Source organism: Gavia stellata, chromosome 4, assembly GCF_030936135.1.
Source record: "Gavia stellata isolate bGavSte3 chromosome 4, bGavSte3.hap2, whole genome shotgun sequence".
Lineage (NCBI taxonomy): Eukaryota > Metazoa > Chordata > Aves > Gaviiformes > Gaviidae > Gavia > Gavia stellata.
In genome coordinates, this window is record NC_082597.1 from 62,837,795 (window position 1) to 62,981,973 (window position 144,179).

A 144,179-nucleotide genomic window follows, 5' to 3' on the forward strand; every position below is an offset into this window, starting at 1 on the left:
AGTCTCCAGGAAAAAAGAACTAACCAGGACAGTGTTGTGAACACTGGGCAGAATGAGTTCATGCAGTTTGGAGTAGAAACAACCAAAAGGTTAAAATTAGCTTGGGGGATTTCCCCTCAGTTTTCCACATGAAGTGAATAAGAAATACACTCATATGTAGTAACTATCAGTAAACAAAACTCTAGGTGTAGTTTTATCTAGATTAAAGATCCCAAACTATCTGCTGCTAAAACAGATTCACAGCTATTTATACTGAAAATTCCCCACATAGATAAAACTTCTACTGCTCGGAACTGTTGTGTCAATTTCAGCGTAAGATAATCAAAGCCTATTACTCTGCCAAAAGAATTTCTTTTATCTGTATATGGCCAAAATATTGTAATATAGTCAAGTAACAGAAACTGTATTTCCATGGGATAGACCCTAAATTAAGGATTTGCTCCCCATAAATGAAATCACAGTATCTTCCACTTCATCAGTTCCAAATTAGTGCTTATTTTCTTTCTTTCAAATATTCTTCCATGGAAAACTATATATAGTTTTCATTCAGATAGTGAATTCACATAGTGAATTCTGAAGAAAGATCTGTGTATATCAGAAAGCATTGGAAGTTACACTTCTTACATTCCCGGTTAAGGCTGCTTAAGAAGCACACAGTAAGTTGGAAACTGAGATGCCATCACCTTAAAGTGTTATCGTGCCTCTTAAAGGGTTAAATGATGACTACTTTTTTTTGATCACCTGCTAATATTGCTCTCATCATCATACCAGTCCATTTCACATGGTTAGTAGCCCATGAAAGCAACAGACAAGGGAAAAGTGAACTCTGGCACAGCAGAAGTAAAGGCACCAAACACCAGTTTTCTGTGTTCTACTGACAATGGGAACACATGACAATTTCGACACGCAACCCAGAAGCTTGCCATCACTGCTCTAAGGTCCTATTCAAGCCACATAGTTGAATCGTGTGGGGAATTCTGCTGCCTGTGCTACATCTGCTCACAGACGCAAATTGCTGCTGCCTGTGCTGTGTCTGTTCAAGGACACAGAGGAATCATTTCAAAACTCCAACTCAGTACCTTTTAACAGCACTAAATCCATATTTTGAAAAACAAGATATAAAAAGGCATTTCAAATCTCTGATCATAATACACTAAATCAGATGCAGTACTATGGGCAAACTATACTTTTTTTTCCTTCAGGCTATAATTCTTTATGTTACTAAGCTTTTGGTGACTCACACCACCATATTGTACCAATAATGCTCTCAAAATGCAAACTACTAATGACTTCTTTTAGCCCAATATAAATCTGGGAAACAAGTGCAATTCGATGCAGCATTTCCAGGAGTACCATAAACATCCTTCCACATAAGTCTAAAATAACGGCAAAATTTATTTCATGCCTAAACCTATTGTCATGACACTATATCTATTCAGTATATTTGGAAAACAGTGGCATACTTGCATATGGTACATTACTTCACAGAGTTAAGATACCCATTCAAATACATAAAAGGTATCAACAGAACACAAAAAATGCTTTCCCTTTTTTACAATACATTTTCCATTATTTTTATGACTCTACGGTTTTCTAATATTTGCCTTATTGTGAGAAACAGCAAAAATAATTTCTTAATTTTCAGGTTCAAAGTTTCAGGTGTATTAAACCTATGCATGTTAGTAAATCAAAACAACAGAATAGCAATGAATTATACAATGTGTAAGAATTCTTGGATTTCATAATCTCAATACATATTTCAGTGCAAGATTTTTATGTTTAAACTTCACTGCTTCAGAGCAAAGGAAATTCAGTCGCTGTTTTGCATGCTATATTATGACAATAAACTATGTAATTTATGCAGTTAAATCAGTATTTTACATTAGACACTGAACTGTAGAAACCCAACCCATATAGTCTAACACAGGTTAGTAACTGACTTAGTTTTTTCCAGTAGAGGAAGATTGAGGTTTTAATACTAGATTATTTTTCTTCCTGACTAGCTAGCTAACTGTGGTGGGTTGACCCTGACTGGGCACCAGGTGCCCACCAAAGTCGCTCTATCACTCCCCTCATCAGCTGGACAGGAATAGAAAATATAACAAAAGGCTTGTGAGTTGAGGTAAGGACAGGGAGGTCACTCACCAATTACCGTCACAGGCAAAACTGACTTGACTTGAGGAAAATTAATTTAATTTATTACCAATCAAATCAGAGTAGGATAATGAGAAAATAAAAACTAAATCTTATAACACCTTCCCTCACCCCTCCCTTCTTCCCAGGCTTAACTTTAGTCCAAATTTTCTCTAACTCCTCCCCTCCAGCAGCACAGGGGGACAGGGAATGGGGGTTGCAGTCAGTTTATCACACATTGTCTCTGCCGCTCCTTCCTCCTCATGGGGAGGACTCCTCACACTCTTCCCCTGCTCCAGTGTGGGGTCCCTTTCGCAGAAGACAGTCCTCCATGAACTTCTCCAATATGAGTCCTTCCCATGGACTGCAGTTCTTCACGAACTGCTCCAACATGGGTCCCTTCCGTGGGGTGCCGTCTTTCAGGAACAGACTGCTCCAGCGCGGGTCCCCTGCAGGGTCACAAGTCCTGACACCAAACTTGCCCCAGCGTGGACTTCCCACGGGGTCACAGCCTCCTTCGGGCGCATCCGCCTGCTCCAGCCTGGGGTCCTCCATGGGCTGCAGGTGGATATCTGCTCCACCATTAACCGCCATGGGCTGCAGGGGCACAGCCTGCCTCACCATGGTCTTCACCACGGGCTGCAGAGGAATCCCTGCTCTGGTGCCTGGAGCACCTCCTCCCCCTCCTTCTTCACTGACCTTCATGTCTGCAGAGTTGTTTCTCTCACATATTCTTACTCCTCTATCCATCTCTGCAGGTTGTTGCGCAGCTGGGTTGGTTTTTTTTTTTCCTTCTTAAATATGTTATCACAGAGGCACTACGACCATTGCTGATTGACTTCAGCCTTGACCAGCAGTGGGTCCGTCTTGAAGCTGGCTGGCATTGGCTTTATCAAACACAGGGGAAGCTTCTAGCAAATTCTCACAGAAGCCACCCCTATAGCCCCCCCCACTACCAAAACCTTGCCACAAAAACCCAATACACCAAAGAGATTGAAACTAATGATCAATAAATTCATATGAGAAGTAAGGAGCACACTGTCAGAGTGGGGCTTCTCCTTTAAGTTAAATCTTCAAACAAGGACAGAGGGGGTATTTAAGATCCTTACTCAAGGTTATTTACAGATGTTTCTGGTGCATAAATAAGTCAAGTTCTATCACCCAGGTTATGTATGAACTACTGTGGCTTTAAATGTTTACAAACAATTTAGAAATCATCACTGAAAATATAATCATTTTATCTGCTAAACTTTGGTCTCTTCCGTCTTCCAGACAGACATATGAATTCAATAAATAGGACATGAATGATTCTCGAATGTCAATCAATGACTAGTATCTCTGTCTAGCTATCTATCAGTGTATATCATTAAATGACAAATGAAGTAAAATTAAGATATTTTAAAGCAAGTGAGATTATAACTTTCTTTTGGTAAAACTTTCAAAAGCACCTTTGCAATACAGAAAACGAAGATTCATTTTCATAAGAGATTCAGGCTTTTAGATCTTGACAGGGGAAGAACAGAGTTACCAGCAGCTATGCGAGGAACTGAAGAACCCAGTTGATGAGCAGAGGGCCAGTGGTGGTGTGAATGAAAGTGAACACAAAGGAGCTTAAGTAGGATCACCTCAAGTATTTGTATGTAAGCAAGGAAGCGCCTACAAGGCAACACTATGGAAAAAACCTTCAAACCCTTTCTGGGAGATTAGCCTGTACACTAATGCCCATTGAATAGGGGAATAAACATGAGGAATTAAGAGATGTGTGTGCAGTTGCAGGGCTATGGTCTTGTTACAATCATGGAGACATGGTATGATGGATCATACATCTGGACTGTTGCAATGGAAGGAAACGGATTCTTTAGGAAGGACAAGCCAGGAAGATGAGGCGGTGGAGTTGCCCTCTATGTGACAGAACAGCTAGAATGCATGGAGCTCTGCCTAGGGATGGATGATGAGCCAACTGAGAGTTTATAAATAAGCATTAAAGAGCAGTATGCATTGACATTATATTGGATGTCTGCTATAGGCTACCTGACAAGGAAGAACAGGTGGATGAGGCCTTCTGCAGACAGGTAGAAATAGCCTCATGCTCACAGGCCTTGGTTCTTATGGGGGACTTGAACCATCCCAAAATCCACTGAAGAAACAACACAGCAGGGCATATGTAATCCATGAGTTTCCTGAAGAACACTGATGATAACCTCCTGACACAAGTGACAGAGAGGCCAAAGAGGAGAGGTGCTCTGCTGGACCTCATACAAACATGGAAGGGCTTGTTGGGGATGTGAATGTCAAAGGCAGCCTTGGCTTCAGTGACTGTGAGATGGTGGTCTTCAGGAGCCTGAGAGGAGGGCAAAAAGCAAGATCACAATCCTAGACTTCAAGAAAGCAAACTTTGGCCTCTTCAGGGATTTGCTTGGAAGAGTTCCATGGCAGAAGACCATGCAGAGAAGAGGGGCCAAAGAAAGCTGGTTAATATTCAAGCATCACCTCCTCCAAACTCAGGAGCGGTCCACCCCAATGAGCAGGAAGTCAGGCAAAAATGCCGGATGCCTGCATGGATGAGCAAGGAGCTTCTGGCAAAACTCAAACATAAAAAGGAAATAATACAGAAGGTAGAAGCAGGGACAGGAAATCTGGAAGGAATGTCTGACCATAAAGAGATGAATTTAGGAAAGCCAAAGCCCACTTGGAACTGAATAATCTTTGAATGATCATGGCAATGGGGAGAAGTGGCTGAAACTGTAGGAAATCAAATGTCATTCCTGTCTTCAAAATGGGCATGAAGTAGGACCCAGGGAGCTACAGGCTGGTCAACCTTACCTCTATCCCTGAGAAGGTGATGGAACAACTAATCCTGGAAACCATTTCCAGGCACATGGACAAATCATCAGGAATACTCAGCATGGATTCATGAAGATGTGGGGAGGTGTGCTTGACCAATCTGATAACATTCTATGATGAAACGACTGGCTTGGTAGATGAGAAGAGAGCAGTGGATATTGTTTACCTAGACTTTAGTAGGGCTTTCATCACTGTCTCCCATAAGATCCTCATAGAGAAGCTGATGAAATATGGGCTGGATGAGCAGACAGTAAGACACAACTGGGTGAATAGCTGAGCCCAGAGGGTGGTGATCAGCGGTACAAAGTCCAGTTAGAGGCTAGTAACTAGCCATGCACCCCATGGTGTAAACCAGGTTCAGCACTAGGTGCAATACTGTTCAACATCTTCATTAATGATCTGGATGACAGGGCAGAGTACGTCTTCAGCAAGTTTGATCATGATACAAAATTGGGAGGAGTGACTGATACACCAGAGGGTTGTGCTGCCATGCAAAGGGACCTCAATAGGCTGGAGAAATGGGCTGACCGGAACAAAATGAAGTTCAATAAAGGAAAGTGCAAAGTCCTGCAAAGTCCTGCATCTGGGGAGGAATACACCCCATGCTGGAGGTAAACTGCCTGGAAAGCAGCTTGGCAGCAAAGGACCTAGGAGCCCTGGTGGACGCCAAGTTGAACATGAACCAGCAATGTGCCCTTGCTGCAAAAGAAGGCTAACAGTCTCCTGGGCTGCAGGATACTTAAATGGAAGAAAAACAAAACAAAAGAGGGTCAGGAAAAGTAACTGTCTAGTGTCATAGAATAAATCATTGGGACAGCTGGGATTAAATTTCCACCTCATGCTCATTTTTCTAAATGGTGCTGCATCAACTAGTACTTAGTTTCAACCTAAACAAACACTTCTGTGAGTATTGGAACTAACAAAGCTTAGTTTGTTTCAAACTTATGTCATTATTATGAGCTCCAGTTGAAGCTTTTCCTGAGTTGGAACTCTCATCCACATTCATTCCCTAGGGCCTAAGAAAGCATGAACTGAGACAGACGCTTGTCTTTCAGTTGGGGAACTTAATGGGTTTCTCTTCTTCTACCCACTTACTTTAACGAAACTGCTTCTCCTCCACCCTGCAAACAAATTTCATAGAAATTGACAGAGAGGTAGAAGCTAACAACACACTCTCACAAAATCTACACACTCAGTGTGACTGCCTAAGTCTTATTTCTCTAAGGTGTCAGGCTAAAAATCATCAGGTATATGTCAGAAATTTCAACATTCCTTTTTGGGTTAGAGAACGTTGAATTTCTTGTGGAACATCCTTCTTGCGCTCAATCAGCCCCAAGTTTGTTGGGGTTTGTTTGTTCATCTCACTATTATATACAAAGATCTTAAGGGGAGAGTGGGAAAGGATGTTCACAGGAGCCATGATCAGCTGTACTATTTTCACTCAGTGAAAACTAAATGATGTTCCATCAAAAACAAATAGCATACAAATTGCCTGACCATTGGGCCATGGGGTAGAAGGAGAATAGCATTTTGTGAATTTTGCCCCCTATTTGCAGATCAGACAAGGTTAGGTAATAAATTCAGCTTCTATTCAGATACAATGTTAAACTACAAGTACATTTCTCAGGGAATAATCTACAGGTCAATAAACTACCTAGGCCTAGCGAGGCACATGTAAAATATGTAGTGCAAATGCTCTTACTTCCCACCAGTTTCTGGAGCCAGCCAGATATAAAATTAAGAACTGAATGAGATGGTGTATGTCAGAGAGAAGTACTTGTTCCCCAGCATTCTGCTAAAGAATAGGGTTGTTTTTTTTCAAATCAGTGTAGGGTGTATTACACTAATGTAGTATTCTCATTTGAGGGTAAAATTAAATGCCAGTGACAAGAACCAATATGTACCATCATCGTACTAAATTTCCCTTATTACGCATGAAATCACCAACCTGGAACTGGGAAAGAGCTGTTATGTTACTGGCAATCCTATTGTAGTATACTACCTGCCCCAGCTATGCAGCAGCAGTTGATAAACAGATACACAATGATGTTAAAAACCATTTTTAGGAACCTTGATGGCAATAGAACAGTGTAATAATTGTAACACAAGCCAGTAATACAGAGCCAGTGCTGCAAAATGCGAGTTGCCTGAGTTAATCACCAGCTATACTGTTGACATGCTTAAGTTAGAAATGGGGTTAAGTGCTTTATTGATATAAATCCACTTTTCTTTTTATTCTTTAAACAGTATGAAGCAACTGTGATTATTTATCAAGTCTCATTTGCAGCAGTTATTTGTCACCCCTTCCATGAATAGTATTCCTGCTAGCAGTAGTCTCTCACTTTCAGAAGCACTTAGCACAAATATACTTCCACAGAATAAATTCTTAACAAAAAGTATTTTTATGGCTGTATATATATGTATTTTACATGAAAGGTCACACTTTAACAAGTGTTCTAGTTAAAATGTGATAATTGTATACCTGTGAATGCTTTAGACAGGTCTTATTTTGACTGCATTATTAAGTGCTTAAATAACACATTTCACTTCTGGAAGTGACAAATGAACCCCATGAATAAATTACACAAAATCTAGTCGTGTTATTTACCTCACCCAGATCCCAAATCACCATACACATCAGGAAAGTGATGATTGAAAAGATGAAGTTATAGGATTTAGCTCAAAGGTTGTTTCATTAGCTAACTACAGCTCCAGCTCCTCTTTTAAACTTTTCCATTTATAACTGGATTACTACTCATTGCCTTATTATTTTAGAAGGCCAGATTCTCCACAGTGTTGCAAACTCAGAATATTTTTAAAGACTACAAATACATTATGTGGTAAACAAATGAATTAACAACGAATAAATGTGTTCTATAATTTCCTAAATTTTAAAATCAAAATTAACCTCCCAAATGCCTTTTAATCTTAATTTATCCTTTTAAAATTATCTTAATGTTTAAAACCTCTGTTCCTTATAACTTAAAAACAGATACAGTGTACACAGGCAACTATAAAAAAACCCCTATGTTTCTCCACTAGCCTATAGCTAAAACAATCTAACCCATATTTTGAGACTTTTGAAAGTGAATTTGAAATATGCTAGCTAAATGGCAAGTTGCTAGAGCAGATACAAAAATCACTTAGAGAAGTCTACAAGCTTTATTACACACAAAAAACCCTGCCAGAAATTATCAGGAAACCTTAAAACTACAATGTTTTTTATGAAAAATGGAAGGATGCTGTATTGGAGAAAGCACCCCAAATCTGTGTATAAATTATACAGAAACAGTGGAACATGTTATACTAATCAAGGAATCATAATAGATATAAAGAAAGAGTAAGCTGTAGCAGTTAATGAATGGTTTGTAACATTCGCAAGCATACTTTTGCATGTCGTATGCCAGAAAAATATATGCAAAATCAAATATATCACCTCTTGCATCCCTTCCTATGGCAGATGGACAACATTAAAAGTAGAGATCTAGTTGTTACTGTTACAATTTAAAAATATAGCTTCTATTCTCTTAACTCCAAAGATTTTTGCTTATATAAAAGATCAAATACTGGGCTCCAGTCATGCTCTCATATGTGTGCATGAACCTAATCACCTATACAGGTATTTCTTTTGTTAACAGGATACATTTTTCAGTGGCTGAATATATAGTCAGTCATGCCTAAATATGATTGCAGTTGCAGTTTCTTAATCTTAGTATAGTCTTTTGGATAGTTCACATGGGATGGCAAAGACTGAAGAACGATGATCTCATTAGTTTTGTGACTATCAAACACCATATGAAAAACTGTATATAGCATACTTCATGCTGATCCAGGCTTTATATAGCAAAACAGAGAAAAAAATATATTTCTGCATGTACTTTTTTAAATTTTAGGCATTACAGTTGGTTCATTATTTACCAATTAAATCTCCTTCCTAATCTGAAAATTTAAAGGAACAGGAAGTTCATAATTTACCATAGGTGTCTACACAAACCTCTGATTAATCTGAGACTTATCTATCAGAGAAAGAACTGATAGCTCACCTATTCCAAAAAGCACAGAGCCGTCTTCCACAAACTTCCAGTTATCTTGCATTTTCAACTCAACGTCAACTCAAAAAGTGCATTCCTTTCATAGGTTCTACAAACAGAATATCATTAAACAAGATACAGTTCCATTGATACTGAAGCTAATAAACATGCTTGATTTTAATTTACAGACTAGCCATGCATCTTAGGAAAGAACACACAATTTAAAAAAAAAAGCTATTTTTATAAGAAAAGATTACAGGAAAATGAATAAGGATAATAATTTTTGTGAAGGTGAAGAAAAGAGGAGTCACGGTCCTCTTTTCAGCTGCAAAAATGATGTTAGACACGCAGGTGAAAGGTACTATCAATATGTAGAAAGACATTCTGTTTGTTCAGCATGCAGGGGACACATCAAGAAAGGAGCCACAAATGAACATAAAAATTTAGCAGTAATGAAAGGAACCATGCTTACTCAAACAAGCAAAACATATAAGCAATCTTTCTCCAGATAGGACATAGCATATGATCAACTTGAAAGGGAAAAAGCTACATTTAGTTCACAGCATAACCTTTTCTCATCAGCAAGACCTACAAACATCTCTAAATCACAAAAACCAGCCTTACAGTCTATTGACTTGATGCTTTCCATCTTCACCATCTGCCAGTAGTGATCTTCTAGGCTTTCCCTTTGGAAGCCTCCATGGACATATGTTCTTCTGCCCAGAGAAGCAAACATATCCTTTTTCTCTTTTGCAAACTAGAGTGCTCACAGTTAGAATTAATATTTGCATACATATCTGACTCTCTTACTCTTCTTTTATAAACGTAGCCAGCTGTTTCCAAGATCCAGTATTGCTAGACACTTAAAGGTAATGTAATATTACAAAATTTATTACTGACTTTCGACTGCATTACCTGCTTTTTGTCACTCTTTGCCAAGACCAACATGGCTAGCATTTGGGGATTCTAACAAGTTAATGACTAATACTAGTAACTACTGTTATTAGTATTGTAAATAACTTGACAGAGAAACATTTACACTTCTCCCTGTGAATTTTCTCTCCAAATACCAAATACTTTAAGTCTAGGCTGAGTTCTATTCAGTCATATGCCAACATTTTTTTTTAAGCTTGTGAGATTTTAATATGTAAGATCAAATATTTCATTGTCTGGCTAAGCTAGAAATGTCAAGTCAATGCAAAGATCTCAGTGAGACCCATTTCCCAGTCCCAGAACTTTACTATGTTTTTCTCTATGTATACATTTACACAGATACTTTTACTTTAATGAAAAGCTATCACTGGTCAGTATCAGAAGTGTTTTGCATTTATATTGGTTGTGCTCTACCTATGAGCTCTTTTGGACTAATAGTAACTAAATATTCTGGCTGGTTTTGACCAAGAAAGTTGCATTCAGACTTTTTAATTCTTAAAACAACTGTTCTATAGCAGGTGGTATATATAGAATGCAGTCGATGACACTACCTATATATGTCATGGATTTGACATTTGTGAGAGCATAAGACCTCAACCTCCCACACATGAAATTTCTGTGTGGCAGAGACCCACTGTGTTTTCAAACTATTGTAAACCTAGGCACATATGCTCAGGTAACAAAACACTACATTTTCATTTGCAGGCTTGTTTCAACATATATCATACTTTTCAAAATAAACAAAGGAATACATAATCAACATAATATTTTTATCTTTATATTTAAAACTATAATTAACAATTAATTTTGATATAAAAACAACCTGCTTTCTATTTCACCACATTTTCATGTTTCTAGCTCATTATCTGATGGCCAAATTCTGCTGTTTCCTAAAACAGGTATATGTGTAAGTCTAATTACAAGTTTAACTTCAGTGATCTCTTTTGGTTGATAAAATGCTAACTGATTTAACAAGGTTCATCTCTAAATGATTACAAGAAGTAACAAGTTAGTGTTTAAAATGGGAAGGAAATGTTATATAAGCTTCTCTTGATAATTAAAAACAATTTTTCATTAAGCACTACAGCTTTCGCAAAAATACGTAAAGTTAATGACAATACCTAGCAAAATTTAGAGCTTGCCTATTTCTAATGACAAAATATTTAAAGGACTGCAATTAAGTACGTCATCGGAAGCATGATTTTGCACAATCATCATGTGGCAAATACTGCAGGGACAATCTTACTCAATATAATGAATGTCATATGTAACTGTTTAGCTTTTGTACCCATTTTAGTATGCTGATGATAAACAATTTCCTTACCATTCTAGAAATATTTGCCTGTTTATGAAAAAAAATTCAACAACAGGAAAAAAATCCAGATGATTGCAATTCACACATTTTTCTAACATCAAAACACTGTTGGTTTTTAAGATTATCTATGACATCATCTACAAAAATATTCAAGAGATTATGTAATCAGAAATGATGATGCAAGGAGAGTGCCAAATAAGGACCAATACGTAAGTGCTGTTAAGCACCAGTTTACTATAAAAATATCCTAATAATGGTAAGAAACATATTTTTTCATCTTTAAACTTACATATGTGAGGAGGAGGCAAATGAACCAGCTTGGCATCTACCCGGGACATCTTCATATCTTACCACACAGTTCTTCACGTATTACTCCATGATTTTGGTAACGTATATATTCAGTTTAGAGCCAGGATTAAATATTATGCATAAATCAGAAATTAAGTCATATTCAAAAGTCAAGTAGGTCATATTCTTTGTACAAAACTGTCAAGAAGTGTGGAACTATACCACATGAGTTGACTTCTCTGTATTTTCTCCAACTTCTGTTTCTATTCATGCTTAACAACCCTATGGAATGTAATAAATATGCATTTGTTGCCCATTCATTAAATATGAAGAAAAAATGGCTCTCCACCACTTTCTACCAATGAATATATGGTTACATATATGGCTCTCCATCATTTGCCACCAATATAATGTTTCCATATTCAAAAGTCTTGTATTACATTTTCTGGAATGTTCTATGGCTTTATTAAACATATTAATGTAAAATACACTAATGTAATTACATTTTAAAATTAAAAGTCATTATAAATGTATATGAAGTAGAAGTCGCAAATACAAATGCTGAGAAAAGTTGTTAATGATTAAAATTCTTCTTGCAAAAAGCAGTGATATTGCAAAACATATTTTTGACTTGCAAGACAGAAAGAACAAGTTCATCACTTCAGGTTAGAAATACTTATGCTAAAATTTAAACTCAGACATTTATTCATAAAGTAAATGAACAGGAATAATTTTCATTACTGTCATGGTTTAACCCCAGCCCACAACAAAGCACCACAGAGCTGCTCACTCATTTTCCCCCTGCCCCAGTGGGATGGGGAAGAGAATTGGAAAAGTAAAAGTGAAAAAGCTTGTGGGTTGAGATAAGAACAGTATAATAAATTAAACAAAAATTAATAATTAAAATTGTAATGAAAATTAAAATAATAATAATAAAAAGAAATAAAACCCTAGAAAGACAAGTGATGCAAATGGAAACAGTTGCTCACCACCCTCCGAGTGATGCCCAGCATGTCCCTGGGCAGTGGTCTCCCGGCCAGCTTTCCGCCTAGTTTATAAACTGAGCATAACATCATATGGTATGGAATATCCCTTTGGTCAGCTGTCCCGGCTGTGACCCCTCCCAACTTATTGTGCACCCCCAGCCTACTCACTGGTGGGGTGGTCTGAGAAGCAGAAAAAGCCTTGATTCTGCGTAAGCACTGCTCAGCAGTAACTAGAACATCCCTGTGTTATCAACACTGTTTCCAGCATGAATCCAAAACACAGCCCCCTACTAGCTACTATGAAGAAAATTAACTCTATCCCAGCCAAAACCAGCACAATTACAAAAGATCAGAAAGAAAACCAGTTCACTCTGATCACTTACAGATCATGTTATTGTTAAACTTGTTTCCACTCACTTTTACATCCTGAAGAAAGCATTTTTGCTGAATATTCCAGATTCTTTGGTAGACGAACTAATAAATCAGGTAGACAATGTAGGTTAAATATATATCTGCTGAAGCCGGAGTTATACATTAAAAGAAAGTTAAGCTAATGGTATACCAATGCTTAGGAAAATGTAAAATTAGCAAACATGAGATTCCACTGAGATGTAAAAATGAATTCAGAATTATAAATCACAGAATGGTTGAGGTTGGAACGGACCTCATGTGATCTTCTAGTCCAACCCACTGCTCAAAGCAGGGACATCACCCTTATATATGTCCAGTTTGTTTAAATGCTCCCTAACCTGATACTCCCCTCCCAAGGGAAAGGCCTTATTACTCCAGATGCTCCCTCTGGACTCAGGGACATGGGATTCTTGAAGGCAAATCCTATCAACAGAGACTGAGAAAAAACAAGCGTTGTGTACCCTAGGCTTTTCATGTCCTTTGGCAGCCAGTCCCCTGCCCGATTCAGCAGCAGACTTATATTTTCCAAATTCTTCCTTTTTCTGCTGATAAAGCTGTAGAACTCATTTTTGCCTTTCACACCCCTCGCCAGATTCAACTCCATCTGGTCTTTGGTTTTTCTAAGCTAGTCCCCACACACTCAGTGTCTATAGCCTCCCAGGTTACGCATCACTACTTCCACATCCCTTATGATTATGTTTGAGTTTTGTCAGGATCTTCTTGTTGATCAACGCAGGCCTCCTACCACCTTCTCTTGACTTTCAGATGGACAAATCTTGAGTTTAGAGGAGGTGACCCAGCAATCCTTGACTGCTCCTCTCTCCAGGACTTCATCCCATGGGTTGATCCAAGCAGAACCCTAAACAGAGCAAAGTTTGTTCTTCTGAAATTCAAAGCTGTAATCCTGTTTGCCTTGTTCTCTTTTCTCAGGATCCTGAACTCCACCATTTCATGGTCACTGCAGCCAAGGCCATGCCAATCTTCACATCCAGTTCCTAATTATTAGTACCAGGTTCATTAGAGTGCTCCCCATCACCAGCTCTTCAGTCAACCTGTGTTAAGAAGTCATCATCAGTGCACTTCAGATGTCTGCTGGACTGCTTGTGACCTGCTGTGTTGCCCTTCCAGCAGGCAGGAATTTATAGATTTTACGCTAAATCTCGATCTTAAAACCTGATTGTTCCTTGCCAGGAATTGCCTAGTATGTTTATTTAAGATTAATGATTGTAATTATACATGGCATCTTTGACTCAACAGGTAACAATTCTTAATCATGACTGCATATTAGTAATATCTTAGAAATTGTAAATGAGTTCAACTGAATCCAATCTTAGCAATTCAGAAAAATAACTAATGAGTAAAATTTCATTAAACAGCAATTTTTAAACATGAAATCTGTGAAATGATTAGTAGCTCAAGTTTCCAAAAATTTTGAATTAGGTTTGGGTAAGCAATAGGTAAATGTGATCTTGATTTCAAGATTGTACCATACCTACATAATACTAATTAAGACAGTGCTGGGGATTTTGATTTTTAACAGGCCCATTATTTTGAAGGGCAAGCTGCTTTGAAGTGTGACACAGTAAACAAGGGTTCAGTACATAGTGAGGAATAAAAATCTATCACTGAGTTCAGATCCTAAATAGAACAACACTGGCAAATCACTATATATGCAAAAAGAATCACTATCCATGCAAAGTAGCAATGAAGCATCCAGCTGAAGCTGTAATCTCTATTGGTTCTATTCTTTGTGTATATGTACCACTTCCATTTCAAAAATTAAGATCTCATCTATAAGTATCATGTGCACTCAGATGTTTCATTCCCACATGTGTAGACTAAAGGGCAGGGAAGCCTTGCTCCCCTAAAAATCACTTACAACTCAATGTCCATAGCAGGCAGGGCCAGCAAAAATGAAAACAGAGTATGTTATGGGATGCATGCTGATAACATCTCAGAGATCAGACACCGTCAGCAAGTAATTATTCTTTGAATGCAAATCAATGTGGATACAACTATGAATGGCAGACAGCATTCCTCGAAATGGTGAGACAGAGTAATTTCAGCTGCAAACAGTACTTTTATCCAAAACCTTGCATCTAAATGAATGACCAAGTTGAAGTCATGTTTGGCAAAAGTCATTGCAGCAGCACCTTTCCCAAAGAAGATAGCTGATACTGCTTGCCTTTGGGCAAAATGACCCTTAATATTCAAAATATGAGGTATGCCAAACGGATGCTAAACACAGGGGTATACTAAGCTAACCATTTTAATTTTTTGCTGGGAAATTAACTGAGTCTTACAAAATGTAACTCTGGCTAAGGAAAACCTTTCACAATTCTATATCAATGCAAATAATTACTGATATTTCACTGACAACAATGCAATCTTTCATGAAAGACATCCCTGATTAAAACAGCATTAGTTCATAACTAGAATGAGATAACTTAAAAGCAGGTTGGTTTTGCTTCTAATTAAAGTTTTGTGTAATTCTTTATCTTGCAGCATTGATCTTCATAGACCTTGATGCTCATCTGTCCAGTGGACTACTGCCACAGTTAACAATCCCAGCACCAGTGTTTATAGACTTGTTCAAAGCTTGCTGAAAGCACTGGATAACAACAATCCACCCACCTGGATTCTCAACACCAAAGAAGCAGACATCTGCCAGAGTAATTTGGCTGACTCCAACAGGCCCTCATTTATGGGAATTAGAAGGCATGCTAGCATAGAGGTACATAATATGTCCAGAAACTTAGGTGATTTCTCCTGGACAGCTTCCATTGGAATCTCCAGTGTGACTGCCATTCTGTGCAGTAACTTTTGAAAACATTTATAAGTATCTGGCTGTACTTTTTAGTACCAGTGGTAGCACAGTCTCATCTGCAGACAAAGGAAACACAGTGTAGAAACTGTATGATTAACACCCTGCAAATCCTCTTCCTCAGATTCTGTGAGACAGATGTTTCAATCATATACAAAGTTCACATGCTTGGGATGAAAAAGACCTGTCTGTAATTGATATAACAGAAGCAGGTACAACTTGGCTAGATTGATGGCATACATAATAGTCAAGAAAAAGTGTTGCAAGGATACAATAGCCAGTAAATCATAATATCACTCCTAGATCTTGGATAACAATCACAAGCATTGCAAGAACGACCTACTACTATAATTAAGAGATCACAAATATTGTAAGGTTTGGTACAGCACAGTGCTAATACCATATGAATGACAGGAGTAAACAGTAGAATAGTTAGTATCAAGGACTGGTATAGCAAACAAAAGAGAGAATACCAGGTGGGTCCTTTGTAGTTTTTGAATTTCACTTCACAATAACAGAATGAAAAGATATCTGATTCCTCATGCTAGGACCCAGGAGGAGAAACCCAGACCCACACATTAGGTATGTGACTCAGCTTACCACATGAAAAGTATACTAGGGCATTTGTGTGTTCTCTTTAGGCATCACAGCTTCTTGTAAACACCTCTGACCTGTGTGTTCTTTTCAAGAATTACTTACAAAATAGCATATCTCAAGAATGTACCTCACATCCAAAGCAGTGTAAAAATACTTTATGGACTCATAATGCAATGTTATTGCTTCACAGGAAAAGATTCTTAAAACCTGAGGCTTATACTTCTAAGAATGAAACATGAGTAGAATCAACTCAGATGAAAATGCGATTCTTTTTAAAAGGGAATGAAATGTAAAAAAACCTAAATAAAAAATAACATCAGGTAACAAATAACAAAGTGTTTGGATTTTTACAAAGTGCCAATTTACCATACGCCTGGTCTGTGAAAAGGAAGTGTGGTAGAGTTGGATTCATTCATCTTATAACCCATGTGAGCAGTATGTCAACTGTCATCATACAGAGTCAGAGGATTCAGCTCACTAAAAGAATCTGCAGTGACATGTGTGGAACACAAATACACCTTCAGCAGAATTTATGGATAAGACCTGTGACAATATTGGTAATAACATTCCTCTACCTTACCCAGACTTCTTTTCATATAAAGTTGCAAAGAGAAGAATTGCTGCTCCTCTTAAATGCAAGCCATGGTCAGTCTTACAACCATTGTGTATCAGCAATAGTATTCACTGCCCTTTAGAGGGCTTGATCCACTAATGGTTCCAGTAGCATTGGTCCAGCACTTTCAAGAGGCAATACTTCTAAAGAAATTCTCCTGCCTCAGTGTTAGTTAGACAAAACAAATGACTCACCTCAGCACTATCAAAAATATATGAACAGTAATGGTGAAGAGTAGAAATCACAGGAATTCTAGCAGACTTGCACTGGGTAGCCAGGCTCATGGCCTTTCCCAGATATCACGTGCTCAAATGACGTTCAAAATTTCAGTTGCACCTCCTGCTTTTTCCTGTATTTTTTCTTGGCCGAAATCCTCTCAATCTGCCTGCAAAGAAAAGGGGCCCGGTCTTTCTCAGCCTCTTTATTGTGCTTATAAGGAAGTTCCTGCTGTTGGTTGGTTTCAGAAAAATTGACTGTGGCTCATGGACAATAATTTTGCACACTAGGGACTTCTCTTAGAAATGCAGATTCTTACATCAAAACAGACTAATTCAAACTCTTTTTACAGAATACAAATGTAAATGCAAAGATGGATATATAAAACACAGTTTGTTTGATGAGATACAGTTGACTGAAGAGAAACCAAATAGTCTAAAAAGACATACACAAAGGCCAGGCGTTCTGGCAGGCATCGGAAAGCCTTCTACAGGCAGAATGAAGTTAAAAAGCTTAAAAAAAAAAATTACATAAGGATTTAATCTACACTCTGAAGTCCAAAGCTATTCCTTGGGTTATGATACTAATAAGCTTCTCTGCTTACAGATTTTTCTTGAGTCTAACAGCAGATAAAAATTTATTTAAATCTGCTGTAATCAATAGGTCAATATTTATAATTCTGCTATTCAATTTTTGCCTAGTAGTCTAGCTTTTATACAACGTGTTCACCATCACCACTGCTTTTTTCTTCATTAAAAAGCTAATATTGCTTGAGGAATCCTCCTTCCTCTTTCCACTTTACTGATTAATTGTGAATCCCTTAATAGATTACATATGGACTGTTTTGCAAAAGGTCTTTAGGAAGAAGAAACGTAGTTGTTGGGAGGGAGGATTGGTTTCAGGGGTTTTTTTGTTTGTTTTTAAACAGTGAAAAGAACAATTCCATTCATTTTAAGCATAGTGTATTGGCAAATTATTCCCATGAGAATAGATTGTTTTATTCAGTAGGAAGAAACCTAAGAAAGAAAGGACACAATGACCAATATGCCTGTCATTATCTTTTTCTAGAAGGAACTATACAGGCATTACTCAGTTCTTCTGCTGTACCATTGCTTAAGATATATGGATGTTTCTATGCAGTTCCTCCAAATGAAATTCTGAAAATCCTTTCAAAATAACAAACAGCAAAAAATATTTTGAAGTTTTCCCCACTGTGAAATTTATTTGTAACACAAATAAATGCAACATTTCATTCTATAAATACATAGACTATAATTCAATAGAGGACTGAAATGGCTATTCTGGATCTTGGGCAGAAATTCAGTAAGTGTCACCTAGTTTGCGGGGATTCATCCCCACCCTTTCCTTGTACATTCTCTTGCCACATAAACAGAAGACGACTTTAAGACTCTTAATTTCCTACAGTCAATAATGAAGTGTGCTAATTACCTCTGTTATGTCCTGTGAACTGCTGATCAGAAGTTCTTTCCATTAATAGCACAGGGAATCTCCACTTTAACACCTGCTTGTTGGATTAGGGGCTGGAGGTGTTTGGAACTAAAAGAGTTACGTTAGGTATTTAAGATAGACAGTCTATATAATGAGGTGCCAACGTCACTGAAAGAGTGTCCACTTTCAAGAGAAAGTTCCGGGGCCTAGGTCCAGAATGAGAAAATACATGGGTAAATATAAGTGATACAGCTAATATCCAAGAAGGGGTTGGGATTTCAGGTACAACTCATAACCTCGTTACTTCCTACTGACTGGTTGCAGCCAGCTTCTTGTCAAACGTGCTTGCCAGATTCCATTTACATTCTAGCTTGAAGCAAAAGAACTGGCTAGCCCAAAACCAGTATAGAAAATCTAGGCTTCCCCTTCAAGGCTTAAGAAGGAACTGCAGTTCCTAAGCAAACAAATCCGTTCTGGAATTTTTTTACCTCCATTTCATAGAATCACAGAATCACTAAGGTTGGAAAAGACCTGTAAGATCATCAAGTCCAACCATAAAAAAAAAAACCAAACCACCAAAAAAACCAAACACCACGTCCATCAAGCCACGTCCCACAATGCCATGTCCACACGTTCCTTGAATACCTCCAGGGAGGGTGACTCCACCACCTCCCTGGGCAGTCTATTCCATTGTGTTACCACTCTCTCAGTAAAGAAATTTTTCCTAATACCCAGCCTGTATCTCCCCTGCCACAACTTGAGGCCATTTCCTCTTGTCCTGTCACTAGTCACTTGGGAGAAGAGACCAACACCCACCTCTCTGCAACCCCCTTTCAGGTAGTTGTAGAGAGCGATAAGGTCTCCCCTCAGCCTCCTCTTCTCCAGGCTAAACAACCCCAGTTCCCTCAGCTGCTTCTCATAAGACTTGTGCTCCAGACCCCTCACCAGCTTCGTCGCCCTTCTCTGGACACGCTCCAGCACCTCAATGTCCTTCTTGTAGTGAGGGGCCCAAAACTGAACACAGGATTCGAGGTGCGGCCTCACCAGCGCTGAGTACAGGGGCATGATCACCTCCCTGCTCCTGCTGGCCACACTGCTTCTGATACAGGCCAGGATGCCATTGGCCTTCTTGGCCACCTGGGCACGCTGCTGGCTCATATTCAGCCTGTTGTTGATCAACACCCCCAGGTCCTTTTCAGCGGGGGAGCTTTCCAGCCACTTGTCCCCAAGCCTGTAGCGTTGCCTGGGGTTGTTGTGGCCAAAGTGTAGAACCCGGCACTTGGCCTTATTGAACTTCATCCGGTTGGCCTCAGCCCATCGATCCAGCCTGTCCAGATCCCTCTGCAGAGCCTTCCGACCCTCGAGCAGATCAACACTCCCTCCCAACTTGGTGTCGTCTGCAAACTTGCTGCGGGTGCACTCTATCCCCTCATCCAGATCATCGATAAATATATTAAACAAGACCGGCCTGGGGGACTCCGCTTGTGACCGGTCGCCAACTGGATTTCGCTCCATTCACCACAACTCTCTGGGCTCAGCCATCCAGCCAGTTTTTAACCCAGTGAAGAGTGTACCTGTCTAAGCCGTGCAGTGCTAAACAAAATGCACAAATCAACAATTAATACCACCAGTCTATTCTTTTCACTCTGTCCAAAATCACAAAAAAAGGATCGGGGGGGAGGGGTGGGGGGGTGGAATCTATGTCTGAGAAATTAAAACAGATTCACCTAAGTCTGTCACAATGCACAACATATATTGTTAACACCATGGCTAAAATGGATCTCTTAATAAAATAAATGCCACAAATTTCTTTTTTCTAATACAAAAAATCTAATATATTAAGTTATTTATCAAAGTAAGAAAATGCTTTGTTGTTACTCAAAACAACCCAAATGACTTAAGTGCCCTAGAAATATTTGTCTCATGCACATAACTCCATGCTTTTACATTCTTTAGGGATAAGAAAGACAGTCTGCATTTCCTTCTCTGCTACTAGAGGATCACACAAATGAACAGGCACATTATGAAGAGTTTGGGGTTGGTTTTAAATCAGTCTTCCAAAGTCTCAGTATGTGTGGCTTTTGGTGCAAATGACAAATATCTTCTAACTGCACTCAAAAAGGACTGAAATACAGCTGTTCATATAAAATTTATAAGATCCAAGCTAAAAAAAGACAACCGAAAAAACCACCACCTTTTAAAATCAGAAGTAGTATGCTACTGGGCAAATTAACATTAACCAGATATTTTTGTGCTATTTTAAGATTCAGTAAAATTATTTGTTAAGGTTGCTTAAATACTCTCTCTTGCACTGCAAAGTTTTTCAATTCTGATAATATTAAAAATATATTTGGCTTTATATAAGATGCACCTGTTTTATTTATCATTCAGTCAATACCAGGCATTAGGCTCAAACACTTGTACATGGCAATTACAGTAGTTACAAGACAAAATAAAACTGTTACAATTGTTCCGTAACCCATTCCTCGAAGAATTCAAAATGAGTATAAGAAAAATTCCAGGCACATTATCACCTAGATTTTATTTACTCACATATACCACATCAGATTTCAGATGTTAGGAGTTCATATTTCATTGTAACAAGATACAATGTAGAAGCAAGAAGAGTTTCTCAAATTGTTATTGCTCTGTAAGCAGCACTAGGTTATTATTTACTATGAAAATAAAAAGCCAATTTGATAAACAATAATAAAACATAGAAGCTGGTATATTAAAACATTTTACTTTTTTACTAAAATTGAAAGTTTCAAGATAAAAAGGAAAAAATGCAGACATCAGAGTATTAGGATTCCCAAAGGCATTATGAAGAGATGTACACAGTGCATTGCAAATCTGCAGGTGTACAAATGTTCTCTACTGCTCTGAACAGGCAGAAGAGTCACTGAATTTATAGACATACACTATTGATTTCTTCACAGTCTAATTAGGAGGTTCTACTCTATCACTAGAACCACCTCAAATCTTCAACAATCCTTAAAAATTAACAGCCAGTTCAAGAAGCACTAGAGGATACTGGAGGGAGTAACACAAGTTTGCCATGATCTTATATTCTTCCACAGACATCAGCTTAAAGACACAATAGACGCAACAGACAACTAAATAAACACTGTAGATGGACTTTCTAATTGATCCACATCAGTTGTTCTTATTTTAACTATGCTTTGTATTAAATGACAGAGAAGCATTTGAAAGCAAGCCATGTGTGATATACGCTACATACCTGTGGGTACTATAGCTTCAGATAAGCAGAAGCTCTTGCTGCATACACAATTATTGGGTGGACAGCTTGTTCCACAACTGTTAATTCATATACCAACATATAAAGAGAAAGGTTTGCTACCAACAGCAGCTCCAAAGCACTCCTCCTGTTCTGCCTAGGCTGAGATAAATGAAAAGTACCATTACAGAGCATACACAGCTTTTGCTTTATTAATTGAACAAAACTGTACAAATACTGAATGTGAGGGAAGAATATAAATTAGCAAAATGGGGTTGGATGAGAAGTACAAAACCATATACAATTGAGTTTCAAATTTGTCTCCTTTGTAGCCAGGCAATTAAAGTCAAAGAAAAGAGGCTCTACAGCAAGGAAATTAAAAGAATGAGAAGCAATAATTCTATTTGTCAGAGCTGCTCTGCCCGGAAAGGATTAAATGCACTTTCCTCATTTGGGGAAAAGTGGGTATATACCCAAAATGTCTCTTAGTTAAAAACTGCTTAGTCCAGCAGGACGTATTCTCCCATGAAACTTCTTACCAAGAAATTACTTTGGCAAGGCAGTCTGCTTTTCCAGGAAGTTTAGCAGTGAACAATGATTGAAAATACCACAGTTCCAACAACACTGGTCAGTTCTTCTACATAACATCCTCAGTCTGTGGATTAGCATTGTATCATTGCTGGTTTTCAGCAGGAATCATTATTATTCTTTCTGTACTTCCCTAAGATTTTGCAACACCTCTCAGCAGCACTCATATTTCCTCCTTGGACTTCTTGTAACAAGTATAGAGACAAAATTTATGCTTGCTGTCTGTGACTACCATTAATGTGTTGTAGACTTGTCTAGACTATTAAATACCAATCTTACCTTCTCCTTCACACCGTATCAGTGGTAGGTACTAGTGAAGACCATCAGAAAATCAGTACAAAAAACCACTGTTTAGAAATCACTTTTGCTGATAAAACATTTTGTACCTAGCGTATGACAGTACAGAGAAAAAGCAGTAAAAGCAAAATGGAGAGTGAGGGAGGAAAACAAGGGGGAACCAGTACTCTTTCTGCTTAGTCAGTTTTTTGGTGAATTTCCTAGTGGTTTGCCTTGAGTAGCAGGATGTTTGCTTCCCTGCACTAACCTAAAGGTTAAAACAAACATGGATCTAAGAGATGGGAACCAGCTAAGAGGCACACAGCCACTGAATAGGTGGTTTGTATCACTAACATTAAGAGATTAGCTATAATTTGAGCTGGCTCCATTTGCTTGCCAGATAAGGCAGAAAAATGTTATGTGGGAACTCCCACGCTTCCTTCCACAGGGTAATAGGTAGACTTCAAAGACTTAAAATGAAAAACTGAAGTTTACTTTTCTTTCTACATTCTTAGCAAGCATATCTGACTATATTATATTTGTATCTGGGAAAAGTCCATTTTCAGAGAGAAAATGCAGACAAATATAATTGCTTAGGTATTAATAAAGATTTCTAGACATAAACTCTGACTAATGTAACCTGACATAATGGACATAGAAATATAAATTAATGATTTCAGCTCTAACACAGTAGCAGTCTAACTTCAAGCTTAAATTTCAAGCTTTTCAACAGTTTCGTGAATCAGTTTTTATCAAAAACTATGATAGTAACACCTTTACAACAGTCCTGCTTACTTATGTAGATTAGTTGCTTTTCTTAAATTGTCTTAACTGGAAGTAAGGTTTTATAAACACCACAAAGGGACATTACTTTCTGTCAACTTTGTTATACTGATCCATCAAAAGGAACTAAGCTGTGCTGTTCTAAAAACATACAAAGAAACAAATTATCCATGCTAAAGAAATGTTTAAGTAGTTCTAAACAGATGGGATTAGAAGGATTATAGAAAAGGTTACTCCTTAATATGAGTCATTTTAAGAGTGAACTCATCAGCCATTGAAGTAGTTCCCATTCAATCTGTAAAATATATAAAGTGGGCACAGATAGAGAACATATTGATTTACAACTGGAAAAGCTTTCTTAAAATTTGAAAACTGCTTAAACTTCTATGCAAGTGTTAAGTAACTGAGAATGTGTATCTCATCATACATGTTAATTCTTTCTCTCTCTCTTTTTTCGCAAGGTTTTCTACTCTCAGTTTCAAAATCTCTGCAAAAGGTAGAAGATGAAGATATGTTGCTAACCACATTAAAGCTAGGAAAAACTCTTCGAAATGGAGATAGAACTGTGAACAGAGGAGCTATACCTTTGCTGAAGCATTATAAGACTGAAGAGAGCAGTGTTTTGGATGAAGAGGATGACAGAAACATGAAGTTCTTGGTGAGTTTTCAGTTTTACATTTTGGCTTAATTGTAAAATGGAAATGGTCTTTATAGCCCTTTAGAAAACAAGTACAATAAATTTAAAGCAATAACCTGGTGAATATACAAAATTATCAGTGTAGCATACTATGGTCAGGAATAAATTTTCAACTGTAAGTATTTAATTCCAAGATTTTAAATGTGTAACTTGGACAGTTGAATAAAAGAAATCTGACTTTTACAGAACTATATGTAGCCAAAACCTGTGGGGAAAAAAGCCTATATTTATGTTTGATTCAGCATGTCCTTATATGCAGAAGAGTTTAACATCACCAAATATAAGACACATTATTTTATCATGCTCTTTACCATAAAACCATTTCAGCCAAAGATGTAATGCAGGTCATTACTTTTAAAATATAATCTTGAAAGATAAAATACATGTACTGCTAAGTATAAAGTATAAAAGTGAACACAACTGACTTTAAATAAAGATAAACTGCTACTCTTATTTTCCCTTAAAACAGGACACAGGTTCCAGACATGATTTCTTAAATCATATTATGCCAATCAAGTTAGGTAGAAAGCAACTACCTTATCTTGAACTGAAGGGAGCCATGGCTTTTCCCACTGACACTGAAATTCGAAATATTGAATCAATACAGGAAAGAGAGATTGCAGATGAAGAAAATTCAGCTAAATTCCCTATAGGAAGAAGGGATTTTGACAGTAAGTATATTTTCATTTTTTACACGAAAATTATTTCATTCTGGTAAAGGATAATGCACTGTCTATACAGCAATCTGACAAAGGTTCATTTAGAAACAACATGTCATGTTTGGTATTTACTAGGGCTGATGAAATCTTGCATTTCCAGTTTATATCTATTATGATTTTGTGCACAGGGGAGGAAGCATTTGTCAAATTAACATTAACACAGGCCATAAAGAATTCTAGTTCTTTGATGATTTAAACTTTCAGGTATTTTTTTCCTGTAGTGCTCAGGTGTATGCTGGGAAGAGTCTATCGACCTTGTTGGCAAGTCTGAAAACTAATGATCTACACCACCTTCTTTGAAGATTAAACATTTTATTATTAATTTAATGTAATTTGAAGTTACTGTGGTTTAGTGTGGCTATACATATGCATCCAAAAATACTTTCCCATCATATTGTAGAGGGAAACTTAATTCAGTACCAAAAAAGAACATAGCTGTAATTACTAACAATGTATTGTTATCAGAAAATAAAGACTTCTGCATAATCCAGACTTGTAAGTATTTGTCTAATACTACAGATAAGCTACTTCCACTTCAGTATGAAAGGAAGCAATTAATGAATTTCATCCTTTTCTTGCAAAATTTTACAACTTCTGAACCAGTCAACGTACCATGTATGTCAAAAGAAAAACCTATAGTTTAAAAAAGTGAGTTAATTTTGCCTGACCAGCAATCAACTTATTCTTGCTTGCAGCTTTACTGTGTTTTCTTTTTCCACCGATTTTGCTGTCCAAGTCCTTCTGAGGGTTGTTTGAAGTCTTAGGTCTTTTAGCATTTTTTTGCAAAGATGATTCACTTTCCTTATCATAGATTGCTTTATCGTTATTCAAATCCATCTGTTCATTCTTGGAGTTCTTGCTTGGCTCACAACTTAGCTTTCCCATTTCTGTGTAGCTTCTAGTCTGGTGAACATTCTCAGAAAGAGTTCCAAGCACTGGTACATCACGACATGGATTCATACCTTCTATCATGTAAGAATATCAACAAACATATGTGAAGAAATAAAAAGTTAGCTGGGATTATTAAACCTTTTTCTATCAGACAACTGTCATGTGATTTTTTTAATCAAAACTAGTGCTTTATCAATAAAATAAAACTATGCTGGTCATGGCAGTTACATTTGCTATGTGTTCATAAGTGTACTGCCAATTTAAAATATTGCTCAAAAACATGTAATAGCAACTAACTTAGGGAAGCGGATTTATAACTTTAGGATATTGGAAAAGATTATTAGAAATGATGTATATGATATGGTTTACAGCGGAGTAAAACAATTTTTCCCCTTTTTTGAATGGCAAAAATAAAAATTTCACTTAGCTTATTTTTGCAAAATAAGAAGAAACATTATGTAATGTATCTAAAATGTATTTTTTTTAGCTCAAGATAGCATCAATACATATTTTTCAAACAGATTTATATTTTCAAAGCATTAGCATTACAATTTTAATGCAATGACATTTAACTGATCATAGCATACAGAGAGCAATGAGGCATGTCTTTTTCTTGAAAACATATTTATATTTGAGTTTTACTAAAGCCTTGTTTGATAACAATTGAAATACCAGCTATCACATTTACTTATTCAGTCCTACTACAGCTTACCTGTGAGATATCTGGCTTTTAAATGTTGCTTTGGTGCAGGATATATGGAGGTTGGAACTTGGCTACTGCTGAGGAAATGCTGATCCTTTATTTCAGTCAACTCATTTTTATAAGTACATGCAAACTGAGATTTGATTGAAGATTGCTGCATCTGCAAATAGCAATCTAGTATTAGCTTTAAATATTTACAAAAGTGAAAGACAACACCTGCAAGACTAGTAAAATAATAAGTTTACCCATTCTTCTGTCTTGAAAGCTTTTAGATCATGTAAAATATCAGAAAATGAGTATGCTCACATAAAAAATATTTATTCAGTAATCGTTTACAAAGTGTAAAGGCTTTCAAGAACACTAACAAATTATTCTATTAAAGTCCTACTTTCAAGAATACTAATAAATTATTCTATTAAAGCCCTAAAATAATTTAAAAATATTTTTTAATCTCTTTCAGAAAGTTACACATTAACTTCTAAAGCTTCAACTTAAGATTTTCTGTCAAAGTTAGCCCCCTCTTTTGATAGACTGCAGACTACCGTTTTGAGTAGCTGTCATAGCTACTACAGTCAATTATCATACTTCTACAGGTCATCATCTCTGAGATGTCGGTTCATAAATGCCAAATATAGGATAAATCTCACCACTTAACCAATTTATACATAGAGGAAAGCATAATAGCAACACTGAAAAGGAATGATAGACAATATAAACTAAGCTTCAATATACTTATATCTAAAACTGGAATATAAAGTATTATTTCAGGTCTTTGGCAAATTTCAGATTTCCCATTTACTCACAAAATAAAGCCATTTCCTCATTGACTGCCAATGTCTAACTCCGTGTTTGTCAAAACATACCCATATAGCGTAAGTTGCCAGAAATCTACAGTATCGAAGAACACTATTGTATCTGGTTCTGCATGCTCATCTCCATCTCCTAGTCTTGGAAGCAGGGAACCTAGTCTCATAGCACACGTAAATCGAAATATTTGGTACAACCACAAAAAAGTAAATAGAAATTTTCAATATATTCAATATATCCATATTTAATGGAATCAGTGGTTGCAGGTCAAACTTCTTCAATTTACACTGAAGTTACAGCTTTATATCAGCCAGAATTTCAGGGTCAAGCTTTGTACTTTCTGGCCAATTTATCACAAATGCTATAGACTCTGCAAGAAAAATTCTGCCCTCATTTCCATTTGAAAGTCTACTGGATTATACAAAATATGTTGAAAGGTATAGCACAGAGCAGATAATTACAATATATTAGGATTTTTAGTTAATAATTCTATTACAACAGTACAGGTGAATTCAAATAAATTTGAGCTGAACAGGTACTACAGTACAAATATCAGGAAAAAGAAAAAGCAAGAAACACTGTCACAAAATAAGTCTTGCTATATAAATAGATAACAGGAATGATTTGTCGAATGAGAGGTTTACAGCCACTTTTCTGATTAAAAAGTTTGCATTATGCAAGTCTACTTTTCTTAACACAAGCATGGTTAAATCTTACAGTTCAGGTTTGACCCCTATAGATATATTTTTCTTCCAACTCCAAATCTCAGACTTAGAGAAAAAGAACATGTTCTCAGAAACCTCCTTTCACACAGGCCTTCATTCACAAAATTCAGTCACAATTTATGCCACTTTCATCAGGTACTGTTTTCATCCACATAAGCTAACAGACTGTAGCTTTTTATCATCGAGATGCAGCTTAAGTATCTCGTCATGCTACTGCAGTTGGCCAGGTGAACACACCTACAGTCTTTTTGGTAAAAAATATCCCATTTATTTACAGAAACATAATACTTAATATGTCTGTACATATATAGTTTTACTTTAAACTCAGTATTCCCTTCAAGAGTTAAAAAGACCCAATTTTCCCAGTTATCCATCACTCCCAAACTGCAATTTCTCTATGCCAAGTAACAGCAGATTTAACAGGGAGAACTACCCAGCCTGACTCTCAACAATTCTAATCTTTAAGTGTTAGTCTATTCTGTACTTAAAACACTTACTGTAAAGTAAAATAATGTACACAGATGTTTACAAGATTTTGTGTGCTTCAAGTTTATGCCTTAGCTCACCAAGTCATTAAGGGTATGTCATTAACTTTATACTCTTTTCAGAAAGTGTTTTGAAGGATAAAGAAACTATACCCAGAATAAGCTTAAGAATTTAAAATAATTACAAATGCAACTCTAATCTAGTTTAAACTTAATCAATATTCTATTCTACAATTACAATATTTAGAATATAAGGGGATTACATTTTCTTTAAGTTTAAGGTTACGGTAATATTAATGAAAAATATTTTCCCATATTTCACAGAATCACAGAATCACTAAGGTTGGAAAAGACCTTTAAGATCATCAAGTCCAACCATTACAAAAAAAAAAACACAAAACCCACAACACACCACCACACATACAAAAAAAACCCACACCACACAGCACCATGCCCATCAAGCCATGTCCCACAATGCCACGTCCACATGCTCCTTGAATACCTCCAAGGAGGGTGACTCCGCCACCTCCCGGGGCAGTCTATTCCAGTGTGTTACCACTCTCTCAGTGAAGAAATTTTTCCTAATATCGAGTCTGAATCTCCCCTGGCGCAACTTGAGGCCATTTCCTCTTGTCCTGTCACTCATCACTTGGGAGAAGAGGCCAACACCCACCTCTCTGCAACCCCCTTTCAGGTTGCAACCCCCTTTTCAGAAACATTTGCTATGTTTCTTAAACACTTCATCTTAATTCTTTAAAATTCCCTCAATTTTTCATTTTTGTTCAGAAAATGACACACATCAAAAATTATGCAACAGTAACTTGCACAGTTCTATCACATTCATATTGCAAGAGGCAAATCAACTCAGCACAAATTGTATATAATAAACACAGCACGAAAAACATCAAACTTCAGCAAGAAAGCCTAGTTACCATTCTATAACCAAAAATAAATCCAGTTATTTTTTGGCACATCAGGGTTTCTTTTTACCACCCTCACCTGACAGTTCACTAGTTCAGTTTGCAGGGATTGGAATATGTGGAGTCAAAGGGTAGAAGTCAAGCTCAAATACGTAAAAACTTGCAGCACAAACCCATCTGTCTGTTTCAACTTCACTGAAGTTTGAAATATGCCTCAAAACTTCACTCTGTATTGCATCACATACCATTTAGTCATTTGCAAACAGTATACAACGCTCTACTAAATATGACTGTTTCAACTGATGCTAGTATTAATCTAGAGGGTATCTATAAATCAAGACTAAATTTGTTGAAGCAGTTAAACTTCCCAACTAGTCTAGGAATGTATACTCACTAGTAAAAACAACTGTATTACATTGAGTGAGGTAGCAATAAGTAAACTTTAATGGCCTGAAGGCAAAACAAAAGAGCACAAGTCTAGTGCTGAATTAAGAAGTAGAGCTTCACTGGAATGTTTTTAAAGAAAAAAAGAACAACTTAAAACTTGATTGAAGCACACATAATGAAACCTGTCAACAGCTTGAAATAGCTTGTAGAAATTAGAGTTTTTACGTTAAATTCCCTGAAATCCACTGCTTTGAGTGCATCATCCCAATGACCCACAGCTCTGGGAGAGCAAAATATGTTGGGAGCTCGATTTGCTAATCAAGTAGTTGCACACAAATGGTATGCAATGAACTCAGACTCACTATCCCCTCTCCTCTTCACAAGCAAGTGGGATGTTGCTGTTATCCCTATACAAAGAAAGAAATTCGGCTGCATTTCAGAAAACTGTGTTTGCTGTTACCTCTGTTCAGCTGGAAGAAAGTATGATAGAATTTAAGACAGTGTTTCAGCACACATAGGTCAATTAGTAGTCCTAATGAGTAGATAAAGCAGAATATTCTCCCACCTTGAATTCTATATCTAGAGAAGTTTTTCAGTTGTTTAAGATGCCAGCATAAAACAATCCCTTTTATATGAAATATTAATGGTGCATGCCCTATTTATTTCTAAAAGTTAGTTGATAATCTCTTCTGGATCTCCTTCCAGCATCTGCATACAGACAGTACTGCCAATACTTAGTAAGAATGTTGAGATTTGGTTTTTATACACTGGAACGGCATAATAGAATTTGAAAACCTACATCAGTAACAACAAACACATGTTTTTATTTTCTAGCCTAACAATTAGAGTACTATTTGGAAGAGTAAAAGAAAGAAAAGGAGAAAATGTATTTTCTCCACCCTTACCTTTGTCCTTTTAGAAAAAAAATATTAAAGGTAAGTTGAAAGGAAGTTGGAAAAGAGAAGGGAGCGTAAAGGGAAGAGTAACAAAACAGTAAGTGGTAAGTATCATTGCCAAACCAAGGCAGAATGCTATTCAAACATGAAAAATGTCCTGAATAGCTCAGGTAATAGCAAGCTTTTACTGTACTAAAACTATCATTTTTTTTAGCATGACATTGTACCAGCCTTTTGCTATCCCAGATTAACCTACTACTGTTTTGAGAACAGTTAGCCTCAGATCACCTCATTATTGCGTTTTGAAAGTACTCAAAATTCATACCTACTGATCTTAAGAAAGTAGTTTAGGGGTCTTGTACAAAAAAAATAACAGTATTTTCTACAGAAGTGCGGTTTATCAGCTGACACTAATAATAAAGTCTTTCTTCGGATTTTGTGCTGAACACAACCTTTTTCTTCCCTCACCCTCTCTCCTCCACATACTCAGTTTTAGCATACTCCGTACACATTGAAACTACTAGTTAGCTTAGTGTTCTCTATAACTATATTCCACTTAGAAATAAATATTTCTTGCTACAATAGATAAGACTATTACCTGAGGAAGATTGTTTTCTCTGTTACTATGGATTTTCAGCTCACAATTATAGTGGACATACACAAAACTCTTGATAACTTCCTGATGATAGTTTTCCAAGTCACAGTTTATTTGTACTAGAATTACAAATAGGCAAAACAATTCTCTCAAGTAACAGCATTTAGATAACTAAGCAATGAAAAATAACTGCAGTCCATGAAGCTAGATATTAAGTCATTTTATATAGGCATGAACAAGTCACATGAGAAATGCAGACTGGGATTTCTTACTTTGTGGAGCTTTTTCCTTGGAAGGATTTCTATACACAGTAAAATTACAATGAACTTCAAGCATGCCAAGATTTGTTAGAGTTCTTAAGCCACAAATACCTTTTAAAACTAAAACTACAGTTACATTCCCAGTTGGAGGGAAATAGTGCCTCACATAGGAAAGGTTGTCTCCGGTTACATTAAGAAAAAAACATGCCAAACTACTGAAATTCCTTGCAGCTGTTTCAGGGTAAATGTGTTAACAATGCAGCAGGATTTCTAAAACAATGTATCAAAAGGCCAAAACAATCCTAAGTTTACAAAAAAAGATCCATTAGTCCCTCATATATTGCATGCTCACAGCCTAATAGCTTTTGTTCCTTCTTTCTTAAGTCCTAAAGTTCTTAGTTTCACCCAACCCCATTAGTTCAGGAACAGTATTTTTCCTACAACTTGAAAGTCTAATTAATCTTTTCTGGTGCAGAAGAAAGATGAAAATCTTACTATGCAACATTTTTGTTGTCTTAAGTTGCTCTTCAACCTAAACAAAGCGGGTGATTATAACAGTCCTTCCATTCCCCTCTGTCACCAATAAGTATGACTTGTATAACTCCATTGAAATCAACAAAATAAGTAGTCAAACAGTAGGGTATCTACACATTTCCGATAAATGGAAGTATGATTCAAAGCAGCAGACATAAGGTTGGATGAACCCTTTTTAGGTAAAATACTGCTCTCTTATCCAATTAAACTTTCAACCTATTTTTATAAAGCAGAAAGGAGCGATAATGACAACTGACAAGAGACATAACTCAATAGATGTTCTATAGACCTTCCTGAATTAAAGACTCCCTCCACAAAATACCATTCACCAGAAGACACTTCGCTTAAACAATAGATAACAAACTTGAAACTCTAAATTGCCTCTCAAAGGAAGATTGAGTTTCTTATTATTACTCTTACCTGCTTCTGCTGGAGGGAATGAAAAAAATACAACATGCTACTTCCCCAGACTTCCTTCTCCTCTAGGGATAAAAGCAACAGCTTTGCCTCCTAACAAATGCCATTATAGTTAGGTGATCTTTCTGCATCTCTTCCAGTATTTAATGAGGATTGAAAGACAGATATTTCTTTGCCTTTCACTTTGGCCAGGGATTTGTTTTGGCACAATGGAAATACCCGCAGATTTATTTTATTTTTAAACACTTGTTCCAGTTCATAGCTACCCGTTTACTTTAATCACTCTCCATATTTTTAGATACTAAATACATATGCATGGTGTTGTGCCCTAGGTCTAAATATTATCAATCTGCACTCCTCCACATAAATCTGCAGAAGTTGTGAGAGAGATCATTTCCTCTTAAGGAAGGAGAGGGTATAATGATTTTTTTTCTTCTCTCTCTTTTTTTTTAATTTAGAGACGTGTTTGTCCTTTCACTTCCTAGTTTTCCTATATTTATTTATTCAACACATACATCTTGATGGGACTCAGCATACAACCAAACTAATCACCACTACTGTGTTTTTCTTCCCCTCTCAAATATCATCGAAAAGGAAACTTTTATGGGACAAGTTCCAATGACAGATCATGAATTTGTACTATAGACTAACCAGTTAACCACCTATCAGATGCAGCATGGTAATAAGGTCCTTAAGACAATTTCATAGAACTAATGCTACCATCACACATACTGCATAAGAAACTTCTCAGAAGAATCACTGAAGTTGAGAAGAACCATCATGTTGCTATTGTGTTATTCAAAAAACATGTGTATGCTATCTCTTCTGAGTCAATTGTTAAAATAAGCATATTATGCATAACAAAATTTACAACTGTGCATTTTATAAGCAACCTGTACACGTTTCAAGATGGTTGTATGAAATAATAATGAAGACTGATATTCAGTATAAGAACGTGATAAATATTACTACAGCACTTGAGATCTATTGTCACAGACAAGGAATTCATTGTGCTATGTGCTGCACAGTAAAGACAGAACAAAATTTATTTCTACCAAGAGATATTACAATCCAAGAGAAGAAATATATGGATTCATAGAGAAAGGAACTGAAATTAGTCATGGTAATGGGCATCCATCTCAACACAAAGCACTGCTAAGTTTTGGGGAGAAGTTGATTAAAACCTTTTTCAATACCTTTAAAAGGAGGATAATGAGTTCTGCAGATACCTATAGGAAATCTCTTCAGCCTTAAGAAACAGTATAAAACAGACAGCTGAAAGAGCTAGTTTGAAAATTAACAAATGAACAATGAAGATTGATATTGCAGGCTGAATGTAAGCAAGGACAGACATCGCAAAGCAGCAAATCAGAAATAATCAATGGCTTGGGATAGGTTAAAACAAGTAGCTTATATCTACTACAACTTAAAGGAACAGATTAAGATGCAAACAAAATAATGGCATCTGCCATCTAATCACTTTGATAATTTTTTGTACAGCAATCTCAGTGAAGAAAGATAGGCCAAAGCTTCAACTGTCAAGTCCAAGAAAAATACACAGCAGCACATCAAAAAGCAAAATGAACCTTTAATAAATTATAGTTGAGTGGACATATGGATAGAGAAGAATATATTCCAGAGGTGTTATGGAGTGAAAAAGTAACAGGTATAATACTGTCCTCAATGTTAAATATACCAGGAAAGATAGACATACCACCTCAAGTTCAACAGCTGGGTATTCACAAGATGGTATAGAGGTAACAAAAGATGTCAGTTTTGACAAAAAGGACACTTAGGTCAGATGTAGATCTGTGAACTGTTCGTATATAGATGACAGCTGAACTTCTGTTTGTAGACGTATTCATCCACAAAGAAGGTACAGAAAGAGAAAAGAAGAGAAAGACAGGGCCCTAAAAATTCTTCACAGAAAAGGAAGAAAAGGAAGGATTAGAAACATGCAAAAGAAACTCCATAGAAATTGTTAGAAAGGTAGAAAGAAAACCAGAAAAAGATAAAATGAAAGATGAACATTCCAAGAAAGCAGGATTTTACGTGAGAGGATGGAGATCAAAGATGAATGGAAGAGAACTATCTGAGTTTTAGTTAGAAAAGTCATTAGCTGTTTGGCAACAGCAACTTTAATTGACTGGAAGACAAAGCAAGACTGAGGTGAACGTAGGAATACTGGAAGAATAATTCCAGACTTCACAGGAATACAGTGTAGTTTAGATGGCAATGTTTAACTGATACACAGAAAAGAGAATGGTAAACAATGTGAAACACTCAGATGTCTTGAGTAAGAGGACTCTATGCTGATACATAGTTGAGGAACATTTACACTCTGAACTGTGTGATTTTTACTTTCACTTTTTTAAATGGAAAAACATCTTGAGACCTTTGGCCTCAGTTCCATGCTGTACTTTGTCTCTCTGGTACAATAGGATACACTGGAAGAAAGCCAGATTGTGATTACTACAGACAGTTTAGCAGCTTCAATGTTGCTCTGAGTTGTATAGCTCCAAGTAGCCATTCCGCTTAACATTTTAATCACGTTACCATCCACATTGCTAAAAGTAGGGGAAGAGAGTCCACCATCATAGATAAAATCTACAAAAGATGACACTATAAGTAAGCTTTACAGTCTTCTAAGATGCCAAAGAAAGTTTAGAAGTGTGAACCGCAGACTTTAGATCTGTTGCTTGTTCTCTTTGAATTTTGGCTTTCATAAGTCAAAACGACATTTCAAAATAGTCATCCTCAATTATATTAGGCACCTGGTGAGCACCAAAATCAGTTCTAGAAGTTGACTGAAAGATCTTAAAACTTATTGGCTAAAAACATCAGATGTTTCATTCTATTTTGCTACAGCTACATTCTATTTCATCAATCATGGTGAAACAAGACTAGGACAAGAGTCCTACAGAAAAAGATTTTTGCATTGTATTAACAAGGATCATAGGAGTTCACAGAACCCTTATTAGAGTCAGGCACTACAAAAGCAGCACAGGAGAGTGTAATGATGAACCTTTGCATGCAATTCCTGCTCCTGAAGTAGAACTCATTCTATTATTCAGAGACCTCTGAAAGAAATACTATGTGCACAGAAATTATGGTAGCTAATCTGGTATTTTTGATTAGCAAAAAAGTATTTCCAAAAATAGTAAAAATAGTTTCATAATATGAATCAGCCTCAAGACTCATATTTTTGATAGTTTGTGTCAAAAACCTTGTAAATTTCCAGAAAAAGTCTCAAATGTGACAGGTAATTACTTTTAGATAATAATTTTTGTACTTTGATACTGAACGCTTCATGAATCCAATTACGAAACCTCCATTTAGATAAGAAAACTATCTATTTCAATGTATTATACAAACTGCATATCATGTTTTTGCTATTTGATGAGTAAAGCTGCAATTCAAATATGCTGTTTATCATAAAATCAATATAATGATGATCCTTTATCAGCTTCAATCTTTCATGATTTCCCTGAGTTTTAAGCTAAGTTTCACCATAATTAGTGCATGTATCCAAAACACCCATCATCCACTCCACCCCCATTCCAAAAAAAGCACTCAGAATGGAGTATATTTAAAACTCACGCTGGAAATACTGACAGTGCTTTTCATTTTACTTCCCTTTAATGAATTTCTACTTCTCAAACATGTAATATGTTAAAATTCCCCTTGTGTCCAGTGGCAGAAAGATTTTTTTTCCATTGTGCTGTTCTAGAACTAATTCTGATGGCTTAAAACACCTCTGTTTTCTTCCTTATATACTAATTATATTTGTGTTTTTACCTGTTGTCAGGGCTGTTTGTAAAAAATGTTAAGTCACTACTTTATTTAACTCTCTGTTGAAATGCTGTGGAAGATACAAGCTCTGCCTCTTTCCATAGTCCCAACATTCAAGTTTGACAATTTTGAGGAAAAAAGACTATGTAAAATGCAGTACACTGGAAGACTGAAATTTTCAGAAACATTGAAGTTGTTCTTTTGAATAGTGCCATTCGCAACACCAACATACTCCTGTAATGTTCCATTTAATTTACAAGATGCTAATGTTTGCTATTTTTATTTTATTGTTCACAAAGCAATGTTATGGAAACATCTTCAGAATGTTACAAATAAAAAGCATCACAAAAAAATGTAATGAACAAGTCATTATTACACTTTTAGAATGCCTATACTATCAGAATTGAAATCAGGTGCCTGTGTTCAGTTTTATCTCTGTTTTCACATAGCTTCAGTTTTATTTCTATAGTCCTGAAATACACAGATGGTTAAATGAAGAGATACCAATTAACTCAGTATATCTCCATTAAGAGATATTCATTAGGAAGCACTTTTGAGTTTAAAGCCTTTTTCTTCTGGAGTTTTAGGTATTACCATTCATGTTACAACACTGTTCAAGTTGGGCCTATTACCACAAGTTAATCACAACTACATTTCTTTAGCTATGGGATACATTTCAGCCAAGTATTTGAGAATTTTAACACTGTTATTTTCATTTTAGCATTATTATTTCAGTGCATCTGTAGTCGCATAGCAATTCCTCCACAGTACCTTAATTTTTTTTTCATCCATAGATTTGTGAATACGTTGTCTAAGAGGTTTTGGAGATCCATTGGATTGTGCTGGAGATCTATATTAAAAAGATATAAGAAGTATTTGGAACATGTAAAAGCAATTAGTTAAGAAAAATAGTTACCATACCAAGTTCCTCAAAAACAGGAAGGCAAGTATCTTCAATCTCCAAGCCTTACTTTGTTTTCTCCCTTCCTAAGTAACCACATGTACTGTGACAACTGAAGACAGCATAATGAAACCAAACGTACAGTTCCAATTTCTGGTATCATTTTGCAGTATGTTTACACTACTGTAGTTCTGCAGCCACGTTATTGTTATCTGTAATGGTGGTCACCATTCTACTTACGCTCCCTTGAATAGCATCTGACTGACATCCAGAATAGTTTTCCTCATATTTACAGACTTTACAAAAGAAGTAACCACACAAACAAAATGCTTCCACCCTCCTATATTTCAGTATGTGAATAGTTACATACATTAAGGAAAAATTTTGGTGCATATAATGCAAAAACTTATTGATGCATATACAAAGGGATTTTTTTGGTCTTGAAATAAGAACAACTAATCTGTGGATCTGTAAATAATTACTTCTCTATTTATGCTTATGCCAGGCCAGTGTGCATACGATGACAGTTTTTTTCAAAAATAACTCATTCTTTATTTTATTTATTTAGCTCATTCTATTCCATTATTCCATAAATAAAAATTATTTTATTTAGCTCATTCTTAATTTATTTCTATTTGTCTGTGGTGCAAAATTTCTGCAGGACCTTCAATGTTTTTGCTATTTAAATTAACAAAATACGTAGCTTTAGCATGCTCCCGTCTACGCTGTTGTTCTGGTTCATGAGTCCTCTTTGTAACCCATAATGACAAAATTCTTAGCATCCCACTTTTCCAACAACGGATGATTCCTCAGGATAAGTGACTGATTAAATCATCACTGCTTTTCCAGTGCATGGGATAGGTTAGTTTCCTTTTCAGTGCCCCCAGAAATGGGTTTTCAAGACATTCTTTTTTGTACACCAGATCAACATGGGTATTCCTTAAATAGAAGAAAATTTTAAAAAGCAAGAAAAGACATGAGCAAGTCGTAATGACTGGCTTTAACATTAATAGGATAGGAAGATGACGGGAATGGTATAAAAACCAGCAGCAAACAAAAAGTTGCCCCAAACCCTGAATACCTGCTGAACCCGCAAAACCAGAAAAAGATAAATTCTACTGCAAAAAGTTATGAAAATACTTAATCCATGGACATGCAAAATTTAACTCTAAAACATAAATAATATCATTAATTATATCAGAATCACCTTAATTTGATTTCAATATCATCACTACATTTTTATGTTTGCTTAAAAAAATTTTAAAATACTATGGGAGAATTAGCACACTTCTGCCTTGCATGCAGCTTCAAAATAAAAAGAGCAACAGAATTTTATTTGAACTTCTATAATCCATATCTAAAAAGACTATTTTCCCAAAGATTGAAATGAAGTGCTTACAGAAGGAAAAATATTTGATGGATACACTAAAGGACAGATTAAGTAAGAAAAACTTCAGCTTGGTTAGGATGTTCTAAAACACTAAGGATGTATTGTCAGTGCCTACATTTTCTGTTCCCAAATATGCACCTATTTCACAAATCACGATGAAAAAATTTGTAATTAAAAAAGTGAACAGAAAGTTAACAAAATAGCTGCTTCTCAGCAGTAGCTTGTTCACAGGATTTCAGTGCAAAGAGATAAATCTACCCAATTGATCTAAAAGTTTATTAGAAGAGTAAAACAACGCAAGAAAAATTCCTGAAATGCTGAAGTTTTGAAGTACTTTCATTTCACCTCACTCTTCACCTGAAAACTAACAGTGCTCTCTCAAACTGACCAGAACCCAGACAAAACTACTTACAAACTTTAAATATATTTTCAGATTCTTCAGTAATGAAATCTCTAGAAATAACAAAAAGCATTGTGAAAAACCTAAAAACAATAACTGCCATGTGATGAAAAACCATAAAACACTACCATATGAGGTGAGCAACAACCTGATACACAGAATCAGATTAGCAAAAAGAATCTGAAAACTCCAGTAATGTTTTACTGCCAAAGGTACTGCCATTTATCCTGTAAACTGTTCCAGATTTACTATTAACAGTAGATTGGCAAAAAGACTGCAAACACTCCAGATCAAATATTTGAAACATAAGCATTAACAAAAAAGTGCTATACCATAGAGATGCCTTTACATTGACTCAAATCAGAGTGACACCTTAGCTACTATCCTGTGTAGAATTAAGGTGTTCAACATTCATAATGCAATTGGAGCCTTACAGTAAAGCTGCTACAGAAATGTAGAACACAAATTTGATAAAAATTGAGAACGGGTGCTGTTTGCAAGTTTCTTTTCAGTTTTTGTGAAGATTTTTATTCCTAAAACAATTATTTAGGATCATAAATTCAATACTTTGAATAAATTACTTCTAAATCAAATTTTTAAATGGAAGCACACAGATAATATTAAAAAAATTACATACTGGAAAATAAAACCTAAAATAAATTGACCACTAAGAATTACTAAAGAAAACACAAGAATTGTCTAGATTACAATATAAATTCACAGATAGAAGTACCTGCTTACACCTACACCGAGAAGATTTTAAGTCAAAACAAATGTCTTAACCTTTTGGGGAAAATTCAAGAAAATTACTTCAGCTGAAAAAAATCAAATTAAGTAAGTGAAACCAAAGTACTCAGTGGGCACTCTTATTCAGAAATAAGTGTTTTAAAACCCATGTTAAATTAAAGAGTTACTTTAAAAAAATAAAATCAAGATTTCTAGCTCTGAATAATAGTAGTGTTTAATTCAGAAGAATTCAGGTGGGCCTTGATTCCATTCACATAGAGTATTAACCTAAATCTAATTAAGGTCCTTTTCATTCTGATAAAAATACAACCATGGTAAGGTTTATTAAATTAATGAAACCGTTTAAAAAGTAACGTGGATCAATTTTCCTGAATCTGAAGTAATGGAAAAATAAGAGACTGAAACCAGGATTATTTTAAGCTTGTTATATAATGAAATAGAAATGTATAGCAAGAGCTATTCACAGATATTTGAGAGGTGAAAGAAATATTCCACAATATGATATTACAAGCTGCCTTTTATATTAAAAAAATATTAAAAGTTTATTTAGAATTCTTATTAGTGAAACTATTTTTTTTAAGTTTTATTAGAATGTGCTTGTTCCTTTGGTTTCATAAAAGATGTCGAAGGAGAAATCTAATGGAACCCTTAAATTCTTTGACATTTAGGATTCTCTATCTTCCAATTTAAGACCTATCATTGTTTTTCCTTCCTTGCTGTTATCCTCACAGCCCTGCACCTGCACACTCTGCTCTTGTTGTTATGGTGGGCTTTCATGGGAAATGAATGCCACCAGCATAAGAAACACCCCATTCTTCCCCACTTTTCCTACCCTTTTCGTTGTAACTCTTCTTTTATATCGGGGAACCCAAAAACGTGCATACATAGAGCTTAATAAACAACTGGCCATGCAGCACCTGTCCTGATGAACAGATGCTCTAATCCCCACTAAAAGCACCAACAGCAGGGACAACCAATAAGTGGTTTGAGCAGGTCCTTATGAAGACAATATAGTTACCCTGGGAAAAGCACTATTGGGGAACCAACCACAGCACTATAGAGGATGCTTGTCTGGGAACCCTAGTTGCTTTACTTCCCAGCTGGTCACCAGGGAGAGTTTTCTCTTTCCTCTCCTCTCCCTCCTCTTTTGATTTTTTTCTTCCCCAAAAGCAACTTTCACCATTAGAGTCAATGTATGCCATCAGCTACAGACCCTACTAATAAATCTTCATGCATGTGAATTTGTTTCAACTTCCTTTGTGCAATTCTATCCTGATTGGTGGATCATGATATGAAAAAACTATTTAAAACTGTGTCCGCAAAATAATTACTACGTAGGAAGATAACAGGATATAATCCAAAAATCTCTTATGTCATAGCTAGACAAAGAACGCATCTTCAAATTGAATAGTAATCTCATTAGGTACTGAACAGACAGTATTTGAACTTAGGAGTTCAAACTCAACTTATGAGGTGAGTATTTGGAAGTTTTGTTGCAAAGGATATTCCTTCATGGGTTTTATGCAGCCCAGAAATGTACTACCTCAAACAGGCCATATTACCAAAGTATCTTGAAGATACAGAAAATGCAAATGAGGAGGTAGAATACTTTTGAGAACTTGAGACTGTTCTAAGAATGCTTTCCCTTTACACCTAACCTCACAACAGACTGCACTTTGGCCATTTGCTTCGTGTAATATCAATGCTTTGTTAACCACCCAGTATAAGATCTTTAAAAACAAACAAACCCAACACAAACCAAACAAACCTTCTTCTACTCACCTGAAGAGTGTCAAAACAGAGGTGATTCCAAACAAATTTAAGCTTTCATCATCATATAATAGTTCTGCTTTGTTCTGGGTAGGAGGATCAACAGCTTCTTCATCCAGAAGAACTAGTAAGACCTTTACAGTATCTCTGCCACAATACACAGTGCCATGATTTATGGAATGCAATTTTGGCTGAAAGTAAATAAAAGGAACATACAACAGGAAAGGTCAGCAAGCCAGACCAATAGCTCACTTCCAAAAGCAACCCTTATTAGCACAAGGTATGAGAATGCCCTCCTTCCCTTTCACAGTAAGCATTTATGGGGAACCTGCCCATGGGAAAGTTTCTTCCTCATCCGAAGCAATTAGTACAGTTTAGATCACTGCCAGCTGGAGGTATACACTGATGAGCAAGTCATAAGATAAATATATAAATCTGTGATGAAACCATGCAGAAACTAACATATTTTATTTTCTCAACAAATTTGAGTGCTATGGGGTACACAAACACATTCTGGTAAAGTCCAACTCCTCTAACTGAATCTGCTAAAGCAGTTGGTTGAAAGATTTGACAACAGAGGTACTTGGCACAACCCCTGTTGTTTGGAACAGGATGAACTCCTCATGATTCTCCACAAGAATAAAGAATTCCTTAAAGAAAATAATAAATAAAATAATCCACATCTGGAAGTGCTCAGTGCTACAGTCAGCAGTACAAATGTAGAACTCCATAGCCACTATGGGAATGCAAGAATTGCAAGTTTTCTATATTTTTCTTTAAAAGTACTAGAAGTTATATAAGGAAATTTAGTGCTCAGTACACAGTAGTAGATTTTAAAAACTATAGGCTTTCTTATTTACCAATACGTAGAAACATTGAATAGCCTGACTTCGTTCAGAAGGCCCGGACAAGCAATGAACTGCATTTATCTAATCAGTTAACTGCTTTTAAACAGTCTGGAAAAGATCAAATTCTATTTCTCTCTCTATTTGATTATATCAATTAGGGTATGTAGCTTTCAAGAAACCATAGCAACACATGTCAGTCAGTTGCTATAAGTTATAATCAATAGCTAGAAATAGCAATTAAAGAAATGGTTGTTACTTGGCTTTACAGAATTGGCCTATTTCAGTACCATTTAATTTCCTCAGAATTTATTCTGAACCTCCTCAGTCATTAAATCACCACATCATAGATTTTTATAAAATGTCATGTGTGCCAGGGTAAATTTGTCTTAATGAGAAAAGTACAAATTTGGCATCATCTTGACTGATTATACACAAAGGAAAAAAAATAATCTTTAGAATATAACATAACCTCCTAACTGACAAAAGATGACCTTCAGAAATCTCATGTACTACAACAGTGAATTGGTGTACTAACCATGGATGAAGATCCTAATGTCCAAGGCACAATAAGAACTTTAGGCAAGACAACAATCCCTGCCATAATATTTTATTCATTAGTAAGCTTAAAATCATGATTCAAATTATTTTTTCAAGAAAAGAGTTGATCAGTCTTTCAAGGGTAGTGAGTGACCATTAGCTACTCCAGCGTATTCTGCTTAGTTCCAGAAATACCAGCCAGATTCCATTTACAGTAGTAATTTTCTCAGGAAGAAATTAATCATAATTCCTATTAGTCACTTGTGCAGGCTTTAACACAAAGTAGTGCTTCCTGTGCATAAAATAGTAGCTTTTCTTGGAGCTCTGGATTCTTATAAAACAGGTATTTGCAGGAAAACTGAGCAATGATGGAAGAAAACTGTCACTGCCAGGAGAAAAGCAAATATTTTTCTAACAAAGTAACTCTTTTCAGGTACATTTTATGAGGGAGCAGCCTTCCCAGGAGCTAGTGGAGGCATAATTTTCAGCTCTATAGTTAAAATCATGTTTTAAATTTGCACTCAGAGAAATGATTCAATCTCTTACGTATGAAAAAAACATAACATCCTATCAAAACCAGACCTTATTCTGAATATAGAACATTTTTTCTGAAAAATTATAGCATCAGGGTTTGAGGTTTCTTTATAAAGTAAAAAACAAAACAATAAAAAAACCCAAGCTATATGTGAAACTCAGCACAGAGCATTAATCTTTGCTGTCCTGGAATCTTAATGAAACAATACAGATGCTCTAATTTTTTTATACAGCTCAAATTTATTTGGAAAACTTATGGGGTTTTTTTGGTTTTGTTTGTTTTGAGTTTTAGTTAGTGAAGGTAAACTACCCCTCTACATGCTTAGTAAAATGTTCTTCCACACAAAGCTCCACTAAAATATGCAATTTGATACCAGTCTCTTAACATTTGTTTAACCTCCTTTTTCCACCCCTTGACTCTCCGAATCATATATTTAAGAATTATCATTAAAATATACATTCATCGCACAATCTTCACAAACTTCATTTACCATCAACGAACTCCCCACACCAAAATCAAAATAGCATCATCACAACACTGACAAACTCAAGACAATTTACACATGCTCCACGCTTCGTCCCTTCACCACAATTACAAAACCAAAAATTCCTTACACTTACTCCGCTCTCTAGCAATGCTCAGTCCACATTTAGCCCATTATCTCTCCCAGTTACAGCCCTTACCTTTAATTCCTCAGGCCCCACAGTGGGCACCACAAATGACTGTGGTGGGTTGACCTTGGCTAGTTGACCACCAAACTGCTCTATCACTCCCCCTCCTCAACAGGACAGGGAGAGAAAATATGACGAAAAACTCATGGGGTTGAGGTGAGGACAGGGAGTTCACTTACAGTTACCATCATGGGCAAAACAGACTTGACTTCAGGAAACTGATGTAATTCATTACCAATTAATCAGAGTAGGACCCCTCCCTTCTTCCCAGACTCAACTTCACTTCCAACTCTTATACATCCTTCCCCTGAGTGGCAGTGGGGAATGAGGGTTGCGGTCACTTCCTAAGGCTTCATCTCTGCTGCTCCTTCTTCCTCACACTCTTCCTCTGCTCCTGTGTGGGGTGCCTCCCATGGGATATAGTCCTTCATGAACTTCTCCAGTGCAGGTCCTTCCTACAGGCTGTAGTTCAAGAACTGCTCCAGCATGGGTCCTCCTTTGCACAGGGTTCAGTCCTTCAGGAACAAACTGCTGCAGCATGGGCCCCTGATGAGCTCACAGGTCCTGCCAGAAAACCTGCTTCTGCGTGGGCTCCTTTCCATGGGCTACAATTTCTGCCAGGAACCTGCTCCAATATGGGCTCTCCACAGGGTCACACCTTTCTTCAGGTCACATCCACCTGCTCCAGAGTGGGGTCCTCCACAGGCTGAAGGGTGGATATCTGCTCCACTGTGGATCTCCACGGGCCACAGAGAGACAACCTACGTCACCATGGTGGTCTTCACCACGGGCTGCAGGGGAACCTCCTCCCCCTCCTTCTTCACTGACGTTGGTGTCTGCAGAGTTGTTTCTCTCACATATTCTCACTCCTCTCTCCCAACTGCTGTTGCGCAGCATTTTTTACCCTTTCTTAAATGTTATCACAGAGGCGCTACCCACCATTACTGATTCGTTCAGCTTTGGTCAGCAGTGGGTCCATCTTGGAGCCAGCTGGAACTGTCTCTGTCCGACATGGGGGCAGCTTCTCGTATCTTTTCACAGAAGCCACCCCTGCAGCCCTCCCCGCTACCACAAACTTGCCACATAAACCCAATACAGCACTAGATTTGTCAAGCCAAGCAGCACATCAGTTACATCCACAGAATCACACAATCACTAAGGTTAGAAAAGACCTGTAAGCTCATCAAGTCCAACCATCAACCCAACACCACCATGCCCACTAAACCTTGTCCCGCACTGCCACGTCCACATGTTCCTTGAACACCTCCAGTGATGGTGACTCCACCACCTCCCTGGGCAGCTTATTCCAATGTCTCACCACTCTCTCAGTAAAGAAATTTTTCCTAATATCCAGCCTGAACCTCCCCTGGCACAACTTGAGGCCATTTCCTCTTGTCCTGTCGCTAGTCACTTGGGAGAAGAGACCAACACCCACCTCTCTGCAACCCCCTTTCAGGTAATTGTAGAGAGCGATGAGGTCTCCCCTCAGCCTCCTCTTCTCCAGGCTAAACAACCCCAGTTCCCTCAGCCACTCCTCACAAGATTTGTGCTCCAGACCAGTCATCTCTGATGGCTCTCAGTTACATCCATACTGTGGTGAGTATGGTGAAACGGATTAGCTTAAAGCCATCCTCTGGTATGTACTCAAGTTTCCTCACTGAGAAGAACTGTAGTAGAATCTGCCCATCCACGAGTAGAGATGTTCCAGCAGTCAATTAACTTAAACTCAAGAATTGGCAAAAACTTCAACATCGAACCAGAGACTCACAATAATATAAATAATTTCATAAGCTGCCCTCAGGTGCCCATTTTGAGAAAAATATTAACTTCACACTGCTCTCAATGGGATTAAGTATTTAACCACATTTCCTAACATCAGGATACAACCATCTTTGCTATCTTCTGCCTCAACAAGAGTACTGGTAGACATTTCTAGAGTCATTAAACTATCAACTTGACCTATGGAGAATAATAAGAAACACAAACCATTTCAGAAAAACAATATTTTAGGGAATTTCTCTGAAGAACAAAGTTTTATTAAAATAGTTTTACCTGTCTTATAATGATCTAAATTTTTTAAAGTTTTACCAGTAATAAAAGTAGCTAAATAAAGACAGAACTGGTAACAGTGATCAATTTTTTAGATAGGGAAGAGGAAGAAATAGAAGGATATGAAAGGGAAACAGGGAAATACAGTGATGAAAGATTCAGGGAAAACAGGAAAATGAGGATGAAATATATACTCCAACTGCTCAGTGAAAAACTTTTAAACTAGTTTAAGTAGCCACTAGGGTCTGGCTGGTTTTAGCTCTCATAGAAAAGAAACAGCGTATCGGAAGTCTGATAAGATTTTTAACAAATTTTAATGTTACCATTGGATAATTCCAGTGATTTCACCAAACAAAGCATTCTAACAATGTACACACATTTGAAGTGTCTGTAAGTTTTAAAAAGTTTCCTAGATAAAAATACATTACATTAGATATTTTATATATCAACAGTGTAAATTAAAATAATTAAAGCTGGTTGATGTTTTCATCCCAAAAAGGATCATAATACAAACCTGAGTAGATTCAAAGTACAGAAACCACAAATAGAAAGCCTGTATTCTGCTCTCCACACCTGACTTAAAGAACTTTAAATATCCCGATTCCTTCCATGAAACTAAAATCATTAATAGTTTTATTACCACCCTGAAACATTAGAAGATAAAAACTTAGACATTGATTGTTCAGGTTTTATTTTTATTCCCCTCCCACTCCACATTTCACCATGTTTTGGACATCTTTCATATTTAACCTTATTTTGAATGGCTTACCCTTAGAAATACTTGATGCTGAGCTAATTAAAACCTGTGTATTTTAATCAAAATTACTGATACATATTCTCAAATCTTAATTCCACTTTCATGAGTTTTTTTGTTTGGAAATTAGTTATAGCTCTACTGCCTTGAAATTAGTGGCAAACCTGGCAGTTATAAGTATCTACCTCTATAACAACTGCAGAACAAATTAAGTTTTGAAGAGTATTTTATTTACAATTTTGAGGTAAGAAGTTTAATTAAATCAGCTTTTTGAAATCCACACTGTAGTCCTCAAGTATAAGTCTTTCAACAAGTTTAAAACCACAACGTAGAGGAAATTATGCTTCTCTGTACTGTTAGGAAAAGATAATACTTTTATATAAAAAGTCCTTTAAAAATAAAAAAAGAAACAAAACAGGCAAAAGACATTTGCTTTCTTGTAAAGCTAAACAGCAAAAAGAACAAAAGAAGTCCCATTACCCGTGCTGGACTGACTCCAGTAGTATTAGCAGTCAAGACTTCATGTTGTGAATCGATAATATTTTTAATCTTCAAATCCAAGTCTTCTACAACTTCCTCTACTGCCTGACAGAAAGGATCCCCATTGCTTCGGCCTTTTATCAAATGCATCTTCACTGTTGACAGAATTCGCCCCCCTGCGATTCTGAAAATAGGCACAGGGACGTCTCCACATTAATCTTGGCAGCACTTTAGTATACCTATTAGTGTTGAACATAGCCAGTCTTCATAGTTAATCAAAACTCTTCAGAGAACAGCTTTGATCTTTTAAATCAAACAGCAGTGTAGAAGTATTGTCCAACATAATAATTTACTAAAAAGATTATCAGGAAACGTAATGAATTCAGCATTTAGTAATACTATGAGCTGCAACACAAAACTAACTTCTCCATAAAAGTTCAAAGAAAAGTACTTTCTTTAAACCTACACTTACCGTTTTGCTCATAAGCTGTTAAGTGTAAACAAAATGTTTCACTGGAACATGCATTCCAATTTAACAGCCTATTATATTTTTGAGTCTTGTGCTTCATGAAAGTGCTTCAAAATATCAATCTGCTTTCAGTTTTATTTAAGTAGATAGTAATTAGACTAGATGAACATCACTGTTTGCCATAAAGGCACGCACTATTAATCTCTTTTTTCATCAACTAGAAAAAATGCCTATAGAAAAGAACTTACTAGTTTAATTATGAAATGTCCATGCAGTTTGGCATCAAAAAGATAATTCAATCTGATTGATATAGGGGCTTTATTTTAACTCTTCTTATAGAAGGATAAGAAGGCATTTGTGAGTGCACCTAAGCTATGTTTAGACTGTTAATTTCATTTCGTGGTCCTGTACCTTGAACCAGCCACATTGCATGTGTGATATACTACTTTTGGGATCACTTCTGGATTAGAACTACCAGATCTCTCCTCAGTGAAACTCTTGAGTGATTAGCAGTTACAGTTGTACAGATGAAGCTCCAACAGGCAATACTGAGATAACTACACCATGTCTTGCTCCCTCAGACTTGCAAGATCCACATATTCTATAAAAATGGAAATATAACAGGCTGCCAGATAGACTGCATTATCCTGACTATGTAAAAAAAGAAAAAATAATCAATCCTTGAAAAATCACAAGAAAACCCAAAAGATCTTGTGTCCAAAAAATGGCTACAGGGACTGAAGCTCTTGTGACAGTGCGCCTTGATTTACCCAGACATGGTGAATAAGAAGCAGCAGTTACAATTCCCAGAATTCCACTGGCCATTTGTAAGTGCATCTTTCCACTCAGGGGTTGAAAGTGCTGCCCTGAACAACGCTGCTCAAAATTAATAAAATAAAATAACTTAAAGCTTATAATGAGAGTGAGCATAGTCCCATCACATGAATGGAAAATCCAAGCGTTAGGAGCAAATTGCTCATTTTGCAAGTGTAATGTGTGGTGAGTATGTGCAAAAGCCATGTGGAGGTATGAAGGTAGGAAATGCTCGTCATGAAGCACATGATGAACTATGACTATGAACCAGGTTAAGTAAATTAGCTAGGGGATCACAGATCTTATCTCAGAGATGATCAAAAACTATACTGAGACAGCAGATGTGTCTTGACTGCTTTAATGAAGATTTAGGGAAAAACAGAATAAATCCCTTGAGTTAAAAGCTTAATAATTTTGTCCAGTACCTACACAAAAGATTAAGTAAAAGACTGTATGTTTTACCATTGCTTGAGTTCAGGCAAGTAAAAAAAGCATTGCAAGGACCACTCAGCTCTCCTACATCATAATGCATCTCTTACCAAAAGATTTTGAAGTTGCATGTGTTTGGAAACAATCATTAATTCTCCAGTCTTCTCAGAACATGAGCCCATCATCCAGACCAACAAAGTTGATTATAATCAAGATTCCCCTCACCCCACCAAGCAATCATTTATCTTCTGTTTAACATCATGTACATATAAGGACTTCATTATTTCCCTGTGACATTTTGTCTTTGTCTCTTTCTGCTCATTTTCCTCAACCTTTTCAGAAGATGATAGCCTTTATTTTATTTTTAGCTCCAAATTATAGGGGTTTTTTTTTAATTGATTCCCTCCCATTTTACTTTTTCACATACAGAGTTATTTTCACCTTTGAATACCAGCTTATAACACATGTAAGAATAAAGGAAGAAACAAAATTGTAACAAGAGGCACAAAAGACCCATTCTTTAAAAAAACTGACGCCCAGTAAAAACAGGTAGAACTCTGTTCAGAAAATACCCTGAACTGAAATTAGAGATCGAGACAGCACTCAGGAGAAGTATCATAAATATTTTCTCTGTTCTTACAAGACATGTATTTATTGCCAGTGTTGGAGACAAGATCCTGTGCTTGCGGACCCTTCTTTTGAAGTTGTATAATCACATTTCATTTCCTTAAAGTAACGTAGATTCTCTGTGGTGACAGTAATGACTTAAAAAATTAAATGAAAACAAGCAAAAACCCCCTCAGCTTCCCAGTCACCACATTTTCGACAAAAAATTTCCAATGAAGCTAGATATGCTTGCAATGCTAAGTTCAGTTATGAGGCTGATTTCCTGTCAGATTTTTTTTTTAAAGTTTTATAAAGCTTAAGTATAATGTCAGGCAAAAGCAGCAAAAGCAATTCTGTTCATTCTGAACTCCTGCTCTAAGATTTTTTCTTTGCAGTCAATCTGCTTCATGATCAATTGCAATAATCCGTCTCCCCTTTCCAATTAAACTACAATTTCTTTTTCCAGACTTTAAGAAACACCAGCCACTTTCCTGTAACATCTAATAATTGGATAGGATGGCCAACCCTAAAAAAGGGTAGCCTGTCAAATCTTGCCTTTAACAGCAGATTATTGAAGTTTTACTTTTTTTTTTCTAAGAGTTAGGTTTATAGTCCAAATCAAAGCAGAAATGCAGCATGTTGAGCATAACTTAACATCAGTCTATCTAGCTCAGACACCAATAGATTTGACCAACAGTTTTGATTTAACCATACCATGGACTGTACAAAACAACTCCATGTTTATTCACACACCCATACCTCTTGAGCTACTATTGGCACTTACTGTAGAATTTTTAGATACCTCTATGATACTGCAAATCACAGCTCTGCCAAAAAACCCCAAAGAAATGGCAATGGCTTTATTACTCCAGGTGACATAGCCAAGAGTGAGATGATGACTTATTTTTCAACTTCCTCTATGCTTACTGGCTTCCACCATGCTCCTGCCTACTTACCCTAAAAGGATACCTTACAAATTGGAAGAAAGGTGATATTTTGTACCCATTAAATTCTAAAGATGAATTTTAGAATTCTAATTGGAAGAACCTCCATCAAACAAAACTCTGCATGTCTACATTCATATCAAATATAAAATAAGTGGGCAGAATTAGGTAAGAACAGGAATTGAGACAGAAGCAAACTAATTCATTTATATTGTTTCCTGTTAAAACACATAGAGGGAACAGGCCAGAGAGCTTGCTGTTTTGGCTTATTCTGGCTGAACAAGACCTGAAGTTAACTTGAAACTGTTTTTTGGCTTTTTTCCAGGTCAAAAAGCTGAGAGTTGTGTGGAAATACTCTGTCAAATTCTACAGATTAAAGATTATTCAATTCACATTAGATTTGCAGGCTTGATTAAACAGAAAAAACTTGTGCTTTGCAGAAATTCAAGCACAATGTATGCATTTAGCCAAAAAAAAAGTCACTATGTGAAGTCTCTCTGCACATGGGTCAAGAACCATGCAGATCTTAGAAAGGATAGTTTAAAAAAAAAAAAAAAGGGGGGGGGGGGGGGAAAGATGCTGGTGTACCTCTGCTCCAAAACCCACAATTCAGTCTAACCACAAGAGAATGAAAAGTTCAAGGGGGAAGAAAAAAACATCCAGTGCAAGTTGTCAAGAGGTAAGAAGAGAGCACTACTGAAGAAAAGTTCTGTCTCAGAGATGCATATAGGAACTGTAGCCAAGTCTCCTGATGCTTCTTGCCAAACTGCTTTATTTCCCTCAGCCCTAAACTAACACTTTCCAAAATAATACCCTCAAATGAGAAAAGGATTGTATTAAATGAGTAGTATCTATTCCATATATACTGGAACTCCAAGACAAACAAGCAGGTGAAGGGATTGACTGAAGTTGTCTTTGAAAGCCAGGTTCAGTCCTTTCTGTCTACAGGTATCTTGAGCTTATCTACATCATTATAATTTCCACACATTTTACATACATATACACGTATGTATGCTGGAAGAAAAAGTATTATTATACATATAGCAGTGGGTATCAGTTCATTAAGATAATCATGGCCTTAATTTAAATGCTATGCTCTGTATGCAACTCTTACCTTGTAGCTTTTCACTGAGAAAAAAACCTGTGATAAAAACATTCTCTATGTTTATTTTTTTGCCTCTACTACCCAATGCCAACTAAGGATATTTGCTATTAGAAGTAAAGTTCATTTAATCTCTTTTTCTCCCCATAATCCTTCTTCTTTTCCAAGAAAGAGTTCCAGTCCCCCATCAGATATACACAGTACTAACTGGAGCAAGGAAAAGGAAAAGTTTATTCATACTTCAACTAGAATTTATATAAACAGGCCAAGACATAAAATGCTGATCTAATGTGTGTGTGGATTAATACTGAAACACTGCCATAGCTTATGCCATTTTACACCAGGATATGATATAACAAAACAAGTTATGTTGTGAGGTTTGTGTTATTAGTCTTGAATATAAAATGTTGAATCCACCTCATTTGTGCTATTTCATAAATATTTAAAAGCTTACTACAGAAAGCCCTAACTAACCATGTCTAGCAGTTTCAAAAAGTACGGTCAAGCCAGTCTCAGTAGGAGAGTCATTCTTTTATCTCTTCATATATGCCATCTACAGCACAAATGGAGATGGCTAGGTCTCCGTCCATGTTTAGAGTCCTTTCTGCGGTAAAGAGAGTATCATCCTTTTCCCAGAAAAGACAATTCACTGGATCAAAAAACTGAAGAAATAACCATCTTGCAGATGAAACTATAAATTAATTCAACAATAAATATAATATTTCTATTGTTCTATTTAAAGCAATCAAATAAGCTACCTAAGCAACTTCAGATCCACTAGTAGGACTTCATTGTTAATGAGGTTTAAAAAGATTAACTAAAAGCATGAAGATAAAAGGAAAATGTGGTAAAAATGCAACTTGGGTTTTTTTGGGGTTTGCTTGTGGGTTTTTTGGGTGGGTTTTTTGAGTTTTGTTTGTTTGTTTTTTTACAAAAAGAGGCTCTATGCCAGATTGCTCTGGTATTACTCTTTTATAGGTTTATACTATGTAAAAGATCAGTTGACCTCAAATGAACTTTAAAATATCTGGCATTGTACTAGGAAAAAAATGTTAATATGAACAGAATAAGGCTGAAAACTGTTATCCACTTTGCAGTTCATAACAGCTAGAAAGGCAGCAAAGGTTTATTTTGAATATGAAATTACATGGGCAAAGTTATATGTCTTCAGATACTTTTACAGCAGCAAAAGTTAAGAATTTTAGTTCTTAATTCTGAAAGAGGAGCAAGGAACCTAACTGAATTCAAGAATGAACTTTATATACTAAACAAAGCAATGCCATTTGCCTAATGCAATTGAGAACGGGAGAGACCTCATCCCTTTCCAGTCAGGGTGCCTGCTAACAAGCTTTCTTATTTCCTATCCACAAAAGCCAGGACTGCTGGGTGGGTGGGTGAGCGGAAAGCATGTGATCGCACAAATAAAGACTATGTTAATGCATGCATCTCAGGCAACTGGACTAAGACTTCACTGGAAGCCTGTAAGTGTTTAGTTTTACAGACAATGTTCAGTTAACATTTTATTATTTTTTTAAAAAATTAACAAGTTCCCAAACATTTTAGATCAACTGACAGAAGGAATGGCTTCAGCATCTTCAGCATGAACCAGCACTGAAAGAGTAGACAGTTCAGGTGGGATTCATCTCACCTGTCTTGTAGCCAGAGAAAAACAGATGTCTACATGAAGATAAAATGAATCGCATGCTAAAAATGCCTTATTTGCATGAGTGCTTCTAAAGGGAGTTTAAAAAAATAGTACAATGTAAAACTCTACCTGTTAACTAGGCATTGTATAAATTGTATCTTCTGTCACTGGTTGCTTCTACTAAAAATATTCTCAGGTCTTGTGCCCACTTGAACCCTTTTGCCTTACATCATCTGCGTCCCAGTCCTATCTATTTCTATGTCATTTTCCTTATCAAACCGTCTTTTCTTATGTTGAGGTAACTAATTTATAAGACACTAATTGCATACCTTGTCTGTTTTGTTTCTACTGAGATTATCACATAAAAAAGCTCCTCTGCTTACCTAAAATCTAGATGACATCAGCAAGAGCTCTTCTTACAGAACTGAGGCCTTAGTGTGCAAAGCTAATATGATGCAGAAGCACTTTTGTTTTCTGGCAATATATCTTTTGTGAAAAAGACTAAAGTAGCACACAGAAGAAAAAAAGTTGAAGATATGGACAACATTCAAAACCTGATAAAAAGCAGAACAGGCTCCTGAAGCCTATTCCAAGAACAGAAAAGAATCTATCAGAATTCTATTATACTAAGGTCAACATTTTTATTCATTCATTTCAGCTTTTCCAGAGGTAAAAAACAGATGACAAATATATAGCAATCTAACTTAGATAGTGGGAACAAGTGTCTTGAAACAGATTACAAACACCAAGTGATCATGGGGTGGCAGGGCATCACAGACTTAGTTTTTGTTATGGATTTAAGAAGCTGTTTTAGAACTTGATAAGAACTGAACAGTTATCCAACTTTTGAATTTAGAACTATGAAGAGAGTAGCAATCTAACTCTATTCTCAAATGCAAAGAAGCAGGATATCAACTAGGGGTTCATCTACCTGGGCAGAAGAGCAGGACAAAATTTATTTAAGAAACAATACAAAATACAAATACTCTTAACAGAGCCGTAACTGTGCCTTTAAAGCAAACCCAATGTTTTTTCTAATTATGTTATATGCATAAATTTTAAAAAATTAGTAGCTCACGTAAATATAGATTTCAAAATTTCAACAATAAAATTATATCAGCTAAATTATCTAGATTTTAAAAATATCTGTAAAAGAAAAAAGTAACTACATCAAAAACACTCACAGTACTCAAAAATTCCACCTCAAGCAATGGACATATGCATTATTACTCTAATTTTTTAAACCATACAGAACTAAATATTAGGTGAAGACCCTACCTTAGGCCCTTCAGAGTTTTACAGTTTATTAGATCCACAATAAAAGCACAGCAAAAAAAAAAATCTTGTTGCTAAGTGTTTTTCCACGTTGCTGCTGCCACTTTTGCTGTATTGCCAAAAATTTCTATCTTTTAGCTTGGTGGAAGAAACCAGACTGACTCTGCCTCGGGAAATGCCACCATATAAAAGATCTGGTACCTTCACAAGGACTTACTGCAAAAAACAAAGTTGGTGTTCTGTCAGTGTCTGCTTTCACCAAGATTAATTTTGGATATTCTCCATACCAAGCAATGCTCCTCAAGTCCAGTGACAAAGCCACTATAAAGCTAACAAGTATTCTTCTCAGAGTAAGATTCTTGATGAGCAGCTATGCACGTTCCCTGCTACAGTTCCATTGTTCCACCATTACAGAATCACAGAATCACTAAGGTTGGAAAAGAGCTGTAAGATCATCAAGTCCAACCATCAACTAACACCACCATGCCCATTAAACCATGTCCCACAAAGCCTCATACACACGTTCCTTAACATATTAAAATTAATAGTTCCCCCTAGACATAATCACTTTCCTGCAATTTACTGAAAATTATTAAGATTGAAATTATGGGCAAGGAGCTGCCAGACTGCTTCTCAAATCTGGATTAAAGGGAGGCCATGGAAACAGATGAACTAGTAGTTTGATATTTGTATGATGGCATAAGCGTAAGATTTTTCAATCCAGCATTGATATAAAAGTGCCATAGAACCACAGCCTCCATGTTTTCTTTTTAATTAAGGGACTAGACTTGAAATTCAATATCTAAGATATAATGGTCACTATATTCTCCAGCACCAGCCTAAATTAGGAAGTTAAGGAAAGGGACAGCAAATTACAAAAATTACAATTCAATTAAATGCAGTATTGTACAATTGGAGCACTTAAGATACCACACTTCAACTGTGATGTCTTAACTCAGACTTCCCCTCAAAAGATCAGCTTTGTCAACCAAAGTCTTCTATATTCTTGCAAATAGAATTTAAACCACAATTAATTTTATTTTTAAAAATTATTTACTTTTAAATATATTTTAAAACATTCTCGACATTAAGTTTAAATGAAGACAGATTAAAGTATATCAGTACTTCCATTATGAAGTTAATTTTGAAGTAAATTATCTGCTTTACCTACACATTTATGTTAAAGCACATTAGCCTGAAGTGGCAAGCATTATCAGAGAAAATTTTTTAAGAGTCTGGTTTAAACTTAATTTTTTTTCTTCTTATAATTTTATTCTTATATAAGCCTTTGATATTTTTCTATTTCTTCAAAATGCAAGAACATTTTTAATTAAGTCACAAGCACAATGTTTGTTAACATGGCAGAATCGTAATATAATCTTAATTTGGGTCATTCTATATAATCAGTAACTTTCACTGTAAATATTTAAACACCAAAATATTCTTTATTTCAATGATGCCATGAATTGAGAAACAAAGGTTAGAGTGTCTAAGTTCTCAGTATTTTACTGAGAAACAGCACATTGCAAATACTCTAAAACAGTGTAAAGAGATTTATCCAGTAAATAAAAACAATAAACAAGTTAGAAGGAATATAGCCCCTTTGTGGTTACAGAACTACAACTTCATTGGAATAACCAAGACATGGTAGAACAGGCTGACAGCTGGAGTGCTACAAAGGATGAATATGACAAGCTTTTCAGGAAAGACAAGGTGGGGGAGTGCCCTCTATATGCAGGAGCCGCTCAGAGGTATGGAGGAGCTCTTCTATTGGACAGACAAGAGGCTCGTTGAGAGCTTGTGAATCAGGGTCAGCGTTTGATACAGACAACCCAACACACAAGAGGAAACAGGCAAAGCATTCTTAAAGCAACTGTCAGCAAGCTCTGAATCACAGACCCTGGTTCTTACAGGTCACTTTGCTGCCGCCACCACCACCCCAACATATGCTGGAAGAGCATCACAATGGGATGCAAGATTTTAGAGGGTGTCAAGGATACTGGATGGGCAACACACGGGGTTACACACAGCTGGGTCTGCTATTCACTAACAAGGAAGAATTGGTCAGGGACATGGAGAAAAAAATAAAATCAATGGCAGCTTTAGCTGTAGCAATCATGAAGTAGTGGAGTTCAAGATCCTGGGGCAGCGAGGAAGGCAAGTAGCAGAGTATAGGCTGTGACTTTCAGAGAGCAGATTTCAGTGTATTCAGTGAACTGGTACATGGAATCCCATTGGAGAAAGTTCTAAAAGGCAATGGAGCGTAGGAAAGGTGACATGTTATTAATGACAGCATATTACAAGCACAAGAACAGTCCATCACAATACTCAGGAAAACATGTAGAAATATCAGTAGACCACTTGGCTAAACGGTGAACTGATGACAGAGCTTCAATGCTGAAAGGCTTTACATGGGACCGTGAAGAAGGGACAGGTTACAAAGAAGTAATCTAGAAACATTGCCAGGGCAATTTTGTCAGGAAAGCCAAAGCTCAGCTGGAGTTGAGGCTTGCAAGGAATGTTGAGGTAGCTTCACCTGCTGCTTTTGTATTAAAAGGCTGAACAATGAAAATGAAGGACCTTTGCTGAAAGGCATGGGATTTTGCAACAGCGGACACAGATAAAACTGAGATACTCAATGCCTTCTTTGCCTCAGTCTTTATGAAAATGGTCTCCCAGACCTCCGATTAGAGAAAGTTTTCAGAGGAGAACTGCCAGCAGTGGATAAGGGTCAAGTCAGGGTTTACTTGACAGAATTGAGCCCATATAAGTCCATAGAATCAAATGGGCTGCATTCAAGAGCACTAATAGAACTGGCTGATGTCCTTGTAAGGCCACTCCACACGATCTTCGAAAAGTCATGGTGATCAGGGGAGGTCCCTGACAAACGGAGAAAAGCAAATATTTGCAAAAAAAGACTAAAAGGACAGTTTGGGGAACCACAGGTTCATCAGCCTCACTTTGTTCCCTGAGAAAATAATGTAAAAAGGCCTTTGAGAAAACATTTCTGGGCATGTGAAGGATGGATTAGGTGGTGGCTGGTAACTGTAAGCATGAATTTATCAAGTGTAAATTATGTCTGACCAATCTGTTTGCCTCCTATAATAAAATGACTGGCTTTGCAGACCAGGGGAGAATGGTGGATGCCATTTACCTTGATTGTGGCAAGGCTTTCAAGACTGTGTGAGAATATTCTCAACATACAAGTTTGGATGTTACAGCCTGAATGGATGGACAACTAGATGAGTTAAAAACTGGTTGGATGATCAGGCTCAGAAGGTAGTAAACATGTTGTACCATATCTGGAGGACAGTAACAAATGGACTACCATAGGGTCCTACCCTGGAACCTGTTTTTTTTCTTTTGAATATCTTTGGCAGTGACTCAGTGATAAAAATATGTGCTCATCAAGTTTGCAGATGACACCACATTGGGTGGAATGGTCAATATGCTTGAGGGCAGAGCTGCTGTGCAGAGATACCTAAACAGACAGGAGGGATGGGCTGACAGGAATCATGAAATTCCACAGGACATGCAAAGTCTTGGAAAGGGAGAACCCCTTGCAATGATACAGGCTGGAGACCAAGTCTATGTAAAAACCTGGGAGTCTTGGTGCATGTTCAGCAAGCTAACCATGAGCCAGGAGTGTGCCTTGGCAGCAAAGAGGCCAACAGTACCCTTGGCTGCATCAACAGTAGCGTAGCCAGTAGTCTGAGGAATGTGATTATCCCTTTCTAATCAGCACTTGTTGGACCAAATTTAGAATACTGTGTCCAGTTTTGGGCTCTCCAGTCCAGGAAAGACATTGATAAACTGGAGCTAGTTCAGCTGAGGGTTGCCAAGATGGTCACGGAGACACACCCTGTGAGAAGCAGCTAAGGGAACAGCTTGTTCAGTCTGGAGAAGAGAATGCTTCAGGGGGATCTACTAACAGCTTTCCAATACCTACAGGAAGGTAATCAAGAAGATGGAGCCAGGCTCCTCATGTTGGCAGTTAGTAGAAGGAAAAAAGACAACAGGCATAAATTGAAACAACAGAGGTCCCAATTCCATGGTGAAAATGTTTTTTTCCTTACATTAGGACACTCAAGCAGTGGAACAGGTTGTCAAGAGGGAGACTGAAAACCTTCAGGGATGGAGACTGCACAAAGCTTGACTGGATAAAGCCCTGATTAACCTAGGCTGACCCCATAACTGACCCTGATGAGCAGGATGCTGGACCAAAAACCTCCTGATTTTCCTTCCAACCTGAACTATTCTACGATCCTAAGTTTAAAGAGACCTATAGACGATGTTTTGCACACACTTGCACAACTTCCCAGCAACTTTAGAATAAAAAATTCTAGGGCTTCATGAGCACTATCCAATTACCTCAAACATTCAGCACAAGACCAGATAAAGTCTCATATGCTTTCTCTCCCAAAATACTACTGCATCTCCAGATACAATCACAGCTTCACAAAGACAACATATAAAAAATAGCATTTTCCCTGTCAATGCACTAATCCACGTGCATGATCAGTCAAGCTGTATAACTTCTACAATTGACTGTAGAAGACTGCTCAAGGACCTGAAATGAAGACCCACTCCAAAGCATCACACTCAGTCAAATGTGTTGAACGAAACAATACAGCTAACTTGAGATTTAAACAGCTAGTAATGTGGGCTATGCAATAGTGTCACCTAGTGGTCAGTGCTTACAGCGAAGTCAGGGCCCAATTCAAGAAAATTTACTGCCCGTCTACCAACTTTGCTACTCTACAAAAATCAGTGTGGACTTTTAAAGTATATGTATGTGTATATATATACACACACACACATATCTATATGTACCAATAAGTGCAGTAACCAGTAAGACAAATGCCTTTCTGTCATTCAGTTTTAAGTCACATGCATCTTTTACAAACTTGAAAAAAGTCATTCCAGAAATAAAATAAGTTCTTTCCAGATGCAAGAAGCATTATTGTCTGGCTTAAAAGAGAAGGATTTCCAGAATGATAGATTACTACTGCACTTTTTCATTTATACCAACAGAAAAGAGTTTCCAGATCCTCAGGTGTATAATAATCACCCACTTCACCGACAGATAAAACATTGCTATGTTTCTTGTCAAGAAACAGGCATAAAAAGTAGAACATCCAAGCTCTATTTACTGCATAAACATTGCCCAAGTCTTATACATACAGAATCCATAAATAGTTTCAGGGTTACAAGTTTTACAGCATCCCCAAACTTTAAGGAATGTTCATGCTACTGATTCTTGAACGATTAATGATTTCTTCTAATCTTAGACATCTGGAGAAAGAGGAGAGGCAAACTCGAACTATTTCAAAATTCCAGAGATTTGTAAGAGTGTTCATTCTGCTCAGTGAATACACCTTGAAACTACCAAAGTTCATTATATCTTTCCATTTCTCCTGCTATCAGATCTGCTTACATTTTGTACCACATTTGAATCAAATCATCATAATTTCATTAAATTTCCACTCTGTTCAACAGCTTTCCCTTCCCTCATCTCCTGTTCACTTTCTTAGCTGAATGACTTGGGTATGAGAAACACATTTTTGTTATTCTCTGTAGGTTAGCAGATACTTGGTTGCACCATATCTCCTACTATGTTCAAAATATTCTTAAGCACATCCCATCATTGTCCAACATCTTCAGTTCAGTTTCTAGGTTTCCAAAGCAAAGGAACTTGACTCAGGCAGATGATTAAAGCCTCTTTTCAACATGTGTTCCACAATGACCCAGCATTTATTTGGCTACTTTGTATTTTATGCAAGTTTCATGAGATCTCCACTGTAACAAGATGAAACCAAAATAACAGACTCCTAATCATTAAGTAAACAACCAAAAATTACTGCATTTTTCTTGTTGCATAGCAAATACCGAGACCTGGTTCTTGCAGCTTGGCTAATCTCTACATCAGAGAAATAGCAATACCACAGATAGGTTGTCCAGTTTGCTCCTAGATTTCTCAGGAGGCTTCTAAAGACTAAACAACCAAAACTTTTGCTGCGTTGCTGCTTTTTTTCCTCTGTTCTTTAGATTGCAGTAGTAACAGAACTAGAGAAATTCCTTGTGTAAAACTGCATCTTCTGGAACGCATAATAACTGTCACATGACAGGCAGGGCATACAGACATTCCTCGCTCATATGACTTACCAAACACTTAAGAAAAATATCTTTTTGTTCACCAATGTTGTGACCCTTACAGTTTCTAAGCTGTATCCTAGTCCTATAGTATTCGAGAACTTCAGCATATAATGAAGATTCTTTCAAAGACAGCCAACTGATGGGTATATTTCTACAAGCACTGAGCTACTATATAGATACATATATAAAAACAATAGTACTGTTTTACAGCGTGAGGTTATAAAGCCCATATAGAGTACAAGAGATACTAGAAACACCACAGTACAGCTAGCTTCCATTCTTGGTCAGTGATACAACCAATGCTGTACATGCAACCTAACGAACACACCAGAACCCGAAGTTAATGAGATTTATATCCCAGAATAAACGGGACAGCAGGTACAGCAGAGAAAGCAACAGAATAAATAGCTGAATGCTGAAAAGAATTTCCAAGCTCTAGAGAATTCTCCCTATTAGAAACTGGTAATTCCCTGCAACTATCCTACTCTGATTTTTCTCACATGCCTTAAACAGAAGGGTAATTAACAAGATGTACCATTTTATGTTACACTTTGCTGAACTGTATATACCTGAAAAAAGTGGTCTTTCCACCCTAAAAAGTAAGTTCATGCACATAAATGTTTTTCCATTTCTCATTTTTATCAATGTACAGTGCCAGATATTATTTATTTAAAGAAAGAAAACATACATTAGATGTTGAGTCAAAAGTTTTCTTTAATCACCACAGACAGCATGTCTCTGGCATCCAGGATGTTGAAATGAAAGAACAAAGAAGCAGAATTAAAAAGTAAAACAAAAACTGCACAACAACTTCAGAAATACTTCCCAATTCCAGCTTCAATGCAGTCTGAACAGTAATTTAAACCATGCTTATGGTTTCCTTATATCATTTTGTTTTCAACTGTGTGGATTAGACTCAATTCAAACTAAAAAAAGGTTCTTTAGCATCAAGGACAGAACTATTAGAGCCGATGTGCTAAATTTTGTATAGAAAAATTACTGATTATAAATTAAAAAATTACTAACTTCTATAACGCTTAAGGAAATTGCTCTTCTCTCTGTACTAATGCTAGCACTTACCATTTCAAATTCCTGTGTTACACTTACACTTCTCTAATTAATCTCACATTTATAAGCCTGCCCACAAGACTAACTTCAAGTCTTCAAAAACATTCAAAATCAGTGACTTCACCAGAGCCCTCCTAAGAAATAGTTCTTATGCTTCACTTATGTAGTTAAAAAGAAAAGGAAGGCTAAATAACCAATGTCATTATTTGTCAGCAGCAATAAAGGCTCCTTTATATAAGGGTATATACAATGAAATGACAAAAAGGAAGTAATTAATGAGCAAGAAGTAAAGCACATATCAGTTTATGTACTTACCACACCCATAAGACTGAAATATTTGGAAGTTCATTTACAACTAGGGAACTAACCAAATAGCCATACATACACTGATTTGCTAAAAATTTAATACAAAGAATAACCTCAAAAATCTATATGCTTACCCCAATTGTTTTTTAAATATTTATATTTTCTAATAAGGCTTGAGTTGTAAACATTTACTTTGAATTATTAAGTAAATTATTGGATTTTCCTTCATCCCTCCTCCTTGAGACACATGCACAAGAAAAAAAAAGGTGCTCAACAAGACAAAAAAATATAACAGAAATTCTATTACCTTGGATTTAAGATTTCACCAACAATTTCTTGCAGCTTGTCAATAAAATTAACAAAGTTTGAAAGCCCTTTTACATGGACTCTTAAAGGATCAAATAATGAAGATGAACACCCTCTTCCTCCAAGTTCTACGGTTCGGATAAAAGATGTTGCCATCTATTAGGAGAAATATTCAGAAATATGAAACTGTAGACATATGTGAAATGTACACATGTTGAAGTGAGCCTCTCCTACAGATTTGCAAACAGTATATAACAACTGGTTGATAGCAGAAATAATTTAACTGAAATCAATAGAATTCCTCTTAATAGCAAGCTTTGTACATCTCACCATAAATATTGGCAAGATCAATACTTAAATAGTGCAGCAGTATAAAAAAAACTCACAAGCCAAAGCAAAAATGACCCAGCTAATACAATACTTACATTGGCCTTTTCACAGCTTAGAAAAAAAAACTTTATTAACACAGGGTATAGATTTTTTTTGATGTTGCTCCTGTTTAAATGCTCATGCTGACCTCACAGGAACTACTCTTATATTCAGAGGGCTGTCCATGACCCAAGAACAATTTTAACAAAAGCTTGTAAAAGCTGACTTCAGTAGTATATTTATTTTCAGAGGTGCAAATAAAAACTATGTATACTCAAAGCTTATGAAAAATTATGACAATTAAGGCTTCTGTCATCACAGGTACCCAATTCTGAAAGTTTCCATGTGTTTTTTATATGCCATAAAGACACTGATAACAAGGACATCCCAAAAGCAGTACACCTTAGAGGACCTCAAATTTTAAGGCAACAGTCAGAATAAAAAGCTTAACACTGGCAAGGTAGAAGTAAAGATAACAATCCAATGCGCTTGACACAGATGCAGTAATATTAATTCTACATACAAACTTTAATTTCAGATTACACAGCTAAATCATAAAGCTCTTAGGACTGGAAAGAGTACAACTCGAATTACTCTAGCAAAGAAAGTAAACCTGCCAGTATTCCTTCCTTTGTGCTAAAGATTTCCTGTGGATCAAGTACAGTTCATAGGACCTTGCCTTCCCAATGGAAAATATTCTGGCTTTGCAAGATTTCTACATGACACAGATGCCAGAAAAGAAGACTTTATGCGGTAAAGAAGTTTCCCCTCTGGCAACTGTGAGGAAGAGGTAATAAATCCAGTCCAAACACATACTTTTTTTTTTTATGCAATGTTAACAGAGCATAAGGAGCTAAAATAATTAATCCTGGAACTGAGCTTTCACAAGTTTTCCATATTTATTCAACCATAAAAATCTGAGAATGCAGCTGTTTCAGTGACTGTTACATACCCATACTGTTTTTCCTTGGTCTGCTGTTGTCTGTACTGAGGCCACTGTGCATGCAAAATTTGATTATTTTGAATATGAGGGACTACAGTGGTTCTCTGGAGAAAGAATTCTTACTCATCTTATTCCAACTATTTCTGAGATGGCTCTGTGCTGACTATAACTACTGTAAGTATAAAGGCACCTCACATACCAAACTAGATTCTTTAGCAACAAGCCTCTGTGAGTGCTGTACATTGATGCTTTAGCTTTTTGTACTCCTATACAAGGGCATTAAGGAAAGCGTATACCACTGTCTCAAGGGTTTTTTCCAGCTCTGTGCCTTTGAGAAAAAAAAAAAAAGAGTAGCAGGAATGTCTCATATCAATCACATCTTGAAGAGTATTTCAAGACTGACCAAGCTGCAAATGACTGGAAAGCATTACCCTCCCCAAATTCTAAGTCAAAGCTGAAAAAAATGCAAAAAACTGCAATACTGCCCTTTCAAATTTTAGCCTCTGTTCTAGTATACGTGTCAAAGGCAGGGGTTTTGTCACCAAGTTGCTCTAAGAAAAGCAATTTGTACACAGAAATATTTTAGGTTCCAGATGTCTCAAGTTTAACAAATGCACAGAAAAATGCTGGTTTACTATTTAACCAAAATACATACTTACAGCACTTTAAAACTGAAATGCATTGTAATGCATTGTTAGTGGCTTGGTTTTGTTAGAGTCAATACTGCTTTGTGATATTTATTTAACCCAACCTCATTGCTTTTAGAGGTATTTGATAAGCAGCAGCATCTTGTCTAATGCCATCTTTTCTTCCTTATTTTTTTTTTCTTTGATATGTATACTCATGATCTCACTTCACACTATTTACCAAGATTTCAAAATTTTAAAAGCAGTAATAAAAAGCATATCTTATATTCATGTTTAAGACTGTAAACTTTTTCAGGATTTCAGTCACTGTTTGGGATGAACAGTCTTGATGCCTGTTTTTACGATACCACATTTTAGAGCTCTAGAGGTGCACAGGCACACAATGATTTTTCTGTGCATCTTTAGAACTCATGACCAAGCAAGCACCTATTTCTTCAAATAGAATTCTCTATTGTGTCTTTTTAGCCTAGAAACAATGTTTATGGTGGTATTTGACTTGACTTACAAATATCAGTCTTGCATATGAGATTAAAGGAACATTTTATGTTTATAGATCTATTTCATTGCCTCTGATCTACAGCAAGTTTCATTTGACACACATACCAGGAAAATGGACATTTTTCTCTCCTGTGAGGCATGTTTTAGGTTAGTGAAGGCTTCTCTACTAAGTCCTCTGTCAGGAGCATTTAGAATATGAGCCAATGCCAGATCATCCTTAGAATTCACCAACAGGCTTAAATAAGAAGAAACACACTTCTTTGCCAGGATTGTCACCTGTGTAAGAAAGCATCACACAAATTGGTCATCCCGCTGCTAAATTATGTTCTTTTTTTTTAAAGCTGACTAGATATGTACTGATACGATTTTTGGAAGAGTAAGAATTTCAGCTTGCATAATTTCAAAATGCTATTATATGCATGGGATTCTGGAAGTATTGAGAAAAACGAGGATGATTAATATGTTAAAATTACATATACTGTACTTGAATATTCACAAAATATTTGAGGGTTGGATTTCTAGTATTAAAATTAGTTACCAATTTCTACCTAGAAACCTCTTCACAGATATTCATTTTCTAGCCCTAGGCACTGTTAAGCCACATAAGGATTTGTCATTAACTTCAAATAGGCTAAGATTTTAAACAACTCGCCAGCTTTGCACCAGTAATTTTTCCCTTGGCTCCTAGGGGATTTCAATCACAGAAACTCCACTGATTGAGTTTGGACAAAAATTGTGACCCAGCTCCACCCACATAACATTGTAATTGCTTATATTGCAGCACTGTTCTGGACCCTGTTAGAGCAACAGTCCCAGAACTGAAGAATTTACAGTTCTGTTGCAAGCAGAGAAAGCAAAGACCAAAAAAAGGCCTTTAACAAAAGGAAAGATAATGAGAAAAACCTATATTTGCTATGGAATTTCTTCTTATTCAATGGGATGTATACGCTAAAATGTAGGCAGTAAAAAACCCAAATATGTATGTATGACGGTCTGAAAAGACAGATTTAAGAGAAGGAAAAAAGAGCAAGGAATATTTTTACTACACAAGTCAGAGCAGCAAGAAAGCCACTATGTTAGTGGTAGAAGTACTATCTAGGGGAGAACCTTAGTTCAGAAAATATTTTCCTGTTCAGACATATTTTGAGTTGTACCCAAATATTGAATTGAAATTGCCACTTATCATGAGAAAAGCAAGTTTGGAAGTAACTAGAACTCCAGTATTTCAAGCACTGTTATATAGTATTCCGAGATTCTTGTTTTAGGGGTTGAAATGGTAAAGGAAAGAATACAGTATTCCCAGAAAGTCCTGAAGTCCTCTACCGGGACAGACAAACCTTGTTTGCTTTGCTACAGCTACCACTACAGTGGCTATTCAGATTTCTTGTGTGTGTAAGGGAGTACGAGCTAATAAAATGAAATCGAATAAGTTTACTTCACCTACCACTTCACTTTGTAGCATTGGGCAAATCATTTAACTCTTAGTTGACACAATGTTTGAGTGATGGTGTACTTTTAGAAAAATTTATTGCCTGGTGTTTCAAGGCAGATTAAGTCTACATCAAATGCCTGCCATAAAAGAACTGTCTTCCAGAACATAAATTTCTGCACTTAGCCCCATACACATACCTACAATATACGCAAGTGATACAGAGTTTGAATATACATATTCTGTTTTTTTTAAACCAGCAACATTTTAATACCAAAAATTGGAAAAGGAAACTATGTTATATTTCATCTTTTCAAGGTATACAGAACATTACAAAAGAGACAGAAATAATTTTTACCTTCACATTGTCCTGGCCCTGTCTGTTGACTAGTGTAGAAGGAGTACAAAGAACAGAACCATTATTTTCTTTTACATTCATTATGCCAGAAATAAACTCCAACAGTTGAACCTTTAATTAAAAGATTAGAATAAACTTAAATATGAAGGTGAGCAGAAAGCAAAAGTAGTATTAAAACCTGGTGAAACTATGTCTCTGCCAGTTTGCTAGTGTTTTGAGGTTAATGCAGCCCTTACAACCTAACTTTTGGTTTTAGCCTTTAAAAGTACGACTGTTTTAATAGAGAAATGAGGTGTAAGATTCTAATTAACTTAGAAAACATATCTCAAACAATTATGTAATGCACTTACACTAAAAGCAGCTGCTTATGTTTTGGAGAACATTTAATATGTTATACCATGTTTACGCAGAGCTCATTAACCCACCTAAGTTCTCTGTCTTCCCCATGAAAACAGGAAGAGAAAAAAATTTTTTAGAAAATCGCAGTTTCCACGCCCTTCCTGAAGTTCAGTTCTCCCTTTAATCTCTTTTGTGCCTAATAATCACATGAATATTTGAGTGTAGGTTCTCTGAACCTTTAAATAAGTAGCCAAGCTAGTTACAAGCATACTTGTCATAGAATCATACAATAATTTAGGTTCCTACAGAGATCATCTAGTACAAACCCATGCTTGAAGCAGGACCAGTTTGACGAGGTTGCTCCGTGACATGCTAAGCCAAGTTTTTAATATCACCAAAGATGAGATTCCACATCCCCTCCGGACAACCTGTTCCAATATTTGACCACTTTTTCCATGGAGAAAGTTTTTTGTTCTTACTAGGGCTGGAAGTTAAACAGTTTTAATCATGCTGTAACTATTAATTCATGGTATGTTCATAATATACCTCAGTTCAATTAATGTTCAGTTACTGATATAGCTTCCTTCATATTAAAATGACCATTTAATTAAACATACATCAAATTCAGAAGATGAAGTAAACAGTAATTTGTTTAAGTCTGCAATGCTGAGAGTGGACTGTAAAAGCAGACAATTAACTCCTCTCTAATTTTCATTAGAAGCTAGAAGTATGTGCACCTAAATCCAACATCGATTAATTTTTTTCAGTGTCAATATCCTTTGTCTTTTGACCTTTCCATGCTCTAGAGAGCACAGAATCAAATAAAATTATGTGGAATGTTTGTTTCAAACTTATCTTAATTGCTACTTACATATATTTTTATCCAATAACATCAAGATTAATCAAATTCATTTTTCATAGACTTCATAGTCTAAGAGTGGAATACACACTAGAACTTCTCTAGCCTAGAGCATGGCCTCACATGCAGTGTCTTAAGAACATCTGAGCTGCAATAAACTTCAGAGCTGCTGACTGAATGGCTGAAGTGGAACCTCTTCTGGTTTCTGGAAAAATCTAACATGGAGCTACATGTTGTATAGGGAAATTTTTGCTTTTAGGAGTGTGGTATTTTTAAAGTGATAACCATTAAAAATATTTTGACTGCATATCAACATACAACCAGAACTCCATGACACATGTTATTCACTAAGCTTTGTTCCAGTCTTATCAAATATCTACAGTTCATTTTTCAGTTCTGTTTCTAGCAAAGAGCGAGAAACTCAGAAGAGCTGTGGGACCCAGCCAGCCAGCAGAACAACAGAAAGAAAAAAATTTTTAGTGAATTTAAGATCTCCAAGAGATTTAGTAATTTAAACTCATCTGCTTCCCCAGTAGAAGAGCAAAGTAACTTGTGAAGAATTCAGAGCTCCTGTGTATATTTAGAAGTGTCATAAATCCAGAACTGGAATAAAAAATGTCAAAACTATATCAGAGATCAAACAAACAAAATACTTACAGGGGCTATGCTTTCATCTTCAGATACAAGTCCAAGACCATAGCACTTCTGACATATGTCTATTAGATCTAACATATTGCTTCTTGCTAAAAAGGCATGATAGGCTTTTTTTAGGTCAGCATAATTTTCAGGTTCTTTCATGTTTTCGTATGATAATCCCAGTTTGTCATGTAAAAAATATTTCCAAGTTTCCAACACATCACTAAGTGATACTGTGAAATCTCCATGGTGCTAATAGAACAGAAAAAAAGCACAAATTTTATGTTTTGCATTCAGCATAGCTTTAAAAATAACTTTAAAATAAGCTGCATGTATCTATTTTAAAACTATATAGACTAAATATTTAAGTTTATTATAAATTAAGTCTTTCTTATAGTTGAAGTTCTTCCAGTGCTTTGCCTTTACAGTTGAGTTTTGTTATACGCAGTATTTGTTCCTGATCTTTAAAATACCGGGTATGTATATTGAACTTTACTCATAAGACATATTTCACAGGACTCCTGCTTACATAAAATTAGTTTATTTGCAGAAATAGTTTTCAGCATGGCAGGCATTTACATCCCAAAGGCAGTAAATACAGCTCCATTACCTTGCTTCAAGCAGTAATCTGAGAAAACATATGCCATGTCCAAAAAATATTAGCTATTTTTCATGCTAGTACAGTTTTACTTTAGCATAACATTGATAGTGTTGCTACATAGATCTAACAAATACATTAAAGTAATGCACACCTATCTGTCACTAGCACCATAACAAACAAAAACTATACAGTATAGGCTACAATCTTATACCCAGCTTCTGGCCCATTCTCCCCGTCAAAATTATTAGATAACATTCCATGTGCCCCTCTGCCTTCTCCTCAACCTCCAAAAAGGAAAAAAGAACGACAGCCTATCAGAAACTTAGCAGAATTAATAGAAATTAACAGAGAGTTAATTTAAAAGAGCAAATAAAGTGGGTAAATGACAACAAATACATGGGTAGCAAAATAACTAACAGCATTTTATTAGCAACTGAAGAACCTTTTCCTATTCTAGGCAAAAAAGAAAATTCAAATTTATCATAAAGTAACTTAAGAGACTTGTATCACACTTAGAAGTCCCCTTCTTCTTTCCAACTCTCAAGGTGAGTGCCCTGTTGACCCTTGGTGGACAGAAGCAGAAAATTTATCAACAGGAATGACTAAAATCATGTTTCATTTACATATCAGTTTATCATATTTTTTTCAAAGGATATACATCAAAGTGGGGACATCTGCTATTACTACATTTATATGTAGGTGTGTATTAAGTAATCATGCTCTTAGATGAGTGAACACTTAATTGTAAAGCAAGAAGTGTGCAGTTTTGTTGTGCAGTTCTAAAATAAAAGGAAAAAAGGGAATAAACTTTTCTTAAAAAGTTCTCTCTACATGGGAGAACAGAATAGACTAAGAATGAGGGAGACTGTATGTAGTCCATAATTCTACATGTAATCTCATTTATGAAGCAGAAGTAACTAAAGAACCAAGGTTGTTAGCAAACCTGGCATGGTTGGAGGTATGGCAGCAGAGCACAAATGGCAAACAAAAAGGTGAAAGTGTCACAGCAGACAGGAACAGATAGTGGAGCTGGAATTCACAGAAATTTAAAAACAAGCCAAGTGACAAAGCCCTGTTATTTGAGTCACAAACAGAGTTATGTGTTACTGAAGGAAGCAGGATGCAAGCCAGCTACCATCTGGTTGTCTCAGTAAGAAGCTAGAGGAGAGAGCACTTATTGCTGCACTCTAGGAAAGAAATAATTAGGTACAATACATAATCCTATTTGTTTAATCCCTAACATTGCCTTTTTTACTTTCAGTAAAGTACTGGTTTTTAAACCAAGTTATTCACAGCTGTGAGTGGGGGGAAGAAAAAAAAAATCATCTCACTGAGCAACAGACACTTTAATCAAGTTTTCCAGTTCAGCATGGGGGTACAAGGAACTGCAAGAAATCTGAGCCTGTCTCTTATGGCTGCCAATAAAGGAGATGAGTATATTGTCAATGGTTAAAGACTGCAACACTGAGGAAGCCAGAAAATCAGTTGCAATCCCTGGAAGCCAAGCTATGCACACAAAGAACAAACTGCATTAAGATGCTACTTATATAAGTGAAAATACATAGTAGCAGAGAATTCTGCTACTAATCAGATTGAACTAAAGGTAACAGAGGCAAAACACAGGGTTTGGGATGTAGGATTACATACATATTTCTGGCCTCTGTAATTCAGAATTTGGTCCTTTATTCACTAATTACTTGTTAACCGGTTTTTCATGTCTTGACCACTGACCCTGGACATTCACTCCTGTACTTTCTCTGCATTTCCAAAATTCTAGCCAGGAGTTGCTAACCTCCCTACACACCCATACCTCATTATACTCTGTGCCTGTTTTCACCTTGCTCCCAAATCTTGGTGTCTTATCCAATATCCACCACAAACTCTGTTTTCTCATAGCCATGTTTAGCACAGACCTTTCCATACTACCATACTCTACATCTTCCTGATGCCAACTTTCCCACCACCACTTCTTCTTTCCCCTGAAATCTGTGACTTCCTTACCACTTGCTCTTATCCCCTCCTCTTTCACAACGAGACTCCTCATTTTCATCCACAACCTACTTTTTGATCTACATACCAGTCCCCAGTTCATGCTGTTAAACTTTTTCAGCTGAGGTCCTTCTATTTGATTTAGACCTCAGAACAGATGCAACAAGTAATTTTGCAACTGTAGCAAATTTTCCAGTCTTCAACCAAAAAAATAGTACATACTACTGGCATCTAAAGCATTCCCCAGTATATGGCAGCAAAAAAATTACACGACCGTATAATATTGCGCTTGTTATGTAACATGATATAAATGCCCTGCGACTGAGTGACAAGCCTTGCTTTGCTACGCCAATAATGGCAGATAACTCCTGTCTAGTGCAAAGGTTTTATTTTATTTCATGACATTTTCACATTAAGCAACTTTAATCTGGATTAAATAATTACCTACAAAAACCATTAGCAACCAAATACAAAACTAAATACAAAACCAGGTCAGGAGCAATTCTAATAATTAAAGTTGTTCCAGCCCAAAAGATCCCTCCTTAGGGTTCTAGCATACTTAGCACAACCTTCACAATAGACCTGGTTAAATATAAGATTCCAAAGTCCTGAAAATCAACTATTTTTATATTGCCTAGATAAAGAACTAGGAGTGAAAATGAAAGAGTACTCATACATATTACTTTCAGAGCACTTTTTTACCTTCTAATTTGTGCATGGGTTACAATAATTCAGCACTATGAACTTGCATGCTATTTCACAGTTTGCCAGAATGTTAAAATGGCATATATGTTTTCTGAAAAGCACTTGTTTTCCATTTCAGTCCCTCAGAAAATTAAACATGTAATCATATTATAACCCAATTTAAACAGATCAAAACAGCAGTAGGTTGGAGAAAAAAAATGTTGTTTTCTCACTTTGTTTTGAAACAAAATCCTCCAGGAGTACCAAGTTAAAGTACAACTTCAATATGGTGTCCAATAAATCAAAACCTGTTCTCATCAGAGCAAGGACCTGCAGAGATTAGCGAAGTTTGTATTAGTGGTGCAAAAATATTTTAAATCCAAATAAAATTGCACTCTGGATATTAACCTTCATGGTCAGGTGCTCACTGTGACATTGAATTCTCTTACTTATACAGTCAATTTGTCAAGTCTCTGGTTTTAAAATTAATTTAAAAAATAATGTAGTGTTTTGCAGTAAGCATATGCCAACTGGCTAATAGCTTAAGGAAGTTCCAAAAGTTCCATACTTTCATTCCATGGTGGACATTGCAAGTATTGTGCTTCATAGGCATAGAAGCAATAAAGTATTATAAAGCATCTTCACTTCTTTGTAGTGCAGTATGTTAAGTTTCCTTGGACTCTTATTTTAGAATGTCTGAAATCCACTAGCAACATTTCATGCCTAAAGACACCATTTTTAGTATTTTGTAGGTATTGCAAGCTTTCTAGGACTAACTACAGAGCAAAGCAGCTTCTATTTTGACAGAAAATTATTTTAAACAGAAAGCGATGTGTATTTCAGCAATATTGTGTTCTCTCCTGCCTTCCCCAAACAAATGGTCACTAATCATTTTTGGAATATGTGTGTTCAAGACTGCTGTTCTTAACCACCACCCCGGTGTTGTTTTCAGGCATACTCCTAGACTGCAGTATTGTTGTCCGGCATTGCCCTCCAGTTGTGTGATTCTGCAGTCTTGTCTCCTCCAGTCCTACTGAGCCTTCATTGCTTACATATGCTGTCGTACAAGAGAGAAGTTTCCAAACTGTGGTACATAAAGCACACTAAAGGACTATAAAGCAGCATTTTGAATAAGTTTCCCATTCCAGTGAACGCTGATAGTGCCATGCACAGATTTAGAAACATATAAACACAAGTGTATAGACATAAGCATCTGATAGTCATTATATTGCAATCTGCCAGAAGCAAAGCCAGTGAAGCTACAAACCAATATCCTTAGCTTACAGAAACACCAGTATACCTTGCATGGGTAATTTTTTGGGACCCAACAAGGTTTGGTTTTTTTCTGGGGGGAAGGGGGCAAGGGGAAAAGTACCAGGGTCAAAGAAAGTAGAGGTATACTCTGTTTAAAGAGGACTGAGAGCTACAGTATGGATGGGTCAGTAGAACAGTCAGTAGTTGCAACAGTAGGATCCTGAAACAGACAAAGTAAAAATTTTACTCATCCAAGCAACAAACAATTATTTTCTGAAGTCAACACTCAACTATAGTAATAAAAACAAGATAGAAAATTTAGCGCACACTTAGTTAAAAAAAAAAAAACAACACAAAACCCACACACCACATTCTTGCTTCCCCTTCCACCCCTCAAAACAGAAACCTGTAATAATATAGAGGGGTGGGAGGGAGAAGAGAGAGTCCTATTGATAAGCTAGGGAGGGTACCTCAAGATTTAAGTAGCAAGAGTTTTAACACAGTTAAAACAACTCCAGCTGTTAGGCAACACAAGTATACAAGAAACAATAACTTAACCACTTACGATTTGGTTACACAGGGTACAGGAAAGACAGTAGAACAGTCTCAGTATATCATTTGCTTTTAAAAAAATCCAATGAAATATTCATTACTTCAACCTTTTTTCTACAAAACTTCAACCTATTTTCCAAATAAGAGCCTGTCCCTTGTAGAAAAGGCTACTCAGCATTGGTGAGACCACATCTGAGTACTGCATCCATTTCTGGGCTCCTCAGTACAAGGGAGACAAACTGACATACTGGACAGAGTCCAACAAAGTCCAGTGAATCATCCACAAAGATGATTAAGGGACAGAATCATCTGACATATGAGGAAAGGCTGAGAAAGCTGGGGCTGTTTAGGCTAGAGAAGAGAATACTCATGGAGGATCTCATCAATGCATATGAATATCTGAAGGGAGGGTGCAAAGATGATGGAGCCAGGATCTTTTGTAAGATGCCCAGTGAAAGGACGAGAGGCAATGGGCACAAACTGAAAGAAACACACAGGAGGTTCCCTCCGAACATCAGGAAACACTTTTTTACTGTGAGGGTAACTGAGCACTGGCACAGGTTGCTCAGGGAGTTTATGGAGTCTCCATCCTTGGGGACATTTGAAAGCCATCTGGACATGGTCCTGGGCAACTAGCACTAGGTGGCCCTGCTTGAGGAGGGGGGTTGGACAAGATGACCTCCAGAGGTCCCTTCCAATCTCAACTGTTCCGTGACTCTGTGAGAAATTAATCATACTGAAGAACAGCCAAGACAATGTCTCTTGTAGCATTACAATATGTTACAAGCAACATATCATAAAATTGCTACAAAATTGGTAGGAATCTCTCATTACCAAAAGGGAGACAGATACAACAGTTTAAGGGAGTAACACTGTAAAACAACTTTGCATTTTTCTTTGTCAACATGGAAACACGATGATTTTGGAAAACATTTCAAGAAATACAGGATACTGAACAGAACATAATGTTCTTCAGTGTACAAAATGCACTCATGGAAGCACAGGGTAGAACTAAACCATACACCAAAAGTGATTTCATCCAGAATCAGAAAGAGACAAACACAAATTTCTAAAGGGAAAATATACTTCTAAAAATCATCAATGAAGCACTTCATCCAGTCTCACAGTCCTAGTGCTAGAAGAGAGATTTACAAAATATTTAAGATAAGTCTGAGAATTTAAATTCACAGACTTGTGGAAAAAAAAATGGTTTTATATGATGTCTTGGTTTCCCCCACTACTAGCTAAAACAGCCATGGTCTGAAAATGACAAGTGATTATTTGTCCTAATAACCTATCTTCTACCCCTCCTGATCCACAGGTGCAAACATAGTCAACTAAAAGCAATTACCCTTAACTGAACTTCAACTTTAAAATTTTTATTTCTATTCCAAACCTTAAGAAAGGTTCTTCTTGAAATTTTTCCAAGATTTTAGATCTACACTAATCAGTCTAGGTAAAAGGTATTAACTTTCACCACAGACCATATGCTACTTGTCTTGATGCCACATGGCTACAACACAAAGTATTTTCAGGGGAATTCACAGCATAGATTTTTTTTCCTTTCATCCCTGCTATTTGGTCAATGTTTATCACACTGTTTGCTACCCTTATTCTTGGTGAAATTTAAGATTAATAAATTATGAGACTTTTAAACTTTTCTGGAGTTCTCCAAAAAGCTTTGTTACTTTTCATTTCTACTGCAGATACAGATAAAAGTTAAAACACTCTAAAACACCAGGCTCCTGAAGACAGAGAACAGGTTTTTGTTGTTTGTGGTAGTTTGTTGGTTTTTTTGTTGGTGGTTTTTTTTTTTTTCCCCAATCCAGCCAGTCAATAGCCTGTTAGTAGAGTTATTTTTCTTCAAGTAATTGCCTTTATCATAATCAACTTCTATTCTACAGGTGTTATGTCAACAATACAAAATTATTGTACTTAAGTCAGAGACCTAACAAGGGACATGCCTACAATTGTAATAGTCTGCATCTTAGTTTGAAGTTTCAGTGCCGAACAAGATATATTTTACTCTAACACTAGAAACATCAAAATGGACATTCCATTGAATAAATTGAACTTCGAAGGCAGCACACACAAATGCTAAAATAGTTTTAATCCACATATGCAAGACAAGGTTTATACATGCTGCTAATTTGTCTTATTAGACCAACTAGTGTAATCAGAAAAAATGAATTAGGTTTTGAGGACTTGGGCTTTCTTCAGATTTGAATTAAAAGCAGTATGTTTCAAAATTAAATTAGTTGAAAAATAATTGCTTTAATTTCTGCTAGATCATCTCTGAAAGAAGGGATACTTTTAGAGGGGAGGAATCTTTGCTGGAGGAGAAAAGAAGAGAAAGTAGAATAAACTAGTTACCTCCAGGGGAAGGAAAGAGCTTATCGTAAGCTGTTAGGAAAGAAGTAGCAATGAACCATAAAAATATCGTTTTTATCATGTCAGTAATTTTTGGCATTCAACAGAATAACACATTTTAGTTCCCAGAGTTGGCTTCGGAAAAGTGTTTGTAGTTCTCCCTTGAGAATCAGAGCAAACATGACAACCACTGATTGCCTCCACAGGTAGTTTTGCATTATTGTCATTTATCAATTCTTTGAGAGTTCATTTTGATGCACAATGATTTTCTAGTTTTACATAGACAGATATTGTGAGGACACTGGGATGCTGGATGGAATATATTACATTCTATGAAGGACAAATGTAGAATCTTGGGATTCTAATATTTCTTCTGTGATGTTTATTACAGTGGGGATGAATTGACCAGTTTTATATTTAATGTTTAAAGAGATACCTCCATTCTGCACATTTTAGACTACAAAGCTTTTTCTGGTGATTCAGTTAGGTTAAAGAGGGGTTCTGGAAATACTTCTTCCAAGATATAAGCTTCTTCCAATACAAGTGGTAATTTTTTAAATAATACGTGCAACCAGGAGTGCACAAACTGAAGTGGGTTTTCTGTTTGTTTGGGGGTTTTTGTTGGTTTAGGAGTTTGGTTTTGGTGTGGTTTTGTTGTTTGTAGTGTGTTTGATTTTGTTTTTTTTTTTTAACTAAAGATTTGTGCTATGTGTTTAATTTACTATGCAACATTTGGGTAAGTCTTCCAAAAATGGTAATTTGTTTTCATCAATATTTAAGCTTACTGACCTAAAAAGATATCTTTAGATTATCAAATTGACTATTGCAATTGTTCTCATTAGATGAGACATGTGCAAAGTCCTGACTGTATGTTGCAATAGTTTTTGGTACATTTCAGAGGATTGCTAGTGTCCAACCTTCCAGCTGTGACAAGCCACAGTGCTTCTTACAGAGACACCTAAGGGTTACATCCCCTATTCATCATTTGACAGACACTTCTTGTACACATGCAAAGAAGGCCATATATTTCCTACTGGTACTGGGTGCACACTCACAACTTATATCTTTAGGTCTTCATCTGACAAACCTCAGGAACAACAGCAGCCAAGAATGGACTGCTGCAAGCACAACTCATGCAGCTTATACCAAATCAGTTTTATACTCGTATTCTTCTCATAATTCCAAAGCATTTTCAGAGCACTCAGAAAAAAAGAAGCATCCCAAATGCCACACTACTCCCACCCTGATCTACATCACAGAAGAAACATTTGACGGAAATAAACAGAAGTTACATGATCAGGAAAAACACACTAGTATTTAGTATTAAAGTTTAGAACTCAGCTACACATTTAAAACACTTCCATCTTGCCACCTGTCTTGCGGTTCTTTTCCTAAGCCCTGATTCAACAGTGTGCTTAATCATATTAATTTTAGTGCCTTGCTGCATCTGACCCTCAGTTAAAACAACAATGAAGTGACCAAAACGGCCATTTCAAGTAGGTGCCTAAGCAAAAAGTCCAGTAAGTGAACCAAGTTTGAGATGTACTAAGTACCAAGAACATACTGAAAGAATGCTAACCTGCTTATTGACTTCAGCCATTGACAGTTGTAACACCATCAGCATGCAGTCTGCTCCACACACAGTAGTCCTTTCAGAGTTTGAAAATAAAGGCCATTGTCTTCTGAAACACTTGATCAAGTTTAAAATTTTTTGCTGGAAAACAATCATTGCCTAGAAGAGAAGACAGAAATAATTAAGATAAATAAAAATGAATATAACTATGTAAGAGCTCTATGCGCATCTTCACTTTCCAAAAAGCTGTGGAAATCCTGTTGTATCTTCTTGCAGATCACGTTCCTAGAATAAACTCTTCCCACTAAATCAAAAGTCTAGTGAGACCCACCTCACTGTGACAGAGCAACTATGAATATAAGAGGTTAAAAGTGCTTATGTATGACATGTCTTCATGAAGACCCCTTTCTTTCCTTGTACGTTATGCCAACATAAAAGAATAAATGTTATCACAAATACAAGTCTTCCGGTCTCTGAAAACAGCCAGTCTGAATGCCCCATAGTGTGTCTTCTGTACTAGCTGCATTCACTATACATTCAGACCAGTGTCTATCAGAATGTTTTAAACCTGGAAACAAGAGATTTAATATTTCTAGAACTCACTAACAAAGACTTCTCTAAATGCTTTTGTTACCTACATAGTCTTTTTTCATTCCATAAGTCATTATCTCCCCTATTTCCTTTGGCAATGAGTTTCAGTATCAGTTTTGAATTTGACTGCTTCATGCTTTGGTCTTTTTCACCTTCTTGCATTTTTCAACACACAGGTAGATGAGAATCTTTAAAAAAATCTGCCTTCCTTAAACTTGTTCTTTCCTGAAACACAGTTCCCTAACACTGTAGTGACAGTACAGGAGCAATACCCATACCGTTTACTTTCAGAACACAAAAGCAACCTTTCCTCTTATTTCACCTAGCTAAGGCACAGTCCACAGTGGATTTTTTGGTGATTGGTACAATCAGGAAAAATGATGAAGCATGGGAGAGAGGCAGGGAAAACAGGAGACATCAGGTAACAAGCAAAAGTGTAACAGCAACTCTCCAAAACGTTTGAAGGGGACAACCTACTTTATTATTTTACATTGACATGAACGAAACAGGCAGGCAGGTGCAAGTCAACGTGGGGCAGACAAAAATCTCTCCAGAGGCGTTTCTCTCTCTGCCCCAACTCTGAGAGGTTTCCAAGGCACAAGACCTGTCACTTGAAGCTAGGGCCCAGCCGAACAGCCAGAACAAGCCAAAAAGCCTGCGAAACAAGCCCCAAATCCTACACCCTAAGAGCGGACACTACCACCACTGCCGCCGCCCCCGTGCCGCTCCCCCAGCTGACAACTGGCGGCTATGGCCGCCTCAGGGTCGCCCCCTCACCACGGTCCAGCCTTGCGCAGCTCCCCCGCCTCAGGCACAACGCGAAGCCGCGGCACCTCCGCCTCTCCCAGAGGAGGACCACAGTCTTTACAGCCCGCCCGCCGGCTGACTGAAGCACTCCTGTTTTTCTAGCGGAGCTACCGGTGTGACCGGAGGACAGAGCCGCTCGCAGAGAGGCGGCTAGAGCCCGCAGCCGCCCTCACCGGCGGTTTAAATTTAAATCCTCCGCAGCTGCCCAATTAGAGAGTGGGAGACGTTGACCCGGAAGCACAGGGTTGCTGCTCCCGGGGTGGGAGGTGTTGCTAGCTGTTGGCGGGAGAGGCGGTGGCGGTGCTGGTGGGTGATTTGGGGCTGCAGGGGTGCGCGTGAGACGGGCGTCCCGTCCCGGGGTGAGGGGGAATTCAGAGCTTCGCCCGGTCAGGCCCAGGAGCCGGGCCGGCCCAGCCGCTGTGCGGACGAGTCAGGGCTCTCGCCCTTGCCTGAGGGCCGGTAGCGCTGTGGGACAGGCGCAGTCTCTGGCAGCCTCGCTCGGCAGTAGCAGCGGGGCCCTGACGGGAAAAGGAGGGAGTAGGAGGTTAAAGGGGGTGGGTGGGTAACGGGCACCCACACAGCTCAGTTGCCCCAGTTGTTTTTCCTAAAGGAATGAAGCTAATAGCATTCTTGGTGTTTTCACTTAAAGCTAGTCTAGTGGCTTGTGTTCATGGGAAGCCTTAAAGGAAGAAAACTGGTTAGGGTTAAAATTTGCATTTGGCCTTAGGAGCACAGCTGTACAAGTTATATGGCTAAAGTATTTGTGTTAATGTGGTGGTTTGTCCTATTAATTAATGAATAAACATTGCAACTATGGAGAGCCTTTTTGCGTCTCAGTGATGCCCGTGTCAAGCCTGGGTGGCTCCCAAGCAAAACATTCAGCTTTGGATGCTGAAACCTTCAGATTGTTAACACAGCAAAATCTGTCAAAGGTCTGAGATTTAGAGCTGTTTTTCCACATGGTGTGTAATTAAAGGTCTGATTTCCCAAAAACGCTTAAACTAGTGTCAAATCTGTACTTGGACTAAAAGGAGTGATTCTGAAATCAGTTGTGTATCTCAGCCTCTTGTGTTCTAGCACAGGAATCTGATTTTCTTGAAAATTGGTTGAATACAGTAAAGTACAAGTTCTTTGGTACACAGAGGTGTAGGTGCTGTGTCCGCAGTTGGGGTGGCTTAAGGCATAAAACCATGTTTAAATATTATGCATGATAGTATTTTCATTTACAGTTTTGCAGCCTTGATTAACTCTGCTTTTAGTTAAACACATGCAGTCTTTAAAGAAGTACACAAGTAAAGAGAATTTGAAGGTAGTACTGTATTATTTCTTGTATTTGGTTGAAAGTTTAAAAATTCTGTATGTGACTTTTCTGGTGTGTACAGTTACTTAATTTCTAGTCTTGGTGTTGGGTTGCCAACAGTAGCACAAAATCTGCACTTACTGCTGAAGTCTGTAAAGACAGTTTTGAATGTATGTTAGTTAGGTTGGTTAATCTTTTGATTGATGAAGCTACACACTGCATCTAAAAATAATGAACTTAAGTGCAGCTTTTGTGTTCTTAAATATGATGTTACAGGAAATTTTGATTTGTTGTGCCACAAATACCTTTTACATTTTTTCTTCATGCAAATGAGTAATGCATGCTTTTTAAATCTTTTTGTGTAGGAATGTAGATTTTCATTCTGGAGAAGACATCACTTCCATGATACCTTGACTTAGTCCACTGAAAATGAAGCAAGATTCTACTAGAAACACTGCTTACACTGTGGATTGTGAAGATTATGTGCATGTGGTAAAATTCAATCCATTTGATAGTGGAGATGCATGTTCCCTCATTGCATATGGTGGCAGTAATTACGTAGTTGTTGGGACGTGCAGATTTCAGGTTAGTTTGTGTTACTGTTGATTTTATTACTCAATTCCTGAAACTTACTTTGCCAGCATCTCTACTGCACAAAGACCCTGGTCACTTTTCTGTTTCCTCCTCTCCCTATGTAATCAGGGGAGGGTTTTACTTGTTTATTACATTAACAAGTCTGTGACATTTGTTCTTCGAGAAAGTAAGTGTATATATATATAAATACACATTGGTATAAATTACCATTCTGCTGGTATAAAGTTCCTTTTGATCAGAATCGTAGAATGGTTTGGGTTGGAAGGGAAGATCATCTAGTTCCAACCCCCCTGCCATGGGCAGGGACATTTTCCACTAGACCAGATTGCTCAAAGCCTCATCCAGCCTGGCCTTGAACACTTCCAGGGAGGGGGCATCCAGAACTTCTCTGGGCAACCTGTTTCAGTGTCTCACCACCCTCAGAGTAAAGAATTTCTTCCTAATATCTAATCTAAACATACCCTCTTTCAGTTTAAAACCATTACCTCTTGTCCTATCACTGTGCTCCTTGAATAGACTGCAAAGAAAACAGGAGTGCTCTACTAGAAGAGTAATCCCATTTTAGTATCTCTTGCTAATGTTGCTGACGGCTGTCTGAGGACTTAAGTGCACAACTTTGGAAATACATGACAATATTTGCTGTATGTTCATTGTTCTTTATCATCACAGGGTAATTGGCTTCTTTTCTGCAGTTATATTTTGTTCTGTGTACATTTGCTATTTACATTAAATTATCTTCTAAAGCTTTCAGCTAGCCTGCAACACCACAAAGATTACAACTAAAGTGTCTGTGTTAATTTTATAGATATTTCTTTTAAGGAAGGACTGTAGAAATAATTACCTAATTTTTTATTTTGCTTTCCTAATTGTTTTTGTTGGATCTCTCTCACAGACTGTTAGAAACAGTAAAATATGTTTTCTCACCTTGAAATTATTTAGAGTCATCATATTATGAAAGTTTTTTAAATGTAAAATACTGTGTACTGTATATTTTTATACTGTATAAGTTTTTTAATTAGGGGTTTTTTTGCCTAGATGCTTGAAAATCAATAGGAGACAACTGTTATCTTTGGCATCTATTTTTAAGCTTTTTTTCTTCAACTCGCTTCTCTATTATACAGTATTATTTTTGTACTTTATCTAATATAAATAGCAGCATAACTGGTCTTTTTATTATTATTATTCCTCAAAGTCTTACTGTTAGAAATTTTCTGAAAAAGCACCTAGTGCTAACCACAAAAAACTGTTGTCATCTGTATTGCCCTCTATCTTGTTTCTGGTGTAGGCCTTGAAAAGAAACTTATTAAAATTTTGACAACCACTGGTACAAGGTAGTTTTTCTATAATTTTCATGTGGAGTCACTGAATATTTCAAAGTAGGGGAAGAAAATGCTATTCTTGTTCCTTGCTTCAAGAAGCACTCGAAAAACTCTGGATAATTTCATGCTTTCTCAGCTAGGTTCTTCCTAGCCTCTACATTATACAGAGGGCATAGAGATAGGTTCTTTACCTTAAAGCAGAATTGTGACATAGAGAAAATTTTGTAGAAATATCCTTTGAGGTGCTCCATTAGATGTTTTGAAAACTTTTTAAAGTTTTTTAGATATCAACTGATTGGCTGAGTCCACAACTCCCAAGTCTTGTTTCATCTTTCCCACCATCCAGTGTGCTCACCAGTGAGAAGAATAGACAAGTTAGTAATTTTAGTCATATTAGATGACAGAGGATACCTTTCCTAGCTCCTGCTGTTTGAATAATGTTGTTCTAGAAGTGGTAGCATTTTTCCATAGTGTAAAAACAACTTGCAGAGAAGATAGCTTAAATGACATGCTTGCTTCTGTTCCCATTGTTTCTTGTCATTGCAGTGTGTACTTACTTACTGTGCTATTATAAGTGGCTTCAGTTGTATCTGTGAAGATACTACTTCGACAAAGAATGGGCTCAGCATCTTTGTAGCTCAGTTCTGATTTTTGTGCTCTGCGTTGGCCTCTGGCTTGAGACTGCAATAGTTTCATGTATTTTTAAGTACTTACATATTTCACATTAATACTTTCTCTGTGTTCCAGGTTTTCACTTTGAGGGTGTTACAATCTGAAAAGAACCCAAATACATGTAATTTTGAAAGCCTTTCAATTTCATATCAATCTGAATTGTTAGAAGTCATCAAGACATTGTTCTGGATTAGCTAACCACGATATTTCTGTAGGAGGAGGATGCGGAAGTGGAAGGCATGCAATATAAGACACTAAGAACGTTTCATCATGGAATCCGAGTTGATGCCATAGCATGGAGTCCAGAAACTAGACTTGATGCTTTACCTCCCCAGATAAGGTATTTATAATACATGAGTACAATGAATCCTTGTCTCTTATCTGTTTTCCCCAATTCCTTAATATTGGACCAAGTTTAAAGCTTATGGGTGAAATCTAACTCTTTAGAAATCACTGACGAAGTCTCTGAACACTTCAGTAGATCACAATTTTCATTGTTAGAGTCATTCTTTTTTTGTTCTACTTCTTGTGCCCCTTGCCCCTCCCCCCAATGAACTGGCAGTAAATTTTTTTTTTTTTTTCCTTATTTGTTATTTTAATAGACCTAAAATGTAGTTAGTTCTTTCTTTGTACATCTGTGAAGAAGGAATTCTTTTAAGAACTTTACTAAGGATGAGACTATTGTAATGGCCTACTTTATAAAGCTATTTGTAATGGTCTGCATAGTATGGGCTGTGTTTAAGAGTAGGTCAGATGCTATTTGTGAGACCCATTGAGGTGTAAATCTAGAAAGGTAGTTAGCTATTAAATATGCACTTAAGAAGTAAAATGTTCTTAATAGCTTGTAAGCCTCTTAAAAATTATGATGGTTGCTTACTGCTGCATTTTTGTACAGTCTTTTGTTTAAAATATGTTAGAAATTGTTTTATGAACTTCTGTTTCGGTATTTTAAAACACTGATAATGAGGGTTCTTTTTTGTGCTCTGCAACTTCTTCCAAGGGGAGTTTCAATGGCAGTTATAAGAGATATTTCAGGTAATTGATACTTGATTCAGATTTAGCTTTATAAAATGTTCTGCGTTTCCATGAAAAAGTATTCTTGGCACTTGATACACACTATTTTATAGATAAGTTCCTGTTATAACTGCTTGTTGCCAAAGCAGAAAAGTTAAAATAGAAGCTTTAGGTTTTTTTCAAAATCTGAATTTTCCTTTGCATGTCACTTTGCAGGTTTAAACTGAAGGGAAACTGATAAAAAGTCAACTATTGTAGTGTTAATTGACTGAAGGAATTTTCTTTGTCTGTCGAGTGTAGGTTTTGTACTGCGGCTTCTGATAGGAAGTTAAGACTATTTACTTCAGACCTGCAAGACAAGAATGAATTTAAGGTAAGGGCAGCTAAGCTGATTTTTAAAAAATTATTTAGTCTTCACTGAAGTCTAATCTTTAACTGCCCTTCTGCCCCATTTTGCTTAATGTACTGTATGAGATAGAGCACTGAACTGTGACAGGTCCTACACCCATCATCTCTAGGGAAAATCATTGTATTGTATATACCTTTCTGTCTTTGAAGTGGGAATAACTGTAATTATCAGCTACATGATCTTTTGATTTAAAAGTATTTCTGTAGCAATTTAACCAAATTGAAGAAAAGCAAGTAGAGGCTTATGGATCATCTAAAATATACTCATAAACATAATGTTCTACAGGTGAATTTCAAGTACCATGTTGCATAAGGTTCCTTTATATAGAGACCTTTAAAATTTTATGTGGTATTGGTTATTGGACTCCTCTATAAGAAAAGCAAATTTAGTAATTTCTCTTTCATGGGGAACTGGAAGTTGCAATTCAACCTTTTCAAATAGTAGAAAACTTAAAGAAAGAATACTGAATTTAGTACATAACTGCAGACAGGTACACTAAACATGCCCATAGGCTGTCACTTGTTTATTTCTGAGATAGAAACAAAGGAAATGTCTACTTCAGATACAGTTTCACTCCCCCTTCTTTCAGTGTAGATGGTAGCATTCTTAAACCAGTGATAGAAAAGAAGCCAGATCTAAATACTATCTTCACTTTATAAGCTGAAGATTGGTTTCCTGGAGAATACCTTTTGTTTGCAAGACATGTCAACTCCTATGTCACTTGGATGTGTACTTATTCTTCAAAATTCTGCCTTTAAAACAATGTCCCAGTCCAAGTACTAATATTAATTAGATGTTTGTGCTAACCAGGAGGAATTTGTTCTGTTGAGGTCTCAGCCAAGAGTAAGTAAGTCTAATTAATACTAACAAATCAGGGAGAGGGTTCCTTCTCTTTTAATGCTTTGGAATATGATAATGCCTCTTTTGGTGAGAGTTGTGTATTGAATATAAAGGAGAAAATAATAGACCTTCATTTGTGGTTTGGTAATTTGTGTTAGTAAGATAATGATATTTGTCATACAGAAGCTAAGTGAATTGCAGGTGTCACGTATGTGGCCATAGTGATAATGGAATGAATAAAGGCATGGCAGAGAAGTAAAGATGGATGTTACTGAAAAACAGATCATCTTTTCTTTAAAGAAAATGCTTTTTATGTTACTTCATACATTCACATACCCTTAATTTCCTTCTTTCATGTTTGGTCATCTTTGTCACTCAGGCAGTGGGGTAACTGACATAGTTACAGTCAACTTGGGTGGCACTTCTGACAAAATATTTCTAAAAGTTCTTAATGCTCATTGCTTGTGAGTTGATGTCAGTCATTCCTTACTAAAGTTACCTATTTATATAATATCTGCCAGTTTTATGGTATTGCAGACAACAGGCTTTAGTGCTAAGTTGTGAATTAAATCTTTTAACTTTTTAGCAGAATGTAAAGTTACTTATTAATTATGTATGTATATTGCAATTTAGGAAATTTATAGAACTGTTCGTAAGTGTGCAAAAGAAAGAGAATGGATGGAATCATTAACATTGTAGATGGTGGATGGTTAATAAGTGGAAATAATCAAACATATGGATGAACCTGGTACTACAGTCTCTATTCAGCTAAATTCAGCATCTGAATTCTAATTTTTAATTTATTTTGGATTAACAAGGGACCTGATGGGCTATCAACTAAAATCTGTAAGAAGTCTCTGGACTTCAGTGGACACTGGTTCAAGCCATGGATGAGTGGTTTTTTCCGCATGTTTAATAAAAATAATTAACAGCTTTCATATTTATTGGGGGTTAATTAATGATCAACAATTTTATGTGGTTTTGCCAAAAATTGAATATTACAGCTGTGATAGTTCCTAACTTTCACACCTCTTCCTGTCCCTACATCATCCGGTCCTTAGCAAAAGGTACCCTTTCATAACTTCCAGAGTAGACTTCGTGTCTACACCAGCTTTCAGACTCTCCACATTGATGTGAGATACAGCCCAGACTTAACACTAGGAATTACCAATGGGATCTGCCATTTTGCTCTTTAGGAACTAATTGCTTCCAGAGAAATAATCAGTATTATAACTTCACTCAAACACACCTCTGATAATTCTTGAGTTTAAACTTTTAAGATACAAGTTCAAATAAGCAAGTTTATTCTAATGAAGAATTCTAGTAAGCTGTTTATTACTGAATTGGAATGATATTACAAACAACAAACAACACACTTTTAAAGTAACAATAATTTTGAATATACCTGATGAGATGATTCTTTCCTAGCTTCTTATCAATGCATGATCTGTATTGCAACCAGAGAAGCAAAGGGGGCAACTCAGTAGCACAGTCTGTTTAGTGCTTTTTTTTCACAACAGAATTTCTGTGATGGGTTTTTGTTTTCCCAGCTCTGACAAGATATCTTTCTGGTCACACAAATGACACTTTAAAACAGGCACTTCTAATTTAGGGGAATTTATTACACAGTAGCTTTGACTGGATGCCTAGAAATAAATTTGAAATGCCACATTTACATTTCCATTAAGATAGCAATTATTTTTCATACAAAAAGGTTCACTGGAGAACTGATTCATCTACCCGTAGGACTTCTTTCTACACAAAATGCTCTGACTTGCAAAAGTATTGTAAACTTCTACTGCAAAAGTATATTCATTGCATAACACATCAGAGTAATTTTTTTATGATAGGTAGTGAGTGTAGAGACCACAGAGCATTAATACAACAGGTGTTGAACATTAGAGTGTGGTATTTAGGCTGAACAGCCACAGCTGTGAGTACTAGAAATACAGAGGTTATTTTGCCCCAGAAGGAAACAAGCAATTACAATATCTTAACTATTCAACTCCAGTTTGTATGAATAAGCACCTCCAGTGTCTAATGTAGATAGAAGAATCATAGCATATTATTTTTGTCAGCTTAAGATATCATAGGTGTTTCTTCCTTTTTGACACTACAGAAGGCTAAAGATCGTTTCACGCTTGTGCAATACAAATGAGAAGTGTTGGCGTGAATTTAACAGTGAAGCTATTAGCATTGTTTATGCCAGCTCCATCACTGGAGTTAACAGTCTAAGAACATCATTAAGGATATACTGAGACTGAGGAAAAAGTAAAAATCCATATTGTTACTGGGTCAGGCTTGGTCTAATGTTAAAAATAATCAGAGAACAGCTAAAAATACATACTTTTACTTAATAGTGAGGAACTCATTAGTGAAAAGGAAGAATGTGGACTAGTGTGTTTATGTTGGTAGAAATTTTGTCTTTGAGACCATCTTCTGGGGTTTTTTGGCAGAACGTGTGGAAAATATTTTCTCCAGGTAATCATCTTAATTTCTTATACCTGGAGGATCATTGTACTACATACTTCTTGTCAAGAAAAAAGTAACAGCTAACTCAGATTTAAAGTATTTGCAAAATCTCAGATATCCACAAATACTTGGTAGGCTATGCTGAGCTGGCTTTCAGTAACGTTTGATACAGTGATTTCTTAGTAACAGTCAACTGATACCGCAGAAAAGCTATTTCGTAAACCTGAGGTTGAACTCACGAGGAACACATGGAAGACTTTGATCCATTGTATGGTGCACACTTTACACATGGGATTTTCAGGAGAGGTACAAGATGTTCAAACAAAGCTGAAGGAAATATGTGATTACAGTCAAAATGTAATCTCTGAACATTTTGTCTTTTATAGTAAACAATTAGTATTTGTTGCTTCTGGAGGGACAATTAGTATGTGTTGCTTGTGGAAGGATAGATGGAGTAATCTTACTCTGTTCTCCCAGTGGAAAAACTGTCTTGATGTAATTATCAACAAGGAACTTGAAGCATACTGAGTTTTCCATTACTTTGTCAACATGAGTAATCCAAAATTTATGGGTTGGATCAAGCCCAGAACAACAAACAAAAGGTAAAATATGACTGATGGATCTTCATGAAATCTTTTTCTTCTTCTGAGGTTTTCATTTGGAAACAAATTGTGGCTTCCTTCTCCTGCTTCAAATTTTGTTTAATAAAAAGCATATTTCATCAGAACTGTGGAAGTAAAATGAGACAGGATATTTGAATTCAGAATGCTGAAAATTTTCAAAAGAATTGGCATTTCTGTCTAAATAGTTTAGCATCATCTTAGGATGCTTTAGTTCTAGTATAATCCATTAGGCTTTAATAAAATTATGAGCTATTGGAAAAAATTAAGTTGGCTGCTGAAAATGTTTCTGTATTGAATTGATGAGGCATTCATAAAATTTTTAGAGAGGGGGATTTAGTTATGCTTGAGACATTTAATTTTTTTTATCAGTTCTGCATTTGCTCCTCAGAATAGCTACACTTAGAGAACAGATAGTGTGTTTTCCTTTCAGAAACCTGTGGAACTGGTTATTTCCATTCGACCTTGTTTTTCTCTGACATATCTCCAGGTCATGCTATTATCCAGAGGATATTTTTGTCTCCTTTTTATGATACCTTGTTGGGCAAAACAAGAGCAGCCATGTCTTGAGACTTAATCAGTGGGACTGAAGAGGATGGAACAGTAACAGATACAACATCTACATAAGGACATTTGCCTGACTTAAAATTTTAAGTGAGATTTCTGTCAAAAAGACCATAGATGTAATTAATGAGAAAAAATACATGTAAATCCTCAGATGGAGCAAACTGATATCTTAACTAGCTCCACATTTTCTAATGAGACCAGAGATGATTTATTCATACCTAGCCCCCATGTGAATGAATTTGAGTGTACTTTAAAATTTGACTGCACCCTAAATGAGATGAGTTTTGCATGTTTGCTTAATGCTAAATGTGTGTAAGTTCTTTCACTTAGGTTTTTGAGGATACTCTAAACCTCCAAAGATTACTGATGTTTGTAGATAAGTACAAAACACTTAATAGAATTGAGGAAAAAAAGATCTCTTGATATTATGGCCAAGATAGCTGAAAAGCTTTCGAAATACATAAGAATTATCTAACTTTTAATTTTTACTAAAACTGGGATTTTGCTTTTATTCAGAAAAGCTATACTGCTAAGTTGGTTTTTGTTATAGATAAATTATTCTCAGTACTTTGAAATAAAAATGTGATTAAGAAGCTTCAGGTGAGAAGAATTACACAGTAACAGGGTGTCGTGAATGAATGGTTTAGGCTACTTAAAGAATCACCATCAAGGGTATTGGTAAAAGCGATTTTACTAGAAGTTGATAAAAATGCAACTTGACAGAATTCCATGGCAAGGTTCACTCTACTACTTACTAAAACATACAAAGGAAAATCAAATTAGAATCAACTTAGAATGATTTATACAGAGAGAGAGTGTGGAGAAACAAAAGGGGTAAAGAATAGGGAAGACCCTCTTACTGAGTCACAAGGTTCAGAATGGACTCCCTTGCTTTCTAAACTTCTCAAGGAAAAGTTTAGGTGCAGCTGAATCCAGACTTAGTCTCAGGCTTGGTCAATGGTTTATGTCTAAAGGAAAAGAGAGGGTACAAGGGATAAAAAAATTCTTCTGTTGAGTCATGAGGTTTGGAATAGACTCCCTTGCTTTCTAAACTCCTTCTCAGAGAGGAGTCTAGGTGCGGCTAGGTCTAATGCTAGTCCCAGACTTGGGCAACGGTTTATGTCTAGTGAAGGGAATACAGAGAGTAGGGATGCCCTCCCGGTGAGTCACGAGGTTTGGAGTAGACCCCCTTGCTTTCTGAACTCCTTCTTAGAGAGGAGTCTAGGTGCAGCTAGGTCTAATTCTAGTCCCAGACTTGTATTATGTGTATTTAGCAGCAATTTGAGGTTCATTCACAGTTTGAGGTAAAGCATAAGATTTTAGCAACACTTAATCATAGATTAGTTTTAAGATTTACAAAGCAAGCTAATCACAATAATAGCTTGATTACAAATTGATTCACACACACACTCACAGAGACATACAGCTATAGATATATACAAAGGTACCTGTTAAAAATTCCCCTTGAGTTCTGTGAAAATACTCACTTCAAGTGTCTTGGCATTCCTCAACGGGCTAGTGTTGTCTCAGGGAGGAGAGAGTTTTATCCCAGGTCATGGTCCTCCAAAATTTCACAAACCAGAGAGTTTGCAAAGCTCTGAGAGGCGTCCCACTTGAGGGAGATGCTGGTCGCAGCACGCTGCAGTCCAGGAGAGCTCAAAGGGTCTCACTTGGGACCACTGTTTATATGTTTGCAAGATGATTGGCTTTAGTCATTAGTAAAATGATGGAATTTCAGTAACCATGGTGTTGTTCCACTTGGGTTATGATCCAGATAAGGAATGTCCCAGGGTTGTTGGGGAATGACTGATTATTCCATTATTCTTACCCTCATTACCCACCTCAGTCAGGTAACAGCAGTGCCTGGTACAGTCAGTGCTATTCCCTGCCTTAGCCATGCAAGAGTTGCTGGTATGGTCAGGGGACACTTACTGCCCAACTTGTTACACAAAGGCCAGGGCCCAGCTGGAATTTCTGAAAGTGTAGAGTGGTCCAGGGGAGAGGGGGGGAAGGAATGCACTACCATAATCCACCCCATGACTAAAGTCAATCCATCTGCACCTCACAGAGTGGTGGTGTCGTCGCCTCTTGCCTCTGTGCCTATAAACAGATTAATGCCGTATTCCAATTATAATTTGAGGGAAATTTTTGGTTGGTTTACTTAATTACTAATGTTTTGTTAAATGTGATTAAGTAGTATTATATATATGTGAAGAGGTGTTTGTAGCAGTGCTACCCATGTAGATATTCTCCACACTCTAACATATAGAACAATGTTTAGCAACAAGCATAACACAACAAAAATTAATAAAATTATGATGGGATGTAACATCCGATTCAAGAGTCCTGTTGCTGTTGGTGACCATCCAAATAAGGTATCCCACCAGTGATGTTCTCCGTCTTTCTTCACTCTTTCCAAGATACGGTATATCTTCTCTGCATTTTGATGGACGGTAATCAGAGTTTTTTGTCCGTTGTTCCAAATTCGTTTTAGCAATTGTTTCAGGTCATCATGTTGTAACAGTTTCTTCGCCAATGTAAAATTAATTCCAGTGGGGATAGGCAATACATCTTGATACAATATATAGTTGGATTGTAACAATTGGTGAGTTGTGACAGGAGTTGAAGAGTTAAAGTCACATCCCATAATTTCGGTAAAATTACAAATTCAGATATTTGAGTGATTATATGTCTCTGTAGTGGTGTTGTCTGCAAGTATAGAATCACAAAGGGTTCTCATACAAATACATCCATTTCCAACATAGATAAGTAGTTTCAGGGATTTCATCAGGATGTGTTTCAAAATGACAAATATTTTGTTCAGTGTCAAGACAAATGTCTTGGGCCTTAATGGTATTGCTTTCACAAATGAATTCCTGTTGTTCTCATACAACACATGCATCAACATCAATAGTATGCCATTTGTTTCCATCTCATTCAGCCTATGCTCTTATGTTCTAACGGGTAGAGTACAGTTCCATTGTGATTTAATCCTAGCGTAATGATTGGGTATATGGTGTATACCGAAGCACTGTGTATTGTCAAAACAAAAGCTGTGGTTTTACTGTTGGTAGGGTCTTAAGTGAAATTGATGAGATGTCACCAGGACTGGAATTCCCTTTCAAATTTAGTTGCATTATCCCAAATTACTTTTCAAATTTCAGTGGGCACGGTTCCCTCATTGCCTTCCCTTATAATTGCTGTTACAGTAGATTGCACCCACAACTGAGAAACATGTATGGTGCAGAATGGACTATAGTTACCGTATTGATTAGCATAAATAAAAGAAGTGAGGGTCTCCACCCTGTGGGTCAAGCTTGTTGGAGTGTGAATTGAATTTGGTTCATGCTAGCAATGATTATTCCTGCGAGAAGGATAATCAGTCCTTCGATGGTTAACCTGATCTTCAGGGGACGTGTGCTGGTATCATTCCTGGTATCATTCCTGAAAAGGGAAAACAATACAAGTTTCGGCCGGGTTTTTCCATATGGGTTACCCCTTAGTGGCTCAACTTGTTTGACTGCTCAGACTAAAGACAAAAGTCCCTTTTCCCACTCGGCTGCCATCCATGGGTGTGTGGCTGCTTGTACTGTGGCTGTTAAAGTTGCGGTATTGGGTACTGCAGCCGTTTAGCAGAGCTGTGTTGGCATTTAAGCGCTGATAATCAATTGTTAAATGCTATCTCCCATACGGTTTTCGGACTGGCCAGACTGGTAAATTATATGGGGAGTGGGTTCTGGAAATAATGTGTCACTTCTCCAAGTTTGCTATTACTTCAAAAGTTTCAGTTTGTGCCACAGCAGAAATTGGATACTGCGGTACATTAGTAATCTTTGAATCAGAGGGTGCAGGGGTTGCGCGGACTACACGCACGGTAGCCTCCCGATTTTTAGCAGGGTTAGGGTTAATGTTTGAACCAAATGACCACACACTGCTGTTCGGCAGGCACCAGGTAGGACCGTTCAAGACATCAAAGCCCAAAATATTTTCATTATGATCCTTAATTGCAAAGCGAGTACATGACATGTCCTTCTCACCCAGGAGCCATAAATTAACTTTCGCAGTTTGGCATATAACACTTGCTCTGTTTATGCCAGTAATTTTAGCTCTTTGCCGTCCGAGTCGTATGCCCAGCTTCTCAGCATCTTGTTGTGTTAATATTGAAATTTGTGCTCCTGTATCTATTAGGAATTTTGTTAATTGTTGTCGAGGACCGACTGGAATTAAGATATAGGGGCCATTATTGTCAATCCATTGATAGGATTCTACTTGCCAGACGGACAGACCCAATTGTCGTCTGGGCATTACTTGTTTTTTGAGTTCGAGTTTTGGAGAGGAAAAGGGTCATCACTCCTTCTTGGAGGTGGTTTCTGAATGTTTGAGGTGTTTCCTCTCCAATCACTTTCTTGCTGTCTCTGAAATGCATGAATTAGACTCTAGATAAGACTGGCAGGTTGTCTCTGAATTACAGCTCTTGGAATGCCTACGACAGTGCTTGATTATATAGTTCTTCCCACCTTTGAGCCCTGGGTTGGTGATCGATGGATTCTGGTCCCTGGGAGCTATCTTGGGGTCACTTAATTTGGCTAACATGATAACCTATGTTTTTGGTTTCACCAGATAGATTGTTCCATCCCGTTTCTCGCCCATGATTTATGATGTCAGGCATTAATGTTGTCCAGGTAGGGAGATCTCGGCATACCAATTCTTCTTCTCGGTCACCAGCAACATCCCTTGTGGCTACTAGGGCACTGAAGTCTGTATCCTTTCTAATTTCATCTCATTTTGCAATGAGGTATGGCTTGAGTATAGGAGGAGCTCCTTTAATTAATGGTTTAGCATGTTATGATCCACCGTTGCTGAGATGGGAACATTAAGAGGGACGCGCTCATGCATGACCTGGATACAGGCAGCTTTTGTAATAGCTGTGGAGACCTCGTTCAAGGATTTAATAGGTATTGACAGAGGCTCTCCTCTCTCTAATATATCTATTCCATCAGCCCAGTATGCTACTCTGCTTGTTATCAAATGGGGATCTTCTGGGGGTTCAGGGCCAGCATTTAGAAAGACACCAGGACCCCAAAATCCATTGGCTTTATCGCTGTTTAGTAAAATTCTATCTCCTCCAGTTAGACATACTCACCACAAATACTCAGTTTCAGTTTCACCTGGCTTATGACCGTAGCGCTCTTATAAATTAGCCATCTGAATTGGATCGAATGGGATTGGTTTTTGGGTACGATCTCCTGCTCCACCCCAAGGTCCAGTGGTTTCTTCTGTTTTTATGATGGGCCTGGCCTCATATTCGGGGAGATCTGGAGGGGGTAAAGAATCATTTTTCTTTGATTCGTTGTTATCGGGGTCACCCCATATGTTTCCGTCCCACTCCTCAGGGTATACTATTAATTTTCTAATGTGCACAATGTCAGGGGTATGAGGGGTTTGCATAAGCATCATTTCAACCTTTTCCTCCAATTTTTGTCTTTTCTCCTTTTCTTCCTGTAACTGTTTTTGCAGCTGCTCATTTCTCAAGGACAGCATTAATTCAGCTGCCTTTCTGCCTTCTATTTCTTCTAGATCCTGCTCTCTCTTATCGCTATTCTTTCTAAACTGTCAAGCAGCTTCTGGGCAGGTACCTAGCATTTTGCAAATAATTCCTTTTCTTTTCCATCTTTTGCATGGCCCCTAGCCAATTCTAGCTGTTCCTCCACAGTCTTCCAATCATGCCAATTATCATGAGCCCATTCTTCTGAGAATTTGGGGCTTGAACTAATTCCATGCTTTTGTAAGTAATGAGTGATATCACTTGCTATCCTGCCGACTACGCCAATTTGTCGCAAATCCCTATTTAGGATCCTACCGACTACGCTAGTTTCCCTTTGAAATGACTTCATGCTTCCTGATAGAACTGTAAATGTTTGCCTTTGAGTGATAGTTCACATGTACATTCACACCATGAGTGCTCATATCCTATTATTTGAGAATGGATGATCTATTAACTCACAGTAAAAGAAGAATGTGCACTATACCCCATTTTCTTTCCTCTTCAGCACAACAGCATATAAAGCAGAGCCCACAAAACACTGTGTCTGCTCTTCTCAGATGCTTAATAGGAATTGTGCTTAATTGCTAAGGTGTTGTATGACTTGCTTGGTTTTGCTTGTACTGTTGTTCCTCATTTTTGGTTTTCTTAAAGTCTTCAGCATGCATTGTCTTCTGTTTCACCTTCTTTCACTGAGAGTTTTTTCACTGTTTTTTTCTAAAGGTAGCCTTTTAGTCTGCCATCTTTAGTGGACATACCCTCTTAGGTAACTTGTGTGCTGACTGCTTGGGAAAGGGCGTATAATGGACAAGTGGCTGGTTTATTGCTCCTTCAGGAAAAAACTCTTGCTGCTTGCAGGAACCTCTAGTAAAAACTACTATTCAGAGATAAGAGTTACTTACCAGTAATCAGAGTTCTTTAAGATATGTAGATCATGCATACATTCACTTCCTGCTTATTCTCCTCTTTCTTTCTGAGATTATTGTCTACCTTCAAAATTCAGTGGTTGAAAGGAGGATAAAAAGTTCTGATGCCATTCACTGGTCTCTGTCAAGCAAAAGCATCAAGCTGACCTCTGTGGTAACTACAAGGAATAGTGGGGGGTCTTTTCACCTACAGTATGAATCTATACATGAATTAGATATTTTAAAGAACTCCAGTTACTGATAAATACTTTTTTTACCTTCCATGTAAAGTGATAGCTTTATCTTAACACTCATACATCTTTCCTTTAGTGGGTCTATTAAATACATTGTGGACTGATGGAACAGTCAGCTCTAAGGTAAAAGTATTTCTTTTTTCTGGTTGACAGGCATTTGATGGCCACTCAGATTACATTAATGATCTGGTGTTTTCTCCCAAAGAAGGTCAAGAAGTTGCAAGTGTAAGTGATGATCACACCTGCAGGTATGCATTTTATTCAAAACATTATTGAAATAGTAGTGTTTGGCTTTTTCTGTGCAGGTTTGCTTCATATGCGTGCTTAAATAAGCATTTATTTATTTATTTTTAGTGTCCCTTCGTAGCCCACTAACAAGACTAGTCTGCTAACAAGACAACAAGTGGACTAGTCTAGTTAACTAGGTTGTGGACTGGCTTTTTGTTGTGACTTGTGGGTTGTTTTTTTTCAAAGCAACATTTTGAACTATCTAGGTATAACGTGAATAAAACTGTTCTGTGCTGGAATTACATACACTATAATTCCCCCTGCTGGGACAGGAATAAAAGGCATGAGAATAGGAGAAAGAAGACACGTACAGCTCAGCAGTGAACTGTACAGACCCTCTCTATCTATTCTGTCATCAGATGAGTCAAGTTTAAAACCAGTATATGCATGTGAACTTGTTCGCTTACCCAAATTTATTAGCATTACTAGGAGGTGGGATTACATAGCCTAAGGACTGTACCTTATAAATGCAGTAGTACTGGCAGCTCATAATACCGTGATTATAGCTGCTTCAAACCCATGTATTTAGTTATTTGTAACTGGAAGTAAAAGGGAAACAAATATTTTGACAAATGCTGGTTAAGGTTTTGTAGTAGCGGAGTTTTTCCTTGTCAAAAGGTCCCCCATCCCCCTTTTCTAGTAGTGCACATGAATCTGTGTATGAGATTTTGTAAAGGGTAGATCATCTGCTATAAATCAGAGTTTAGTAGCTTTAGTTGAGCTATTCTGTCCTGCATAAATTGAAAAGCTAAAAGGCCTGTGATTTTAACACTCCTAGGGAACTCAGAAATACTACTTTGACCAGTAGGCAGATTTTCCATAGACACGCTGTCCATATTCCCTACAAAATCATTAGGAATGCATTGTAGAAAAGTATGACTTATTTGTAGCTTGTTCTGATTTATTTCCTATCCTTGACTTCTTCATTAAATCCAAACTAATATTGAGCTTATTCAACAAAGAGCTGTTTGAATGTGTGGCGCTTTTTTGTTTATTTTATGAAATGCTCAGTGTTCCTGGAATGAAAAAGAACTGTTTGAAAACCAGTAGTCTAATTGATACTAAATTAAAAGGAAATAAAAATTATATAATTAATGTATACTATCAAGATTTCAACTTAGTAACTCTAAAAGACATTTTATGCAGTAAACCATAAAGTCTTTGGTTAAAAGCCATGGGAAATAAGTAGGATTTTTTTTGGCTACTTGAGTTCTTATTTTTTCCATTCATGCATGTGGAGCATGAAGACTTTTTTTATTGAATTTAAAGGTTACACTTTCAAAACTAATGGAAAATGCATTCCCTGGGACTTACCAAAATCATTCCTTACTTACTGTGTAATTCTTCAGCAGTAATGTAAGAAGTGGAATAATTCTTCTGTCTGTACTGAGTTTCTATCCTGAAATTGTTCTCAGGATAGATCATCTGTTAATACCTTTGGAATAAAGTTCTAGAACAATTAGTACAAGAACATGAAGTTTTGAGTATTTAGGTATTGTTCTGTTAGAGTTTCACTTTTAAATCTTAATAATGTTTTAATACAATGTCTCAGTATATACAGAATATATACAAACATGTTTAGATCTTCCCTGGTTTTCACTCAGTAGTAAGTTCAGCAGACATCTCTAAGGAACCCAAATTTTCAGTTTTCATGCACTAAACAATCTTGCCACAAGCTGCTGCAACAGTGATATCTCAGAGCTGGGTTCAGTCATTTTGGTTGGAAGACAGACAGTGTAAGTCAGATACTGGTTGAAGAGGCTGTGGTGATACATTCAATGTTCTTACTTTTAAATTGCTGCTATGTCATTCAGGAATTCTTGCACATAGACTTTGTTGGCCTTGTTGATCTCACAATACAAGACTTTTTCCCAGCTGTGAAGCAGAACTGAAATAAAAATACTCTTGCATAAAAATAATTGCAGTAGCCATCTATGTTACGTAGTTGTGAATAAAAGCGTTGTGTGCATTCATAAACAAGTAAAGAGGTGTTGGTATGTTAATATGCTGTATGCGTTAATCATCTGATGTTTCTCAGCACTGAGAATCTCAACACTAATATAAACTTAAGAAGAATTGCTTTTCTGAAAGAAGACATCTTTGGAAGACTCTTAAAACCCACTATGTTGTAGTTACTCCCAACTGTATTTAATATAAAGATCAAAATTTCTGTAGCTAAAATTACATCTGCAAAGTTGATTGAAAAATTCAAATCCTGGGTCCTAAATATCATATATTACTTCCTTCATTTTGTCCCAAGGATGGCTATGTTACAAGATGGATGAAGCTGTTTACAAGCACATGGTTAATTTATATCTTTGGCAGGATATTGTAGTTCTCAAATTTTGCTTATTTTATACTATAATATATAATAAACTAATATTGAGGAACTCACAGAATAGTTTCCAATATTTCACTTTTATACACATTTCATAATTGGTTTACTCTTTCTTAAAAAATAGAAAATAAAGTTATTTTTAAAGTTTGATTGCAAAATTTAAAGAAAATGGTAAAGGACTGTCAGAGGAAATAGCTAAAATAACTATTGTTATATTAAACAAAAATTTGAATCCATTTTATTTATAAGTCATATGTGTTAACATGTTGAGTACAATTGAAGTAAAAATAAATAAAAGTAAATATCTTGTGTATGCATTAAAAAAATCAAATTTAGGGTATTTATACATTTCTGCTGAAAGTCAAACTTGGTCATAACAGAAGAGAAACGTAAATTACCTCTTGGATTTAATCTAACTGTTTTCCTTCAAATCTAGTTGGTTTTTCTTCATGATCTACCTTTCATATGTCAGTTTCAAAATTCTATATAACATTTATGTGTAATTAAAGTAATTTGCTTGTCCATTTCTTGGTATCGTAAGAGCATGTTTAATGTATAAGAAACAATCTTTTATGATAGCTTTAAGGAATATTTCATTTAATTCCTTAAAATTATAAAGCATTTAACACCTCTTTGAGGGTAGGAAGGCTCTGCAGAGGGATCTGGACAGGCTGGATTGATGGGCCAAGGCCAATTGTATGAGGTTCAACAAGGCCAAGTGCCGGGTCCTGCACTTGGGTCACAACAACCCCACGCAACGCTACAGGCTTGGGGACGAGTGGTTGGAAAGCTGCCCTGCAGAAAAGGACCTGGGGGTGTTGACTGACAGCCAGCTGAATATGAGCCGGCAGTGTGGCCAAGAAGGCCAACGACATCCTGGCCTGTATCAGAAACAGTGTGGTCAGCAGGAGTAGGGAAGTGATCGTGCGCCTGTACTCAGCGCTGGTGAGGCCGCACCTCGAATACTGTGTTCAGTTTTGGGCCCTTCACTACAAGAAAGACATTGAGGTGCTGGAGCATGCCCAGGGAAGAGCAAGGAAGCTGGTGAGGGGTCTGGAGCACAAGTCTTATGAGGAGCAGCTGAGGGAACTGGCGTTGTTTAGCCTGGAGAAGAGGAGGCTGAGGGGAGACCTCATCGCTCTCTACAACTACCTGAAAGGGGGTTGCAGAGAGGTGGGTGTTGGTCTCTTCTCCCAAGCGACTAGCGACAGGACAAGAGGAAATGGCCTCAAGTTGCACCAGGGGAGGTTCAGACTCAATATTAGGAAAAATTTCTTTACTGAGAGAGTGGTGAGACACTGGAACAGGCTGCCCAGGGAGGTGGTGGAGTCACCCTCACTGGAGGTGTTCAAGGAACGTGTGGACGAGGCATTGTGGGACATGGTTTAATGGGCATGGTGGTGTTGGGTTGATGGTTGGACTTGATGATCTTACAGGTCTCTTCCAACCGTAATGATTGTGTGATTGTGTGTAGGAACACGTGCATCCCACTTTGCTAATGAGAACTGTGTGTACAACTCCCTGTGCACCACTCTTAAGACAAAAATAAATTATTGCTGGCTTTTTTGTTATGATCTGGAAACACAATACAGGAGGCTGCAGGGGTTCAGATGTACAAATCATTTTGTTCTGATACTTAATAAAGCCTCTGCAAAAAGAACATAGGAAATGTTTAGAAAACAGCACGAGCTTAATAGTCACTCCTCTGCTGGTGGTAGTTTCTGACACTATCTTGCAGTATTTCATGCAAAATATCGTCCTTGTAAAACCCACTATTCTCATTTGCATGCTAAAAGTTAACCTCTGGCTGTTAAAAGGTTAATTCAATCTGATTGATAACCACCTCATACTCCATCCTCATATTGAACTGAAAGATCACTGACAGTGTCAGGCCCTTAATAATGGCAGCATGGCAGTTTCTTATGGTCATCAAGTGCTGGATTGGCTTGTATTTTAAAAAGCTGAAAAGGACTCATCCATCCCTCTCTCTCCGTCCCTCTCTCTTTTTTTTATTATTCCTTAAACTACATCATCTTCCTCTTTTTGTGTGTGTAAGAGAAAAGAATGTACAGTTGACTTATCTTCCACTTTATCTGTGAATGTACTTGCCCTTTGAATCCTTTCTGAGTTCTGTTCAGTTACTTACGCCATGGCTCATGTTGCTTCATAGAGAAGGACTTTGTGAATTTATTTATCAGTCACTGTCAAGTTCAGCCTTCTCTGTTGCGCATACCACAAATGCCAGTCCCTCAGAAGGTTAGTTTTGCTCCCTGGACAGAGATTCAGGGGAAAGGTTTGATATCACTGGAAACTAAATTAACTAGAATATCAAAATTTCTTTTAGTGTTTCGTCTGTTTTTAGGTTTTTTTAATCTGTAGTGTATTTGTTTACATGGTACTCTTATGTCTTAGTTATTTTGTGTAGGTCTTTCTCTAGGCAATATGAAGGAAAGCCAGTGGTAACTCTTGTTTGGTTTTTTTTGTCTTGTATTCTTTAATGTGTTGCCAGCGCTTGTTGTACTTGAGTCTTACCTTGTTAATTCAATAAATATTTCAGTCTTTGTCTATATTGAAAAGTTGCTGTTCTCACTTATTCCTGCCTATAAAATTATATTTTATTTCTATCTTCCCATTCCTAGTACACGAAATTATGGGTTTTTGCCAAAATTTTTAAAAAAGGTATCTTATTTCATGTTGTTCTATCTTCATCTGCTTGTTGTGATAGAATTCCCCAGTGTCTCTTCATGTAAGAAATGTCAAAGCAAAATATTTATCCTTTTTGAGGTATGCTGATTACAATCATCAAACTAGTTATACATTATAACTGATTAAAATAAAGGAGAGTCTTGGATTATTTTTAAGAGTCTAGTCTTTGACTTTGCACACTTTTTGTATGCATCCCTGTATGTCCCCCAAAAGTAGTCCTACACAATTTCAGTTATACTTTACAGCCACGATGAAGTATTAACCAACAACTTCTGTTGTACTTCACAATCACTATGTGAATATTAACTAGTCTCCTGTTACAGTATCCAGTCAGCTTACTAAATAAATAAATAAATCACTTTCTGTATCAAATGTTTGGGACGTTATTTTAGTCCGGTCTTAAGTGTGGATGGATAAGCCTTTAGTTAGGAAGTCTTCAAAATATGCGGATGAAATGGTAGCTATTTCCTGTGTGATGCATTATGACTTATGTTAAGGGTCATACAGTCCTAGAATGTAGTCTAGCCTATAAATTGTTCTAAATAGAAATCATTGCATTAGTTTTGTTTAGCAGTTACCTTGTATTTTAGAAACTCATTGGCAGAATTGTAATTGAGTTTCTCGGTAACAGTCATCCCACAGAAGCATTTGTTTTTATGTCTACATTGGAAGCAATAAGCTGATAACTCTAACAGCTAATTTTTCTCTGGTTGAAAGGATACAACTGAAGCTTCACATTTTTGCAAAAATACTGCTTAGTCTCTGGCTATGCTTTAGATAACTTTCAGAGTATTTCAGTAGTAGTAGTAGTGTGTATTTCTTGGACTTATTTCTGAGTGTGCATGTTCTGAAATACATATTAGCAAAGAACAGTCAGTCGAGACACTTGAGATAGTACACGTGCACTTCCCTGCCTCTCCTACTACTTCCAACATTGCAGGGGATAATCAGAATTACATCCCACAGTTACCAGTAAAAAATAGATCAATGCTTGCATATCCAAGTAGGTATTAAAAGAAGGTAGAGGTAACATGGATTTTAATGCCAAAATCTGAAAGATTCTAATTACTAATTCTTTAATAACATTGACATTTCCCTAGATCACCAAAAGAAAATTGTGAACATGGATCAACTTTCTGAAAGAGTATTTAGACATTTACTCTATGAAAAGGCTTTTATTTCATGGATCTAAAATAAGTGAGGGAAATGCTCCTCAGGCACAAATTTAGGAACCTGTATGCTGAGTCAGGAGATAGTTTAAGGTGGCTGTGCCTGGTGACTAGTGCTAGGCAGCACAGATGAATTTCCTCTTTCTCCCCATGCAACCATTTTTGTGGCTTGTTTCACACAGTGTGCAGAATAGGGAGTTCTGCTGCCTAATTCTGCTACAGATTCTGCAGCCATGAACTGTTAGTTGGGAGTGCATTACCCAATTTTAAATTCTCAATTTCTAGTAATTTATTTTGTTTTACTGACAAAATAATCTTTAATATTACACCTTTCTCTTCTTCTGAACACCTAGAGGGGATTTCTACAGTTCCACTTCAGCCTTCTGTTCTTTCATGTCCTACCTAGTATCCTCCTCAGATCTTTGATAACCACCTCCATATGGAGTTGGCAGAAGACCTGAGACAAGGCCAGTGTTGGTTGTATTCTCCACACTGTTAACTAATCTCTGCACTTCCATTTTCCTTTTCTGAGATCTTCTCCTCACTTCTTGTGCTCAGTGAGGAACAACTTCTTTCTTTACCTTTGTTGTGTGATCTCTGTAACAGGACTCTCTCCCTTCTCCATAGTCTTCTAGGCTTTTCAGAGGTGATAGGACTTCCCTCACACATGGAATATGTCTGATGGAGATATAAAGAAACATCAGCAAGGGGGTTTTAAGTTAGATATTATTAAAAAAAAAAAATTCGGGGCATTTTTAAGAGTGGGTCAGATAGTAATCTGTGAGGAATGGTTCAAATATAGTTGATCATGCTTTGTGGTTAGGAATGGTATCAGATGTCAAGGTTTGTTCTAGCCCCCACCCTACTCACTAAAATTGTTGGAAATCTTATGTTGAAAGAATTCCCTTTTTTGCTTCCATCTTCTGGGGATTTGATAAATGCCTGAAGGTTGCAATATGGTTTTATTCTTTTACAATTGCAAATGATGGGTTTTATTCAGTTAGGATTTGGTTTTGCTCTCTAGTTAGAATTATTCAGAAAGTTAGAATATAAAATAAGGATCATCTCCATTGCCACAAGACAGGTTTTCAGATTTTCTAATGAATACTTTTGCCAACTTTAATAAAAGTCCATTGTGTGATAAAATTACTGCACATATGCAGCATGTCATTATCCATATTCATGCATATGACATACTATTGTAGGTCAACTATATTTAGTTGTTCCAATGTAGTTTGAATATCTTCGTGTTTGAGATAACTGCAGTTGTCATTTGTTTGTTTAATCATAGGATGTGAGTGACAAGAGAAATGTATTAATATCTCAAGAATTTTCTTTAACGGAATTCGTATCTATCTGTATTTTGTGTTAGTTTAAATTTTGTGAGTGCTGCAGCATATAATTTCTCAGTCCTTAGTTACTTAAAAAATGTTTACTGATACGAAGTAGATTCTTAAAAAAGAATTTACTGAGCATATTATATATTATTCTTGAGGTTTTCCATTATTCAAACTTTGGCCCTTATTTCAACTGTGGTTTTTCAAACTTTTCTCCTTTAAATTTATTGTGGAAGCTTTTTTTAAATATCAAAAAAATAGCACAAGCCCAATAACAAGTCTATACAACAATGGCTGGTGGGGGGAGGAGCAGAAGTAAGAGGGTGACACATTGCAGGGTTACAAAAAATAAGGATGTTTGGAGAAAAGCAGACACTAGTTTGCTTTGGTATAAAATCATGGTAATATTAGTAAAGTTTCAAGGGCTTTGAATGGGAGACAAAATGCTCAGTCTTTTTGGATTGATTTACATAATAGGAATGTGGACAAAACTAGGGGGTTTTTTTAGCATCTGTAGCTGATTTGGTTATGATTACTGAGTAATTGAGTAACTGAAATTCAGTTTGGCTAAATTTTTGGTCTTTGCACATTATTTACTTGGGTTAGTCACAAAGAAATATTGAAAAGACTTAACTGAACACATGTAATTGTAAACTTCCATACCAGCATGGACTTGATGCATTCAGACAAGGATCTGTTTTGATCTGTATTGCCTGGTTTGTGGTGGGTTTTTTTTCCCCAAAAAAATCTAAATGATACCATCTTTGTATCCATACAGAAAGAAGAAAATACGAGGGGCATTTATCCTTTTTTCCCCCTCCTACACTGTTTGTTACTAACAATCTTACCATTCTTACAAAGTAAGAGATACAAGTTTGGCATTTTATAAATAACAAAGTTAGGGAGGTAGAAAGCATAAATTTCTGTCTCACCACGTAAAAACCTTACTCACTTCAGGGAAGGAAACATGATGGCGCGCTCCTTTGGCCAAAATGATTCACCATCTTCTGTTATATCATAATTTTCTCCCTGCACAGTAAATACACATGGAAAGTGTTGATTTGACTTGGACAAATCTACAAGGCAAAATTTTTGGCAGTAGAAGAAAGTATTGTATGTTTCTAAATTACCTAATCAAGTAGATATTTCACTTTTTAAACGGTTGTCAGGTTTTTGTTTTGACTTTTTTTAATAAGGACACTGATCCTTCAAGATTAGAGACCCTGTGTTTTCTACAGGGAAAACAAATATTTGATCTGTTGTGGTTTGGCATAAGAAAATAACATTGTTCGTTAAATATATTTACTTTATTCCCATATATTTTGTCTAGACTTATGATGTATTATTTAAGAGTTTTTTGAAATCTCTTAAATATAAGGCTCTGAGCACCCTGGTGAGATATAAACTGAAAAAGTCTGGAGGAAGTCAGCGAAAATCCTCTAGAATAAACAATAATAGTATGTAGCCACTCATCTAACTCAAAAGACTGGGCAGAACACTACTTAAAAAATTGTCCGTTTCTAAGGTTTTGCATGTCAGGGAGAAAGGATATATGTGTATGTTTCAGTGTGAAAATGCATATAAATAGTACGCAGCCTTGTGGTTCAGACTGACGTTCACAACCGTGATGTCTTTGTCCTACAAATGAACTACTGGTTCTGTAGGAAAAGAGGCAGTTGAGCAGTGGCTGTGAGGTAAAATAGTCTTAGTTTTGGTTTTGTTGCATTTTATAAATGAAGTAGCTTCATGGCTCATTAACACTCATATCAAATGCATCCAAAGAAAACTCACTCATCACCTAACCTAGTTCTGGTGTTTCAGCATGCGCTTCCCTGTCAATCCACATTGACCAAATATTGTTGATTTTTTAATCTTTTTTTTTAACTGCTTGATATGTACTGTAGGTGCTTCTAAAGGAAAAGATTAAACTAGCACATGGGATTTATTTGTTGAAAGCTTGCCAAGACCTTTTCTGGGCTAGTGTTACCTCTGCCGTAGATCCTTTTGTTTGCCTTAGCTTCATTTTTAGTTTCTTATATTTTCATTACTCAATCTTGTCTTGTCTGGAAATTCATATATTAGACAAGCAAAATACTTTAGTGCATGGTCTTATCCTTTACATGGTAATGTGGATGATTTAAGTTGCTTGGTCCTTCACTCTAGGTTCCTTGTATCAGCTAGACCAACACTGACCTTCCTGCTTTGTATTGTCTCGCTGTTATTTATGGTATAGTACAAAGGCTGTAGCGTTGACTTACGAATAAAGTGGGAATGTATCATCTAGATTTCACAACTAAACTTGTCAAATGATTTGAACATTGCCCTTTTAAACAATGCCTAGTTCAACAATGTTTAAAATACATTGTCTTCAGTACTGACCACTTTTACTGACTTCTATGTACAAGTATTAAGCATCTGCAAATTGCATTCTAGGTGTTGTATTAGTCTGTTTTCTTCTTGAAGTGATAAAGCATGAACACTATTTCATTTGGTCACTTCCTTTGTGAATGTATTGAGGCACTGAAAGTTTAATACTTTGCTTTTTGCTTTTTTTTTTTTTTTTTTGCTTTAGGGTCTGGGATTTGGAAGGAAATGAGAAGGCCCATTTTGTTTTACGTTCTCCTGGAATGAGTGTTTGCTGGCATCCTGAGGAGGCATTTAAGGTTGTGTTTTCAAGCTCTATACCCTCACCACCTTTAAAATAACAAGAGGGTGGACTTATCCAAACTGAACCTTTGATGCTGTAGTAAGATTAAAGTTTGGGGAGCTAGTGTACATTGTAACTGGATATTAGTTGGATCTGCTAACGTGAAGTCGCTGTAAATGAATTCTCATTCCCATTCTCGGCATTTCACCCTCAATCCCTCACTCCTACCATCAGAAATATTCCTTCTTGATGAAATACATCAATTGTTGTTGATAACTATTCTGCTGATTGCATATTAACTTACAGTTACCAGAGAAAAGTTCAAGTTTTTCTTAGTCATGGTAACACAGTTCACCAATAAGAGACTCCTACAAAGCATGCCAAGTTTTGAAAAGTATCTGTTTGAAGTTAGCAAGGTATTTTTTTGTTGTTGTTTTTGCTTGGAATGTATGAAGTATGTGCTGAAAAATCAAAACAAATCAATAAACTGTGAATTTATACTTATTTGTTTATTGTACTGGGGAGGATTAATCAGCTGATATAGATGAAAATACTCAGCTTCATTAATGGTCTAGTCCTTGCAATTTTGGATTTATTATTCCTGTTGTGCCAATCAATAACTGCCTTAAGCAGCTACAAATAGTTATTCAGATTACCACAAAAACACACACTTAAAACAGAGAAAAGCAGTCAAATCAGGTATCAAAATATTTACATAGCAATAGGGAGGAAGGATCTCTATTCTCATCACACTTTCCACCAATATCAATATCCAGTCCTTACTAAGAAAACTAGGAAAACTGTTGATTCAGGTGGTATCACAATTGAATGTGTTCGCTACTGTTTGCTACTGGGAAACTTTGTTAGCACAACAAAATTACTAGATTAGCCTACAAATATTGCAATATTACATATTAGCTTGTCTTTTCTTTGACCCTTATCAAAGAGTAGGCACAGGATTATTTTTTTTAAAAGAAAAACCCCTTCAAAAAGCTAGTAAAACTTGACAGACTTGGTGGTTGCTGAAAAGCAATTAATTGTTTCCTTGTACAGCACTATGTCTGACAGTCAGTTCTTTGTACTCAGAACAGGAACTTTTTAATTTTAAAAGAATAACTTTTTGCTTTACAATTCTAAAAGCACAGTGCATTTGTGGTTAAGAACTGAGGCTTCTAAGCACCAATATTTTATACATAGCTATCTAAAGATATATATAGCTAAAATCATATAATCATTATGTATAACAATGTGACAGTAGTATAGATTAAAGTGCTTTTTATTTATTGGTGGAAGAGTGTTCAGGAGAATGTTTTCTGGTACAAAGTGAAAAATTGTACTTATTTTAATATTAATACTTGCTTGAAAGTATGCTAGGTTTGCTATAGAGTAGAAATGGTATTAAAATTCGTTACATGCTAAGTTTACAACATTCTATTAATTTCTCTTAACAGCTGATGGTAGCGGAGAAGAATGGAACAATACGATTCTATGATCTAATTACACAGCAGGCCATTCTCTCCCTAGAGTGTGAACAAACGCCACTGATGTCAGCAGACTGGTGTTTAAAAAACACTCTTAAAATTGGAGCAGTTGCTGGAAGTGATTGGCTGATCTGGGATATCACTCGCTCCAGGTATTTTTATACACGAGATAGGTTTTGTTTTTCTCTTCTTAAGCAGTACATTAAGAGGTGTGGCTGCTTTGCTCATATAGCACTTAAATGCACTAGGTATTATATCACCTATTCAGTAAATAAATGAACATTCATCAGGAATTATGAAATCAATACAGATAATTCCCTGGTATTCTTTGTTTCATCTTTATCTATCCATATTTATCTGTTAAAAATAACATTGTATTTTTGTCCATTTGAGACAGCACCTCACTACTGTTTACCTCTCACTGTAAGTTTTATGTGTTTGTTAAAATTTCATTCTAAGTCATAAATACATAATTACTGAATCATAATAAACTGGATAACTACTTCAGTTTTCCTACTCCAAATTGAGATGTAAGCTGCAGGAATGATCTGGTTTTACCTCAGCTTCTTCACAGGGAGTAGACAATGTGTCCCCTTCACCGTTTAAATGATACATGCTTTTGGTATTTACAGTATGAGCTGTAGTTGTTTGTAGTTGTTTACCCTGAATGTCTGTTTTAGTTATCCACAGGATAAGAGACCTGTCCATCTTGATCGAGCCAGATTATTCAGGTATAAGTGTTGTCTCTATTCTGTGGGTTTTGTCTATACAAATCTACGTATATGCAAGCAGTTGTGAGTTTAGGGACCTGGTTGTGTCTCACTTAAATAATTTTTAGGGGGACCTGGTCCCCGCCTTTGTGAAATTTGTAAATGACCTACATTTAGCATGTTAGTGTAATATTCCCATTTCTTTTTTTCTGTTTTACAACAACATGCATATGGGGCTGTGAGTGGTAAATCATTTACAAGCCATTTCTCTGAATTTATTTCTCGGGTGTTAGTGGAATATCTGACAGCTTCACACCATTAACCACAGGGGAGAGAACTCCACTTTGTGTGCACTTCTGATAGTCTGATAGTCTGACAGTCTGAACATACCTGAAAAGTATGTTCATTTTATTCATAGGTGGTCCCGAGTGAATGAAAATCTGTTTGCAACCACTGGATATCCAGGAAAGACAACTACTCAACTGCTTGTTCATCATTTAGGACATCCCCAGGTAAATTTTTGAGTTCAGGTTTTGGCTGGAATTGCATCTGTTCTCTTCAAATCAGGCTCATAAACAGTTAAAAACTACAATTAAAAACTAGCCCAAACAATCCAGAAATGCTGCTTGGTCTATCTATTTTATTTTGTTTGTGTCATCCATGCTAAGGAAAAAAAAATCACACCACGCTTAACCTGCTATTTAAAATGCTGCTTGATCTCTGTGTTTTATTTTGCTCTGCCTTAATCGTGCTAAGGGGAAGAAAAACACATTTAACCTGTTATTTCATAGATTTTTCAGTATTTCTAATTCTAAAGAGGTTAAAAACAGCTGGTTGTGTGTTTTACAGGTTTGAATTAATTATATTTTAAATAATTAATGAAAATATATCCAGAGACAATTAATATAAAGCATAGGAAATACTTTGGTTTTGCTGGAGTTAGTATACATTTGAAATGCTTACAGTAAAAATATTACCTCCAAACATACTAGTTGTGAGTATGCTTAAATAACAGGAAGTAATTTCATTAAAAAAGGTTTCTAAGTTTTAAAGTATGCCTTTAAAATAATAATAGTGTTAATAATAACGAAAATAGTTGAAACAATTTTTTATCATGGAATATTTTGCTGCATCTTACTTAAATGTAGTAAGTAGCTACTGGAACTAAGTAGCAGATACTCAGATTTTTCAGTTGGATTTCTGTTTTATTTTAACTGTATTTGTTAAGGAGTGCTAAATCTATGGTGTTTATTTGTCTATGCAACTTGGTATATGTGGTATAGTAATCATTTGTATGGTAAGTTGTATTGATATTTCTCTCTTTTTTTTTTTTTTTAAGCCCATTCTTACTGGCACTGCAGCTGTAGGATCTGGTTTGACATGGCATAGAAGTCTTCCATTATGTGCAGTTGGAGGAGATCATAAAATTTTCTTCTGGGTAACTGAAATGTAAAATAAGCATTTGCCTTCAGTATGAAACTTTACAGCATAATGTCTCTTTCCTAGTAAAATGAAGGAATTTACTCTTTGTACTGGTATATATTCACTTGGAGAACATAAGAAAGGAACAAGTAAAATATGAAATATTTGTGTTTGATTTTTAGCTTGCAAATAAAAAGAGCGTTTGTAAAATCAATTATCAAACATCTGATACTTGGTTATTTCCCTTAAAATAAAAGGTACACTTTTTTAACATGGTATTTGGTGTGAAATGAATTTTTAAAAGTGTTTTTTTAAGATATTTTGTATCCAGCAATCTCAGTCTGGCAATCTTACTCAGTTAACACAGCTCAAATGCTTTGAAAGTGTCTACCTACAGAAAGAACACCTGTCTCTGTATTAACTTTCCCAACCGTCACTACCTTGTAAGAAAGAAATGCAATAATATACTGTCATAAAATGTTGTCTGTGAATGTATTTGCTGAATAAACTAGTTACCACTAACAGTGAAGAAGCTAATCATATAATCAGAATGATAATTTGAAGAAGTATTATTTCTCTTAAGCTGACAGAGGGATTTACTTCAAGTATGCCAAACAGCATGTGGGTTTTTTCTGTTTACAGCCTTTTAGAGAAAAATCAAAGACATTCTGCTTTCTAGAAGCATATTTTTCTTGCCTGTACCATACAGGACCCAGAAATGAAGTAAAAGAGGAAAGAGTAAAAGACGGAGACAACTCCTGTCTTCAGTATCCTTTTTCAATGATTTTGCAAGTGAAGTGATATCAAGATGTTCATCTAGTGTAGCTTCTTACAGCATCGGAGCCATCCTTATTAGCAGTAGTTAGACTTTAAAATATTCTTTTGTTTGTCCCTATTTATGCTGGACACATACAACCAATTCAGAATTAAGACAGCAAAAAGTGAGATTACAGTCACCTTTTTAAAAGTAAGACCATATTTTATTTCTCATAATTTCTTATCTTTAAGAAATTTTGCTTTCCAACTGCCACCAAAATTTACCTAAAAGATTAATATAAAGTTCCTCATAGATTAATCTATTTTCAGCATTGTCTATTGAATCTCATCCTTTGTAGGAGAAAGGACTTAATTTCCTAAAGGTTTTAAAGTTCTGTTTATTTTACTCACAAAGCTGTTCTACTGACTGCCCACTTTAAAAATTCAAACGTGTAAAGCAGTCCTCTGAGGCTTCTTTTTCTGGAAAGGTTGCATTCCTTTTTTCTGTTAAGTACTATTGTACTTTTAAAGCATGTTCGCATGTTCCTCTAGTTGTGATACCTGTTAAGGTTTTTAAGTAACCCTGCGTTGTGGACTAATTTTAAAAAAAAAAAAAAAAAGTCGTTCTAATGCAAAAATTTTTAATACCTTCAGGTAAGCAAATGAAGATGAACTCTTACTGTGTGCATTTGTAGATTTACATGAGTTACCAACAAACTAAAAGCTGCTTACCACCTGTTCCAAGATACTATAATCAGTGGATTGTATTTATCAATGTAAAATACTTTTAGAAAAACTCTATAGTAATTAAATTGATACTGTTAGAACCCTGGAAGGTCTTTTTAACCTCTTAGGATTCTCATATGAACTTGAAAATGAATTTGCCCTTTTCTAAACACGAAAGATTTTTTGTGTGTTATCACCATTTTCTTCTGTGTTAACATCCTCACTATTCTTCTTTAATGTTGCCACAAAACAAACAAACAAACAAAAAGCAATACTTAGCATAGATCATGAGTTTTCATTTGTGTAGCTGATAATATCCCTGTCTCCATAAACTGTGCTATAATTGGACAATTCCAAACTATTTGGAAGATGTTTTTTACTTTCTCCAGCAGGGTTACCATATGCTGCAGCTTGATCTCCAGTTATCCTTACTAAGGAAACAAAACCTGAAATTATCACAGAATTTAATTCTGCTGATTTTGGAGGAAAGTAATTCCAAATCCCACATCAAAACAAATTCTATAGATAGAAATTGAAGTCCAAAATATTGAAATCTGAAAGACCGCTCACTTTTCTAGGCTTTCAATGAATGAGGTAATTATTAAAGCAATATTTGAGATCCTTTTACAGAAAGCAAGGAAATTATTAAATCCAACAACTGGGTATCACAAAGAAAGGGTAAATAGAGTTGGTGTAAGGGTATCCAACACACTTAAATGAGGATAAATATTTTGGTATTACAGTAGTGTTCAGTCCCAATCAATTTCATGCAACCTTTTGACCTCCTTTTTTTTTTTTTCAAAATCATTCACTAAGCCACATGCAGTGCAACTAAAACAGATTTAATAATAAAAAGAAGATAACCATATAAAACCCTTTTTGGTATCCCAGCTGGCTATAAGAAAACATCGAAAGTGCAGAACAAGCAAAGTAGCACAGAAAAGTTGATAAAAGTGCAAATGGGTCTCAAAAGTGAGTAACTATTTAGCATGCAACCAAGAATCATGTAGCAGTGTTCTCACTGTCTTGGCAGTAGTGTTTTCTGTGGACAGACTTTGGTCATACAGGATTGGACTGAATGGTTTGCATTTGACTATGCCACTTCACTGAGCATCTCATTGCTTGTAACACTGGAGTTGTCCAGTGCCTGTTGGCTTTATCCTGTAATAGTTTGTGAGGGACTGTACTGTACTTACAAGCAGTGGTCCTGGAGCAAGAGCTGGAAGCTGCATCTTCCCAAATAGCATCATCATGCCTTTGGTATCATCTCAATTCACCTTTGATCACGTTCCAACATACCCTCATATCTCTGTCCAGTTAGTCATTAATTTTGAGACAAAATACCACACTGCAGTTCATCTGAGCTTTTCCCTTACCTGTGTATGTCTTTTCCCTGAGACTCCTGGGGAGATGTCTTTCCTCCCTCAGAACTGGAAGGACTTCTGAAGTAAAAGAAACAACGTGTTATCTCTTTAATCATGGAATGAGACATAAAAATAGGCCTCCTTTGATTTTCATGACAAAGCTGCTTGTGAATACTTTAAAAATGTTTTTATTCAATTTTTGTTTATGGGTCTCTTTCAGAAGTTTCCAATAATTTTCTTGGCCAAAACTGATGCAAAGATTGCATCCTAAAACCATTTCAAAATACTACATTGTAAAGTGGAAGTAGTGGTAATCCCAGTAAAACTCTTATTTCAATATTTTTAAATTATTTTAAAGACAGAATGCCTTGGTCTGATATCTGCTGAAAATTTCAGACTGCTTCTTCCTATGATACTGATGGAATTTCCACTACATTCAGCTTTCAGTTAACAGATACGAATTAACCAGGCCCCACCTTCCTCTAGCTGCTGTGCAGTAGCTTGTGCGACAGAAGATTCCTTTCATGGGAGGCCTCTAGCTGCTCATTGCTGTTTGAACTTGCCCTATGTTCTGTGGAAACCTCCATATTCGTTATGGGTGAGTGTAATGAATACAGACAGATTATTTCTAGGTGAAATGTATTATTTGTGCTTTAAATTATTATTTCCCTCCAGAAGCCTGGCTATTTGATGCACCACCCACATAAACAATGCACCAGCGTACAGGTGAAATTTTCATAGTGTGGATAAGCAGCCGTACTGTAGGGACCCACTCTTCCCTTGTAATGCAGCAAGTGGACTTACTGTGTCTAATATGCTTCCTGTGCTGAGCAGCAGTCTGACTCATCCCCTCCCTGTCACCATCCAGGGGACCTTTTCCAGGGAGGTGCAAATAACTGGTGTCACTGTAAGACTCAGGTCCTTGGAGTCCATATAATGTAGAATGCTTGTACGTTCTGTTTGCCAGATACACACAAAGTGTTTGCCATGTGGACTCGTCTGACTAAGAGCCATAAAAGAAGTTTTCCCTTTTTTGGCTTGGGCAGTAGAGAGTTAAAAGCAACTGGCTGAATATATGCAACCAAAAGGAAATCCCAGTGTGTAGGAAACAAGAAAATGCTGGGCTAGAACTTATACAACTTGTTAACTTTAAGATAGGTTTGGAAGACACTCCAGTCTTGACTGGCGTGTGCTTAAACTGCAAAATAAGCAGACGGGAGGATGTTTCAAGATACAGCACTTTGTTCATCTCGTATCCATAGTTTTACCAGAGAGTACAGGCTTGATGGGGGGAGGTTTAATTGGGTTATGGGTCTGAGAGGAAGGACTGGACTGGGGCACTGCTATTCTGGATGTGTAGTGAAACTGAAACACTTTTTTTTTCTGTCCACTCTCAGAGCAAAGCTTTACATAGCACCTAGCTATGCAGAATATCATACACTATACTCAGTACCCATATTGACAAAGGCAATTTGCATTAGGTATGTGCAGGTGCATTTTGACTAAGATTTTTCTTATTTAGAACTGCTCAAAACCCAAGGGGGCAGAGGACAGAAATTCTTTTCTTCTGTAGTTAATTCAGAAGCCAGGATGCTTCTTTTTAATACTCTGGTTTTAAGGACTACTTAAAACTATTTACCAAGGATGGGAATGATCTTGCCAGGCTCAAGGCTCTTCGTATTACTTCTTTCCAGTATAAAATGAGTATTTAGAAAAAAAAAAAATGAGCAGCTAATGTTTTTAGCATGTTCCCCATGTTCTTCCGTACAGAACAAAATTAGTTAATCCTCTGATATTGCCTTAGCACAGTACTTGGAAAATTGAAACTCAAAGACCCATTTTCAGAGAACTGCAAACGATTTATCATTTAATTTCCATTTTATTTTTTTTAAATGAACCTACATAACACCTGACATTTGTATTTCTCAGTCTATTTAACTATCAAGGGTTGGTAATTCTCTGAACCTTCTGTTTGCTAAATGTGTACGTATTCTGACACACCTAAATTATTGAGATAGACTTTTTATTTTTCAGTTGAGGGAAAAATCATTGAGGCAATATCAGTTTCATATAGAAAGCTTTGCCAGAATACCTTTTGCAGGCATGGATTTAGAAGACTCCATGGGAAATCAAAAAAATGTTAATCCACACTCTGACCTTTTCAGCTGTTCATTGGACCACCTTAGTAAAAACAACTTTTGCCCCTATGGAGGATCAGGTGACACCATGTCTGGAAATTTTTTTGGATCAGCTTTTTGTTTCTGTTTAACTTGCCTCTCGATTGTATAGCTTTTTGAGTTCTGTGCTGATTCTAACAGAATATTGTGTCTTGGGACCTGTAACAGTATATAAGCATACAAAATGCATATGAACATGCTAAGTTACAGTAGCACTTGCCAGTTTTTTCAGCTTGTGCACTTTTGTTTTGCAATTGACAAGAGGCTCTGATTTTGTGCAATATAAAATATATACATAACAGATCAGTTTCAGTGCTTTGAAACCCATGCTGTTGCCTTTACTTTTTAGTGTACGCTAATCACGAGACAAAATATTTTTTAGAATTATGAAGACAAAGCTTTGATCAGTTTTCTGTACACACAGCTTTTGTACTCCAAGTTAGCCTCAGCATCTCTAAGGTTAACATCTTCAAAATACTAATGTTCAGCTGAACTGCATTTCAGTAACTGTTAAACAGTCTCTAATCTTCCCTTCACTAAAAGGTGGAGCTACATGACTGTGTCTTTAAATGCCTGCATATATATGTACACGTACATAGAGTATAAACTGCCAGCAGTTACGTACTGTACAGTATTTATTCCTTAATTTGACATCTATCATCCAGTATGGGTGCTGGTACAAAATACATTTTCAAATAGTACACACTGTAAATCTGGCTATTGTCACTCAATTCTTTTTTATAAATCCTCCCATTCGGGGTTCAGTCATTAATAGTTCCAGTTTAACAAACCAGTTCAATTAAAACACTTTTTTAAGGGGTTTTGGAAAAATTTGGATCATTTTCCTCTACTCTCTGTTTTTCACTTTTCATACTCTGCATTTCCCAATTCCAGCTGGGAGAAAAAGTGCTGTGTTGCACTTTTCTATGCAGTATTTTTGGCCAAATTAAAAGCAGGAAGTACCAGAAAGTTCACAGAAGAGCATATTCTTGTGAGATTTCTTGTCCAGCTTTACAGAACAAGAGATTCAGATAAGATTTGACTAAGCATTTACATTATTAAATTTCCGTGGCTTTGCCTGGAAAACTTGTATTATGGACATTTTATGGTAAATGAGATTAATTCTTCTTGCATATAAGTTAGGGGGTGGTTTTGAGGTAGTTAAGGTGGCAAGATAATTCACTTAGATAATTTAAACAAACAGCTCCTTTGCCCAACAAAAATTTGCACAATTTCTATAAGCTAGATTAAACCTACTGAACTAACCTAACTCCCTGTCCTTCCTTTGGGACATGTGAGAAATTGCCAACTATGTGTCATTGCTCCAAAACATAGTATGAAACACAGGTTGTTCAATAATTCAAACAGTATGGGCAAAAAGACTTTGCTATAATATTTTAGTAAGAGAGTAGGAGGGATGTGTGTATGACCACAGGTTAGTAATATATATATTATGAAAGTAATGAATATAAAAATCAAAGAAAAGCTGCTTCAGTACATAAATGAGAATTTGATGTAAACTTGAGTAACAGATCTAAGTGCTGTGTGTACAGCTACCAGGGATTCTATATATGGGTTTGTAAAATGCTTAGCAAACTGAAATAATTTGGAAGTAAATTGAGAAATTTTGTTAAATTTTAAACCAAAATTAGCATAGCACATTTGGGTTCTAATTTTCAAGGTACTGAAGTAATTAGTACGTTTTTATTCATCTCATCACATGAGAAGCTTCCTACTGATAGCCTCAGACAATGGTAGATTCTTAACTGCTCTAGATAGGTTTTTTTTATTAAATGTAGCAGTATTTAGATGTAGCCATGATTATTTTTACCAAACATTTTCTCCACTACACTCTATTTGGATTCACTGCTGTAAACAAGAACCTCAAATCACCCTGATTTGTCTTGCCTTCCAGTAATACACAACCTTAGAATCTAAATGAAGTAAAGTTTTTCTTAACAGGTTGAGCTGTTGGTAATCTTTTGTTCCAATGTTATAATAAACATAGCACACATCATCATTCTAGAATTTTTTGTTGCTTAGCCTAGAGTCTCCAAAACTTAGCCCAGACATCAGGACTGGGAATTCAGTGTTCAGTTTGACATCCCATCCCTTTTCCAAAGGATAGATTCTTTTCTGAATTGATTATTCCTGACTAACACAAGAATAAATTCTGATAGTTTTCATGGGATAACCCAATAGATGTCATTTCCATACACTGTTCGAGTTGGGTTTTACTAACAAATGCAGGTGTGCGTCATGCTCTGTCTGGAGCCATGTCTTTGGGGATTTAAAGGTCATTTCTCATCTTTCATTCATAGTTCCTCAGCCTGGGGGTTAGGCACATGATCTATATGCAACTGTCATTCCTGACTCTCCATAGAGGCAACGTGTCCTCAGATGTTTAATGACTTGTTCTTTAATGGCTTTGATCCCAATCAGTTGTCTGGTCAATCAGTCCCAGAGAATAGATGTCTTAGCTCATAGATGACCTGTTGAAGATGCAGAAACCAGATTATTTAATATTATACAAGATGGGGTCAAATATACTTTCTGTTCACTATCTCTTGTACGTAACTGTGTATAACTGTAGTATCATGTTCAAAATTTTATTAGCACAGACGGTAGACAAATTGGCAGTACCAGGAGTTCAGGTCTCATTCCTAAGCTTTCACTGTGCCTATCAGTTTCAGCCAGTAGACCTCAATCAAGCACAACATAAAACATCAGATGTGTGTCCAACAAAGAAGTATTTCTGCTGCTGTTCTCCTGAAATGTCATCAGTGAAGTTCCATGAGGTAGCAGAGTTATCTGTGTTTTTGCTACCAAAGCCAGCAACGTCTTACTCTGTAACCTGCTCACCAGACCTGGTGTTGAACACGCAGTGGCTGATTTGGTTCAACGCGTGAACCAAGCAGAAAACAGATCCTCTTCTAATGCTAGTTTTCCGCCAAGATGGCAATTTGAACTGCCTTAAGGAAGAGATCACTGTGTGCTATGACTGACAAATGGTAAAATGAGTGCATGTAGCCATCAGTGGGGAGCGAGAGATGTGAAACCCTTTCTGATAATGCAACCCATTAGAGAGGTTTGACCTATCTTCATATTGGGACCCCACTTCTAAATGGTCTGATCAGTCCTTTGAATCTGTTATAGAGAAAAATAATACAAGCAACTACTCAAAGATAAAAGAACAGGCTGGTTATTTTCCAGTTAGGGAATTCTTCCAGAGGAACACTTGCAAACCTACAGACTATTCCCCCTTTTCTTGGAGCCTGGTTCCTTGGCTGAAAAGGAATAGACCTACTTATACCCTACGCTTGAGAATTGAGTGAAAGCAGTGATAGGTATTGTTGAATAAAACAAAAACGTTAGACAGGCCACAGCTAGGTTTTCCATACCCTCTTTTTTCCTTTTGCATAAGCATTAAGGTACAGGAATATTTCGTAACGTGATTACAGCCATGCATTTTTCTTTTTCTGAAGATCCCAGCATCATTCAGTGCTTGTTATTTTTATTCCCCATATTCGAAGTGTGGCCCTTTACCACTCAAATTATGCATATGAGCACAGAAACAGTTTCTTCACCGGCTTTTCTCATTATTTCTTCGGTGTTTGACTGTCTGGGAAGACGCTTTATCTTCACCTCCTGCATCACCCAGGGCATTGCCCTGAAGCTGTGGAGTGGTGTCCGTACTGGCGTGAGTCAACGTGACCTGAAGCAGGACAATGCTGGTCCCCCGCTCCCGGGCCTGGCCGGGGCCCCTCAGCGGCAGGGACGATTTACAGAACCAACCACAAAAGTTTTGGGAAAAGCAGTGTATTTACACTTCAGCAGCATCTGGCCACGATGGCTAGGTCTGCTTCTTGCCCTGCCGCGGAGGCGGGTTGCAATGAGACTGGCAGAGGCCACAGGAGGTGAGGATGCAAATGCTCCGCAAGGCGACGGGCTCCGGCCCGCTCCGGCTCTCGCCGCCGCCCTCCCTCCCGCCTCACTCCCTTCCTCGGACTACGTTTCCCATGATGCATTGCGTTGGTAGAGGAGACTGCGCACGCGCAGGTCCATGGGCGGGGCTCCGCGCCGCTCGGCGTGGAGGTTTTGTTTCCGGGCCGAGGTCAAGAGGTCGTGTACCCAGCGCCAGGGGCTTCCGGGGTGCGGCGGGAGGTAGTTGTTGGGTGTAGGGCTGCTCTCCGTCCCGCAGCCTCGGATCCGCGGGGATGGACGAGGACGGGCTGCCCATTGTGGGCTCCGGCATTGACCTCACCAAGGTACGGGCTGCGGTCGCCCGGGGGGTCCGGAGCTGTCCCGCTTCCTCCCCTGGCGGCGGCTGCGCTGGCCCTGGTGCTGGGCGAGCCCCGTCCCCGCCCCCCCCCCCCCCCCCCCTCCTCTCTCGGGCCGGCCCGGCGGTCGGGCGAGCCCCTGAGCCCGAGCGCGGCCTCGCCGGACCTCCCGGTCGCCCCCGGGCAGCCGGGACGCTCTGCTGCCGCGGACGAGTAGACCTGCTTGTGGGGTGATGTACTGGGGGCTGCCGAGACGGTGCCGGCAGCACCTGCTGCCGTTGTACCAGCGGCCGAGTTCCCGCAGCGGGGTCGCAGGCGGACGAGGCGGTGCGTCTTGTCTTAAGCTGTGTCTCCAGGAATGCGGAATTAATGTTTTCCAAAGGCGTTTTGCTACAAGTTCTGTGATAGCATTATATTTAAAGGCCAAGCCATTTTAATCTTAGAAGTGTGAGGCAAATGCTGTGCAAAGCTGCTTATTCATGTCTTCTAATGATGCAAAAACATTTTTCTAGCTTTGTTTCTCAAATATAGAGCATAAGGATAGGACAGTTCCAGCCACCCCAATGATCCTTCCATCCTTTGTGCTACCCCATAAATTTCTGATAAGGTTGTAAACACTGTTGGACAGTTTGGAACTACAGAATTTAACTTTAGCAAACCTTGCCATACTGGTGCACAGACTGAAAACCTGAGATAGTAGCAACAACAATCTCACAAAAAATCGGGATGTCTTAAGATTTGCAAAGTGTAGTGAATGGCTATGCTGACAAATGGAAGACTAAAGAAGAGGTAAAGACCAGAAAGTTGCTATATTCACAAACTGTCGTCCAGTGCAGCTGAAGCTTGGCTGCAAATGTTTTTCCTTGTAAGTTCTTCACTTTAACCAATTACACTTCCACAGAGTAATTTCCTGTGTGAAGTTTAAGACTTAAAACAACTGTCCAAGGTAATTAACCCTGAGGCACTATAATTTTATACTTAAACGTTTCTGTGAATGTTCCTGATTCCAGTCTTGTATAACAGTTTAAAGAAAAATGCCAACTGTCTGCTACGTTATAAGCACCAGGCTTTTTTCTGACAAACATAACATTTTACCTTCTAGTCTGAAAAGTATGTGTGCATTGGATATAACTTGGAGGAGTGACACTGAAATATAATTTTAGGATAGTCTGGGCTTGCAGATAAGAAAAAAGTATAAGTAGCCACTGAAGACTGAGAAAGCAATTTCACTACTCTTTATTTTTTATTATGGTGTTGGTTGTAACTGAGTATTTGTATGGACGACCAAGTTTTTTTTTCCTTCTTAAGCTTCAGAAGGAAAGATTCTGATTTCCTCTCCGTTTTTTAAAAATTTTTCAGGAATGTTCACAATTTCATCTAAAAGCGTTTTCTTAAATAACAGTCCTTCATTTATGTGGATCTTGTTGCCTTTTCTGTGTATCCTGCAACTTTTCAACTGTCATGTTAGTAGATTTTTAGTGAAAAAGGATTTGTATACATGTATACGTATGTGTATTAAAAAATTATTTTAATATATATACATTCATAGCAAGCACACTTAAGGCAGATTTTGAAAATAATTTCTTCTAAAACATTTGCATTTTTAACAGGTCTTTGAATCCAAATGTGAGAATTGACATGTGTGTGTAATCTGATTTTCTTATATTATTTAATGCAGGTTCCTGCTATTCAGCAAAAAAGAACCGTAGCATTTCTAAACCAGTTTGTGGTTCACACAGTGCAGTTTCTCAACCGCTTTTCTACTGTTTGTGAAGAGGTATGTTTATTATTTTCCTAGCTGTCAATTTATACAATAAAAAAGTCTTAGAAATGAGAACGATTCACTTCAATATTTTTTATGCAATAATACTGGTAGCTTAAACCAAAAAATTTAGTCTGCTTTCTGTTCAAGGTTTCTCTTGAGTAAGTGCTTAAGACAGATTTTTCCCCCAAGATATCCACATGAACTGCTGATTATACCACACTTAATCCTAGTTCCTTAAACTTTTGTTTTTGCCTTTGTCTTTGAACTTTTTGATACATGGCATTTGTTCTGAGCAGCTCCATCTGTGGATATCATCTTGTTTTGAAAGAAGGATGCCATATTCCTATGGTGCTGAATCCATTTTGACAGCCAGTATCCCTCTCATCTGGGTCCTAAGATATTGCATCAAAACTTGCATTCAGATTTTACCACCTTTAATTTAAGAAGGTGATACACTAAGCTCTGAACGTAAATAATTTTGATGCAGAAAAAAAGACATTTTTGGTAATGGAACATGAAGCAGTTAATTTTAGTGTCTTGTAAAAAAAAAGAAAAATAAATAAAAATATTTAGTTTTAACAAGTTTTTATGATGACTTTAGTGTCAGTGGAAATACACCAGACTGACAGAACTAGAATTGTCCACTGAACAGGACAAGAGTTCTTCCTCCCTTGTAGAAAGGGTGTTTTCTAATGTGGCTTTGAGCTTAACCTTTTTGTCATTAGTGGTTTTTGTAACTGTTTGCTAGTTTATTCAACAAAGACTACTATATAGCCCTAGCCAGTAGGGCTAGGGCAGCAGTCAAGTCCAATTAGACTAAGCCATGTAATCTGAGAAGTTCTGTTATTTGTTAGTAAAGTTTAGAGCCGGACCCATGACAATATAAAATTTGGCTACTACATATGGAGCTTCAGAGGAAAAAAAAAAAGTAATTTTTTTTCTAGATTTTTGAACTTATTGTAACTTGATATGTGGGACAGTGTAACTGCCTGGTAATGCTGTTGTCAGTTGTCCAAAACTCAGTTGTTACATGATCTCAGTATTACGTCTTACATAGGCACTATGGAAATCAGACCACATATATTTAAAGCCATCTTGAACACGCAGCAACGTTGCGAAGTCTAGTTAATAAAACAGTTATTAGTTAACCTAAACGTGTTGTTACCCAAAAGACTAAATAGTTGCTTTATAAACTCCTTGAAAAGTTTTTTGTATTTATGAAGTGCAGAAGTGTTTTTAATGTGAAAGGTCCCAGTCTAAATCAACAGAAGCCAAGAAATTAAAAAATAGGGCTGACACCATCCTTAACTCTAAATTTCTTGTCTCTTGTCTAGTCGAACAGACCCGTAAAGTTATATAACTGTCTTTTATACATTCCTTTCAATAGGAACTAACTCCCTGTCATGAACAAAGAACCATCTGTAAACAAGTCAGTGCACTATCCAAAAAAACTAACTCCTGTCAGTCTCTTTTTACTTTTTCTAGCATATTGGCAGAACTGCGATTTTCTTAGGGTGTTAAAGTTCTGCTTCAGAGCCAGGCAGAATCTTGCCAACGTGCCAGAAAGCTGTCAGAGTGGTACTTATCTGCCAGCCAGCGTGCTAGCCGACTTCACTTGGACAGGTCTGGTGGAGTATGATAGGGATTAGTTAAAAGAGTGACAGTTCTTATAGAGTAATCTAGAAAAACTTAAGTTGTATTTTTTTTTAAAAAAAGTGTCAAAATTTGATTGAGGTGCACCTGGAGCATATAAAGGTTCTGGTTAGTTCTGGTTCACTGTGCATTTTGACTATATAGGACTGTCAGTCACCTGCTGTATTCTTTATCATATTTTCCTACTTTGTATTTGCTCAATTACATATACACACATCACATCTTTTCATCTTCCACATTTGGAAAAAGCTTTGAAGAAAGATGTTTTGGTAACTGTGACACTATAATACGTCTACCATTATTCTCCAGTTGCTCCAAGTAATACCCTATGTACTTTGTCTTTCTTTTGTACATAGTCTGTCTTAATTTCTGTCAGTCATTATTTGGGAAAACTAACTGCCTAGTAAAATTATTTAAAATTTGAACCACTATAGCTACTGTACTAAAAAGGGATGTCATTGGTTCATTTATTTCATAATGTTATCTCATTTACACTTTGCTGTCAGCAGGTAGAAAGTGATATTGTTTAGCTAGATGTGAAACGGCTTATGTGTACGAGTTGGCTATGGGAGTGTTTTCACGTCCTAATTGTTTTCTATTCTAGAAATTGTCAGCACTTTCTCTCCGTATCCAACAAATTGAAACAACACTCAATATTTTGGATGCAAAGGTTTGTATGTGTACAGACTTTGTCTTCCAACAGTGACAGCCTCCTAGATTACATGAACTAGCTTCCTTTTCATAGTCTGAATTGAGCAAATAAGTTTTCATAATGATTTGAAGGAGCTAATACAAAATGCTCACATGGCATATTCTCTTTTTGCATGTCTTGCCACTTACATTGTGTAACATTTGAACATGTACTTGATATGGAAGAAGGGAATCAACAGCACATAGTGGAAATGTTGGTTTTGTCTCTGTTAAGCATATCGAACAGGAAAGGAGCACTTGGATCTTGAAAGGGCGACTGAACTATATGGCAGCTTACTTGTGTTGATTTTATTGCAATGTTTGTTTTTAAGAAAATGGAGATAAGTTTTCCAATATTGAAATATGCAACTTGTGTTGCACAGTTACAGTACAAAATTGCATTTGCCATGCAAACTCTAGTAAGAAATTTTTGGCCCCTTTGTAAAGCAAAAGTATCTTTGTAAGTGTTACCGGACTGTAAGGACTTCATCTGGTATGAGTAACTAGATAGATGCCTTGTAAACCTTTTGGTATTGAAATGTGACCTGAATTGGATCTAAGCTAACACAGATGTGTCTGATATATCTTCTTTAGCTAAAATGACAAAAGGATATAATCTATGGTCATGTATTATCATTTACTTTGCTAAAAAAAAAACAACCAACAAACAAACCCCAAAACCAAAAAACCACTCCCTGTAAAGTTTTAACGAATCCTTCCAATAATGATGGAAGCAATTTTTGTTGGCTTTTCTGGGAGCAGGGGTAGGACATTTTGAAACTGTTCATTAAGATCTTTGTGAAAAAAATACTGTAGTAGTACAAACAGTGTATACTAACTCTTATTTATTTCAAAATATTTAGAAATTATCAGTATTGATAATTTTTGCAGAATTCTTCCTAATCATGTTAAATATAATTTCCTTGAAATAAATATGCAGCATATTTAATATCCACTCTCAGCATTTCCTTAAAAAAGAGTGAAAGATGTAGAAAATTGCAGAATCTGTAACCAGTCACCCCTCTGTTAGGTAATAGAGCTGTTCTTGTCATGATTTCTTTCACTGTAGAGGAAGTAGCAGAGAAGATGGCACGGCTCTTGTGTGTTTGGTAGGTGCAGTAGTAAAATGCTGGGAAGGTGTTGAAGCCTTTCCTGGACTGCAACCCTGTGTTAACAGTGAAAGCTCCAATGGAGTGTTTTGGGGTTTTTGTTGTAGAAGAAACCTGAATAGAAAAATCTTTTTTGCCAATCAAAATACCAAAACTAGTGATAAAAAGTTATGATTTTATTAATGTGAAACCTACCTGGGGAATATGTGGTAAGCAGCACACTGCAGATTTTATTGTACATGTAGACTTATGATATGCTCATTGCTTATTTGATGATGTTTTGTACATTCAGCTATCCTCTATTCCTGGCCTAGAAGATGCCAAATTTGAAGTGTCCAGTGCAAATATGAATAATGTTACAAATGGTCCTGTGGCACAAGCTACTACAGATCAACAAACAACGGTATCACCTCAATCTGGAGTAAGTAATGAAGCATAATTAACACGCTGAAGGAATATACCTCTCCATGTCAAGTTTCTAGTCTCATTTGAAATAGATGGAAGAAGCAAGTCTATTGGATGAGAGCAATCAACTGTAAAGATCTAAAACTATGTTTTTCACTAATGAAACTGTTTTAACTAGTGACTTAAACCAAAAAAGGGTATACGCTTTCTTGAATATGTGGCTTAAATAATTAGAACTAACTCCAATCTAGTGGCAAATGCCTCCTTCCTCTTCTTCAATTGCAATAAAATATGAACGTGAATTACATCAGGGGACTGGGAAGGTCATGAATGAAACTAAGAGTTTGAATCACATAATTCCAACTCTTTTCTCCTTCCTTTAGAATGTTAGCTTTCAGCTCAAATTGGACTTTCTAGCATACTTTATTTTAAAGTGGTTATTACAGTGAATGTCTTCTACATACTATCATCTATGTAGAGAAAATGCCAGCTTATTGTAAGTGATCAACATTAAGATCCTATCCCTGTAATTAATTTTGTGTATGTGTCTGGTTGGTTGGTTGATTTTTTTAACCCAGACGTAAATCCTGTGATCACCACTTCACTCAGTGAGGCTTTCTGGCTCATTTGTAGATGGAGTTCTTTCCTCAGTTTCCTATTATAGTTTCTTTATTGGAATCTCCAATTCCAGTCTCTGCTCGTTCTCTTATTTGGTGAAAGTTGCTGTGGAGCAGCAATAGCTGGAGTACTCTGCCTATCCCTGTCTGTTAAAGATTGTAACTAATTTGCATTCAGCAACTTGGGAGACAGAATGGACAGTTAGCATTACGTGTTTCAGTCATGTTAGAGAATGACTCCCAGTTATTTAATTTCCTTTAAAATGTTCCTCCTCTCAGATATTCCAGTAGGGACAGATATTCCAGTAGGGACAGATATTCCTGAGAGGAGGTTTCCAACACTGCTTTCAAATAGTTAGTTTAATAGCAAATATGCAGTTTTCTGTTGTCCTTTAAATAGTACTCTAGCTTCTTGTCATTTTTCATTTTTTTAATTAATTATTCTCAAGGATTCTTTGCTTTCATTATGTTATCCTTTAGGTTAATGGTTTATACTAAAAAGTATAGTTTAAAAGTTATATGATCTGCATAAAACATTTTTCAGGGAATCAAATAAATATTTTGAGGAAAACATGCATTGGACCACTAGGCGAAATACATAGATATAATCCATTAAAAAAATATTTTTTATAAAGTGAGCATTTAAATTTAGTTCTGTTTTATTCATCAAATACAACAAACTTAACAGGGCTATTATAGGCTAATTTTTTTTCCCACTTATTGTGCAATAATTAAAATTGTGACTAAAAGTAGAAAGTCGCACTTGTAACAGTCAATAACGAAAGCTGGTTTTTGTGTATTCATACATCTTGGAAATCTCTAATACTATGAGAGTAGATCAGAATAATCTTGATGTAAGAAGAGTTGCACTTTATGCTTAAATTACAAAATTTATGGATTGAAATCTGACCATGCTTCCGGTCTGCATACCTAACCATTAAAGTGTTATCTTCTTTGTATACAGCAGAACAATATACATGAAGAAGACTTACAGAAAACGAAGGTGATAACAGAAAATGTCAGAACTGTGGCCAAGGATCCAAGATATGCCAGATACCTCAAAATGGTACAAGTGGTAAGTCAGTTCTCTTATCGTTCTTTGGGTACTCCATTATTTTTAGGTGGAATGTCATGCATAGCTGTAAATGAACATTACATTTCTGAAGAGATATATTGCATCAGTAATCTTTAAGCTGGGATAACATCACAGTATTCCTAGCACTTCTTCTCTAATAAATAAGTTGATGTAATATATTCCCTCAGACAGCTTCAGGCAAGATCATTCTACAAAATTCTGTCAATATACTTGTGAACTGAAGGTCTGAAGATGTGTAAATGCAGAGTGATATTAGCTGGAGTCACAGAAGATGCCACTGAAAGTGTCATTATTCTGGCAGAATTGGTGTCATTCCCTACACACAGACATTAGTTTGGTTTTGCTGTAGGGTACAAAATGCAGCGTTGCTAGTATAGTCCAGAGCAGAGTTATGTGATATTTCTGTAGGGTTCAAAATAGAGATAGAAGAATTGCTTCACTACTTGGTTCCATTTCAGTTTCCTGTTATTCCTGATGCAGGTTTTATCTACCTCTTTATCTGTGGACTCTTCTACAGATAAATAGGAAATAAATGAATGTAATCTCAATATTTACGTATGTGAAAACTAATGAAGGAGTGAAAAGGTGAATGGGAGACTCTTGATGACATTCTTTAAGAGCTCTTTGTTTCACATCCACAAAATTAAAAATGAGATTGGAAACAAAGAAAAAATCTGTCTTTATTTTTAAGCTGTCAGTGGAAATTTTCCTCTAAAATATATATATATTATAATTCTGGAAAATATGACTGTGTCATAATATTAGTAAATTGTTGCTTATGTTAAAACTAACTTCATGGTTTCACTCCCTATTCAGAGCAATTATTACAATTGGTGTGCTTGGTGCATTGGATGATGTTCCAGACCTTATTTGTGATTCATTTGAATCACAAATTGGCACTTTATGGGTAGCTTATTACAAACCATTTGGAAAACCTAGCAGTAGGATAGTAGCAGAGAGTAGAACACTATGTTAGTGTATTGATTTCATGCCAGACTTCAAAGTGGATGTGAAAGTACCGGATGGTCTAATTACTTTTTTTTTGGTGACTGCTAGAGGAGTGAGATCTCACTTTCCACATTTATCCATTGTACTGGCAATTCCTGGTGACTCCTCTGCCAGTTGTAAACAGTGTGGTAGGAAAGTCAAATTATACTACAAATTAATGTGTGGTTTTGTATTTGCCAAACTTGTCTTCTTGTCCAGTCAAGTATTTCAGTTAGTGTATTTATTTGCCCAAATTAAGTTTCTAGCTGAAGATTTGTTTGAACTGATCATTTATTTATTGCTCATAATATATGTAGTATTTAAGAATTATTACCATGGAGAGATATTTCTTTTACATTAAAGATAGCTGTTCTGTGAAATAGTAACAAACTCATTTTGATGGAGTGCAGTTGAGCATGCTAAATTAATATTTTTTAAAATATACAACAATAACATTCAAGCAAACTGTACAAAAGCAATAACATATTTCCTACAATATATGCTCAGAACACTTTCATTGACAGTGTGAGAGGAGCAGTCTACGAGTTCAGAAAAACTTCATGTTTAAAGTACAAATAGTCTTTCTTGATTCCAAACACCAATCATGACTGCATGGATGCCAGGATACTGACTGGCCTGGTATAGATTGATCCTTGCTTTAAAGGACTGAAATAAAAACCAAACATGGAGAGTGCACTGATGTTCAGGAATTGCCAGCACTGATGGTATGTGACTTCTTTCTGCACTATGGAGAACCAAAACCTATTTTGCAACAAGATTGCTACTTGCACTGTGGCTTCTCCAGGACCTGCAGGCTTGCCGAGCTGCAGGACCAAGCTGGGAGTAGGGCTGGGATACACTGTGTTGAATGTGTAGTGATTTGGATTATTTCAAATCTTAACTGGGCCAGAGACGAATGCAATGGAAATTTAGTATTGGCTCCCACGTTAGAAAAGTACACCTGTGCCATTTCAGTGGACCTGTATGCTCAGTGTAGTTAGTATTTAGATTTAAAATAGTTGTCTGTTTTATTTTAGTAAGATTTAGGGTCACAGCAGTATTAGGCTCTGATTTTCCAGATTAAAATTTATGAAAATATGAAAGATAAAGTAATTGTAATGCCATAATTGTATTATAAACAGATATAGGTACAATCTTACTTGTTTTCCCTCAGGGAAAAAAGTGCATTGTTAAAGGGTATTTTGATTAAACGTAAAACTAGTTTTGTAAATCTGTGATATATGAGGATACTGAGATTTTTTTCTACATATTTTGATGCATAGAATTTTGAAATAAAACACTTCTCCAAGTGTGAACATAAAAACATAACAGTTTCCAATCCATTCTTAGAAGTTCGTATACCAAGCTCCCTTTCATTGAGAGCAAATATGAATTCTGCTTTGCCTGATCTGACTCCATCTGGTTTTCACACAGTTCGAATTGATGCATAAACACTTCATCAGTGACTTCCGAGCTGGGGAAAGGAACCCTAAGAGCAGTCAGGCAAGGGAAAAAACATTAGATAGTACGAGACGGTGTGTAGGCACACAATCCCTGATGTCCAAATCTGTACTAGAATAAGTGAATATTTTAAACTGTCATGAAATACTCAAATGTTTTTCCCTTTGTAATGTACATTAGTTGTCAATTACTGAGAAATTCTTTATTACAAGCTAATACCTCGCAACTATTTGAGTCACATTTTTGCCAATGTGCCTAATAGATTGCTAAACTATGTACCTGTCTGTGTGCTATTCTGGAATCTTCAAACAAAAGTCTTGATTGTGATTCTTACTGTGAAACTGCACAAGGAAAACACAGTGAGACAGCTAGCTTAGCTCTCGCTTTGCCTGGTTAGCTTCTGCAACTGTCAGTAGTACCACATGCTCCTCTGGAACATTAGTTATGGCTGCCCTTTATTTTATCACTATTTTACTTACTTCGGACAACAGATATTTGTCCTGTGCCAAAAGAATCCTACACTACTTTTCATTTAGGTTGTGAGGCCTCTCCTGACTTTCCCAGACCACCAAGTAGCTTTGTCCTTTGGAAATAATAAGAAATTGTATCCTCTTTTTATTTCCTCTTTTTTTTTCCTCTTTTTTTTTTTTTTTTTCCTCCTATCTTGGCATGCAGTGGTCCAGGTGGTGTTTCTGATGGTTTGCAACAGAGGATGGCAAAGCAACAAGCTGCCTTTGAGCTCCACTCTAGTGGAAACATAGGAGCAGTATGTTGGAATGTGTCTCGTAAGATGACGTGGGTCAAAGTGTTCTTGGGTATGCGATCCAGGATGAGGGGATGTTTATGTGTTGCTGAATAAAATAAAGTGCAGGAGCTGTGGAAGGACTTGCAGTGAAAGGAAGGAATTTTTTTTAGCACGTACATAGTTGGCTAAAATCTGTCCACAAGTCATAGAAGATTCAAGCCTGACTGTAAAAGCACTTGTATTCAGAGGAATCACTTTTAAATTGTGCTTCTGTTCTCATGTCCCATTTGCCTTTTTCTGCATGCTTTTTAAAGACTTTTCCAATTTTTAGCACTGCCTTAAGGTATCCTTCCAGAGCTGTAGCAGATGCACTTTCCTGGTTTTCCTCCCTCTTTGGCTATACCTTCAGCATGTCCAAGTCTTCTTCATCTTTCAGCAGAACTGTTCTCTGCTGTCTTTGTGTTGCTTTGTGCTTTTTTCACATTCTCATCCATACACATAACTTCAGCTTCCTGGTTTTGTCTGCATGAATTGCAAATATATCTGTCCATTCCTCATTCTCTCCCTGCAACTTTCTCTAGATGTTTTGCCATAAATACAAGAAGGATTAAAAGGGGTTTGATCTCAGTCATTTTTCGCTTCTAGATTCATACTGATGGCAACTGAGATTATCATTCCATGCTCTTGTTCAACAAGTGACATGCATAAATTTGTATGAAAGCGTAGCCTAAAAGAACCTGTGGAATGTAGTTCAACTGTTTGTGTCCAGTAGTTTCATATTGCTCTTCCTCCTCCTACACAGGGTGTTCCTGTAATGGCAATACGAAATAAAATGATTTCTGAAGGGCTAAATCCAGATCTTCTTGAGTAAGTAATTTGTAACTTTCACTAGGGCTGGAATGCAACCATGTGTTTAAAAACTTGGGGAAAAAAGTGTGCTTAGAAAAGCTTTTCTATGATATTGTGAATCTAAATTACCAGCATTAAAACATGTTTTGAAGTCTTCAGTGAAAGGCATTTTTAGCATACTCTGAAGAGAGCCATCAGTACCAAAGGAGGAGGGATGCAATCTCAAGTATGAGCTGTCTTTTCGGTATTGTCTAGTACAAGGCAAGGTCCAGGAAATACAGAGACTGGAATATAAATGGGTAGGTACTGCACCCTCCCAAACAGAAAGTTGCAGGACTTTACCATTCAGACTTGAGAGGAAATGGAAGGGCTTCTTCCAAGTCAAGCAGAAGTGGTGCAGTTCAAGGCAAAGGATATAGCAATGACAAGGTAGCATTTGACAATGGGCTTTTAACGTTGAGGAATCAAATAGTATGACAGTAGCCATTTTTACTGTACTGTTTAGAGTATGAGGCTTTTCCCAGATATTTTCTTCCAACAGTTCAATAACAAAATGTCATCATTGTAGAGTCATAAGAACAAACTCTATTTTATTTTGCCGTATGCATGGGGGACGACACAGTTGTTTCCAGATTCCCTCAGTAGATGGAGTGTACAACTTAACTTCAATGTTGACAGTGTAAATTGAAGTCAGCAGTTCGAAATTGTGAATGTTGATTGAGCTAACCTGATGTGAAGACAAGAATAGATACTAATTTTCAAAGCTACTTGTCTGGCCTTAAGCATGAATTTTAAGCTTATTTTACATTTGACATGCAAATTAGCTTTACTATTTCACAGATTTTGTTAAACTGATGAAAATATTAACTTTCATTCTTGCATTATAGGCACTAAACTGTTTGAAAAACTTTTGCATCCTCTTCAGAAACTGTCAATGTATTAGAAAGCCTGCTTCTCCTTTCCAGTGAAGTCTTTTTACATTTTGGAAAGGCTTATTCTGAAATTAGCAATTTGTTTAATAAAATGAATAAAAATATAGGAAAACTGAAGTATCATCGTATGTTGAGTCACTGTATTTCCCAGCTACTTTCTGGTGTCTAAATAAGCCTGAAGTAGTTATTCCTCATTTGATATTTTTACTAAGAAAAACAACACAAGTAAGAACCTGTGCAAGTCTGAGACAGGGTTCTCTAACATGGTTTTACTATATGTGTGTTAAATGTGTTGCATTTCTGGTCCATACCTTTCTCTAAATGCTGTTGTTTCTTTGCATTTGGATGGATTTTTATAGTAGATAAAAATAAGATAATATGTTAAAATTTCAAAAGCTTTTTAAAAAATATCCTTCTTTTTGGATTGTCTGTCTTGGGTTAAGACAGAAACGTTATTACTGTGGGTTGGGACTCATGGAATATGTTTGGGGTTTGGTCATCTTCAAAGATTCTGTGCAACACTAATGCTTAGGCAGGTTTTCTTTAAAATGTTACTGGTTTGAAAACTGTATAGCAAATCTATACAGTTAGATACTGTATAGCAATCTATATTGGTTAAGGAAAGCTAATTATTTGGCAAGGTTCATGATGCCTCTTTGAAGAATTGGTGTTATTTGAAATATTTTTTTAATATTTTAAGGAGTCAGGGATGACCTCTCTTTTAATCTTCTTGATTTCCTGTCTCAATATCATAGACTTTCTTTTTTTATATATGCATCTTGCCATTCACACCACATTTCTTGGGTCTTCAGGTTCCTTAGGCCTGCTCACTCAATCCCAGTGAAAATGAGGAAAATGTACATATTGCTGTATGCTCAGTTGCTTACTGCAGACTCTCCCAGCTACTTGCCAGTGACTGAGCATGGTTTTTCTGTGGCTGCAGAGATGCTAATTCTAATAATATGGAGTTGTTTATACTATCTTCCTTCGTCTGTTTTACTTCTACTTCTGTTATCGCTCCTTTGTCAACTTTTTACAGAGTTTGAAAACTGCCTATTCTGTCAAGCTCCCAATTTAACTATTTTTAACTTTTGTTTTTTATCCTTCCTCTCTTGCATGTCTGCAGTTCCAGGAGAGTTTGTCCTGCCCTTGCAAACTAAAGGAATTCATTACCATCTTCCTCTCATTACTAGAGGAGAGTTTTTGCACTGGTCTCTCCAGATCACATGTCTTTGCACGGCTCTTCTGTTTTGTCATTGCCATGGCAACAAGGAATAATATTGTGAAGTGGTATTTGCATGAGAAAGCAAACACTTTCTTAATTTATTTTGGAGGTGTGCAGAGGGGAGGGAGAAGGCTCTCTTACAGTTCTTTAATGCACTTCTCATTTTTACACCCAAAACGTTTAGAAACACTTTACAGGTACCTTAGGGATTTCCAACAGAGAAATTATAATAAACAGAACTACTGTTGGAAAAGAAATTCTGCGGCATGACACAGAGGGGTAGCCCCAAGGTAAATAACGGGACAAGTAATACGATTGTCAGCTTAGTTTAAGATGTAATACTTTATCAAAGAGAGCAGTAAACTATCGTACAGGTAGCTAGTTTCTGTGAAGATCATTCTTCGCCTTCTCCAGTTATAATTGCAGTGTATTTTCTACCTTGGTTTCAGAATTTACCAGGCTCAGTCTTGCTTGTGTTGTCAAACTCATTACATACTTAGGAGGGAGACTCCAGGGAGAGCCAGTATATTCAGTCAGTAGTGTTAGTTAGTCTTTAGATGGCTTGCTTCTCTCCCCTTCATTCCCAGTAGATTCCCTGAGCAAATGTTTTGACATGATGTTAAGATCCATCTTAAATGTTCTCTTCAAAACTAAAGACAAGAGATCTGATCATTTATAGTCAATAAAAATCCCATGGCTGCTCTTGCATGTCAAATTTAACCCAGTGTTCTAGCCAAATTCCACTCTGAGTAATTCTTTTTTGCTTCTCTAAATTATCCCTGCAGTTTTAGTTGGATACAATATTGTTCATTTCCTGTCTTATTTTTTTCATGTACTATTTACACTGCTTAATAGTGTACAGCATGTTCCTTTCAGCCCTAGAACCTCTGAAGATTGAAAAAAATTGAATTAATCAGTATTGCCTGCTTTCAACTCTTTCTACAGTGTTTGCCACTTCTTAGTGATCTGTCATTATTTCCAGTAATCTCAAAGGTGTGCATTCAAACTGATGTCTACAGAGTTTTGATGTCCAGTGAGTTACAGTTTCTAGTGTTTATCTTCCAGTTGTAAGTGAAGCAATACCAATAAGGTGTGAGTTTGTAAACCATAAACAGTTAATGTGTTAGATGTTGTGGATATAAAGTGCATGTAATTGTAGTGAAAGGACATTAGCATTACATGCTAAGTTGCTTGTGTTCTCAGATGCCTTCAAGGATTTACAACATATAACATTTTTGTTGCCTGCAGGACCCCAGATGCCCCTGTGCCTGCCTGGGGAGATGATGGGAATGCCGAAGATAGTTCTGATAGTGAATCTTCATTTAGTGACTGAAGAGACTGATTTCAGCCTTTGGAAACCTCTGTTAAGTGCTAATGTGTTTGGAGCTTTAGCAGACAGTGGTTTTGCGTGGGTCACATGGGTGACGTGATTTATCTGACAGCATTTTTAAGAACTAAGATCCTCCATGTTCTCTCCCAGAAAGTCTGAACAGGCAGCGTGTTTCAACCTGAACCTTTCCACCATGAAAATTAGTCGTGAGATCCTTGCAATTTTTATGCTGCATCATTTCAGATTCCTTTCTGATTTTTCTGAAATTACTTTGTAAAACTCTAGAAGTTCCACGCCTCTAACCCTCCAGGTCTCTAAGACTGCATTCTGGTCATTATTGAATTTTCTGTGTAACGCTCGTAACCTAAGTTGCCTTCTTTCTGTCCCATAACATACAGGTAAAGTAACTTTTCAAAATGAAATTGTTTAATTGTAATCTGATGAACTCTATTATTTTTTTAATATACTATATTCTGAAGTGACGCAACAAGAATTACACAGAAGTCAGCTATCTTCTGGTGATTGCAAATTAGTGACACTCTGTTTTGAAAGAAACTAAAATACAAGTGAAAAATACATTCAAACCCAATCTGAATCTGTTTTTAAAGTATATACTGCTATTCGATTTCATGTTAGCATCTGTACAAAGTTGTTAAAAGAAATTCCTGCTCTGTAGAAGAGTTGACTTATCAAATTCAGGTTACAGTGGTGTAGAAAGCTACAAATATTGCAAGATTGGTTTGAAAATGACACCGTGAAAGAGGCAAGTAACTGGGAGATTATTAATGGAATACCAGATTCTCACTACTCATTCACTGTCACATAGGTCTGTAGAAAACACTTTCTGACTGCGGTTGGGCTTATTCGAAAGGAGCTGTGGCTGAGCAGTTTGTGTAGGATAAGAAATCACCTCCAAGTTGGTGCCTTTGCTGATAATTTCAGCAAGAAGCCAAAATTTAGTTTTGTATAGTGATAAAACTATCTTGCTGCCTCTTGAGGTATGCATTGGGGAACAATATAAAGAAATCCACTTGGAGCCTGACTGGCCCTGAAGACTTCCCTCCAAAGTACTTAATCTACTCCATGAGTCAAAAATGACATTTTGTTAAAGGATCTTCTTTAATATAATTTGTTCCACATGAAATTCTTCACAGTCTTTTTGAATTCCCCAGATAATTGCGATTATACCAGAATGCTGTGGGCCAGGCAATCATTCACTTTCTGGTATTTCACATTCTTCCTGAGACCAAGAAAAGACTAAAACTGAAGCTCTAAGTATATAAATTTGTTAGCTTTTATGACCAAGTCATTATCTTCTCTCTTAGTTATTTATGCCACTTCAGTAGGTTAGCTGCTTCTTTTTCTGTAACTTAAGCATGGCTCCCACTTGAATCTACCAGATGTATTTAAGCTCTTCATAACCTGTAAATCAGAGCAATGCCTGAATCCCTGCGAAAGCATATATGCACTAGTGAATGTCTAGAGATGGCATTTCAATGATGAGTTAATTATTATTGAACACTTAAATAAAAATATTCAATAGTTAACACTTGGTAAAACACGACAAATATTAACATACTAGCAATAAGTATTTCAAAAGCAAATGTTATTTCAGAAAGCATATATTAAAACATTGGTGACTTTTTGAAATCTATATTTGAAAACTCATTGAAGCAATCTGTATAATTAAAGCTATGTTTTGTAAACCAAAGTTGTGCTTCTATTTTATTCCCATACGTTGTTTTAAACAAGATAGTGAAAATTCTTCTGAAGTCTCTGCAATTCATGTTTCTCCAAAACTAGTTATGCTGAAGTTGCATCAATCTGCTAGCTGAAGGGGAGAGTTTTGAAAAGAGGGGATTGGAGTTTAACCTAAGCCATGTTAGTAGTCTGAATATCCCATAGCTGCTATTCTAACAAGAAAATTTAAGGAAGACTGAAGTTAATGAGGACTGTATGTTCAATACTCTTGAACTGATATTAACCTATGTAAGGAAGTAGCCTGTTAAAAGAGTTGACTTGAGACATAGTAGTAAATTATATTTAAAGAAATAAACAAGATTACCAAAACACAATTAAGGGGGTATGACTGCCATTGTTTATAATTTTGAAGAAGTTTTTTGTGTAATTTTAGTCTGAAAAACCTAAAATCAATTGTCTTTTACACCACTACAGATGTATTTTTATGTGGAATGAAAAAGAAAGCCTCTAGCCTACTGTCGCTTGTTAAAATGAGGGATAATTCATTGGTAATTGCATATGTCACAGAATATCAATTTCATTAGTAGGCATGCTGAATTTAATTGCTTAAGACTTGGGGGTTTTTTTCAGGGTAGCTGTTTACTTTGGAATAGTGCAATCTTGGTAGGCTTGCAGAAACATTAAGAAAAATCTTGCCACTTTGTCTCCTCTCCCACTTGAGTGGCACACTGCACAGTAAAAATCCAAGTGTCTGAACTGTGAGGGACGAGGGGGAAAAAGATAAAACCTTCCCTTTTTACCTTCAGTGTATCAGCAGCCCTAATGTATCCACTGCCTTCGGAACCTCTGACCTCATTAAGCTCCCCTATTCCTGCCGATCTCATCTGCTAAACAACACATCCCTGTACTCTTAAGTTGTAGCCAAGTTCTATCTGAGATGTTTCAGCTTAGGACACATGCTGACACAAGAAGCTATTAAGTATGGGAAGGTTGGTTTGAGACTGAATTATGTCAGCTGTGCTAGTCCTCCTTGATCTGCAGCAGTTTTCTAGTGAGATGGTGCTAACCCAGAAAGTTGGAAAGTCCTTAACCGCAAGCTAAATACTATAAGCAGAGAATATTCCAACTTGCTCATTATTTGCCATCTGTTTTGGCATAGAAGATGGAGGGAGTATTTCAACTTGGCTGCACAGTAATCAGATATACGTAGTACTTTCAAGGGAAGAAGTCCATTTTTAAGTGACTTTTATTTTTAAAAAGCTTCCAACAGCAATGAACTTTCAAAAGATGCAGTATACATTAAGAGGTGTCAGTCATACACATCTAATATACCCAAATTTTACATGGATTTAAAATTATCATCCGGGGCAATATTACAATTGGTAGGCATGAGAACTACTTCAGCTTGTTGCTGGAATAACTGTTAAAAGCATCTGTTAATACTAATTATGGTACTATTAGTAAATTATGTACTCAATGTTTAAACAAACTTTTTTTTTTTTTTACCCCATCACATTTTCCTTATTTTGCAGGTAAACTGGAGTGCAGAATGTATAAAGGTCTGTTTCTTAAAGTTATTACAGGCATTTTAAATGCATGTAGGTGCCTTAAGACTAGATGCATATCTGTATTTATGTAAGTGAAATCTCAAACTGTCAAAGGCAAACCCAACATCTGGACATGATAACTTTATACTGAAGTCCTCATTTAGCACTCTTCATCATGAGTCTGTTCCCTCTCAACTCTCCTGTTCAGCTACATTTGAAAATAAAATTGATGGTTCTTTTTCCAAGCTGGGTCTCTTCCTCTCTCTTGTTTTTCTTTCCAGTGTGTGTTATTTACACCAGTGAGCAAGTGTATAGTTTGACATTCTGTAAAAAAAGTCATAAGAAGCTATAGCCTTACTTGGAAAAAGAGAATATCACTAAGATCAGCACTTTGAGTTGCGTGTGATCGGGTCAATTTTGTTTCCATAATGTTACACAGCAAGACACTGAAGTTCATTACGGTCCTAAGCTTTCTGGGAATCGTTTTATGTCTGAAATGCTGATACAAGGTTACAGCATTACAATGGATTTATCTGCAAAATGGAACATGTATTTTCTTGCTCTTCAGAAAATTTGGCAACCTGTTGTCTGAGATGACTGCAAGTCAAATGCCTGCACTACTGCCCAAAGCATTATTCTCCTGGTACTTCACGTGATGGTGTCTCCATCCAGACTGCTTTACAGGCAAGACGGGAACTGCCACATTAGCTCAGGCCTGTGGCTCGCATAGTCTTGCAGTTCTGTCTCTGTTAAAAATAAATACTTTAACGGAAGGTGTGAGGAGTACCACAGTACTCCGACAGCCCCTTTTCCTGCCACCAAGATTTTATTCCAGCTATGAGCAGAGATTGATGTTAAGTGATAATTACAAGTTTGTTAGTGCTTCCAAAAACGTTTGCATTAATTCGGGAAGCTCTGGATATTCCTGCCTTGTGTATTAACTTTGCTAATACAATATTGCTTTAAGGGAGTTCCATGAGCTAGTTCATTATGAGGGAAACTAAGCAGAAAATTAAAATAGCATACCCCATACCATCCAGAAAATGAGTGACAGAAACAAGCTTAGTAGAGGATGTGTCTCCACATACTTATACTCATTTTGAAGAAACAAGTTTGAATAGCTATAAATTAGAATGCAGGTCATTGGGTGAGCACAGATATAGTATGAAACTCTTACCCAGTTTTATTCGGTTTTTTTTTAAAGAAGTTTTTAAGTCAGTGTCTTGACCTTAAACAAGTGGTTTATTTTCTCATTCAGTGTATTTCCCATTTTCAGGTGAATGGGTGGAAAGGAAAATTCTGAACAAACATTCACTTTGCAGACAGTTGATTTTTTTTGCATCAGACTTCATAACTGGTGCCCTCTGCCTGAAGGAATCAAATGATAAATAATAGTATTCTCTGATTTAGGTAATATACCTTTTGTTTATCAAGCTCTTCTATCTCTTAGTATGTAAGCTTCTACTTGAAAGCCGTCTACTCCGTCTGAGGACATGCTCTTCTCTCTACACTAGAAACCCCTTTTTGTGCTTCATTATCACTTTCTGTCCTGGTCTGTGGACTCAGAAGTTGTAGTAAAGTGGATGCTAGGCTTGGGACCAGTCTGTAAGTGGAAAGAGCACACATCTGAGTGCTGAAAAGGACCGGTCAGAAGAAAGGGATCTGGGAGTAATTTTTTACATTTATATGAGCAGTTCTTTTTATAGGTGATACCTTATTTTTTATGTCACTTGTAGTGAGAACTTGAGTACACTTGAATTACCCTGCTGTGAAGAATTGGACAGTGGAAAAAACTTGTAAGGCCCATTTTAAATAACTCCTCTCCTAAGAATTGTGATTATCTTTTTTGCTTTCAGACAAACAATCTCTAGTGTTCAGCTGACTCTGTGCTCCCAACAGATTCCATAATCCTTTTGTGATTTATTGTAGCACAGTTTACACCGTTTTTCCCCAGTGAGAGCTAAACTGTTCACAATGAACATCTTACAGTGTTGATTTCTCTATACCGCTTCCCAACAGCTCTTTGAAAAGGAATACTTCTGCATGCGGAGATGATACTTTGATCCTCTGGATCCAGTTCACCTACTTTTAAAGTAAGGTGGAAGTAGGGAGGGGGATGAACAGAGAAAACAAGGAGTGTCTTTTTCTCAGTTGTTTCATCATTTGCTTTTTCCTCAGTGCAGTTCCTTTTAGGGAACTGCCAAATAATAACAACAGAGATTTTTTCCAAGAAACTTGAACAACATTGTCTTGTTTGCCCAGCATGATGCCTGGCATCATCAAAAGCAAAGGGTGAAATAGGTGGCAGCCAGTATTTTTGTAAAAATGGATTAGGTGAAAAATGGTTCATAATGCTTTATCATGTGTTTGGTGTGGTTTAGGGAACTGATATCAAAAGCCTGCCTGCACAAAAACATATATCAAGAAGACAATTTCAAAGCAGCTGAATACAGTTAAAACATCATGGGTGGGGGGTGATTATTAGTATTTTTCTTACTGTAGCTTCTCTTTGCCTCTGACTTGGCTTTGGTGTCTGCCTCCTCTTCTGTTGTAACCTTTAGGCTTCGTTATTGTTCTTCCAGCCTCCTGGCATCCTTGCTCTGCAAACAGTGTTGAGCTGACCTATTGCCAGAGTTTAAAACCATGCACGTCTCTCTTTTGAGCTCTTCCATTTTATAGGGTGACTGTATGATGGCTTCTGCATAATATTTTAATTGTGGAAAGTGTTTCAGCCTGATTTACTGTGGAAACACCATCACTTTGTCCATGTGTCTGGCCTTAGTTTTCCTCAACTTTCAAAACCTATTGGCTAGTTTCAGTCAAATTTTGGTAGGGGGAGAGGAAGACATCTCAAAGATCAGGGTCCCTATGGGTTGGCTGAAAATAAGTAATTGGGTAAAAGAGAGAGATAAGGTAATAGCATTTGAGCTGGAGAAAGGCTGCCTTCCTGGCTGAAGCTGCCTTAGACCCCAAGCGATCAATGTCAGAAAGAGATGTATGTTATGAAGTACCTGTTTATGCTTTTCCTCTAAGGTTAGGCTCTCTCATCAGTCAGAAGCCTTTAGACCTCTCTAGTTACAGCCCTAACTCAATTCTAGGGTTGTCTCCTGGATTTTCTTTATTCAGGCAATGTGTCAATCACCAGAAGAACACAACACTGATACATTGCCAGTGAGATTATAACCAGGGGCAACCGATCTGCCCAGCAGCTAGAATCTGAGGTTCACTAAGCAAGGCTTCCATTGTCTCCAACACATTTTTATGAGCGTAAGGGCATGGTCTGTAGCCCTGCTATAGGAAATGTACATGTAGAGCTTGCATCTTAGAAATCAAAGCCAGTCAGGCACATGTTTGAGCTCCCTAGGAAATCAAGTTCTGTTCATTTCCCTGAACTTCTTGCTGTAAGTATGCAGTTACCAGAAAACATTTCAAAATGTGACCAGCTTGGATGAAGAGAGATGCCATGCTTTTGTGGCGACTGAAGCTTTGGCAGGGAGGACAGGAACAATAGGACAGTTCTCTTCGGGAGTTATTTATATTGTGCTCACAAGTGGGTCATGCTGTGCTAGTGTTGTGTAAGGCAGTCCTCAGAAAATCAGGTGGGAGTACAAACTTTCCTTTTGCCACATAAACAGAGTGGGTTGCATAACCAAACTTGTCTTTCTCCTGTTGTGGACATTTTTTCCATTTCAATTATTGTGTCTATATCGTCATACATATCAGCACACACTGCAATAGCTGTTTTTTCCGGGACCTGCCTCTCCTGGGCATCCATCCCTTTGATCCGTTACATGCTGTTGCCCTCCACAGGATTTCCAGGCGTTACAATGAGCCTCAGCCACCAGCAGCAGAAAGTAGAGCTACCCATCCTCAGGCCCCAGCTGGCTGATGCACGGTATGTTGCTAATCTCACCTCTCCTGGGGACTGAATTGCTCAATCTTGCCCAAGTATTCGACACTGGATTCTTTCATCAGATGCCTTCACTAGGGCAGTGGGATAAGTAATGGACGTGCTGTCAGTAGGGAGCTTTGCTAGACTGTATAGAGTGGGGCTCTGCTGACCCAATAACCTGACTTAAGGAGCCATGAGCCTCACCTTCCCCTGAGAGGGCTTCCTTTTTCCTTTCTTAAAAGAGGTTATGGTATTTTTTTTTGTTAGCTTTTAGTATGTCTCTGTTGAGCAACTTAACTACCATTTTATTCGCACACTGAGCGCACAATCAAGCTATAGCCACAATTAATGGCACACAATCAGTTCAGGTACTAGCCATGCAACTTCAAATGCCATACTTTGGCCTTTTTTCAGTATGCATCCTTATCATGTGAGACTCCTTATCACACAGGAATCACCTGCCAAGAGTATCACCCTGCCATAAGAGAGAAACTTATGATCAGCAGTCATTTTGCTCATCCCTTCCAGGTTTCGTATCTGTCAGTTGCAAGCAATTGTCCACCAATGCAGTTTATGTTCTTGCTCCAGTAACACATGCACTTCATATTAGCTAGAAGATAGACAGCATTTCTGATTTCAGGTTTGCATAGCAGTTTCACTTTTGTGCCAATCTTCACTTAACAGTTTTGCTTAATCTCTTTTTCTCTAGCCTACATACGAAAACACAGGGAACTAGGGAGAAAAAAGCATTCATTGGTGGTTTACTTGATTATGGACAGAGTCTTTATCCTTAGATTTTGAAAGTTTTTATTATATGAACTCTTTCACTTCACAAAAAATGCATCCACATGTACACATTCTCACATACACGCTCCTAACTTCCCAACATGTTTACATTTTTAGTTACAGTTTGCAACGCTTCATCTGTTCCTGAGCAGTGCACATTCTTTATTTATGTCCAAGACCCAAGCAAACAAAATTCCTTCAAACATCTTTCTGAATTAGAGGAGAGATGACAGTGAAAAAAAGCAAAACAATTACATTCTCTCCCATTTAAATAAAATTTTACTGAGGCTTGTTTTGTTACATAGTGTTATAGTGAAAACAGATGATATTTGAAACTTGGCTTTGAAGCAAGCCTCCCTTCAGCCTCCACAGGCAACCAGACATTCCCCTCTGCACATCACTTCCAACAGCTCTTTAGTGCAAAATATTTCCGTGTTTATCCTCCAGACAAATTACAATTGCTGATTTTAAGTCATTTGTGTACGAAGAAAATTATGTGTTGTCAACCCCAAATCCCACTCTTTATAAATCCTTTCTTTCATAAAGAATTAAATGAAATGAAGAGGGAATTCATTGCATTTCTTTTTCTTTTAAAATATTAGGATGGCTTCAGTGGAATCAGCTGTGCAGTGAGCAGGGAAGTGCAGTGAGCAGCATATACAATTAGCCTATGTAGCTGGACCCCAGAGCGCTCTGGTAGCTTGCATATTGCCCAGGCAGAGGGAGCTGAGGTTCAGCAGTACTGCTGACACTGGAAGAGCAGATGTTCAATATACCTCCCCTAATCTGTGTTCTTTACAAAATGATTGTGAAGCATTTATCAAAATGTTTAGCTTGTTTTGATAGCTGGATTAAATTGTAAACAAATGGTAACCACATGTTATTTACGGCAGAACAATTTTGCTTTGTTTGATTTTATGACAGCATTTACACAGTATTTTATGCAACCTTAGTGACCTACATAAGGTTTTGGTCTACAAGTTATACTCTTTTTCTGAAAAAACAAAGAATTAACAAAATAGATGATTGAAGGATTTGTTTTTAACCATAGCAGCTTGTAGTTCAATGGGGGAAAAAAAAAAAACAGTAAAACTTTTCTGGTGTTTTCAGAGATCAGAAATTCTCTTTTCTGCTGTCCTAAGGGCCTTTAAAAATATTCAGGCTTGTTGTTGAAGTTCATTAAGTCATGGAGTGATAGCAACACACAATATGATCCCTAATTTCAACTCAGTTCCCCTAATTCCTGCCATCACAAACCATTTCCTGGCTTCTCCTCACCTTGCTCTGAAGTTTTTTTTCTTTGGTTTATGGTTTTTGGTTAGTCAAGATTTGGGAAGAAGGCGAACATTGTGATGAAACCTTCTTCTGTAAAATCACTGAAACCATTATGCCGCAGTTACAGCTCTGGTCTATTTGCCTTTAGGCACAAGCCAAGATCAGATGGTTCTAGATCAGCAAAGAAGAAATGGGGAAGGGAAAGCCACATAAAGGCTTTTCTCCTCCCTAACACTTCCATTCAAGAGTCCCAGAGGGAAACCACAAATACATTAGGTCAGCCTTACAGAAATCATTCTTTAACAAAACACAAGTGAAAAAACCCCAAACCCAAAACACTAGGGCGTGCAATATCTGAATTATTTCATAGTAATGTTGGAAAACTAGTAGCTGAATAATTTTGTGGCTTGGTTGTTGTTTTCAGGACAGTTTTGTGAAGTTGCATGAGAGGGAACAGAAACCTCTTGGTTAGGATTTGTAAATAGAAAACATCCTAAGGCTGCTGTCCCTTTCCTCTTCTCCTGGATCATTACTCTCAGGAAGCCACCTGTAATTCTCTTTGTAAATGGTCTGTGCTGCATTTGAAAGAAGGAAGGAAGAAAGGAAAAAACACCCAAAACCCCAAATTCGCTGAACAGAACACAGAAAAGTAAGTATTTTTTAAAATGTTTAATTTTCCAGGAGGGGTGTCTCCAGTTTTTGGTTCTCTGGTACACGGGGAGGGAAAAGTTACAGCTGCTTTAAGCACTATGAGCTCCATTTTACTGCCAAGATGACATACTTACGTATGAACTACAAATATAAGAAACAACAATGCTAGTATTTCTCAGTGTTTCTCTATGATTTTTGTATGTTACATGCACAAGCTTTTTCAGTGAAAGGGAAAGGATTAAATCATTAACAAAGGCTTTCTTTTCCCCATAGTTAAATCAGTCACTGAGCTTAAACAAAGGCTAAAGTTAAGGAGTCTGACTTAAGAGTCCCTTTCACTTCTACTACCCAATTTAGTGTCTCGACTTATGGGCTGTCATATTTTTCATCCCTTCTAAACCCTTTCTGCATGACAGTAATTTGCATAAACAATCCTATGGCAAAAGCAGGAATAATATTTAGCTCTCTAAACCAGAGCATTCATCCCTATTTCCCCAAAGT

General features: G+C 36.9%; 4 protein-coding genes across 8 annotated transcripts; 3 read left to right on the plus strand and 1 right to left on the minus strand.

Moving 5' to 3' along the window:
• The first annotated feature begins 23,934 nt into the window (after nucleotides 1–23,934).
• On the plus strand, nucleotides 23,935–25,212 carry PMCH (pro-melanin concentrating hormone). Its single transcript, XM_009818758.1, has 3 exons — nucleotides 23,935–24,183; nucleotides 24,692–24,893; nucleotides 25,163–25,212. The coding sequence occupies exons 1-3, from the start codon at nucleotides 23,935–23,937 to the stop codon at nucleotides 25,210–25,212; spliced, it is 501 nt and encodes a 166-aa protein (XP_009817060.1).
• A 362-nt stretch (nucleotides 25,213–25,574) lies between these two features.
• On the minus strand, nucleotides 25,575–77,811 carry PARPBP (PARP1 binding protein). Of its 2 annotated transcripts, XM_009818759.2 has the most exons (10): nucleotides 77,662–77,811; nucleotides 68,654–68,884; nucleotides 66,799–66,909; nucleotides 65,117–65,287; nucleotides 62,556–62,710; nucleotides 47,436–47,619; nucleotides 41,574–41,752; nucleotides 37,125–37,203; nucleotides 26,545–26,695; nucleotides 25,575–25,906 (listed from the first exon to the last, which is right to left on the minus strand). In XM_009818759.2, the coding sequence occupies exons 1-10, from the start codon at nucleotides 77,809–77,811 to the stop codon at nucleotides 25,575–25,577; spliced, it is 1,743 nt and encodes a 580-aa protein (XP_009817061.1). The 2 variants fall into 2 exon arrangements, with proteins under 2 accessions (XP_009817061.1, XP_059672187.1); XM_059816204.1 differs by lacking the exons at nucleotides 25,575–25,906; nucleotides 26,545–26,695; nucleotides 37,125–37,203; nucleotides 66,799–66,909 and having other exon boundaries at nucleotides 41,570–41,752.
• Nucleotides 77,812–80,723: 2,912 nt separating this feature from the next.
• Nucleotides 80,724–109,873, plus strand: NUP37 (nucleoporin 37). The gene is made up of 9 exons (XM_009822382.2): nucleotides 80,724–80,938; nucleotides 83,154–83,278; nucleotides 84,253–84,325; nucleotides 95,715–95,809; nucleotides 105,972–106,062; nucleotides 107,498–107,679; nucleotides 108,208–108,258; nucleotides 108,656–108,749; nucleotides 109,577–109,873. The coding sequence occupies exons 1-9, from the start codon at nucleotides 80,783–80,785 to the stop codon at nucleotides 109,688–109,690; spliced, it is 981 nt and encodes a 326-aa protein (XP_009820684.1). The 5' UTR covers nucleotides 80,724–80,782; the 3' UTR covers nucleotides 109,691–109,873.
• An 8,974-nt stretch (nucleotides 109,874–118,847) lies between these two features.
• Nucleotides 118,848–135,531, plus strand: WASHC3 (WASH complex subunit 3). Of its 4 annotated transcripts, none has more exons than XM_059816608.1 (7): nucleotides 118,848–118,950; nucleotides 120,641–120,739; nucleotides 122,985–123,050; nucleotides 124,472–124,600; nucleotides 126,166–126,276; nucleotides 130,293–130,357; nucleotides 133,745–135,531. In XM_059816608.1, exons 1-7 carry the CDS (start codon nucleotides 118,900–118,902, stop codon nucleotides 133,827–133,829), a joined length of 606 nt encoding a protein of 201 aa, XP_059672591.1. In that variant the 5' UTR covers nucleotides 118,848–118,899; the 3' UTR covers nucleotides 133,830–135,531. The 4 variants fall into 4 exon arrangements, with proteins under 4 accessions (XP_059672591.1, XP_059672592.1, XP_059672593.1 ...); XM_059816609.1 differs by having other exon boundaries at nucleotides 126,169–126,276; XM_059816610.1 differs by having other exon boundaries at nucleotides 124,472–124,582.
• Nucleotides 135,532–144,179: the final 8,648 nt, after the last annotated feature.

Bases quoted from the DNA above. Each gene is read 5' to 3' on its own strand.
- PMCH (XM_009818758.1), top strand. From the start codon at position 23,935: ATGTGTATCTCATCATACATGTTAATTCTTTCTCTCTCTCTTTTTTCG. The intron at 24,184-24,691 runs GTGAGTTTTCAG...CCCTTAAAACAG, and splicing joins ACAGAAACATGAAGTTCTTG to GACACAGGTTCCAGACATGA. The intron at 24,894-25,162 runs GTAAGTATATTT...TTTTTCCTGTAG, and splicing joins AGGAAGAAGGGATTTTGACA to TGCTCAGGTGTATGCTGGGA.
- PARPBP (XM_009818759.2), bottom strand. From the start codon at position 77,811: ATGATTGTTTTCCAGCAAAAAATTTTAAACTTGATCAAGTGTTTCAGA. The intron at 37,204-41,573 runs GTGAGTAGAAGA...TTTTTAATATAG, and splicing joins TCTGTTTTGACACTCTTCAG to ATCTCCAGCACAATCCAATG. The intron at 25,907-26,544 runs GTAAGCTGTAGT...CTTACATGATAG, and splicing joins AAAAGCCAGATATCTCACAG to AAGGTATGAATCCATGTCGT.
- NUP37 (XM_009822382.2), top strand. From the start codon at position 80,783: ATGAAGCAAGATTCTACTAGAAACACTGCTTACACTGTGGATTGTGAA. The intron at 80,939-83,153 runs GTTAGTTTGTGT...ATATTTCTGTAG, and splicing joins TTGGGACGTGCAGATTTCAG to GAGGAGGATGCGGAAGTGGA. The intron at 106,063-107,497 runs GTTGTGTTTTCA...TTCTCTTAACAG, and splicing joins ATCCTGAGGAGGCATTTAAG to CTGATGGTAGCGGAGAAGAA.
- WASHC3 (XM_059816608.1), top strand. From the start codon at position 118,900: ATGGACGAGGACGGGCTGCCCATTGTGGGCTCCGGCATTGACCTCACC. The intron at 118,951-120,640 runs GTACGGGCTGCG...TATTTAATGCAG, and splicing joins CCGGCATTGACCTCACCAAG to GTTCCTGCTATTCAGCAAAA. The intron at 124,601-126,165 runs GTAAGTAATGAA...CTTTGTATACAG, and splicing joins CGGTATCACCTCAATCTGGA to CAGAACAATATACATGAAGA.